The following is a 121896-nucleotide window of genomic DNA, read 5'->3' on the forward strand; positions in this document are numbered from 1 at the left end:
GAATCACTTTTGATGGATAACCTGCGGGGTTTTTTTTGTCATTAAGTAATTAGTAACCCAAAAATGCATTTATAGACTAGTGGCGCACAACTCTTTAACCCTTTAATTTCCACTTTATATATATCACGACAGCCATTTTTTGTAAAAAAATAAATAAAGGCTACTCGTTGCTGGCAGATTGTGGGCCCAGGGGCTTCATGGCTATGCGATATTGTTACTGAGAGAACAAAATGTCAGAGGAGTCGTTTCAACAACCCGGGAGTTTGTCCTAATAAGTAATTTCAAGAAAAATGCCTTAGGGCGCAAAAAACGTACAAACTCTCACCAACGCGGTGACCAAGAAACACGTATCTGATCTTTACGAGACACGGATAGTCAATGATTTCTATTTTTTACGCTCCCAGTTTTAACCCCATCAAAATAAACCATAATCATGCACTTTAAAAAAAAATGTTTTTTATGTTCAAGAAATTGTACCCCCGATCTTCCTGTACCAATACGTATAACATCTTTTATTCAAGATCGTGTAGGATAAGAATCTGATTTGCTCGGTTCTACTTTGTGGGGTCTGTCCTACCCAATCTATACTCTTATGACTTCTGTTTGCCACGCCCACTCCCTGCCCATATCCTGTCTATGCCCCGCCCTCCTGGTGTCTATTCTCCACCCAGTTCCTTTCCACTAAAGGCTGTCTAGAGGAAGCCCATCCTACACATAACAAAGCAAGAATTCAGCTCATACCCGACACTTAGTTAGCCCCATCGCAGCTCCTTTCCTTCCCTTTCCCTTTTCTTCTTCTGTCTTCTTTCTTCGTCCGCTTCTCCCCCGTATCAGCTCTGCTTACCAGATCTCCCCTTCACACACACACATACACCCTCTCCCCTGATTGGAGTAATAGAGGAGAGGCTGTTCCCATAATGCATCATGAGGACCCCCGACCAATCTCCCCGAAGGCTGTTTTCCAAACTTGGGACCTCTGTCTTCTATCCTCCATGTCTTCTTTCCTCTATATAATAATTGGCTTGTAACCTTAAAAAAAAATGCGTATCTTATTTTATTATTTGCCGATTACAATGTAACAAACAATAAATCTCCCGGCGCAGGAGCCGAACTGATGAACACGCAGAACAAGCCGAGAAACAAACAGGTTACAAACATATTAATCTAGACACGCTATGAGTTTGCATACAGATTACACCCGGCTGCGTCCCTTCATAAAAAAAAAAAGATTCATTATCAGATCGCGCGTCCCGGCAATGGGGAACATTTCCTTTTGTGTCAGCTTCTGTAAAGCAAATATTTCAGGTTTAATATGGCCGGTAGTTCATCACGTCCTTTCACCGCATAATGAATTATGTGATTAACACATATGGTACGTTTAATCACTTTGCTACATAATAATACAAATCCCTCCAGGAATTGTGATGAATGGAAGCCTCAGTGCCCAAAATCCTGAGGCAGCGACACGTTTTCAATTTTCTTGCCTTTCCTATAAGGATCTCTGTTTGGTATTAAATTGGCGCTTAAATCATTATCATTTTTTTTTAACTATGTATTGAATGCCTTTTCGTTGGCATTAACCCTTTAAAAACACAGTCCCAGCTAGGTCCCAGATCCGCGCAATGCGGGACAGTTGGGAGGCATGTCTTAGTGAGTAACCCCTGTGGTGTTTTCTGGCCTAGGGTAAGCAGCCTTATGGAGGCAAAGCAGGAGCCTATTGCCCTCTTGAGCTAATTGAGCTCTTTCCTGCCATGTATTGGCGGGATCAGTGGTGAGAATCGTCGGAAGCTGCAGCACTGGAGCTGCAGCTTCTTCCTAAGTGTCTTCATTTATTTCATTTTAAACCTTTTAAAGAAAGCATATTAAAGTAAACGTTTCTGAACATTAACGCAGGCAGACAACAAAACGTCCACCCAGGCTTTTTTAGTTTTTTTAAACACATTTCTGTTGTAAGCATTGGAGATATTATCCACTTTGTCAGGTAAGGACACATCCCGCTCAGCTTTGAATTGTTTATTAGGCTTTAAAGAGAAAATGCAATTCAAGGCGCTTTGGCCCACGTAGACGCAGGAGAAGGCAGTGTATCATTTTACCCCCGATTACACAAAGTAACGCCGCGTCTGCCGACAACATAGCGGAAACCAAAAACAATTCGATGCTTGGTTTACATCGTTATTTTCTGTTAAGCGCGTTGTGCGGAGACCTGGCGGCAGGGGATGAATAATTAATACGCCGGCAAAATGTAAGGGGGGATTTTTTTTGTCTCGTCTCGGACGATACATTTCAGTTTCCACCAATACAATGTTTCAATTTACAACCCTGAAGTGTATACATTTTGGAATCAAGATGCATCTTTTATATTATCAAATCTGTAGAATGTTCTTTTTTTTTTAAGAAGGATACATTTAAATACTTTCTTTAAAAAATATCAAATATTCACTTATTTTTACTTATAACTGAAACCCCTTTTTTGTGCCCTCGTCTTTTTCTTATATTGACTACTGTATAGCTGTATATATATATATATAAGTCTACCCTATGGCCAGTCCTTCTTGCAGTTTTCCAACAAAGGTAAAGGTACCAGTACATACTACCTACATACCACCCAACGGTCCCAATTTTCAGGCACTGTCCTGGGTAGCTGTCCCATTGTCCTGCTTTTGTGGGCAGTGAGAACCTTGGTCCAACTGAGGAGACCCTCTGATCTTCCCCAACCAGCACAGGGAGCTCTATGATCAATGGAGTTGACATCTATCACAGCATCCATGTGGTCTCCTATAGGTTCCACCCTCCCCACCTCTTCCCACATACCCCAACACAGGTGCCCCGATTTAACACATGCAATGTTGGGGGGTATGTACCTACAATACTCACTCTTTCTATAGCCTCCAGTTCCCTTCCTTACTCCTGCTCCTCTTCAATGGTTCATCATGCCTCGGCTGGTCTTCTACACTCTATGGACGGTCTTTCCTCAAAGTTATATACCTGCTTCTCAAGTCTGGACTGGTGATCTGGGGTCCCGGGAGAAGGTCCGCTGGACCACTGATTGCCATAGATTGTATAGCCCATCCCATACCTACAACTTCAAGAAATCGGAGGAACTATCGCATTTACAGCTTTTAGCAAGACGTACCTGACCTTGAGATTCCGGAAATAGTAACCCTTTAATGGCCCACTGTCAAGATACTATGTAAAGAAACGCCAAACGGCTCCAATACCAGTCCTCATGGAAACCTCGACTTGCTATTATTTAAAGATACATCTAATCAAGTCACCTGCATTCAAGCAGGGATATATGACCACAGCAGTGTAAAATAGGAAGGAGTCAATTCCAGACTGTGTGACCCTGAGATTTTGGCCCTTCACTGTGGCAAAAAACCCTGAGACTCATGGTTCCCATAAAATAAACAAAATTCTAAATGATGATATGCAGGAATGAGTATAGATCCTAGAACCTAACCCAGCGCCATTTCAACAAAAGCAGAGATGGGCTTGGATAGAATGCACCCGGCCGTAAAAACCTCCGGTATTCTGAATTGATATCGAGCCAACAAAGAGAATTTTAAATAAAGACATGAAAGACACAATATATATAAAATCCTCAGAGTGCAAACTTATTATTTAAAGCAGGAATTCTCGGAAACTCCGCTTTTATCTCTGATACAAATGTTTCAATGGTCGGAGCAGAAGCATTAGTGGTCTCAAAGATGTGGGCTGAAAGAGAGCACGCTTTATTTCTAGATGGCGTATCTTGAGGAACGTCTCTCACCACCCAACATCGGCAGCAACACTAAAGCATTCATGTACGAGGGAGATATCAAGGACAAGCTATGGGACAATAGAAAAGTGCATTAGCTGATGCTCATCGTTGCAGTCAATCATTCAGACCTCTTCTCCTTGAGGTCAAATATTTGTGAATACACGCATAAGTGGACCTAGGAAATTGAATGGCGTAGAAATGTTTAAAGCATTTGTGTCTCACGGTTTTAGAAGGGACAGTTTAATGTCTCGGGGAGAAAAATTCAGATTAAATATTTTTGAAAAGCTTAAAATAATAACACACTTACCCTAGGTAGAAGTTGCAGCTTGGAGACGGGGAATCTGCAGCTTCTACATAAAGTAAGTATGTTAGGGAGAAGCTGCAGATTCACAGCTGCAGTTTCCCACATCTACCACGGTCCAATGATTTTTTTTAGTTAATCTGATTGGCTGATTGAAGCAGCCAATCGGTGGCGGTAAGATGTTTTATATATTCCTGTAATTATCTAGTGCCAATATATTTTGAAAGGCGTTTGTTTAACTTATGTCCCTTATCACCAATTAGCTTCTTCTCAATGAGATCCCCCCCGGGCGCATGTGCAGAAAGCGTTCTCATTGATTTCAATGGCAGCACTTTCTTGCTGCTGATTGGCCGCTTGAAAACCATTGACTTGAATCTAATCTTTCCCACATGGGGTTCATGCGGGTAGAGCAAGGATTAGAAAGCAGATAAAATGTTTTTGTTTTTTTCTTGGAAGGTTCCCCGCCAGGATGGAAACGTTTTCCGTAAGACTGAATACATAACGCAACTCACCCCCTATCATGAATCATGTCTGCGAAAACGGCACTTTACTTAGTTCACAATAAAATATGTTTTCTACAAATCGCTCTAATGACCCATTATTACTCCCCAGCACACGGTTCGTGGGGAGACTGTGCTTTCAAATGTAATTATTCTCCTTAATAATAATAATGTCCATATAAAAACACCCCAAAAAAAATCTATGGGCGTTATGGTTTTCATTCTATATTGTTTCTAAACATTACGAGCAATCACAATAAATATAAAAGTATATAGAATATAATAAAGTATATAGAATATGTTATTATTGTTCATATGGTGGAGTCATTCCTCTAGCAGGATGATCCTGATTAAAAATGGTAAAAATCAGGCGAATAACACTTTAAAAGCAAGATATGTATATGTTTTCAGGTAGCTGCATATTAGCTATTTTTATGAGTTCTCGTTCTGTGATGTGGGCCCCAATCTACTAGACAAACACCCCGACTCCTTATCATAATGTCTGTGCGGGACAATAGAATGGCTCAGTCTTAATCACCCAGCCGGACTCTCTGACTAATGAAAGTCTATGGAGGAACGGACTTCATTTGCGTTGCCATAAAGCATCAGCTCAGTGTGGTGTTTGAGCCGGGAAAGTCACCCAAAATATCACAAGATTGATAACAATGGCTTGATTGATTCGTTTGAAATTAAAATTCAGAGCGTTCTCCTTCATTTTCCTTTGTTTTGTTGTGCTTCCTCCTCATTTTTTAGACATTCCTACGTTTTAACGAACTTAACAAAATCTAAAACTAGAGGGTTAGATGGATTGTAAGAACATTTTACTCTACAGAGTGAGTCGTACATCCTCCCAATAGAAGCGGTTGAACCCAATGCCACTTCTGCTGGAAGACCGCTCCACTTATCTATTTGTTTCTATGGCACTGAGTTATGAAAGCCAATGTTAGAAAGCTTTTTTTTCCCCAAATTTGCAGAAGTAAAACTTCATTCATCTATGACTTTTTTCTAATTTAGCTGTCCTCAAAATACTTTTATCTGCTTTCTATCCACTCGATGAATATTTCATGGAGCCGCCGCCAATCGAGGGTGTAAATTTCAAGTGTATTACATATCATTAAAGAATTATTAACTGTGTGTTAAATATTGATGTCTGCTTTATTGCCTGATATTAAATATGTGTTATGTCACTCAAACTTAATTCTACATCAGAGATTTGCAAGATAAAATTGCCGTAGCTTCCCAAAATATTGCAGGATTGTTTTTTGTTTTGGAACATTTTTTTTCTTTTTATTGCTTAAATGACTTATTACTTTCCCAAATAATTTTTTTTAATGATGTTTTAAGTCTCGTTCAGGTTTGGTCCTCGCAGAAATCCTACTGGAAGACCAAGATGACAGTGTAGAATGTTATATTATTATTAATATAATATATAGAAATTATATTATATAATATTTTATTATAATAATTATATATTATTATTATTATTATTATTATTATTATTATTATGTTGTGGACATCCCTTTGACATGTCTGACTATATGGTAAAATTAGAATGATTCACACATACCTCCCAAGAGTCCCTCTTAAGGATAACCAGTCCCTCTTTGGGTGCTAAATTTCTTTGTTTCTTTTTTCTGTTTTCTATGATCAGAATGTTTGCCAGGTATGAGGGTATCACTAAGTCACCATAAAATATATATGAACGGTCAATGAGGGGCACTTTTGTGTGAGTAAAGGCAAGGCTTTGAGCAAGCAGTAGTTTACAAAGACTTAAAGTAACTTATTGATAGCTATTTGTATCAGAAAGCCGACACATAAAAACATTGAAGGTGGTTCAGCATAACTCCCACCACAATATACTGTGCTAGGCATTAGTAGAGAATAGTACAGCATAACTCCTATCACTTTATACTGAGACAGGTACTGATGGTGGTGCTCCATAACTCTCATCACCATAAACTGGGGCAAGCACTGATCGTGGTACATCTTAACTCCCATCACTATATATGGAGCCATTGACGGTGGTACAGCATAACTTCCATGACTATATACTGAGCCAGTCATTGACATTATTACAGCATAACTCCCATCACTATATACTGAGCCAGTCATTGACATTATTACAGCATAACTCCCATCACTATATACAAAGCCAGACATTGACGGTAGTACAGCTCAACTTCCATCACTATATAATGATCCAGGCACTGATGGCAGAACACTGTAACTCCCATCACTTTATAGTGGGCCAGGCACTGATTGTGGTATACCTTATCTATCATTTGAGTCTTTACATCAGGAAAAAACAGGCAGCTTACTGCTGCTCTGCAACTTGGGTTATCTGGCCCCATAACCTTAGTAGAGGGTCTACTGACCTATCTTCTTCATTGGTTCATTCCAACCACAGTATTTTTTAAGAAACTTAAAATAAAAAATTACAAGAAAGAAAAAGGTTTTCTTGGGCTTATATCTCAAAATAACATAGCAACCTAAAAAAAAAAAAGAAAAAAAAGATGTGATTTAGCACCAAACGATCTCATAAGTCATGATGTTTCTTTAGCCTCCGAGGCAGCCAGGACACTCAATGGTTGAATTAATATATATGCCTGTAATTCAATGTGACAGGGGCACCGTCACCCCATATAAAACCCAGCATATAAAATGTAGATTTCACTCTATAAAGCTTATGCACTAGTGATTTTTTTTTTTAGCGGTTCTCTGAAAATATCTCTTAGACCCCCAGTGGTTGCCACTTTTGTCTTTCCTTCGCATTGATTGGAAAGTTTATTATCTGTGCAATAGGTGTTACTCACCCCAGGGTATACTGTAGGCAACATATAATTAGCCCAACTTTAAATTTCTTGTTATACAATACAACGACCTTTATGGCACCAGCTGTGACTGCTTCGCCATGGAACAAGACGGAGAAGGAACCGCGCCGGTATATAATTATGGAAAAAAAATAAGTGACTCGTGATTTTTTGTCAAAACTGATACAACATGAGCTCAAAGAAATAAATCATTAAGTTGTAAAGAAAAACATATTAAAAATTATATTTTCTAACCATGAATGATTTACAGGTGACTTCATTCAGAATATCTTTACATACTGACATGTCACGGTTTCCGCAATCATTGTTATTCGTAGAATCTTTGTGATGAGCTTTTAAAAGGTTAATACCTATAATATATCATTTAGAAGGTTCTCGGCGGTGTGCAGAATATTTGTTCAAATGACACACTTATGGGGTCCTGAAACCCATGCCTTGGAAGTTACATTTCAAACAAATGCAAAGTAACAAAGTTTCCATTCTTGGAAACTCTCCAGGTTGGACTCAGAGTCTCCGGGTGAAGCCTTGGTTTCCAGAGTCTCCGGTTCGCTTTCCCCTTTTATCTGGCCAGGGGAGCGATGTCTGTTCATGCCTACACGAACATTGTTCTCCGGCCTAAAAAAAAAGAAGATCCGGGGAAGCAAGGCTTCATTTGGAGACTCCATGTCAAACCCGGAGAGTTCCCAGGCATGTCTATCACCTTATCGACGTGTTTCTTTTTTATTTTGTCATTTTCAGGAACTTTTTTTTTTTTTTATTTGTTATTCATAAAAAAATCTGAATAAAATAAAAAAAAAATCACATGGATGATGAAAATGCAATAAGCCCATTTGGAAAGATCTTGATTAATTGTGAGTATTCAAATGCCAGTCAAAAAAAATATATATTTTTTTTAAATCCCTTTTTGTGAACTGAAAATATGCTAATTTATTTTAAAAAAAATCAAGATTTTTTTTCATAATTAAATGGGAATGGGGTGTTTTGAAATTCATCTGATCAGCGTTTATTGAAATTAAAGCACAGATGTCAAATATTAGAAAATCACTATGCAAAAAATGTTAATTGTCTGGGTACATACTATTCTTTTAACCAAATTTCCACGTATAATATATAAGATGTTGTGCCCACTAATGTATCACTTAAGGTAAAGGACAGTCCCAGATTTGTGTAAAGTTTATGAGGATTTACTAAATTTAAATGCAAATACAGGAGTTGATAGGAGTTGCCTGAAAATAATAGATTAACTAAAAATAGGATTTCTAGCTACATAAATTAAAAAGATCATCATCTGTAATCAGATTTTTTTTTACCGTGTGATCAACTTTCCTTATTTTACTTTGCTGAGAGGGTGGTAGATAAGTGGAACATCCTCCCAGCAGAAGTGGTAGAGGGTAATACAGTGAGGGAATTTAAACATGCATGGGATAGGCATACGGCTCCTGAAGATGGTCTGATCTGCCGGTTGATTCTGTTTCTAGATATAAAAAAATGAATCTCAATAAGAGCAACAGAAAAAATAATAACCTCATTACGCCACGAAAGGCCAATGAAACATCTTTCATATGTGGAACGTTAACAAAAAAAGGACGACGACCGACAAATATTTTTTTTTGTTCAGCCATCTAGTTTTTTGATTTTTCATTACTTTTCGCTGTAATATCTTTCTTTTTTCTCCCTCCATTTTTTTTTCTTCCCAAAACGTAATGGTATTTAAATTGAATTCCCCAGTTGCAATGACACCGGCTGATTGGAGTCTCCCGTGATCCACAGTCTTAATATGTTTGAAAATCAGCACCTGCGGCTCCCAGCAGCTGTAAAAATTACTAAAACACAATAATAAGGGGGGGGAAAATGCTGTTCGAAATCTTCTTTTTTTGCAACTGAAGATTTAACCCCTTAGGGGGTCAGAGGTTGGGCAATGTGTCCTGTTAACCATCTTAATGCCACGCAGCAGGATTCCATTGGGCTATAACCATTGGTTATTCTAATCCAGTGATCGGTAAGGTTGGAGGATCTCATTGGGGTTGCAAATATGATGTCATGGAGGTGACACTAAATCTCAGCTGCTGATTCCCACTTTAGTTGATAAAGACCATTAAGAGGGAAACAGAGCATGGCTGGGGTTATTATTCTACCCCCAATAGCGAAGGCATTAGACCTCTGGGGCGATCAGGACCCCCCCCATGCTCTCCTGCTCAATGGCTTTCCTTTCCCAACTGGCTTATGTACTCCATGTCAGTACAGGCTCCATTCACTGCTTTAAAAGGAGCTTTGCCCCTTTAAATCACAGAGCACCAGCTTATGATGTCATATCTCAGCAGTCCACAGTAAGGATGGAGGGTGGGGGTGCTGCCCTGGGTTGGGCCAGAGATCCATTCCGGGGTATTTAAATAAGATGAGGTTAAAGCAAAAGAAAAGGAAGAAGAAAAGTTGGAGAATGTTAAGAATGCTTTATAATATCAATCAAAAATAATGACTGCGCATGTTACAAATGGAGCAGGATTCCGCAGATCCGATATATTCATTGAGTAATAAATGGAAGGCAGCCGAGGACGGAGTGAGGAATTAGCCTTACAGGGCAATTGATCAACAGGAGCTTTCCACGTATAATGATGTATGGGTGATTGGCGAGGCCAGACATTACTCCGACAAGTTTCGGGCAAAGAAACAGGAAGGATACATTGTATCGGGTACAATAAAAAGGAAATGTAGTCATCAAAAATCAACACAATGAAAACAGATAGTTGGTCGATGTTATATGTAAAGGTGACAATCAATCGAATACATTGGTAATTAAACCATAGGGAAAAACATTAATTGGAGTCATTTAAAAACAAAACATAAGGGGGATAAAACCATTACATAACGCCGTATGTATTCTAGCCATGGCCGCACTTCAATCATTTGGTGGCCACTGGCCTTAAAGTGCCAGGGCCACCTAGTTATCATAGAAAAGAAGGACATCAGGGGAGGGAAGAGGGACACAGGGATTTGGAGCCCAAAGAGTGGCTGGACGAACTAAGAAGGGACACTTGGTAGGTATGGAACCATCCCCTGAAAATATACATTTAGTTACATATCATAAGCTTTTTTTAGCGTTTAAAGCTAAGATTTCCTCTTTAATAATGAAATCATTCATTTTTTTATCTAATAATGAAGACATTCGGTAAAAATCTATAATTACTAAAATTTCTGGAGCATCTTTGGATCGCTCTGCAACTTTTACATTGTTTTTCGATTGTCTCCGGTTTAACCGTCCTCGTGCCCCGAGCTTTGCTATAAAAAGTTTGAATATGAAATAAAGTCACGGAGTTGATTGAGGTTTTTGGAGATCTTATAAGAGATGAAACATCTTCAAAAGTGATAATATACATACTTGAAGTAGCTTTTGATAGAGCAGGGAAATTACTTTAGAAGAGATAACAAACATTTTGAGATTGAATTCTTGGAAAAGCTTAGAAGATGTTGATGGGGTTTCTCTCGGGATAAAAGAGAGGTGAATCAGGAGGTAATGTAAAAAAAAAAGAGCTTTTGGAGTTTGCTAACTCTAAAAAACATTAAATAATATGAGTAAGATCAGTAGATTGTGTTAATTATAAAAAAAAGACCCCCTTAACCCCCCAGCTCCTAGTCTTGGAGGTGGTATGTTTGGCAGAAGACATCTGCTTCTGCCTGGACCCATGTGGTATACTCACTAGACACCTGCAAATGGACCGAAAACCATTCGGACAGATGTTTTGGTTAATTTTTTGGCCAATTTGTTTTTGGGCGACTAATTACTTTTTCCTGCCCATTTGATTCAGCCGAAATTTAATTTGGGAATTAAATTCGTTGCCCACATTCACTCTCGCACACTCATTCTCTTTCACTCTTTCTCTCTCACACTCTAAATGTCTAAATATTTCCCTACCTTCTCTGACGACCAATTCTGCATCTTCTGTCTTCTTCCTTGTCTTCTCTCTTCAATCTGCTGTCTTTGTCTGCATCTCCGTGGACATAACCCGATGGGAACCGCCACCAAAATGGGGAGAGGATGTCACTGAAAGCACCAGCATTTTGTCCTAAGTTTAAATCATCGTAATATGTCAGCACAATCAGATGTACACGAAAGATAGAAGATTGAAGGTAGAAGAGAAGGGAGAAGATAAAAGATAGAAGATGAAGAAGATGCAGAAGCAGTTGACAGAGAAGGTAGGGAAAACGTTTATAGAGCATGAATGAAGAGAGTGAATGAGAATGTGTGTATGAGAATGTGAGTGAATGTGGGCCCACGCATTTGGAATTAAACCAGCGCTTTTTGATTTGTTTTAATCGAATTCATGGCGGTTCTGGCCTTGTTTTCTGGCTTCGTACGAATTGCCGAATTTACCAGAACTCAGGAAATTTTCCATTCATACAAATCTGAATGCACTAGTCTGGTACTCACCTCCTGTAATCAATGACAGGGGGTTGAGACGGTGTTCATAGAGTCAGTGCTGGCTGAAGGTCAGTATATCAAGAGCACGGAGATGTTTGGCCAAACACATCTCCTGCATGAGGGGTGGAAGGGCAAATGCATATGGGGGGTTCTTCAGAATCACCCCATGCATTAAAGTGCATAATAATGGCTGGCGTGTCCGTTTTATTTACTCCTCCATATGCTGGGCTGTGATAAGCGTTTTAATCCGCCACGAGAAGCAGTAGTTTGATACTTGTCGCAACAAAAAATATGTCCTGAATGTGAATTAGTTACGATTCTGGGAATAAATGCAGTCAGCGTTCATCATCGCCAATGTCTTCTGACACAAAGTAGCCGATCCTCACAATCTCATCTGGTAACGAGCGCAGAACCAAGGTCACAGCTGAAGTTCACATTTCTGCATTCTGAGCTGCTTGCGTAATAAACAGATGCAATAACGGACGTTTTCCATCTCGGAATGTTACATTTCGGAACATTATCTAGCATTGTTATGCTATTTATAGTCATTTTCATAGAATGTTAAGAAAAGTACATTGTTGTTGCTACATTGGAATTTACCATGGAGCACCCAGGCGCGGCTTGCAGGGTCGCCTGCGCAGTCTTTTAATCTCTGTGTTGGGAAGAAGTCCTACCCAGTGCTATTTAATTTCCGGCCATGTTTCTGCCGCCTGTGGCTTTCCGTATTCTTTCACCTTCCATGTGAAGTTGGAGACCCCCAACCTGGTGGTCTTTGTAGGTTCTCCTGATTGGCATGACGGGAGAAGGCAGAATTGAAGATGATCTGAGCTGATCTCTCAGCTCAGGAGTGGGGTGACAGGAGTGGTGGACCAAAAGTCGCCATGATATATGGATATCGTCTACCATACCTCCCAAGAGTCCAGTTTTAAGTAGGAAAGTTCATTTTTGCAGGTAATGGTGATCAGAGGCCATTTTGGACGCTCAGATCTCCCTAACCACTCACTGAATTGTGAAATCGATGAAGGTCAAAGGGTGATCCCATGTGTCCTTCTTGCTGTGTTTTGAAGACCACCATATGCAGATGTCCGGCTTCAATACATCGCCAGGTGGCTGGACATGTAGGGTAGGTTTATACTCTTGCCCCACATCTAACACCTTCAGGCACCTGACATTTTGAGGTTACGTTCCACCTACTTATGGGTTGGGATAAATAATGGACTGGCACAAAAGACAGACTTTCGGGACAGTTGGGAGGTATGCTGCTGGACGTTGACTATTTATAGCCACAGCTACAGCAGGCAGAATGTTGAGCATGTTCCCTGCTATGGACTACAACTCTCATCACCCTAAATAAGGCATTATTCTAGGTGGAAGCAACTACTCTTTACTGCAATTGATATGAACTACAGCTCCCATCATGCCCTCTGCCAGCAAGGGTGTTGCTATCCTGTTTTGGCCGACCTGAGCTCCCATCAGGCATCGCGGGGCTCAGAACTCAGGTCACGTGGTCCGAAACAACTCCGGCGCGCTGAGGTCACGGCGCAGGCGCCCGGCGCTGATTGGCGGAGAGCGGCGGAGAAGGCGTGGCTGGCTGCTGTGTGGGAAGCGGATAGATTGAGAGGCCGGAGGCTGCTGTCAGTGTCCAGGCCCCTGCTCACCGTATCCCCGCTCCACCTCACCGCCAACCTTCGGCATGGGTGACAAAGAGTTCATGTGGGCCCTGAAAAATGGAGACATGGACGCCGTGAAAGAGATTGTGACTGCGGTGAGGGCCAGTCCACAGGGGCCGCTTTGGGATGGGCGGGTAGCCCTGGCGCTCAATGGGTTAATGCAGTAATCCTGTACCAGCCTCCAGATGTGGGTTAACCCTTTGGGCCGCCCACTGAGTACCTTAGCAGTAAGCATACTGTTCTCATTTCTTCCGGCACCCAGAGGGTTATTGAAGAATGGGGTTAACCCACTGGGTGCTGGATTGAAGTCTTGCCTCATAGTACTGGTGCTGTTATTGGTTAATTCCTGGCAATCAAAGGGTTACTGCTGGTACCAGATGCACTGGCATGTAGGTGTGGGTTAACCCTTTCAGTGCCACTGGGGAAAAAGTGCATATTTTGAGTGTAATGGGAGTTGTCATGCTATTGATTTGTTCATTCCCAGGCTCTCAAATTGTTGAATGCAGACAAAGGGCACGTTGACCTGTCAGTGTGGGTTAACCCTTTAAGCGCCAGCAGGGTAATGCAGGTACAGGATACCCCAGGCTGGGTACATGTGGCAGAAGTATTGACAGTTGTCTCTTCGGCGTATCCTAGGTGTTGGAAGGGAGATTGTGTATCCATCATTGCGTGTTTACATGTAATGGGGTAAAAGTAGTATGTAAATGGTAGCACACGCTTTGCAATTCATGTACCGCTCCGTCCGGATCCAGGCGAATCAGTCGTTTCCAGCCGGTGCCCGTATAGGGCGTATTGTGACATTTAATTGATTTTAAGGGGTACCTCTTTGGGGAAATCTGACCTAGTCATGTGATTTTTGATATTGCCGTTCACACATTCCTAGAATTCCCAGGACTGTTGGAACGTATTGATGCCCCTTTCTTAAGGATTACCCTCCCTCCAGCATCACAAACGCGTGCTGCCAATGAGGAAGCCGTTCAGGGCAATGCTTATAATTATTGTAATGGGGTCATTGCCGAGAACAGGGTAAAAGGAGCCAAATTTGGGACTTTTTGTGCCTTTAGGTAAATTGACCCCTCTGCTTCTTGCGCTTATGCTTTGCGAAGCTGCTGGAACACATCTGATTCCATCAAATGGACAGGAGGGACTGAACATGTCAACGGGCCACCCGCTTGGGCAAGGGTGTCACAAGGTGACAGGTCCACTTTAAGAGACAGCAACGTCAGACCTTGGTCTTCAACCGCAAGATTCTAGAAGAACCCAAAGAAAACCCCGCTTCCTTAATCAAGTTCCAGATAACCTTATCTTCCCATTAAACCTCAAAGAGGAAGAAGTAAATGTTTCTGACCCCCATAAAAAAAGTAGAAAGGCTTCTGACTGATTATACATACAGTGAGCAAAATATCCCCGGAACCCCCAAATACATCTAACTGATCTTTATAACATCTGTCTTAAGTTAGTTAAATTGCGGAATACTAGTTATTGTGTTGCTTTGATAATCAATACAATAAGACAAGGACATGTTGTGTATTGATGGGCGCTCAGTTTTTATTGTTAGTGTTACCAGCGTGACTTAATTACCCGTCGTGTGGTCCCCTGTGATAGTTTTGTTGTAAATTGCCGAAGACCCAGGAGTCGCGGAGGAGATCATCTTGGCTTATTTAGTGGCCTGATTAAGATGGGGATCTGTTTACTGATGGTAGAGTTGTTACAACAAACTGAATTGACTTCCTAAAAGATTGCAAGCTTATAAGAGCGGGGCCATCCTTTCCTTCTGTAGTAGTAGTACGTCTTACGTGCGTTCATGTAGTTCTTCGTTTGTATATTGTTAATGTGTGTTTTCTTTCTCTTCCCCCCTCTTTCTCGTCTCTTCCCCCCTCTTTCTCGTCTCTTCTCCCCTCTTTCTCGTCTCTCCTCCTCTTTCTCGTCTCTCCTCCCCTCTTTCTCGTCTCTTCTCCCCTCTTTCTCGTCTCTTCTCCCCTCTTTCTCGTCTCTTCTGTCTGAAGTAAGTTAAAGTTTAACTTTATTCCAATAGTGCATGCTGTACCCAGACCAACTAATCGATAATGAAAATCGTTGACAGCTATTTTCATTTATCGACTTTTTTGAATCTATTTAGTCGACTAGTTGTTTCAGCCCTACTCTTAAACTCCATAGGTGGAGGCGAGTTGATCTTGCCGAGCGTGAAAGTACTGGACGTAACTTAGTGGCAGACTCTTTCGGCGGCCTCCGTCGCTTTTTTCACCGCTGGCTTTATCGAGGTCGCACGAACAAACCCTAACGCTTTTGGTATTGGGTTAAAACATTTCGTCACGGAAGTGAAAGGAGAGCGCCCCAGAACTGGCTTCACGCCATTGGGGTCACTTTGAAGCCCACCACGATGTTGTGATTAAGTTAGGCACATGCCAATCCGTTGGGTAAGAGCAGTTGATGTCTTATAATGCCAGTGACATATTTCTGAATATGACATCAGAGCGTTGAAGGCTTGGAGGTCCTGGTCACATGATCCCCCCCCCCCTTGCGTTCCGGGAGCCGCGTAACATAGAAATAGAAGTCGATGCTCGCAGGGCTTAGCTTGAATCTTTGTGAAAGGATTTGCCGAAGCCGTGTAAGATTACAGGCTTATTACACGGCGGTATTAGAAGACCATCTCACCTGCCTACATGTGCGGGAACTTTAAATCATGTGTCATGTAACTTAAAGGGACACGCCAGCCATCAAATGCACTTTAATTCATATAATAGCTGGGTGGTTCTATAGGCTTTCACTGTTACTGTAGAATAGGCATGGTGAAGGAGTCGGGAAGTTCTGTGAATAGCACGTGTTTGTTTTAAAGGGACGGTAATATAATCACCAGCAGTTCTTTTTCCAACAAATACGAACAAAGGCATCGAGGCCTTTGAATATGATGTTTATTAAAACTGCCTATAGCGGGGTTTTTTTTTTTTTTTCGCTTCGTTTTTATTTCCTGTGGTTTTGAGGTTAGTCCGCATGCATTAAAGCAACAGTTTATTTTTGGCAAGTAATATTGGAGCTTAAAAGCGCTCTAGGTTGCTCTTAAAAGGGACACTCCTGCCATCATATGCACTTTAATGCACTTGACAGCTGCATGGGCCCTTTAAATTTTCGTGAGGACCCTCTAGCAAATGCATGGGGGGCTTCTGCATCCATACCCAAATGCGTAGAAAGCCTTAATAGGGTTACTTTCCTGACACTGATTGGTTGCTTCAAGACAACGCACAGTGGAGGAAGGGCAGCTGCAGGGCTGCAGCTTCTTCTTAAGTTCCCCTTATACGTGTTGAGTTCTGCAAAGCTGCACCAGTATTGCAGCCTAGCCAGTCAGGTCACAGTGTGTTGCGTTAATGCCGCCATTCCTTTGTGTAACATTACTGTAATGCGTTGTGCAAGGGAATGATCTCAGACAGACAAGAATAGAACGAGCTGCTTCCCGTCTGCGTCCGTTTCATTAGGTTTGCAAATTGCTTGAGTTTTTGAAGTAGTGGAACTTGACCCTCGTAGCGGTTATTTACTCGCTATACGCACAGCACGTGACGGGCAGAGGCTAACGTCGCCTGTGTTTGACTTCTGCCTGCGGAAGCTGCACGTTATGCCTGGGAATTGAAACACAGATGATGATCTAATAATATTTCCAATCAACCACTTCGGGTGATTCTGGATTCTTAAATGTGTCTTAAATTCTGGATTTATCCTTATATATATTTATATATATATATATATATATATATATATATATATATATATATATATATATATATATATATATATATATATATATATGTATATGTGTGTGTATATGTATGGAATGCATTCTCACTGGTAAGCAGAAGATGCTTTCGGTCAAGGACCCGAGGGGTAAGGGTACCCTAATGATTTGATTTGCTTTTTATTAAAGCACATATTTTGGTTCTAGGGTCCCTTTTAACTTTCTGATCAACGTATTTTTAACAGTATCCCCCACTAGAGACGCGGCATATAGTTAAGTTTTTGCTATGCAGCGGAACTGGAGCGGGGCAAAGATGTCTTTTTGGAAGCAATGCTAAAATATGGCAGAAAGGTAGGAGTGAGGCGAAAAAAAAAAATTGTATTGAATATAATTACCATTTGCAATTTTTACAGCGACTTTTATAGCCGCAGCGTTTATCTTGCCGCACACAGCTTCTCGGCCTTCGACGGCAGCGCGCGAGTGCCTTTTGTTTATTTTGGATAGTAGCGCAGGCCAACAGCGATAGCTCCGGCACGCTATAAAAGTCATTTCCTATACAATGCAAATTCTGCTTTTCTGCTAGTAATTAGAAGCCTCTCTAAAGGAAGGAGAAGAGGCAACATCTGAACTAAAAACTGTGCCATGCTCTGCCCTCACTGAACTCACAGATTTATCTCCGTTTGCCACCGTCTACACCAGGGATTAATAAACCATTTGAACTCGTAACTGAAGCTTTGGAAGGATACTTTTGCTTTGTATAAGGTTATAGTCAAAGAGGTTCCGCTATATAAAGGTATGTCAGTGCTGGTATGATAAGGTGGATCAGTGAAAATCATCAATCAACGACATACAGTTTGTCAGTGGCGTAACTAAAAACCACAGCCCCCCACACGGCCTGTCAGTGCGGTCTTAGCCCCCAAACTGCTTGCCTGTGCCACCTTGGCCTCTATGAAGCTTGCCCGGTGTCTCCTAATGTCTTAGATTCAGGACCCATATGCCTAGCCCATGCATATTTCAATACCCGCACTGTATTAGCTGCTACTACGTATGACAGGAGGCTGTTCCACTCATCTACCACCCTCTCCGTAAACCAAAACTTCCCTCCATTCCCTCTAAACATCTGACGCTCCAGAGATAGCTAATGCCTTCTTGTTTTAACACGTCGCCTCCTTTGAAATGTGTTAAAATGTATGGACTCTCCCTCTGGTCTCTAGCCAGATCTTTTAATGGTCGACACACAGACAATATAACACAAATTTAATGACTAAGGTTCTCAGGTGGTCTTCCAGATGTGGTGTTCTTTATGGGGCACTCGATGCAGATCTCTAGAATACCAGTTAATGTTTTATTCCTCCTCCCGCACAGGTGTCTCGATATTATACGGTCTCTTGTAGCCTGCTGTTACGGACGGTCGCTCGCTGTATGCGTGCTGGAAAGTAATCGCGTTCTCTTTCTGCTCGCAGGGCGTGGATGTGAATCGAATGCTCGAAGGCGGTCGCAAGCCTTTGCACTACGCAGCCGACTGCGGACAAGACGAGATTGTGGAGTTTCTCCTGTCTAAAGGCGCTGATATCAACGTATGTCACCCAAACTGTATTTGGTTAATGTATGTAGGTAATGTGCATGTGATTAAAGAAACGCCCTATTTTTTAAAAAATTATTTTTGTATTTTTAGTTTTTTTAAGGGGACAGTTTAATGTTACAGACATCCCTGCTACAGAAAAAATACATGTTAAAGTAACCCTAACCTTCTGTGAGTACTTTAATATGCATTCTTACCTGATACAGAAGCCGCAGCCCTGCTTCTGCAGCTGTACTCCTCCTCCGTGCTCTGGCATTTCTTGCCACTGATTGGCTCCCTGACGCAGCCAATCGGTGGCAAGGAATTGCTCCCTTTAGATATCAATGGGAGTGCATAGCATGCGCAAGGGCTAAACAGACCCCCGACCAGGGCCAGTAATGTGGAAAGAGGCAAATGAGGGATTCTGCCCCCCCAAACTGGGGAATTTAAAGGGACCGCTCGCTCGGCTTTCATATGCATTAAAGTGCATACAATGGCTCATGTGTCTCTTTAAGATGTATGTTACATGTTCACATGCAAGATGGGGATTCATTTTCATAGTTCTAGAAGCGGACACTTGAAAGCAGGAAGAGACGTAGGGAATTTAAATAGTTTATTTTAAATATACGATTGGCTGTTCTGTTTTGAGGTCTTTCTCTTCCTCTTTTTTATTTACATGTATTCCGTTAAAATGTAACACTAAATATCCCTGAGATTAAATTTAATTAAACATATATTCAGCCCTCTTAGTATTTAAATCAGGATTAGCAGGCTTGCTGCGTGGGGCTCATGGAGTCATGTTTCAATGTGACTTATTTGAGCGTACGCCGCACCGTGCCGAAGTTACCTGCTGGCTTCTGGTGGAAAAAAAAAGATCTGTTTAGAATTCCTATTCAGTTTCAGAAGCCTTTCGCGGGGGTTTTAATATTCAGCAACGTTCAGATAATTAGCGAAAATTATCAAATAGGAAAAAGTTATTCCCTACGTTACCTCGTACGTGCAGATCGTGACTTTATCACATTCTGGTTCCCTTTTAAGCTGCTTCCCTGTAACGTTTTATGGTTGATTAAATCAAGCTAATTTGTCGTGTTTAGGAAAATATTAAAAATCTGTATTTTAGTACTCTTGCTTTTGATTGTGTATGAAAATGTGGCAATAAAAAAAACCTTACTTCGACTTACTACCTTCGATTTGGCAGGCTCCGGATAAGCATGGAATCACACCGCTGCTGTCTGCCTGCTACGAGGGGCACCTCAAATGCGTCAAGCTGCTGCTGTCTAAGGTGAGAATGTTACATATGAATGGTTGGTTGGCTTTAATTAACCATGTTGTGCAGGGGCTGCTTACAAATTATATCTCTGCTTGAGCATTGGTGTGTCAGTAAGCAGGAACGTTAACATCTGTGCCATGGATGCCACCATATAGCTGCCTCGAGCGCTTGCTTTATGTCTCCAGTCCAGTGTGACCTTTAAACTTTAAAGGGACACTCCAGATATCGCGTGCACTTTAATGCATATGATAGCTGAGAGGTCCCTTTAAATTCCTGTTGCAAATGTATGGTCGTATTCTGCAGAACCCCCCCCCTTTATGCATTTGCCCTCTTCCCCGGCACCAGCAATTTGCCACGAAAGAGGTATGTTCGACCAGATGCACCTCCCGGCATATGATATACGGGCATTTTTCTGCCGCTCATTGGCTGCTTGTACCATTGCCCCGTAAAGGAGACATTTTACTGCAGCTCTGGAGCTTCAGAGCTACCGCTTCTCCACAAGGTAAATCATTTTCATTTTTTATATGTTCATTAAAATGATAAAATATATAAAGGTACTCGCAATGTACCCTCTTTTTTTTGGCAAGACTGCACGGGACGATACGCTGTCCCTTTAACTGTAAAGCGTTTAGGTTTTTGGTTCTTTCGACCAAAGCCAACTTAAAATTCTAGCTTTGAAGTTTGTAAACTCGAAGAAACGGCTGAGTTGTGCGGTTTCTCTGCCAAGTTTATTTGAAGGCACTTAAAAAATTGGCGAAACGATGAAAAATACATCAATGTAGCTTTCTTTTTGTTTTGTTTTTTTTTGTTAGTAAGAAGCAAATAATAGTCACTTGAATAACATCGTGTGTAAAATTGAATTGATCCGGCATAAATAAGTGGTCCACTTCAACCCGTAGCTTTTCTTTCTCGTCTGTAAGTGATACGGCGTTTCCATCGCTCCTAAGTGCCGTTTGAAAAGCCTCCTGTGAAATGCAGTAATGGAGTCCGAGTGCTTAGACTTGTGGACCTTGCACACGGGGAGACATTTTTGAAGTGGGAAGGCTTATGATATTTCAAATACAATAAATACCATGTGCCAAAAAAAAACCCAAGAAGCAGAAGTGGCTACCAAATCTTCAATTTATTCTTATTTTTTTAACCAATATTTAAAAAAAATAAAAAATACAGCTGTTGCAGTGTTTAAGTGGGGCATTATTGAAAGACTTAAGGTGAGCTCAGCTGAGGTGGAGCTCTCCATCTTAGGGATCCGCGTGGGCGGTCCAGCCGTTCTGCGTGGGCGGTCCAGCCGTTCTGCGTGGGCGGTCCAGCCGTTCTGCGTGGGCGGTCCAGCCGTTCCGCGTGGGCGGTCCAGCCGTTCCGCGTGGGCGGTCCAGCCGTTCTGCGTGGGCGGTCCAGCCGTTCTGCGTGGGCGGTCCAGCCGATCCCAGGAGAGTTCCCAATTATGTCATCCTTTGCCCGGAGCTCCTAAAATGCTTTGTCGGACATCTAAATGTTACATGACGCTCAACCAGACATCCACTAGATGGCCATCGCAGCAATATGATTCCTAACAATGATTGGAGCGCTACTAACTACAGTCTAGGCTGGCTAAGGCTCATGAGAGTGGTAATTCAACAGCTGCAAATAAGAAAAAATATCATATATAACAAGCATACAGTTTCCAGTGCACTATTTGGGGGAATTTCCCTAGAATTTGAGGACTTCCCTACCCCCTCCTTATTTCTGATACTCCACATGCCTGGGGTAACACTTTTTTTTGTTGGATTTTAATAAAATCCCGTTCTAACCGAGCCAGCGAAGCGAAGCCCTTTATATAAAACCACTCCGTTCTGTCGTAGCCTACGATTGATAAATTGTTGCCAGCTCCGGAGTCATCTGCCAGTTGTCTTAAGTCGTTTTTTTTATGGAGGAAAGCAGCCACGGGGGGAAAATAGCTTTTTTTATTTCTAATTTTCTAAATGGCTTTATTGGAATTTCTGCCTTTTGAGCTGTCCAAAATCTAACCGCGTTTCTTGGCTCTCTCCGCACCCCCGCTAGCCGCCCGCTCGCTCTTCACATTGTTAGACAACGTTTCCGTAACTCGCACAAAAACATGTTTTTTGCGTCTACAAACCAATCCCTTTTGTTAAAGAGCAGATTCTGAGTCCGGGCGTTCGTTCCAGGAGAGTCAGCGATACTTAACCGGAAAACAAAGACTCATCTGGACGGGGTTGAGCACCGTACAGTGCTGGGTCTCCAACTCGTTCCGGTAATCTTTGCCTCCATGCCTGTCCCTGGCAACGGATCGTCGTGGAAAGAAAACGGTTGAAGAAACCGGCGCGATGGAGCGAAATGACAGATGTTATTTTAAAGATGCAGTTCCAGTAAAGTGCTCGGCGCCAATATGAATTTAATATCAATTTCTAGCTGCTCACTACTGTGTAAAAATATCCCACTTTACACTAAAAATACAAGAGAAAAAAATAAATGAAGGAGCGCTATAAATAAAAATTTACTAATTTATAGCGCTCCTTTATTTCTTTTTTCTAAAGGTGCCGTTCCACCTACTCTACTGAATTTAAAACTTTCTCACCTCGAGTTCGAGTTCTTACTTTCTGCAGTTCTGAGGAGTTTGTCCTCCCTTTTTATGATCTCGAGATCATTTTTTTTTGCACTACGTTGAATAAGGAAACTTAACCTTCAGATGCAAACATGCCATTTTTGGTTTAAATCGGCAAGTGCTAACAATATGGGAAGAACCAAAGGATAATTGCAACATTTAAGGTGATCGACGGCTTCTTTTTAAAAGTTCATGGCCAACAGAAGTTGAGGTTCGTAGGAAGTCGGACTGCGGCGATGTAATACATAGATGGCGGCACTAGAAGAATCACAGGACTCTGTTTCTAAGCAGCTCTAGTATCTCAATAAACTCTTTAATACAGTTTTTAAGTGACGGATCATCAAGCAGAAAAATAAAAGGATGGGTTTCCTTTACTTCTCTCTATATAATGAAGCATCCTAGGTGGAACAGCACCTTTAAACACCTGGAACAACAGGCTTAAAGAGATCTGTGAAGCAAGTATAGTTTTACCTCGCTCCTCTTCTCTCCTCTGTGTTACGGTTTCCATTTCAGCAGCTCTGCTTGTTCTCTTGCCTCTTGTTCTTCTGTCTTCTTTCTTCGTTCCGCTTCTCTGTGATATCACCTCTGTTAACCAGGCTTCCCCCAAGCGCTATCCCCACCGCTCGCTCTTGTAGTGTCTCCCTACCGTCTCCGCCGACCACTTCTGTGTCCCTGTCTCCTTTTTCCAAGCTCGGCTTCTTCTCCCGCCTCTTCTGTCTTCTTTCTTCGACCGCTTCTCCCCGGTATCCGCTCCAGTTACCAGGTCTCCTGGAGCGCTTCCTCGAAAGGGAGGTGCCTTCGAAACACACCTTCTCCCCTGATTGGAGGAACAGGGGAGAGGCTGTTCCCATGAGGCATGTGGTGGCTCCGCCCTTTTGCGGAAGTACTCAAAGCAACAAAATGCAAGCTCCATTTGTATGAATTAACGAAATCGACACATTTTTGTTAAAATTCATATAAATCCGAAATCACAAGTCTGAAGGACGCCAATAATAACAAACCATATAGAGAAGCAATTCCATCGCTATTATAAGGTTATCGCGCCCCGAACGGCTTCCGATTCCGGTTGGTTGAAAGTTCTTTATCGCTAGCTCTGTGGCGGTTGTTACAAGAGCCCCATTAGTTATGGCTTCATATAATAAATGATGCGTATTACAGCAGGAGCCGCCGCGCAGGCTGATAGCATCGCTCTCCGGAAAGCCGTTTTATTTCCGAGAAGAGGTTGGGTGCCTGGCGCGCGGTCACCATCTCGCATTACCCCCCCTGCTTGTTTCATGGAAAAGGTTTGCATGTCAGATTTAACTTTTTGCAGCGAGACTGATAAGAGCAGAAGCATTCATCACAAGCTGTCCATGCGCGTGAGGCAAATCCCAATGTCACGCAGCAGAGGCAATCAACGCCGAGGAAGGAAAAGCTGATCTCTCTCCGTCCTTTTTTTTTTATTTTTATTTTTTTATTCTTTTTTATTATAATTATTAACCTTTTACCTGCTTGAGGAGTGACATATAATATATAGAAAATTCAGATTTACTTTGATCTGCCTTAAAAAAAAATATATATATATTAATCAGTCTGCCCCTACTACCCTAAACATTCCCATCATCCCTCAGGCTTTCCCTTGGATAGTGAGAGTTGCAGTCATCTGCCCGTGGGCTCTCAAAGCCTTGGTTTTTAACCCATCGATGCCCTCCCCATACATTAGAAGCATTGAAATGCTTATTTGTACACATGTTATTGTGCTTTTTTTTCTTAATTGCAGCAAAAAAGTGGAATCTCCAGCCTGTTCAGACTCTGCTAACTAAACAGAAAATTCCGACAATAATTCTCCTTCATTGTGAGATTAATCTTCAAGTTGTCAGAACGTGTTTCTGTCAATCGTATTCCACCGTGAGCTGCTTTGAGTCCTTCTCGTGTATAGAAATCAGTATTTTGCTCGTCCTTCCTTTTAAAGATGCCTTTTTCCGTCTGGAATTAGCTGGTAGTTTTTACAAAGATCCCTATCGATTACGGAGTTGTAAGGCTTCCCAGATAGATCCTTAAAAATCTCGCTATCGGTTTGCACCGAGGACAACGCTTGTTTGTTTTATTTTATTTAAAAACTTTTTTTTTTTTTTTTTTTTACAAGAAATGGGTTTTATATTATAGAAGAATATTTGATCAAAGCCACAATTCTAAGGATGTCTTGTAGTAAGAGTCTTGTTCCAAAATCAAAGCATGTCTGTCACCCTTCCCAGCATTCCGTAGTTTTTAAATACTAAATAACCCTATGTTACCTTGTGTGTATAATATATAATGTGTGTGTATATATATTGTGTGTGTGTGTGTGTGTATATGTGTATATATGTATATATATATATATATATATATATATGTATGTATGTATGTATATATATATATATATATATATGTATGTATGTATAGGGGACATACCGTATGTGTATACCTTGGGAAGAGCCATCAGAAATTTCTGTTCCTGAGATCGGCATGGTTGGTATCTCTCACCTAATCGGTTGCTGATTGTTGATGATTGGTTCTGGCAGCCTTTGTAAGAGGAAAGGGGGGGGTGTAGGAAATGAATTATATAATAAACAGACCTCAGGTTTGGATTTAGTTATAAAAGTGAAAAAGGTAAAGCCAATGGTTCCCGTTAATCACTTCTGTAAGTTTAAGTAATATGGAGAAAAAAGGGGAAAACTTTTAAATTCCTGAAACTTTTTGGAAACTCCAGCAATCTTTCATTCTCATCTATATCATCTCAGCCTAGCGAGTAGAAAAGGGCTTTGCGGGTTCCCGGTTCCACCGTCTAATGAACTGCCGGCCCAGATGTGGCCCCCGGGTCCCTGCGTGTAGCCTCCGTGTTCCAGAAACCGTGTTCCTTATATCCGCAGTGTAACCAGCAGTGAGCGTGACGTCCATTCCGATGAGATCCCTGACAGTGATATGATAATTGCATTACGCCGGTCTCTCACACTTCCAGCCCGGCTTCCCTTTTCACCTTTAAACGTTAATGAAAGTGTTTAAAGCCGCTGTCGTTACTGAACTACTCCGGTGTTATTCCAGCGAAGATGGGACCGACGTGTCACTCTGCCTGAAAAGCTTAACACAAAGCAATCAATGCCCCCAGCTAAGAGAATCACAACCAAATGTGTCCATCATTGCGTCAGACAGCGTCATGAAGGATGAATCGGGGGGGTAATTTGGTTCTGCCTGCTCCTTTTGGTCCTTTGGTCATGGTGTTAACCCCTTTTTACCTTTCCGTAGGGAGCAGACAAGACTGTGAAAGGGCCGGATGGACTCAATGCCTTGGAATCCACAGACAACCAGGCTATTAAAGATTTGCTCCATTGATGGACTGCGGCTCGCCAGCCCCGTTTGCCTCTCTCTCGTGTGGCCTCTCGCTGCTGCGTGTCTTTCTTTCTTCTCTTTCTTCTCTCTCTCTCTATCTGCCAATTCCTTCACCTCCCCATCTCTTAACTCGGCGGTCTGCGAAAAGGAGCGACCTCACTTAGATTAAACAAGCGAATGTAGACTGACTTTTGGATCTTACTGTGTCTGCTCCATCATCATCCGCATTGTAAAACAATTAAAAGTAGCTGGATTAATGATTGTAATTGAAGATCTATTTAATAAGCCTGTTTTACGATGTATAGAAATAAAAACTGTAGTTTACGGGGTAATTTTTATCCTTTTTGTTTAAGATCTGCAAGCTTTCCCTTTAGATATGTTTGTTTTAATACCCCGTAACGTGTTTAACCCCTTCATGACAAAGCCCGTACATGTAAGGGCTCACAATGCATTGTTTTTAATGGGTTGAAGGACAGCCCATTGTCCTTAAGGGGTTAAAAAGTAACAACGGCTTAAATACCAATGTATCGTATATGAAAGTGCATTTAATAACATTAACAGGTGCTTTTGTAAAGGCTTGTACATCATGGTGTTGACAATTACAGCGCTAGGTGTTTGCTCACTTTACTTCCTCTGGCACAGGAAGTGACCTCAGAAGTTGGCGCGACAGGCATTTGCTTCCCCCTGCTCCCTAAAAAAGGGGCAAAAACGCAGCGCTGTAATTTCAAACATGTCTAAGTGAATGTAACCTTTTTGTTTTGTTATTCTTAATATCTGGTTCTTGGGCAGCCTCCGGCCATTGGAGTCACTGCTTCACCGGAAATGCTCTCTTTTTAAACCGTTTTCCATTGCTTTCTGACCACTGTGATCAGCAAGCACGTAACACCAGCCAGATACTCGTACAATCGCGTGCGTGAGATTAACTTCCGTCAGCGCTGCTTTATCGTGCACTCCACCTTCACCTCAAATGGACCTTTTTTTTTGGATGAACAACTTGGATTTTAGGTCTTTTAGCTCCAGATCCGCTAACTCTCCTACTGTCTGTATTGCTAATTCTTTGACGGTGGCATTTGCCTCCGTACCGTTTGCATATCCATATTTGCACACTTTTTGTATGTCGATTTAACACCTTCACCTAAAATGAAACCTTTAAAAAAAAAAGTTCCACCCGGGAGAATCCGGTTATTTCTGTATAAATGACGTCGGGTTTGCAGAAACAACTGTAGAAAACAACATATTTACAACTGTTTTAATCATGATCTAAAATATTTCTGCTTTTTGTCTGAATAAAACAAATTTAAATGTAATTTAGTTTTCCACCGGTGCGTGAACGGTTCCAAAACCCGGTATTTTTCGCATTCTACGGCGTATTGAATGAGGACGATACTACGATAGCAGATCTGTCGTCTTCCGATGGCTGGAAGTCTTCTAAGAAGAGAGGAGACGTACGCAGCCGTGTTTAGCGAAATAAGCGCAGCGTTCGTTGTTTAACTTTCTAACTTTTTTGTTTTGTTTCGGTGACATCAATCACATAAGAGCCACCGACGTCCCATTCGTTGACGGCACGAGGGAACGCCGAAGCCTTTGAATTGAAACGGAATACTTTGTACTTATTTTCTTCTTCTTCCTTAAGCACTTAATGAAACGTTCTGCTGTTACTATGCTGCAGACCAATTCCCATATTCATTTGCGAATGTTTTATTCTGCCTAAATTGTCACAGGAGCAAGAGGCTAAATTAAATTTTGACTTGATCCAACTTTAAGCAGATTGTGATGGTGTTTATTTGTTTTTCCTCGCTTGTCTTAAAATGTATGGTTCTTTTATAGAGTATATGATGGGTTTTATTCTCCAAAATCATGTTTTACAGGTCCCACGATGAGCCATCAACGGTCTTCTTGAGGTTGATGGCTCAAAAACAGCCAGAGATCTTCCGTTATCGTAGATCATGGGTGTTCTGTCCGTGTTCTAACAGAGCTGAAAATGTATTATATATGTTGTATACAATATGACCAAAAGTATATGGATACCTGGTCGTTGCACCTACGAGAGCCGCGATCATGGGCGTTAACCCCTTAATGACAAAGCCCGTACATGTACGGGCTCAAAATGCATAGTTTTTAATGGGTTTAGGGACTGCCCATTGTCCTTTAAGGGGTTAATATGGAGTCTGTGTTCCAATTGATCCCAAAGGTGTTCAGTAAAGTTAAGGTAAGGGCTCTGTGGGGGCCACTCGAGTTCTTTCACCCCGAACTCCTCAAACTATGTTTTTATGGACCTTGATAAAGAGTCGCAATGTTTTTGAAAATATATTTTTGATTAAAGGAAAAAAAAATGTAAATTTTCCTTGCATACCTTGGGAGTCGTACTGATCAGATACTTATCCTCCTAAAAATACCTGCGTTTATTAGCCGGGGGGGGGGGAATGCAGTCATTAAATCCTAATTTTGGTTTTGTCGCAAACATTATTTTGAATAGATCTCATTCCGTTCTTTTTGTTTTAACGGAGGAGTTTAGAAGCCGTTCATCAGAGGAATATAATTGCCTGCGCGAGGTTTCGCAATCCTTCATGAATGCACGTTGATTGAGTCTGACACATGGGGGGAAAAAAAAAGTACATTAATTTTGTTGAATTCCTACTGAAAAGTGGATCTCAATCATTTTTCCACTTATCTTCCGCTATGTCAAGGGAGGAAGAAAAAAAAAACCTCCGTAAGATTTTGTTATTTTAGTGTAAATAGAATCAGAGCATCGTTTGTTATAAATTGGCACGATGACAGGTGACGATAAGATGCGAGTAGGAAGTTGTAGAAGGAGATACTATTATATTTTCTCTTTAAAGCCAAGAAACAGAAGTCACGTGCTGTATTCCGACGGGAAAAAACAAATGCGCCTTAAAAGGTTGTGATTGAGATGTAATCATCTTCTTGTTCATGTTCTTGGAATATTACATTTATTGGTTTAGTCAGATCATTCGACAATAGACATTTGTTTCGATCAACGGCTAGAACTAAGATAGAGAGTTGCACGATGTTAGACAAAAATTGGCCACGTTGGGAATATATTAATCATTTTTTATTGAACGTTTATATTTAATGCCCTGTTGAAAATGGAGTTAATTCTTTTATAGGGTGGTAAATTCCTGGCGTTTTATGTTCTTAATCCAAAAACAAAATCCCTCTTGTGATGCGAAGCAATGTTTGGCTAGTAAATTGCTTAAACGCTTGTCAAAAGGCAACGTTGTGTTCGAGCCTGGAAAGCCATCCAAAATGTCACCTGACTGACAACAATGGCGGCCTCCGGGTCTGCAGGTAAAGAGAGTTTATCGGGAGAAAAACGATAAAAAAACTGCCATTTAGAGGGAAGCAGTTACCAAACGCATGAATTATTTCACCGGGTCGTAACCCCTCTAAAGTTCATATTATGTTTAAGGTTCGGATTAAATATTTACGTAGCCTTGAGGAAGAGCAAGGCAGAAATTCCTGCGCCCTGTGAGTGTTTTATTTGTGTATTTCTGGGAAAAGGAATCTGGAGGATTGTGTAGGCTTTATACAGCTGAAACCGCTTGTTCACACGTATCAGAGATTTAATCCCGTTCACTGCTCTAGCTGCAAAGGTTTAAGCTTGAAAGGTTTGTATGTATGGTGTTAGTGTGTGCGTGTCCCCGTATGGTGTTAGGGTGTGTGCGTGTCCCTGTATGGTGTTAGGGTGTGTGCGTGTCCCTGTATGGTGTTAGGGTGTGTGCGTGTCCCCGTATGGTGTTAGGGTGTGTGCGTGTCCCCGTATGGTGTTAGGGTGTGTGCGTTTCCCTGTATGGTGTTAGGGTGTGTGCGTGTCCCTGTATGGTGTTAGGGTGTGTGCGTGTCCCCGTATGGTGTTAGGGTGTGTGCGTGTCCCTGTATGGTGTTAGGGTGTGTGTGTGTCCCTGTATGGTGTAAGGGTGTGTGCGTGTCCCTGTATGGTGTTAGGGTGTGTGCGTGTCCCTGTATGGTGTTAGGGTGTGTGCGTGTCCCTGTATGGTGTTAGGGTGTGTGCGTGTCCCTGTATGGTGTTAGAGTGTGTGTATATATGTTAGTGTATGTTGTTAGTATGAGTGTGTCTTAGTATTTGGTATTGGCATGCATTGGTGGGTGTTAGCATGAGTGTGTGTTAATATGTGTGTCAAGATATGGAGTGTGGAGTAAGACATAATTAGTGGTGTGGAGGGATAGTGTGTGTACGTACATACGTTTGCGGGTGTTAGGATTAGTTAGTGTGTTAATATGTGTATATGCTTTGGTTACTAGGGGCATTAAGGGAATTCTGCGTGCAGGTTCCACTTACTCTCGGGTCACCCCTGAGCCTTGCTAAGGGTGGGGGAGGAGAACAGAAAACTGATTGGATAATCCAACTTGTGCCACCGATCCAAGCTTCCAAAAGGGAAACGATCTATAAAACGTCTCCACGGTAATAATTACCCTGATTGACCAAACCAAAAGCACAAGTTTTAGGTAGCGTTAATACAAAGTTTTATTTGTACTAAAAGCTCTGATGTTGGCAATCCCGCTGTAAAGCCAGTGATGGACGTATTATTGCTTGTTTTGCTGTGCTGCCTGATGGCGTTTGGAGAGGAAAGCAATTACCAAACATACAAAATTGTAAATTATATCATTCTTTGTGTCCTGTTGATGGATAATTTGCTTCTTAATTGCACCTGCGTTAAAGCATTTGGAGCGTCGCTCTGAATAATAATTTTTACTTTCTGTGTACGTTCCAAATTAAGCTTACATTATCGGTAGATCAGGTAGAAGTTTTCCCATAGCAACAGAGGGAAGTTTTGTTTTCTGCCTTTCCTACGCATAAACTGGAAATTCTGAAAAAAGTTTAAAAAAATAGCAAAAACTTGTATTAATTTTACATTCTATATTATTTATGGAATGCCAGCAGATGCCGTAGTCCTATTACTATAGGGGCGAGTGAAAATCTACAGTAACGTTAAAATTACCAATGACATATCACGTGTATGACATACTGGTACAGGGATGGACTGGGGGGGGTATTGGGGCGGCTGGCGCTTTAAGGCCGGTGGCCACCAGTGACCTAAGAGCGGCCAACGGCTGGATGTGAAAGGCTGCATGCTATTTAATTCAGCATATCCAGCCAGTGGCCTCTGGGTTTGTATGGAGGGATATCGGCCAGAGGTCCCCCAGCCATTTGCCCAGAGGGCCAAATGGCCAGTCCAGGTCTAGGAGGAGAAGAGGGACTGATCTTATGAACATGCAATCAATTTGAGACCCTGTGCGGAAAGAACTCTCATTGAGTTCAATTGCCTGCGACTGATTGGCTGCTTCAAGCAACCAATCAGTGACAACAATTATCAGATCATGATGCAGGAAGGTGGCAGATGCAGGGCTGCAGCTTCTACCCATTTTTCAGCTTGAAGAATACATATCAAAGTATTCACAGATCAAACCGGACATGACACGTTGTGTATCGCATAATGTGGACTTGCAAAAACAAACGATGAAGAGATCCCTGCTCAAAGGAGCTCACAATCTAGAAAGAAAATTGTCGCACAGGCCAAGTTGCCGAATACTCGATGGTCACTTAAAAAATTCTGAACGTTTTGGTCAAAAAAAACCTACAAGCGAGGCCAACGCGTCTAATCTTTCAGATACAGGAAAGGACTCTGAACCCTCGGAGAACGATCATACTTTCCTCCCTCCGTCCGCGTCGAGCTTCCTCGTTCATTGATTACACCTTTCACCGGGAAAAAGACTACATGTCCTCCATAAACTCCTGAGAACATCAAAAAACGGCATGTTCCGCTTAGGCTGCAGAATTATATAGAATTCTCCCGACGCTTCCGGAGACGCAAAAACCTACAGCCAAAAACCCTTATTATAAAGATTTCTTTGTTCTCCTGTCTCTTAACGAGTCAAATGTCTCTTTTTAAACACCTCCGAAGTCTTCCAAAGGGCCGGCGGACCATTTTAAAGGACATTCGATGTTAATGAGTTCTGTCCCTGGAAAGACGAGCGGAATTGGGTCAAAAGTGAACAAATCTGTAACTTTTCAATTATTTTACAATTACTAATGTACACTCCATATATATATATATATATATAGATATAGATATATAAATATATATGTGCCCTTAAATTGCCTTAGCATGATCCTAAAAAACACGATATAAATAAATATATTATTATATATTATATTATTCATAGAGATTTGGGTTAGAATACAAAAAATATAACCCCTATTCAGATGGAAAATCCTTTATTTAGTTGCCCATTTTTCTGAATTGCAAATTTCCTACTTTTCTTATCGGAATTTGAAGCGCCATTATTTTTATGATTATTAAAGAGGAAATGCAGTTACAACTTTTCAAAAGCACATCTTTTTTTGGGACATAAAGACACTGAAAAGACAATTTAAAAAAAAAAAAATATTGCAATGAAAGAGAAAAAGAAAAAAAAAACTGGAATAATAAATCCGACGCATTAGTATTCAGACCTTTGTAATGATAAACGTGTTCGTTTCTCTCCCCAAAAAAGGAAAATGTCTTTCTTGAACATAGAGACCTCCGAAAGGTGATAACGATCTCCTCCGATTAAATGTAAGAAATAATCTTTGGCAATACATTCTTCGGCCCTGATGGACCGGCCGCTCTGGGCCCAAAATATGCCACTTTACGCCGTGCGGAATCATCAAAAGGAAATGATTTATTGTCCTTTATAAATAAACTTATTTCGTGGTGTAAACGGTTCCTGTACAGCATCTTGAATTTGTCCATAGACGGCGTCGGACCGAAACGAGGTGGTTTTATATTAAAAATACAGGAATGCACAGAGCTCGCTCCGGGGTAATCTAATGTATTCTTCTCTGGAAGTATGGATTATTTTATTTGTTTGTCTTGCATCGGATGAGCGATCGGTATAAATAGAATTACGTGTCTCTGTCTCGCCACGAGAATGAAAAATACTTTTGTCGAAATGAACAGACCCAGGATTCTCTTCAGGTTTAGGAAGATCTTTCTGGAGTCTACAAACGCGCTGGTGGACTATACAACCCTACAAGGGGTCAACAAGATCCTATTAGGGACGGTGAATGCCTGGAATGTGGCCATGGATACCATCACCCCCCACCAACCAAGTGTCCTTGTTGGGTTCCGAGATTCCTGTGTCCATCCTTCATCCTCTGATGTCCCTCCTTCAGGTCTAGGACCTGACAAAACCACGAGCTGAAGGCGAGTCAAGATAGGAGGAAACATGTCGTCTTGCCAAGTTCTCCATGCAGGATGAAGAGCCAACGCTGGCAGTAGAAAGGATTGGCCTCCATACTTGATGGAAAGATGGTGAGATGACGTGTGTCACCTACAGCACACGGTTTAGTTCCACCAGAAGACGGTGGAACTTGAGACAGGTGGCGGGTGAAATCGAGCTATCAGGGCAGAGAACTCATGCCTGTTGACTTCTCCTATATGAATGAGTCTTTAGTGGAAGAGTAATGAATACATTTTCTCCACTGCTCCATGTTGGACCTTTTATCACCCCAAGTCTACACTTCCCGGAAGAGCATTTCCATTGGAGCATAACCCCCACACCTTTGACGAAGAGCCATTAACCTCCTGTCTAGGCTACCGTGTCATTGTGCAAGGCAGGTGTCTTCAGGGTTCTATCTCGACCATTGCCACCAGAGCGAAATGCATTGGGAATGCGTGAATGAATGAAGACCGTGCAGACCCGTTCTAAAGCAGGCATGACATCCCACCATACGCGTAAAAGGCTATTCTATATTATCATCTTCGGCCCCCGGAAAGCCATCAGACGCCACGGCCCTATTTACTTTTATTTTAAGAGAGGGAGAGAAATAAATTGCCCTTCGCGGTAAGCAGGATTCTATTTCCGGAACGGGAGATTTCATTTCAACTCCAATATCTACGAGGCTCGCCGGAGACAAATATATATATAGGGTACGGCTGTAGGTTTTCTGCCAAATCTGGTTAACACGCGTTTGGCCGGTATGTGACTGGAAAGGACCATTTAAATGCAAATCATTAGCGGTTGTTTTTCATCTTTTTTTTTATATAAGGAAAATTTCCTTTTCCAATGCGATTTCTGCTTTTATTTCACCCAAGAGACGAGACGAGGGCAGCGATTATATTTCCAGCTAAAAGTCCTGCGAAACGCGTGGATTCAGAGATGGTGCTACGCTACTTCATTTCCTCCACTTAATGACCACATCTGAATAAATGAAGAAATTATGCGGTATAAACTCGGGACTTGTCGAAAGCATTAGGGAAATGTTGCTTTACTGAGAGGGTGGTAGATAAGTGGAACAGCCTCCCAGCAGAAGTGGCAGAGGCTTCCAAAATATATTACAATAAAGGCACAAATAATGACTTAACCCCTGTATTACCCACATCCCGTACCAGGCATATGCAAAGAGCACGAGCAGTTTACCCCGGCGGAGTTGGCAGATCTCCCCGTCAGGCGGCTGAAAGCCCTAATATGAATTCAGGCAGTCGCTGGCAATCAAACCGTTATTTAAATGTTGGATGTTTGGAGCCGGGAGCCGCCGCTCTGATGATTTTAATGTAACATTTAATTAAATATCCATCGTAGCGATACTGAGAATCCGCCCGGCAGAGTGCGACTCCGAAAACACAAAACAGTAAGCAGCGCGTTCTGACGCCCCGCGGTAAATTGCCACCGATGGCCACTCTGGCTGCTCCAGAACCCTCATCATCCTTCAATCCACTCCCAGAAATGGGGAAAAGCAAAGCTTTATTCCAACCCTATTAAACATCCCACTGAAGGATAAATGGTAGATACGTGGAACAGCCTCCTAGCAGAAGTGGTAGAGGGTAATACAGCGAGGGAAGTTAAACATGCATGGGATAGACATACGGCTCCTGAATCTAAGACGAGACCAACGACTGATTAAGGTTTGATTCTTTACAGCAGGAGAAATGGGCGACTAGACGGGGGCCGGATGGGGCCGATCTGCCGGCAGAGACTATGTTTCCTTGTTTTCATTGTAAACATTCCGGGGAGGCCGCAGCTATCGGTTGACCCCAACGCCATTCAGGAAATTATTTTGCGGGATAAACGTTCATCCGGATGGTCGATGGACTAAAGTTGAGAAGCCAAATGCAGCCAATAGAAGAAGGAATCTCTGCTCCTGTTCTCCCATTGGACGGGGTGTTATTTAACAGACTCCTCCTATTTTGTACATGCACGACCATAAATGGCAGGACCTGAATCTATTTGCTGTTGTATACAAAATGGGAGGAGTTTTAGAATAGAAGCTTTTGGCAAAATAGATCAAGCCAATGGCTGGCAGGAACTCTGCCTTGCTTAACATCTGTATTCACCTGAAGAAAAGACCTCTGAGGCCCTAAAAGCTTATGTAGCTCTACATCTTTCTGCCCCACTCTGCCCTCAGGGCCTGATTTATGTAACCCTTTCATGGACAGCCCCTGGCTCTGCTCCATATCCTGACGATGGCATCCGAGCTTCCTATATACCCGTCCCCGACGTTGGCACATGTTATATGGCCATGAAAGTGGATGAGAGGATCATGAAGCCGTCCCTGTTTCCTCCCCATCTGACTTTGTTCTTGCGCAAGAACTTTCTTTAGGAGCTGAGTCGGCTCGGTTCGTATCCTCGATCCAGGACCCAGAGTTTAGTTTGTCCTCGGCTTCTGCCACCTCCAAAGCCAACCATAACACCCAAAATGCCGAATCGAGAGGCTCCAGCTGCATCTCACGGAAACATTAAGTACAAAGTAAAAATAAGGTCAAATGAAGCAATTTTTGTTCCACCTCGAAAACTTCACACTTCTCCTTTTTAGCGCTGCGATGTCTCCCCCTTCTGTACAGCCGGAGGTACTGCAACGCACAATGTTGCTTTTAAACAGAAACATTCGGCCCCCGTCTAGTCGCCCGTTTCTCCTGCTGTAAAAACTCAAACCTTAATCAGTCCTTGGTCTCGTCCCATTGGATATATCCTGCCATGTTTAGGGTTGCCATGGGATTCATGCTGCCATGTATAGGGTTGTCATGGGGTCTATGCTGCCATGTATAGGGTTGCCATGGGATCCATGCTGCCATGTATAGGGTTGCCATGGGATCCATGCTGCCATGTATAGGGTTGCCATGGGATACATGCTGCCATGTATAGGGTTGCCATGGGATACATGCTGCCATGTATAGGGTTTCCATGGGATCCATGCTGCCATGTATAGGGTTGCCATGGGATCCATGCTGCCATGTATAGAGTTGCCATGGGGTCTTTGCTGCCATGTATAGGGCTGCCATGGGATCTATGCTGCCATGCATAGGGTTGCCATGGGATACATGCTGCCATGTATAGGTTTGCCATGAGGTCTATGCTGCCATGTATAGGGTTGCCATGGGATACATGCTGCAATATATAGGGTTGCCATGGGATACATGCTGACAAATGGCGCTCTATAGCCAAGACAGGTCACCTCCATCATTGTTCAAAGCAAAAGGCCTAGAGCTCTTACCCTGTAAGCTCCTCTGGCTGGGACTCATCGGAGTTGTAGTTCATCAACATATAGAGATCTGCCCCCGATTCAAAACTAGACCCAAATTTACCCCTCCCCCCAGTAAATGCGTAGATGATGCTCATTTAGTCTGTAGATTGTTAGCTCTTGTGCCTCTTCCTTTGGGCCAGAAAACTGCAGATAACAGAATGTCTGTAAATAATTGAAAATAATGAATAATAAATCAGGGAGTTCTCTGGAGTTAAGGCGGCTTTTTGGGGTTTTGCAGAGGAGAAGCATGACTTTCATTACACCGCAAACTTTAATCCACCCCCCCCATCGTTCCTCCCCGGCGCCCCCCCCCCCCACTCCAATCACTGATGAAATGTACAAACAAACTATCCAAAGGGATTATTTGATGAGATTATGTTAATGCTAAAACCCACACAGACGTGCAATTATTTCCCAGCACCGACACCGAGATCTTTTGGCAGTTCCCTTAACCCCTTAATGACACAGCCCGTACATGTACCGGCTCAAAATGCATTGTTTTCAATGGGTTTAAAGACCGCCCATTGTCCTTAAGGGGTTAAAGGAGCAGCAAAATTCCCTTACTGTGTTTGCCTCTACCACTTCTGCCGGGAGGCTGTTCCATCGCAGCTCTTAACATTGTAACTAAATGAACTCATTAACATTCCCTATAACTTGTATATTTTATTTATTATTATTATTATTTTAGTTGGTGTTATCTAATCAGGGACCTGCCGTAAAGTTCTCTCTCTTCTCCTCCCCCCTCCCTTATAAAGGCTGCCTGAACCAATCAGTGACAATCAGCGAGGGGAGGGGATAATCATGCAGATCCCAAAAACAGGAAGTTAAAGTGGCTGCTCCCATGGTGCATTTCAACTGGCCAGAGAAGGATGATTTTATTTTAGGGGGTGTGGTTAGAGGTGTGGCTGTGGGCGGGGCTGTACCCAGAATTTTTGTGTGACTTTGTGCCCTATTGCGGGGTATTTGTGTAACTCAGTGGGGCATTTAGAAGAATAATGGGGTTTTATTTACCCCATTTAATTTATAAAGCCGTTTCCTGCTGTTTTGGGGCTTTTAGGGCAGTAGAACCCTGCGATCCCCTCATACCCAGCAAACATTCTGACCTCCTAGAAAAGAGGGGGCATCAGGGGAGGAGAGAGGGGCATCAGGGGTTTGGGGCCCATTGAGGGACTGGTCCTTCTTAAACTGGACACTTTCTTCCACATTTGTATCTTTTGTGTTTTCTTTTTCTGTATTTTCTTTTTTCTCTCCTTTTTTTGTGTGTGTTTGGGGAGCAGTCATTAACCCTTTCACTGCGTTCCCTTTTGACACCGCGGTTATTAAACATGGAGGATTCTTTGGTTCCTTCGACGGCCTCGGCGATTCTTTCTGCCGTCGCCCTCCCTCCCTCCCCAGCTCCTTATTTCCCCCGGCGCTCATCCGCTGACAGTTTTCAGTCTGGCGAAATGATGAGGTGAGAGTCTCTCTCCCAGCGCCTTCCGAATTTCTCTCCGGCTTCACATTTCCCCCCCCCGACGCTCGCAGCGCCGCGGCTCAGTCACGCCGATACAGTAACATCGCTGTTTGTGTCTGGCAGGAGTGAAATAATATTCATTGCGGTTTGCCCCCCTTGGGGCTTTTCCTTTGAGACGCCGATGTCCAGGAAAGAGTTTTGCTTCTGCATTATTTATGGGCCATTTCAGGAGCCGTAAGATTTAGAGCCGTTGCGGGCTGCAGATGTAATAGTTATTCGGGGTTGTGATGATTTAAAGCGCTCGCCACCTAAACAGCGTTCACTTTGGAACGTAGAGGATAGAAAAGCATCGACATATTGTAGCTACTGGGGTGTAGATTCTACAAGCCCATCGGGTCTTTTTGGGGGCCCCCGGTCTTTCTGCTCAACCTTTTGGGGGAATGGAATTCTGTGCCCTACATATCTCTTCCCTGCTGCTACATGAGCTCATGTGATGATGAAAGCATGGGGTGTGACATCATAACTGTACAGAATAAGGAAGTTAGAAACAGAGAAACATAGAAGTTGCCGGCAGATCGGCCCCATTCGGCCCCCGTCTAGTTGCCCATTTCTCCTGCTGTAAAGACTCAAACCTTAATCAGTCGTTGGTGTCGTCTTAGATTCAGGAGCCGTATGCCCATCCCATGCATGTTTAATACCCTCGCTGTATTACCCTCTACCACTTCTACTAGATCTGCCGGCAGATTCTATGTTTAATTATTCCAAAATACGGAATGATTTCTACTTTGTGTGAGTTCTGGAATAATTCCTTTTATTTTGGAGAACATAATTCATATTTCTTTAAAAAAAAAATATTCATAATGAAAAATTTAAAATATTTATAGTTATAATGAAATATTTCAAATAATATTTTAAAAGAATATTTTTTATATTTCCTTTAAAAACCTTGCCTTAAAAAATTGAAAATGCTAGCGCTTAAAATAATAAAATATAATGATAATAAAATATAATAATAATAATAAAATATAATAATAAAATATAATAATAATAATAATAAAATATAATGATAATAATAATAATAAAATAGATTGATAATAATAATAAAATATAATAATAATAATAATAATAAAATATAATGATAATAATAATAAAATATAATAATAATAAAATATAATAATAATAATAATAAAATATAATGATAATAATAAAATATAATAATAATAATAATAAAATATAATGCTAATAATAATAAAATATAATAATAAAATATAATAATAATAATAAAATATAATAATATTAATCATGTGGCAACGTGCCTGTTACTTGTATCGGTTCTGCATGTTCGTTGTTTTGGAAGAATTAGCTCAATCATAACATCTTAGAAAATAAAAATTCTTTTAGGATTATTAAGCTTTTTTTTGTGTGAATCCAAAGAGCGGATAAATGCACAGCAGATTTCTAACTAACCAGAAATCTATGCTGGGGTCAGGGGGCGGCTGTTAGCCGAGGACCAGGAAAGGAACCTTGGGAGATGTTCTCGCAGCTGGCAGACACATAATTATTTAACACTTGAACCCGGCAGAAGAGGACGGTTCAGGCTCTGCCGATTAATACAATTGCATCATTTTACGGCAAAAACTTTGTATAATCTGTTGTAACAAAGTGCAGATGAGAAAAAAAGGTTAATATGTTTCAATTTTAAGAAAACAAAATAGAAAAATATATTTGTGTCCCTCCACCAGTTGCCTCGACTGAAAACAGGAAGTGTACTTGAGTACACTTCCTGCGCATGCCTTATTGGGCAACCACTGAAAACAATGGCCGCCGCGGCACAAGGGACCTGGATGAAACCTGTGTCACGAAGGAACCTGTGTGCACCAATAGGAATCAAGACTTCTCTTATGATGTCAAACTTCTAAATAATGTTCCGAGCACGACATCGGCGCGTGAATGTTTTACTGCAGAGAACACACAGAGATCTGTAACGGATGGAGGATCCCCTCGGCCGGTGACCGGCGGCGTATATCTACACCCTACGGTTTATAACATTAATACGGCGAAATGCTTCGGGCCCCGCAGAGAAAAAAAAACTAATTACAGAAGATAAAGTAATTATTTATTTTTCCATTTGGCTGAGAAGCCATCGATGCGGAAGTGAGCGGCTCAAACGCGTCAGGGTGAATCTCTTGAAGGTGCGCCCCATGCCACAATCATCTCCATCGCGTCGTGTATTACGGCTTCGAAAAACTTCGAACTCCATCCAGGAGACAAAAAAAGGACTAGAATCAAAAATGAGTAAAAAATAAATGAAAAAAATTTAGAAAAAATTTAAAAAAGAAGAAGAAAAATATTTGTTTACCCAACGCGTTTTGCACAGAAACAGAGAACCTGCCGGCAGATCGGCCCCATCCGGCCCCCGTCTAGTCGCCCGTTTCTCCCGCTGTAAAGACTCAAACCTTAATCAGTCGTTGGTCTCGTCTTAGATTCAGGAGCCATATGTCTATCCCGTGCATGTTTAATACCCTCGCTGTATTACCCTCTACCACTTCTGCTGGGAGGCTATTCCGTTTTTCTATCACCCCTTCTGTAAACTTACGTTGCCATCTTTCGAAAGATTCCAAATATAGCCAACATTCCAAATTAGAACTTTGAACTTTTTCCTTCTTCTTACTCTTTTCCAGCAGCTCTCCAAAATAAAGCGGATCCTATTAACCAGCAGAATGATGTTTCAGAGGAAAATATCTCGTCAAAAAAAATAGCATTTCCCCGACGGAACCTGCTCGGAGCAGATATAACTCCATTACCCGATAAAATCAGTAATTGGCTAAATATGTCAAAAGGAAGTCCGGGGCAGACTGGGATCACTGGGGCGGAAAAACCTTTGCTTTCCGCGCAGGCAATTTCAGAGCGGAGGTTATTTTCCTGCTAACTCGGCGGGGTATTTAGCGGGTGAACCGGCATGATTCCTCCCCGAGGCCAAACGCGAGGATTTCATCTTTATTGGGCTGGGGTGGTGGGGGGGGCACATTCCCAGTAAGGGAGCTAGCGAAGGGTTAAACCAATCCACCGACGCTGCGTCCAATGCCTCTTATAAAAAAAAATTTTAAGGCAAAAGCTAGAGAAAACATGATTAATAGGTTATTTATAGGCGATGGAATCCGGCTCCCAGCAGAAGTTATTCTCATCGATAGGTTCGTACCGTCTGCGGCTTTGAGGAAGTCCGCCGGTTATTTAGCGAAAATATGTTTTTTTATGGATTTTTTTGTTTTCCTTAAAGTCGTCGGGTATAATGTATACAGAACTAGGGAGACGTCTGTTCAAAGGATCTGGGAGCGCATCCCTTAACCCCTTAAGGACAACGGGCGGCCCCTAAACCCATTGAAAACAATGCATTCTGAGCCCGTACATGTACAGGCTTTGTCATTAAGGGGTTAAACTAAAATGTCAGCAGAACTGCCGGCAACGCAGGGTAAAAACGGAGCGTTTAAGCCTCTGGCGGAAGAAAAAGCACATTATATAAAGAAAACGGAGACATCCCTGCCGCATAAGACTGAGAATCGCCTTCTCTGTATTATATGTGAGGAAAGTGCGCCCCCCGATGGCCATCAGGAGAATTGCACATATACGTTACCAAAAAGTCTTTTAATTATTGTTATTATTTATTGATTTATATGGCGCCTTCATGTTTGGCGGCGTTGGGTAAACAAGGCATAGCAAGAAATACATCACATAACAACTTGGAGGGGGTGAGGAGGGCCCTGCTCAAAGAGCTTACAATCTAGAAGTAATTGTGCTGGTGATTCTTCACTATCGTGTGTAACTATACATTTCTAATATTAGCAATCGTTCTAACCAAATAGAAAAAACAATTCATAATAATAAGAAGAATAAATAGATCTACTGCTTTTTTCCGTCACTCAATAGTATTGAGTGAATAACTCAATAGAATAACTTATTTTTTCCGCTGCAATGGCAACAAAGGCAATATTGTCAATATCCTATCCCAGTGAGAGCAGGTCAGAGATTGATTCCCCCATAAAATTCTCATGATCTTTGTAAAAAATCTGCATTACTTTTCACTTAACCCGGCCTTTTTAATAACCAGAGGTGAATTAACGGTTTTTATAAAGTATTTTATTCAAATAAGTTTCTATTTTTTTAAAATACGGACAACGAAAATCAGGGAAATGTTCTTAAAAAAATAAAATGTCTTTTTTTCCCCGTATTTTCCGCGCCGCCGGCATTTTTGGATTATTTATTATCATTGTCCTCCCAGAATCCGTATTCCCTACTTTTCTAAGCCGCTGTCTCTACAAACCCAGAGCGGTAGATATTCGAGTAACGCGCTTAGTCGGCTTCTTCCTAACCGAGTGATAACGATACGCGGCAATCGCGGAGTCCCTGCTTCATTTAATACCCGGCACAGCGGGGGGGGGAGGGGCTGGTATTTTCTGCCTACATGCGCAGGACTGTCGCGTAAATAATCCCATATCAAGGTTCGGCTTCCTTTCTCCAATAAATCGCTTTCATTCCATTATTTTTCTGAATAAAAAGGATTTTTTATTTATTTTTTTTACCTTTCTGACATTTCCAGTTTTGCTGGCGCCGCAGAAATGTAGAAAAAGTGCTCAAAATTTGCTGATTTTAGGCATTTTTATGATTATTTTATCTCCTGGTTGTTACATAATAATACATTTTTTTCCCCCAAATCCCTGTGCATGCGCTATCAATACGCAACTCCTGCATCTGTATACGATATGGGGAGGAATAATTATCTTGAGGTTATGAAATAGGTGCGTTTAAGTGTGGAGTTTTTGTTGCCAAGGTAAGCAAGTATTTTATTGCCACCCATGGCTTTTTCCTGCCCCTCTCAGCAATGGTAGGGGGCATTTTGGCGGCCGAGCACAATGTCACCGAGTTCACAGAGGTCCACATTACTTGGCCAGGCGGCCGCCGGCTTCTATACCATAATCTAAGCCGATCGCGGCTCATTTTCTTGGAATAAATATTATATAAAGGGATAAATGTTATATAAAGGGATTTTGCTCTTGTTTAATGAGCTTTTGCATTTCTTGGCAAAGTTCCAGCGGTGTTATGGAGTCGCATTTGTATCCGCGACAGTAGCGGTGTATCCAGCGGCATTTTATACGGGACGATATAATTACATGTTTATACAATGAAGCCGTGACTATCCGTCCCCATCGGTTACCACCACGCAGCAAGACAAAGCCCTGTTAGGTTCCCGTAGTTTGAGAATTCCACGGAACTTCGCAAAAGTCTTTAAAACAGCCGAAACGCATAGAAACAATCAATGGTTTAAGGCTTAACCCCTTCAGGACCCAGGGTCTTTAGTACCAATACCGGACGTTTTTTGGCCATTTGTGGGTTAAATTAGAATTCCCCTTTTCCGTGTTTGATGAACCCCCACAAATTATACATCCTTTTTTTTTTTTCAGAAAAAGTAGGGCTTTCATTTGAAATCATAGAAATCCGGTAATAATTGTGAGCGCTAGTGTGTAAAAAAAAAAAAAAAAAGACTATAATTTAATTCGCAATTTTCTTAGAGATTATTTTAAGCAGTAGATGCCCCCCCGATGAACAACGGCCCAATTTATGATACCCAACATACATATACGTTTAATGCTCTAGAGGGCCACATCCGTCCCTTCCATAGCACCCTATGGGGTAGTCATTTTAATGCTTCTGGTTTAAGGGATTTGGGGGTAAAGAACGGGAGTTATTCTTTTTTTGCACTATTATCTGTACAATAGGGTACATCTTATGTATACCGCTGATGTCATAATTATTTATTTATTTATTTTATTTCTTGTTTTTATTTATATTTTGTTAAAAAACAAAAACATTTTTTTTTACATACGTTGAGTCTCTTGCATGAGCACAGGTGGAGCAGTCAAAGCCCCCCTAACCATTGATTGATTGTCGAAAACGTACTCAGAAAGGGGTTCTAACGACATTGGAGAGGTTACATTGGAAATCTAGATTGTCTGTTTAATGGATACTTTGTTGCCGGAGATGGAGATGGGCGAAAGGTTCTTATCTGTCTTCAAGTTCAAACTTTCTATGAGAAACATGGAATTCGTTTCCTAATCCTTCTCCTGCGTTGTCCCACCCGGCCCGCGTGCTCCCGGGGAGAGCCCGTAACGCGCTATTGGGCGAGAACGTCGATCTTCGAGGGTTTCCAAAGTCTCTGCCGAGGAGACCGAAGCCATCGCCTTAACAGTGACTTTACCTGGAGGAAGCAGAACTCGGCAGCCTCCAGAACATCTGGACCATGCGCGGTGAGGACCGTCCAGATGTCCGGAGCAGATGCCATCTACGGGGGGGACCAGGAGAGATTAAAGCTTTACATATAGCAGGTAACGCTTATGTACCTACAAGCATGCGATGTCCGACCAACCAGCGTTATGTTCACGTATCCTACACATCGTGTGCGGGTTACGGATACATTTTACTTTTACTCAGCGGTTACCGGCTCATGCGCGCCCCGAATAACGTCGCCTTTAAACGTTGCCGAATTTTGCTCATTTGCATCTCGGGGAAAGTGGGTTTGGATGTGCGGGGGGGGGGATTAATCAAGATACGCTGGTGTGTCAGAAAACCATGGAAGAAATAGCGCTTCTATCCATCAAAGTGAATTGTGTGTATGGAAGGGTCTTCAGCGCCCAGCGTCAGTCCTTAAGACCCCACACTGAGTAGGTTTTCAGCCATCCATCAATGGTTGGGGGGGCTTTGACAGCTCCACCTGTGCTCATACCTGCACCGTTGGGGGTTCTGGATTCAGAGTTTACCTTTTGTATATATATTTAATTCAATTTAATGTAAAATCTTACAGTATTGGGTGAAATCGGTTCACAGAATGCAGTCAAAAGTCCAGAAAACGTTCTAGAGGACAACAAAACCTTATTGTTCCGACCCAAAATGTGTCTAATGGAGTTCCACCTGCCCAGCTGAACATCTTACAAACTAAATCCATCGTTAAAAAACCTCGTTCCTCGTACTGTTTGATGTCCGAGCAACCTCCAGAAATAATTCTTTTTTTTTTGACAGGAATACTTAATTGTCATGTGACTCAAGAGCAGGCACTGATTGGTTGTAGAAGTGGAAAAAAAAAATCTTGAATGTTATAATAATAAAATGATTCAAATAATTAAAATTTTGATTAAAATTGCAGAGTAAGCTAATAATGTTCTTTTTCAATGGAACGGAAGTTTTTAAATTAAACATATAACGCAACCGATGACTTTCGTGAATTTGTTCTAGTTTCCTAAAATGATGACATATAGCAAAAATATAATATTTTTTAAATATCACATCCCCTAGGTAGGAATGGAATTTGCATATAAATTGGAGTCAGCTTGGTAGGGGGCAGAACCTGAAAACCTTCGTAAATGTGAAAACCATAAATTGTTGGCGATGTTCACTTATGATGTCACCACAATCATTTTTTGCTTGATTATTACAGAAGATATTCTTAAATTACGCTATCTGGAGCTCGGGGGTCTCTAGAAACAGAATGATGACAAAGGAACAATCGCTACAACTGCTAGGACATCCGGATGATATTTATATTAAAGTTCTAGAACAGGAAATTCCCAAATGTGTCATTTTATGTGAAATTCTAGATTTAAACTTGAGTTTGTAGTCTGGAAAGTTTTGTTTTGTAGAATTGTTCTCGATTAAATACATTCTTGATTTCTCTGTAATTTGTCCTGAATTTTACTGCTTCAAATAAAAGTAAAAATATTGCTTTTCGATGCTTTATAGTGAAGAACGTCCTTGGCCTTTGGAACTATTTCTGTTCCGGATCTATGGGATTATTGTCGTTTTTTCTAGATTCAATGTATCTAGAACGTATTTTTTTTGTATTGAATATCCCAGGCTGGGGAAACATTTATAACGACATAGAAGGTTGAAGAGATGAGAAACAATTACTGGAACTAGCGGAGATCACCGTGTGTCGATTCATTCCTGGGTTTCATGACATCCCAAAAGTTCATTGGCTTCAAAGGAATCTTGAAAAATGCCCCCACGGGAGTCGCCAGGATCCTCCTGGTGGAACTATTTACCTTGAGCTACCTAGAACTCATTGTGATCTGGAGCCGTAAGTAATTGCAGCAGGTTCTCACCATAGGAAAGACTGAATTGACCCTTTAAAGTCACGGAGAAATCGCCCCCAAGATGAAAGTAGTTGCCTCTTTGACTAGATCCTATACTCCATTCCTTGGAATGTTCTAAATGAGTTGATTCTCGAACCTTTGAACGCTTGGAACACCTAGAACCTAATTATCAAGACTCAAAGATATGTTCACTCTATTAAAGTAGGGATTTTACTGTCATTTTATTAAGGAAACGGTTATTATGGATTTGTCAGATCGGTGTTAAAGCTATAGGGGTCACCTCCAGATTGTCACCCTAAAACACTGCGCTGCTCTTAATCTTTGAATGCTCGGAACCAAACCTGTTCTAGATTCTTAGGAAAGTATGTGATGTTTCTCAGCAGTCTCTGGTTGTCGTCCCCTCAATTGCTTTTTTTTTCAAGAACACGACAGCAGAGAAGGTTCCGATGGAATTTGCACCATAAGCTTATTTAACGCCCCCCACCCCCGGGGGGGGGAACGAGGGTATGTATTTGGGACATTCACTTTATCTGGGTTCTTTACAAAGTGCCCAGTCAGCACGAGGCGTCCAGATGTCAGAAATTCCCGGCTTGTCGCTATTTTATTGCTTAGTAGGAATTCTCTGCAATCACCTCCGGAAACATATTTCTAAATCAAAGAAGCTTTGATGTTTCGATCTCCCACCGGCCCCCGTCGACTGGGGGGATTTTTATTTCCTCCGTGTGAACTGCTTTATTTTGTTGCTCGATGGAGAATGACATCTTGTAATTTACTGAGAGGGTGGTAGATAAGTGGAACAGCCTCCCAGCAGAAGTGGTAGAGGCTAATGCGGCGAGGGAATTTAAACATGCACGGTATGGGCGTAGGGCTCCTGAATCTAAGACGAGACCAAGGACTTGTTAAACACCATAGAAACATAGCAACATATCAGCTTCTGTGTCACATGACAATTAAGAATTCCCTGGAAAATGATGAAAAAAACTTTGACACCACAAACAATCATGGATGAAGAATTATGTTTCTAAAGCCGCAAGTGTTAAATTCAGCAGCATAGATGGAACGGCAGCTTTAATACAGATCAGGCACCCAAAGCTAGTAATTAGATTTCTGTTGTTTTTTTTTTAAACCCCTTATGGAAATAGGTGAAAACACTTTAAAATCACCGCTTCTCTGCGTGATGCGTTATCAATAATAATGATAATAATAATAATAATAATAATAATAATAATAAATATTTCCTAACATTCTTATACCGCCCTCTGCTGGTGAGAGTTTGTAATTACCGTTCAATTCTATGAACACAAAATCCGCAACATCCAGAGAATACAATAAAATGTATCAGTAACAGCGATTAGCGCATGCAGCACGAGAGCCCCATACGATACGAGTGTGCCATCACCCCCGGGACCCTGAGACTCCTGAAATATTAACCCTTTAATAGCCCACCGTGAAGCTTCTAAGTAGCGACTCGCCAAACGTGTTGCCCAAACGGCTCAGATACCGGCCCTCGTGGAAACCTTGACTTGTCTTTATTTAAACATACACTTAATTGAGTCACCTGCATTCAAGCAGGGATATCAGCCATAACATATTACAGCAAACGCAACGATTGGGAGTCTTTATAAATGATCGCAGCGGTGGTCTAGGACTTGTTGTGTCGGCCCCCCGGGGGGGGGTGCGACTTTTTTTTCTGAAAGGTAATAAGCGATGGTAGAATGATTGCAGAGGCTGCCCGGGGAGTAAAGGTCAGACTTTTTCACTTCTTCTGCTCGGTAATAATCTGCTTTGCTATTTTACGCCGTAGGAGGGGGCAGCAGCGGGGGCTTTTATTATATCAGCGGGGGGAATGATTTTGTTTTCAGGCTTAGACTCGTTCCAAGACGCAGACCTTGTGCCGTTAACCTTGAAATAGCAATTTTTGTTTAAAAAAAAAAAAATCTCTAAAAAAATTAAATTCTGGGGCAAAGGTTTTAAAAAGTTGCTCAAAAACCATGGAAACCGGTGGAATGTTTTAGTCGATGTTTTAGTCGATGTTTCTACTCTTAGAGCCTCGCCCCAGACCTGCTCCTTATAGATAATTCCGGTTGTGTTCTGGAGATGTCATTAGGGATTCTTCGTGTCATCAGTTGGACCCCTGACTATGACATCATACCCACTTCTGGTAGCCCAACCAAGGAACGAGGACGTTGCCACCTTACAGCTCAAGCGTGGCCTTCACCTTCCGGCGTCTGGAGCGACTTTCCCCATGGAAGTCATGGCCCCCGTTTAATAGATTGGCCCCTTTTCTTTGGGAAACGTTTGTCCTCCGCTCCTCGTTTCATAGGAAGTGAAATGTTACTAAACCGGGGTCAGACGAGACGGAGGTCGTTGCCTTGTCCTGAGGATGATGATGGGAAACACTCGCTGAGTCTGAGAAACATCGCATGGAAGGAGAAAACACGAACATTCTCAGAAAACAGCGAGGGTGGAGGGAGCGCAGAGATATGGAAGGAATTTCCTGAGCTTTCAAAACGGCGATCGCCTTCCAAGCCTCCAAATATTATTCATCTAATTAAAGCCGGTAATTAATAAACATGATGTCAGAGAACATCCAATAAAAGCCAGAAACAGGTCACAGCCTTCCGGTCATAGACACATAGAACCTGCCGGCAGATCGGCCTCATTCGGCCCCCGTCTAGTCGTTCGTTTCTCCTGCTGTAAAGACTCAAACCTTAATCAGTGGTTGGTCTCGTTTTAGATTCAGGAGCCGTATGTCTATCCCATGCATGTTTAATACCCTCGCTGTATTACCCTCTACCACTTCTGCTGGGAGGCTGCTCCACTTATCTACCACCCCTTCAGTAAAGTAAATCTTTCTAACATCACATAAGGAAACCTGTCTTGGGTTGTATTCTAACGTAACTTCCATCCCCAGGGCTCTGCTCTCCACGTGATGAACTAGGCGTGCGCCTATAGCTCGATTTCTTAGGAAAGCCGTGGTTGGGTAAGGGGGGAATAGTAACAATTTCCTTTTCCTCTTCGCTGTAGCCATTTTCACGAATGCCTCCTGTTTTTTTTGCCTATGATCTGCCATTTGTATCAATTGGCCCATCTACAAAAAATAGTGCCTAGGGGCCCCTGCAATGTAAATCTAGCCCTGAACATTCTAAAATAGATCATTCTGTTCCCAACTCTGGAGTCTTATTGAAGGTTCCACGGATATGATAACCATCCATTCAGTAACTACTTGCAGAAATAATAGTAATACTAATAATTAATAATAATAATTATCATTAGTATTATTATATAATCGTTCATTATTTATTATTATTATTAGTCTATCATTATTTTTAATTATTTATTATTATTATTTGCTATTATTTATTTATTATTATTATAGGATTTATGGTTCATTGGATTGAAATAGCGGCGCGAGGCTGAAAGGTATTAATGGGGGGGGGGGTTTCTATGATTTTATATATGGTTTTATATTTTTTACATATTATATTTTCTTCTGTTACATTTTATCGATGACCGAGACGCACCCCTTTTTTGGCTTCTAAGTATTGTTTAGGACTTCTACAAAAAAAAAAAAAAAAAAAAACATTTATTTCCAAAAATCTTTTTTTTTTTTTTTTAAATTTTTACATTTTTTTTATATATATAGCTTTTCCCTTTTTATAGAGAGCGGTGAGTGGAACGGGACGCTGTTTGGGATTATTTTTTACGCAGAGACCTCACGTGCTTCGTTCCTGACTATTTCCAGATGTGTGCGGAGGGGGTGAAAAAAAAAAAAACTCTGCTTAAAATCCTAAAAGTCGACCCAACAGCAGCTTAGATCCGAGCAGCAGACTACTGTGCGGCCGCCGCGCAGGAGAACAGGTTACTGGAAGAACGCGTCGTCCCCCCATCCAACAGACCCGTCCAGCGAGCCAGCGAGTCATGTATGTACTAACGTGTCTCCTACTGCTGCTTTATAACTACGTGGAGGCCAATTTCACCAGCAAGTGGCAGAGAAGTAAGTCAAAACTTTTATTTATGGACTGAAAATATATATTTTTTCTTTTTATCGTGTTCTTTTTTTTTTTTCTTTGGGTGGCTGGCTAAGCTTGTTTAGAGTTAGAGTTCTAATGCGGCTGGAGGTCCTCGTCTTTATTGGCAAGTGCCAGAGGGTATCTACTGAAAGGCTCAGCCCCCTGGCACTCAATGGGTTAAATGTTCTATTTTATTTATTTTTATTTTTTTAAGAAGAAAAAGCTTCTGTGTGTTTATTATTTTTATTATTTTTTGTTACATTGTTTGTTTTATGGAAATTCTTTCATACAAAACAAAAGGAAAGTGAAAAGGGAGAGTGCCCTGGATCCTAAGAGTTCTAAGTCTACAAAAAAACATACTTTTACTTTACTGAGAGGGTGGTAGATAAGTGGGACAGCCTCCCAGCAGAAGTGGTAGATGTTAACATAGTGAGGGAATTTAAACACGCATGGGTTAGGCGTATGGCTCTAGAGACAAGGGATCTCTGTGTTTATGACATCACACCCCAGGGTGTCTGTCTGTCCACATCTAAGGAATCTCTCCACGTTGCACTTACTCGTCAGACTAAATACGATCCGCCGGCTGCCCTGATCTTATCGGGAGGAATTTAAATAGAAATACAGACTTCAGGGGGACACCAAAGAGCCCCATCTAATACCCCCAACACCCTCCTCTGATTCCCCCCAGACAAGAAAGTCTTTAATCATTTTCTATGTGAATGCGCAGCACAGAGCACATCTACGTCTTTGTTTATATTATTATTTATTGTTTTATATAGCGCCATCATATTCTGTAGCGCCGTACAATGGGAAGACAGGATATAACAAGTAGTATATAACATGACAATTAGATAGAAACAGCAGGTGAGGCGGGCCCTTATATTATATTATATTAAATATGTTATATATGTTATATTATATGTTATATTATATTGGATATATATTATATTATATTGTATATGTTTTATTATATATGTTATATCATATTATATTGTATATGTTATATTATATATTATATAGATTGTGTTATGCTATTCGTTTTATGCACCTGTTCCCGCTCTGGTAAATGTTTCTGTAAAGAGGTCGATCGTTCATCCGGATCACATAAGGAACGTCTGTCACTTTAAGTAGATCTTACATTTTACAATTCGGAACACTGAAGCCATACCTGCCAACAGTCCCGAATGTGCCAGGGTCCTGTAAAGTCAGGACTGACCCGCCATTAAAAATACTGCCTATGCACGGTGCATTACATTACACAGACAGCATCGCGTTCAAGTCTGAGACTGTCACTGGTTAATGAGACACCTGGGGAGTGAAGGGGTGGGGCCTAGAGTAGGTGGAGTCCTGCAGTGTCACATAACTCCACCCCCTTTGTGTCTCAGGATGCCTGGAGCAAAAGTTGGCATGTATATAAGGCATATCTCCCAACAGTCCTGGTTTTTGCAGAGCAGTCCCAGTTTTCAGGCACGTAGCTGTTCCGCTGCCGCTCTCGCATGGTCTGCTTGCAGCACTAATATGTATGAGGGTTACCGATCGGCTTTAAATACACCAATGCATACCTTCCAAGTGTCCTGGTTTTAGCAGGACAGTCCTGATTTTCCTCCATTGCAGCAACCATGCGATCACCTTAAAAACCCATTCCTGGCACGGACTCCACCCCTTCATACCTTAAGCCACACCCCTTACACTGAGTACGGGGAGTATGCCGGTGTCGGGGTGTCACAGCTCTAGCGGTCAGAGTTCCGGATTTGTGAGGAATGCTGCGTGAACCCGAGCCAGCTGAGCTCTCTATCATCCGACGCCAGAAGCCTGCGGCACGTTGGGCCCCTCCCTGGACTTAATGTAAACTCATTCAATCATACTTAAGTACGCCATTGCCCTGTAGGTCCGCATTAACCGTCTGACTGCCGTTATCCAGACTCCATGAGGGTGGGGGCCAGTCCTGCCGAAGTGCTTTTTTAATTAAAATTATTTTGGACCGTATTTTTTGGTTTTCAAGATTTTCACAAATTTCTGGAATCTTAAAAAGCAGGCGTTTAGTCGGTGGGGGGGGTGGCGGGGGTGGAATATATATCTGATCTTAAGAATACTTCTGTCTGGAAACGTCCCAATTAAATGTTCCGCTCTCTGCGCTTTAAACGGCCAAACAAAACAAATGAGTTCATCGCTGAGATTCCGTGTCACGAAGAATAAGACTCCTTCAGTGTGCACTCGTTAGACTGCGCTCGAGGGTGCGTGGAGCTGGCATCGCCGCTCAGCCCGTCATGGCGGGGAAAGGGTGGGAACCTGAGTAATAGTAAAAGCTTTCTCCAAGGAAATGCCGCAGAGAACTACAAATATTGGAGGAGGTTTCAGTTTTCCATCATTTAAACCCATTAGTGCCAAAACATTTTGGAAAATAGTTTTTAGACTGGTCGATTAAACGTCCAGATTCCGTTTATCTGAAGAAATGTACAAATCATTTAAATAATAATAATACTAATAATAATAATGTATCATTTGTATAGCGTAATATATCAGATAGTATATACAGTGGAGTATCGGACCACTTTTTCCTGTCTCCTCGTGCCGCTATGTCTATGTATAAGTGTGAGCATGAATGTCTATATATAAGTGTATGTGAGCATGAATGTCTATGTATAAGTGTATGTGAGAATGAATGTCTATGTATAAGTGCATATGAGCATGAATGTCTATGTATAAGGGTATGTGAGCATGGAGGTCTATGTAAAAGTGTATGTGAGCATGAATGTCTATGTATAAATGTATGTGAGCATGAATGTCTATGTATAAGTGTATGTGAGCATGGATATCAATGATTAGGTTAATCATGCAAACTTACTTTTCTCTAAAAGCAACAACACAAGTTTAAACTTAGGGACCCCCTTTTTTTAATCTGAATTCTCGCATTTTTAGTTACAGACACACATGGTGTTAAACTGATACAGGTGTTTTTTATGTAGGGTTGTAAAGTGGGGATCAAAGCCGCCTGTAAGACAAGAATTCTAGAAATGGTATCTAAAGAAAATCCTTCTTGTTCTGAAAAAAATATATAACTTGTGTGGTACACTAAATGGGAGAGATAATAATCACGAGCTCCGCAAAAGTGTTAAAACAGCTTTGGTCATGAAGGGTACAAAAAGAAAAAAAACAGCCTGGCCCTTACAAAGTTTATGTATAAGTGTATGTGAGCATGAATGTCTATGTATAAGTGTATGTGAGAATGAATGAATGTCTTTGTATAAGTGTATGTGAGCATGGAGGTCTATGTATAAGTGTATGTGAGCACGAATGTCTATGTATAAGTGTATGTGAGCACGAATGTCTATGTATAAGTGTATGTGAGTATGAATGTCTATGTATAAGTGTATGTGAGCATGAATTTCTATGTATAAGTGTATGTGAGCATGGATGTCTATGTATAAGTGTATGTGAGCATGAATGTCTATGTATAAGTGTATGTGACCATGAATGTCTATGTATAAGTGTATGTGAGCATGAATGTCTATGTATAAGTGTATGTGAGAATGAATGTCTATGTATAAGTGTATGTGAGCATGGGTGTCTATGTATAAGTGTATGTGAGCATGGAGGTCTATGTATAAGTGTATGTGAGCATGAATGTCCATGTATAAGTGTATGTGAGAATGAATGTCTATGTATAAGTGTATGTGAGCATGAATGTCTATGTATAAGTGTATGTGAGCATGAATGTCTATGTATAAGTGTATGTGAGCATGAATGTCTATATATAAGTGTATGTGAGCATGAATGTCTATGTATAAGTATATGTGATCATGAATGTCTATGTATAAATGTATGTGAGCATGAATGTCTATGTATAAGTGTATGTGAGTATGAATGTCTATGTATAAGTGTATGTGAGCATGAATGTCTATGTATAAGTGTATGTGAGCATGAATGTCTATGTATAAGTGTATGTGAGCATGAATGTCTATGTATAAGTATATGTGATCATGAATGTCTATGTATAAATGTATGTGAGCATGAATGTCTATGTATAAGTGTATGTGAGTATGAATGTCTATGTATAAGTGTAAGTGAGCATGAATGTCTATGTATAAGTGTATGTGAGAATGAATGTCTATGTAAAAGTGTATGTGAGCATGAATGTCTATGTATAAGTGTATGTGAGCATGAATGTCTATGTATAAGTGTATTTCTCTAAAAGTAACAACACAAGTTTAAACTTAGGGACCTCCTTTTTTAATCTGAATTCTTGCATTTTTAGTTACAGACACACATGGTGTTAAACTGATACAGGTGTCGATGCTGATCGTATTTTATGTAGGGTTGTGAAGCGGGGATCAAAGCCTCCTGTAGGACAAGAATTCTAGAAGCGACTGACCGTGGACGTCTTAGACCGTTCCAGAGACATCTTGGTATCAGATGTGGGGCATTCCCTCAAACCGGAACGTTTGAAAGTTCGAAACGCAAGTGTTTGATACGTGTTGGAGAAACAGCTGTCCGAGAGGCTGACGCTGTCACTTTCGGAATGCCATGACGTTTAAGACTCAGATATTAACCCTTGAATGGCTCTTCACAATTAATCTGGGAATGGTGGGATCCAAGTGGTTCTTATAATGGTCCTCAGTGACATATTTATCTCGGGCGCTGACCCCGGGCATTTACCCCCAGCCGTCCCCCTCAATGATGGCAGTCCTTTTTTTCCAGAGCGCTGGGGTATGACATCGTACAAAATAAGAAGAATTTTGTATGTTTTTTTTTTTAATCTGTAAAATTTATTGCAAAAAATTCCGTATTCCGTGTACCGAACTGTAAAACGTAATATTTGGGGAAGGTGTCAGATCCGCTTTAATTTGGGTCCTGGTACAACCGTTACGAATTTGGCCGGGCTATATGCGAGAGCTTGGCAGAACATCTTTAAGACTTTAACCTGGAATGAACTATAGGATCACGGAATCTGATGCAGCTCATAGATATACTATAAATCTCGCTTTCCTTAGAGGGATTGTAGAAGCTGCAGCTCCAGAGCTACACGCCTCCTGCCTAGCCTGATGGTTCTTGCCACTGATTGGCTGTTGAAATTAATGGGAGCGCTTCCCATGCAGGCACACATGGCTGAACATATCTCCTGCATGGAATACAGCTGGGGGGCAGACAAGGGGGCAAATTCTGCAGAACCCCCCCCCATGCATTTATGAGGGGGATTTAAAGGGGCCTCTCAGTTATCATACGCTTGAACGTGATCCGGCACATTATTCTTCTGCCTGCCAGTCGAGGGTTAAAGTTACTTTGGTAATAATTAGTGTATTAACCAGACAGGGTATCCCTGACCCCGAGGATAAGGTTTGGGATACAATGTTTCCAGTCCGTCTTCTCCACCCAGAAGCGCAGTGACCTGGTGACACAAAACATTCCCTGTTTAGACAGTCCGCGTCCGCGACGCTCTAAATATTTCCAGGGGGGGGGAAAGGAGCAAATTACTTTTAATGACCTGGCAGCAATTTTTACTCGTTAGCCAGCGTATGGAAAGAGAGGGCGATGCACCGAATTATTTTTAGAACTTATGGGCTATTTTTAATGTTCTGCTTTAGAGCGTCCGCAGGGTACAGAATTCAGACCGAAAACGCGAGACACACTATGGAGAGAATTACACACCTTCTGGCCAAGTAGGTGGGAGGTGTGGAGATCTCTGCCATGGGAGGGCTGGAAAGTTCTTGGGCAGGAAAAGCCAAGTGGCGCCATCAGCCCCTTACACCCCATCGGTAGGTAACATGCACATAGGTACTCATATTTACACACACACTCTCACAGTGACGCACGCTTACACCCACTCATGCTAACCCATACATACATACACCAACTCATGCTAACGCACACACTTACACTCTTACCCAACACACTCCCTTTAACACACACACTCTCTATAACACACACACTCTCTATAACACACACTCCCTATAACACACACTTATACTCTTACCCAACACACTCCCTTTAACACACACACTCTCTATAACACACACACTCTCTATAACACACACTCCCTATAACACACCCTCCCTATACCACACTCTCTATAACACACACTCCCTATAACACACCCTCCCTATACCACACACACTCTCTATAACACACACTCCCTATAACACACACTCCCTCTAACACACACTCCCTATAACACACACACTCATGCTTACATGCGTACAACACACTGTGTGATCATGTAACATTGCATTACGTGACCCCCGCCACTTTCCTGCCTCTGCAAGAACTTTGGACTGGCCTGGGAAGGGGGCAATTGCGTCCCCCCTTCCCGAACTAGCCCACCCCTGATCTTCCCAACCCACCCATGGCACAGAGGGCCAAACCTGGACTTTTAGGGCCGTAGAACCCTGCGATCCCCTCATACCCAGCAAACATTCTGACCTCCTAGAAAAGAGGGGCATCACGGGAGGAGAGAGGGGCATCAGGGGAGGAAAGAAAAACACATGGGTTTAGGGGCCAAAAAAGAAGGACTGGACAAATTAAATAGGGACACTTGGGAGGTATAAATGCACAAATATGGCTTTTTCATCTTCGCTGTAAGGTTCTTTTCACATCTCCTCTTTCTCTGCTTTATTGCTTCTGGCAGCTCTTACTTTAACAAAGTGTCCGCGCCAATGCGATCCGACGTCAGCCCGGGTCAGTCCCTCTGCCGCAGTACGTTGGCACCTATCTGTAGAGAGACGCCCTGCGCGAGTCCGGGACGCATCGTATAAACACAGCTCTTTATACGAAGCGATGCGCTGGATGCCAAAACACACAGAGCCGGCTCTCTATACCCCGCTGACGCACCGCGGTCCACGCGTTCCGCGCCGCTCGCCAGCATTCAGACCGCCGGCTGGGAAATGCGATTATTTTATTTTATTTCAGATTTTTTATTTTCTTTCCAAATTCCTGGCTAACATTTTTCACATGGGGTTAAAATTAACCTCTTACGCCCCTTGTCATAGAAATTGTTGCTTAAAAATCCTGCGTTTATATTGTATTGCTGCCAAGTGTCCCCGTTTTGGAGGGCCAGTCCCTCCTAGTCATTCATTTTCTGCTCTCTCTCCCCAGTGGTGCTTTTCCCAGCGGCCCAGAGGATCCGGCGTTCTTCGGCCGAATTGCAGGATCCCGTCCTTCAGACGTCGGAGTTGGAGGTGGAACTGCTGTACGAGGTGAGGCAGGCAATTAAGACCTTTTCGTTGGCTGGCTGGGAGTGATGGGGTTGGTGGTCCCCAGCAGCTGACGTTTTGGTCTAATGGATATAATTTGCTTGCAGGGTGGGGGGAGATATCGTCATTTCCTGAAGGGAACGAATTGCTAAGCCAAGTGTTGATTGTATGAGGGGCTGAAACGCGTATTTACTGCATGTTTCCTATAAAGAATTTTAATCTATACAAGGCTCAGGGTGGTACTGAAAGCCAGTGAGGCTCCTAGCGGGCATCTCCCGGGGGCCCGTAATGCATACATAATGTGTAATGTCTAGTTTAGCTGCAACTTTAAGCATACTTCATACAAAGAATGGAACCGCCTCCCAGCAGAAGTGGTAGAGGGTATTACAGTGGGGGTATTAAACATGCATTGGATAGACATACGGCTCCTGAATCTAAGACGAGACCAACGACTGATTAAGGTTTGAGTCTTTACAGCAGGAGACGGGGGCCGAATGGGGGCCGATGTTTGTAATTTTAGGGCTGGCTGGGGTTCATCTTGATAAATAAAGGTCTCCTTAATCCTGGTGTCTTCTAGTTCCTGCTGACCGGCGTTCACCTCGACAAAGAGAATCGGCTGAGCCTCCTGGATCCAGAGCTGGCATCTCTAAGAAAGGCTGCCACGTTTGACGTCGTCTGCAATGATGTCATACCCAAGAGCATCTCTGACATCAAGAGGCTGGCGGCGATGCTGAGCCACCAACGAGGACCCCTGAGGAAAGCGGACTTCGAGAGGACTCTGCTGACTGCCGCCTACGCGGCCTACAGAACATCGACATTCCGGAACGTCCACCAGCAGAAGGTCTGGCTGGAGACCCTCGGCAACCTCTTCACGACGCTGAAAAGAGACTTAACATTTTAACTTTTTTTTTAATTTTTTTTTAAAAAAGATGTTTTTTTGTATATTGTGCAAACTCTGCATGCTGGAATATTACATCACTTCTATTAAAATATAATTTATTTTAGACGAACAATATTACAGGATTAATAAAAGAGAATTTATGCTGTTTTATGTTTTATTATTATTATTTTATTATTTTTTATTATTTTTATTTTCTCTATGTCAGGAATTCTATAAAGTGACTATAGAGCAGGAGTTTGGAAGAGACTTTTGAGGACAGCGTTTCTTGTTCTGTGATTAAGGAATGGGGTTTAGAGATCCCTACATAACCCAAAATAGTTTTTGGGGTTTTTTTTAAAGTGGGAATTTTATTTAAAAAAAAATAGAAAAAAAATCAAGGAATGTGAAAAAAAGTGTTTTCATTTTTAAACTGAATGTTACCTTTCAAAAACAATCACTATTGTTACACATCTGTCAAGACGAAATTCTATTCAAATCAGGACAGAATATTAGATTTTAAAATAAAAAATAAAATCATCACATTTGGTAAACTTGGTAACTGATGTCTCGTAGATTCCAAGCTTTTGAGACCATCTAGGTCTCTTTTTCAGGCATGATAGAGAATATCCCTGAAGAATTAGGGATTGTCTTGTCAGACCCCTTGAATATATGTATTGTATTAAGCGCTGCATAAATTGTTGGCGCTATATAAATAAAAGATAATAATAATAATAATAATAATAATAATAACATGAAAAATGTATTGTATGGCAGCGCCCCCTGGTGGAAATATAAAAAATACAACCATGATAAAGTTTATTGAATTAAAATTCCAGAGCCTGCAATAAATAATTACTGTGTATCCCCTACTTAGTTTAGGTCACAGAAACCAAGTAATTCGTAATTATTCATAAATAATAATGTATTCGTAAATATTATTTCATTCGAAATAATTATTTCTGTAACAAAATATTAGGTTAAAACATAAAATGTATTTTTTTTAACAAATATTGTTAAAATAAAAGAACTCTTACAAGATGGAAAAGGATGTTCCTATAAATATATCAGGGCTTCTGAATGAATTAGTAATAACATGGGTTAAAATAATGAAAAAATAATAATTGCTTTCAGAAAATATATTTAAAAAAAATGAACAGTACAAAAAATAAAAAACATTGGACAAAATTTTAGGGTCACTTAGCTTTTTTTCATGGAAAACAAGGACACTTCTGGCTGTAACATAATTGTAAAAGGGTTTTAACCATCAATAAGTCTTTTAAACTTAAACCTGGATCAGTGAACACAACGTGCCATTGAAGCACAGGAGTGATGGGAGTGATAAAGGGCCATTGGAACACAGGAGTGATGGGAGTGATAAAGGAACACAGGAGTGATGGGAGCGATAAAGGGCTGTTGGAACACAGGAGTGATGGGAGTGATAAAGGGCCATTGGAACACAGGAGTGATGGGAGTGATAAAGGGCCATTGGAACACGGGAGTGATGGGAGTGATAAAGGGATAAAGGGCCATTGGATCCCAGGAGTGATGGGAGTGATAAGGGCCTCTGTACACCTATGAAGAGATCCTCTGATCTCCCCTGACCGAACCAAGAGGTCTGCGATGTAGCTTCCACATGGCCTCCTCGAAATACTCTGCACTTCGTGGCCACAAGGTGGCTCTTCGTGTAAGGCGGACAGGTGGCCCTACCCCGGCCCACGCCTCTAGCCTGTTGGAAGGTATGATCACTGCCTTATCTTCGGGCGCATGCGCAGAGCTACCTTCCAAGACTCAGCCAAACATACATGGATACATATGTTACTAGAGCCACTTGTCTCGAAACAATGGCCTTCCCCCAAGTTACAGCTGCCCCTCTCTGCCTGTGGTCATGGCGTCTCTGCTCACTTCTGAGCCACGGCCTTCATAATGTCAACGTCGGTCAAATCTTAGGCATTCCACGTGAAAAGTGTCAGAATTAGGTCTCTACAATAACGGCATTTCAACAGTTAATGTAGCTTTATAAAGGGGGAGTTGTTTTTAATCCTTAAGTTCATGGCACCCTTGCAAATATTTGCAGCTAGCAACACGCCAACAGGTTCTCTCCAAACCAGGGGAGGAGGGCGGCCAAGGATTAGCCAACGTCTTAAGCCTGCAGACTCGGAGTACGAAGTAAATCCTCCAGAAAAAGTTACCAGCAGAGGACGAGGAGTTCGCGTTCAGCCGGACCCCTTGGGAATGAAGAGAATGGCCATATGGACGAAGCTTGCCAGATCCAAGAACCTGGTGCTGGTGGTCAGCATCCCGTTGCTTCTTCTTCCTCTCCCTCTGCTTCACCGTAGCAGTGTGAGTACACGGGGCTCGCAATCTAATTCCGAGAAATATGCGCTTTTTTTTTAGATGATTTGAAACGAATCTGGCATTTTGCCTCCTAACTGGCATCAACAAAGTCCAGGAGGGGAGGTCATTTCAAACGAGGAGAAACGTTAGAACAAGAGGCCAGAATCTAACATTAGAGGCTCAGAGGCTGAGATGGAACGAAAGGAAGTTTGACTTTACTGAGCGTGTAGTAGATAAGTGGAACAGCCTTCCAGTAGAAGTGGTAGAGGCTGGTAACAGTGAGGGTATATAAAGACGCGTGGGACAATTCTGTTTCTTTCAAAGCTTCCCTACCCTCAGGTCCACCTGGCATTGTATACGGTGTTGCGTCTGGTCTTTAATTCTTACCATTGATTAACAAGGGGGGCTTTTTCGCTAAACAGTTATGGGATCAACTATCGAACTATGCATGTGAAGGGTTAATCCCACTGAACGTGGGACATGGCTTTTAGGAATACTGGATGGAGGTTGTTTCTTTGCTTCCGAGGGGCCGTACTGGGGCCAATGCAGCGCTCAGATAACTTCTGATTTGCTATGGTGCTTAACGTGACAAGATAAGAATGAAAACATCCAGTAAATCTGGGCCGGTTTCCCCTAAAAGAGATTTTATTAGGACTTGCTATTTTAGGTAAATATGGTGAGGACATGCGAGGGCAACTTCCATGTCAAAAGTGCCGTCACTGCCCTCAAACCTCCGACAGACGATGATGGCTCGGCTGGCGTGTTTCATGATGCTTGGAGTCGTACAATGTTTGTACCTATTGTCCAATCACGTGTAAAGACTTCGGGGTGTCTCTCGAACGTAGCTTCGTCTCCCGCATTGTGTAACCGGTTATGTTATGGTAACCAACGTGCACTCAGATCTTGGCTACTCAATATATGTTTCCACATTCGGATCTCTACCCAATAGTCCTACACTATACGATGAGTGGTTGGTTAAGAAACAATGGATTTGGTGGCCGATAAGGACCTCTAACCGGTGAACCGGAGTTGTTGTTATCCAACACACGCCTTTCCTTTAAAATGGTTTCCATTAACTTGGACGTCCACCATAGTAATCCGGAATCCACCAGGACTAGTGTAGCGTTCCAATCACCAGCAGCGTATGAGGTGATGTTGGCCACCTACCCACCGGACAGTTGCCTGGTCGTGGCCAGTTCGCGCTTGACTCTGCCATGTCATACCGCGCTTGACTCTGCCATAACAGTTCAGAAGAGCTACAACCAAACATAGAATCATTGAACATTTTCAGGCTCCCACCACGAGGATAAACCTGGTTTTGATTAGGGCCAGGGTTCCAGCGTGTCCAACTTCAGCACACATGGGACATCAGTTTTAGGTCCATTTTTTCCCAATAAACCCCCTTTATCTGCAGACCTGGAGCTGCCGTTGCTGTCAGTCATGTGATATTTTGGGTGACTTTCCCTGCTCAAACACCACACTGAGCTGACGCTTTATGGCGATGCTAATGAAGTCCGTCCCTGTGATATTTGCATTCCCTTCCTGCAGTTAACCCGTTTCTCTCCTTCCTTTGTATCTGCAGGAATCCTCGTGCGCCTACGTGCTGATCGTCACCGCCGTGTACTGGGTGTCGGAGGCCGTACCGCTAGGAGCAGCTGCACTGGTCCCGGCCTTCCTCTTCCCCCTGTTTGGGCTGCTCAAATCTAGCGAGGTCTGAGATACAACGTCGGCCTCTTATTTCTTTTAAAAAATCAACGAAACAAATGTTTCTATTGAAATGTTAGATTTAATGTTTTAGGTATCTGAGGCTGCGACATAATTCTGAGGTCTCTGGGGATAATCTCATTGACCCGGAATTGCTCCAATGGCTTAATCTCACGTTCCCGCAAACAGGATTATAGGAGAGACGTGGCGCTCCGTCACATGACAGAAAAGAATCTTAAATGTGTTAAAAAGATTAGAAAAAAGAGAGGAAATTCCAGTTTTATGTTTTTTTTTTTCAATGATGAAGACGTTATTTATTTCCGTACCTGGGAACTTCCAGGCTCCCCCGGCGCACCCCATCTTCGGGTAGCCAGATGATGTTGGTGGACAGGGGCAGACGTGGTTGGTGGGTGGGGCTAAACGGTGTCGGGCAGAGCTGGCCATGGGCGGGGGAGGGGCGTGTCTAAACCTCGACCTGGGCCATGACTTGGAGTCTCCAGGGAGAAACCCATAGAGTTTCCCAGTCTGGACTGGCCACCTGGCACCCCACACTTACCCCATCTGTCGCGCCAGCGGCCAGTAATGCCCTTAAAAACGTTAACGTGCCAGGGCCGCCTAGTCTTCACCAGTCCGGCCCTGCATTTGTACAGGGGGTCCTTTATCACCGTCGCTATCATTCTGTGGGTAGTCGGGCCTCACACACCATGGGGTTTGATCTATACATTTCAGTATTTCCACTGGACACAAATACCCCGGCAGCCCCCCGACGCCGCGCCGCAAACCTCAAACACGCTCAGCGGGAAGCCAGGCGGATAATGGAGAACAAAGCCGGCTTTGAGCGGCAGCCGACGGGATTCCTGCCCTCCGGAGTAAGAAGTTTTTTATTAGAAATAATTCCACCGCTAGGTGAGACCCTCCCAGTGGGGCAAAGGTGGCCGGACTGCCAATCTAGCTATGTATTAACTCCGTGGGTTACTGAGGCATACCCCCACAAATCCTACCCCACGCCGGGGGGGTCGAGCTTGGGAGGTGGAGTGTCAATCAAACAGGCAGCGCTACTGTGCATACTCACAATTCTGTGCCTGCGTAGCATGCATTTTCAGGTCCTGAACCCCTAAAGCGTGATGGAGGTAGAACTCGGCGGGGTGGCAAAATCAGGACTGTCCTATGCAAAGTGGGACAGTTGGGAGGTATGCTTAGGGTATACTGGTGATCTGGTACCCTCTCAGCGTGTCTGTACGGTACAAAAAGGAATTAAGGTTGATGAGGTCCGTCTTCACTTCTACCCAGTGTTCTGAAGTGACGTCTCTCCTTCAGGTAGCTGCGGAGTACATGAAGAATACGACGCTACTGCTCATGGGGGTGATTTGCGTGGCTGCTTCCGTGGAGAAATGGAACCTGCATAAAAGAATCGCCCTACGGATGGTGACGCTCTCCGGGGCAAAGCCAGGCATGTGAGTACTGCGTGGGGTAGAGCAATGTATATGTATTAAAAAATATATACCATGGCAGCAGCCATCGTAACATGGTGATTATTCCTCCCCAGTAAGTTATCTCTCCCCTATTGTTAAGTTGCATGATCCTCTCCTTGGGGGCCGGGAACCTCATTATTCTAGGAGATAATTAGGTTTGACCTTGGGTAACGTTTATAGACCTTCATTTTAAATAGGCCTCCTATTAAATTGTATCGCGTCGATGTTGTGACCCCTCGCGTTTGTCCCGTTTCGTTCAGGTTATTGCTCTGTTTCATGTCCTGCACGGCTCTGCTCTCCATGTGGCTCTCCAATACGTCCTCCACGGCTATGGTGATGCCGATCGTCGATGCGGTACTGAAGCAGCTGACAACTCCTGAAGAAGACAACAAGGGAACCATCGCCAACGGTTCCACCTCCGAGGCTCCTCAGCAGAAAGGTCACTCATACCTAGCGGTTCTACGGAGACAGACGAGGATTATAGATTTACTAATTTATTACGTCGTAATCTTTTACTTACAACCTGCCTGCTAACTGGCCATATAACCCGTGTCGGCTTCCTCTCTTCTGAAGACTACAGGCCAGCCATCAAACTTGGTGGTGCCAGTAGGCAAAAAAAAAAAAATATGACATCATAGTGACATCGTGAACTTGAGGGTGCTTATATGACTGGGTGCCTACAAGCAATATTTGCTCATGTCGTGTTTTCATTACAGGCATCAATGAGAAGCCAAGCCAGCCTTCGATTGAGCTGATCTTCATCAATGAGGAGTAAGAGACATGTCTTCATTATTACCAGATATAAAGATAAATGCCCCGTACTGTATCCACCCTATAGGAAAATACCCTATATAACTATATATAAATATATATCCTACAAGGGTCTTACAAGTTACATGTTGGAGGTGTATGTAAGTTCTACGATGAGGGACATACAACATGGAGAATTGTGCTCTACGCCATGATTTTGATTTTGTTTTATTTTTCTAGGGCCACGGCAAAGGATCTGAGCAAACTAATCCAGAGCAAGGTACCTTAGCCAAAGCAGTCCATCTAAAGATTGAGAATAGGGTACATGTCACCCAACACATAAAAACTACAGTGATATTATTCTCATGACCCGTTTCAGACCTGGTAAGGCCTACAACCTCCCCCCCCTCATTAGGTATTCGGTGAATGCCACATCAGTTGTCCACTCGAACTACCTTAAAATTTTGTTAATAAACTTGGTTTTGGTGCCGCATTCGTGGACTGAGGATATGATTTTGAGGAAGTGATGAATGTGAATATTTTTACCATTTCCCTCCCCAGCAGAACCTTAATGGCGTCCATATGATTGCCAACCCAATCACGATGGTAAAACCATTGCCCAATGGCCAACCCATCCCACAGGTAAGAAGATTGTGTATTTTTTCTAACCTCCTCTATCATTATGGGTCGATGCATGTTGGACTGGGTGGGGCTTTTATATGATCACTTCCCTGGTGTCTCTGAATTGGGATGGCATGCCATGTAAGCCCTCCCACGAGGATCTCAACTACTTTGTGGGGAGCCTGCCTCTTGGTCCATGAAAACTTTTAATAGTTTTGTACTGTTTCCCTATTTCTAGCAGACACAGATACTTGTTCTCCCATCTACCGACCCCAGGGACCTGAACGATCAAGAAAAATATAGATCGAGGCACGATCACATGATCTGCAAATGCCTGTCGCTAAGCGTCTCGTATGCAGCCACCATTGGCGGCCTGACCACCATCATTGGGACCTCCACCAGTCTGATCTTTCTGGAGCACTTCAAAAAGTAAGGACCACAGTCCATAAAGAAACAGTGATTAAAAATGATTTTCCCGTACGCGATGGATCGTCTTCTAGAAACCCTGCGTGACAGCCTTTCGTTAGAACGTCAACACCTACGGAAGTCATGGTAGATATCGGCACAATGACATCACTGTGACATCACATAACATGTCAGGGAAACTGTATGGAAAAAAGTATACTTTGTGTTTCCAGGATTTGAGCGTTTTCTGCCATTTTTAGATTATGGGTTTATGGCTGCTTCTGTTGGCATGGGCTGACGTTGGTGGACGTCCATGGTTTCTTTCCGGCTAGAGATTCCCGAGCACTGCAGACATTCTCGCACACGCGATACTTGTTACTTATTTAACGCCATGGAGTCTTTCTGCATTCCAGCCGCTATCCAGAAGCCGAGGTGGTGAATTTCGGCACGTGGTTTGTGTTCAGTCTTCCCATCACTGTTATCGTTCTGCTGATCACCTGGGTCTGGATGCACTGGCTCTTCCTTGGCTGCAAGTGAGTACGATTATGTGGTTCAGTAGGAGCAGCTTCCCTACATTGTTCCAAAGAGCTTACAATCAGATCCTTACGTGTAGTGCATTGATGGGGCCCCTAAATATACCCCATCAAACAGCTCATTTGTATCCTATATGCCTCTGTTATACCTTTAGAAAAACCTGACCTCATAAGCCATGGTTCTCCTGCATTTAAATAAAAATATGACATCATGATAATGCATAAATCTGCATGTGATCCAAATGATCAATCTTTATTTTATTTTGAAAAAAATAATGATACTATTTCATAACAATTTAACCAATTTAGGGAAACATTCTGATTTTTTTTTTATTATTAAATATAACTATTTAGGGAAACATTCTAGCTTTTTAATTTTTTTATTGAATTTAACTATTTAGGGAAGCATTATGGAGTGCTTAAGGTATTTGTTAAATTTATAACGGCTACATGTTTTCCCTGTTTTTTTTTCTTCTAGTTTCAGGGAGACCTGTTCTCTCAGCAAGAAGAAAAAGACCCTGCAGGAGGAACGTTCGGAGAGAAGAATCCAGGAGGAATACGAGAAATTGGGTGAAATGAGGCATGTTTTAAAATGAAGAGGGATATCGGACACACGGCGAAGAGGAATAAACAGAGGGGGAAGCAAATAGGTTTATATAAAAGGGAAAGAATGATTGAAGAAGGGGAAAGAGAGACAACATGAATGAATGAATGAATGAATGAATGAATAAATGAATGAATGAATGAAGATTATGGAACAGGTGTTCCTGCAATTTTTCGATCCCACCAATTGTTATCATCTGTTAATACTTGCAGAATATATAGTGTCTACATGGTTTAGCATAGCCCCCAAGTGTCCCTGTTTAGTTTGGCCAGTCTGTTTGTTGGGCCTAAACTTCCAAAGTCTTATCTTGATGCCCCTCTTTTCTAGGAGGTCAGAATGTTTGCTGGGTATGAGGGTATCACAGGGTTCTACAGCCCTAAAACCCCCCTTATTATTCTAAATGCCCCACTTAGTTACACAAGTACCGAGCAATAGGGCACTAAAACCCCCAGCCTCTACGCCGCTAGATCAAATCTGTTTCCGGTACTCTTCCGCAGTTACCCAGAGAAGGTCACCGTTATTTTCTTCATCTTGATGACCATCCTTTGGTTCACGCGTGAGCCGGGATTCGTACCAGGCTGGGAATCTTTATTTGACAAGTAAGCGTCCTTGATTTTTAATTTATTCCATGGATTATTTTGTTGCCCGTTTGGATCTTAGATCAGTAATTATGTGTGATTGCTACTGAACGCACGTCATTTGGATCTGCTTTCAGGAAGGGGTTCCGGACGGATGCCACCGTTTCTGTCTTTCTCGGGTTCCTGTTGTTTCTCTTGCCATCCAAGAAACCCAAATTTCTATGTAAGGGGGAGGGTGACCAAGGTAAGGACCGTAAAGTTCTTTCATTCCCAAATTTAATCCCACGATGGATTTTTCCAAACAGGATCTTAAAGAAACATTATTAACATATTAGGATTCTTTTTGTCTTCCTTCCCAAATGGTAACAGTTACTGGGGGCTTGTGCTGGAACTGACTAGTGTTTTAAACGTGTCTGCTTAGATGTGATGTAAGGAGGTTTTTTTTACGTTAGTTAAAGGGTGGTAGGTAAGTGTTACAGCCTCCCAGCAGAAGTGGTAGAGGGTAATACAGTGAGGGTATTAAACATGCATGGGATAGACATACGGCTCCCGAATCTAAGACGAGATCAACGACTGATTAAGGTTTGAGTCTTTACAGCAGGAGAAACGGGCGACTAGACGGGGGCCGGATGGGGCCGATCTATTATTCTATTTATATTAAGCTGACAATTGGTTTACTGGGACTGTTTGGGTGGTCTTGCTCTGGATCAAAAAAGAATAAGGGAACCCATTCCTTGTAAATGTTTTTTTTTCTCATTGAAGGACATGGCAAGCCTGACGATGGAGGAAATTACCCAGATGGCCCAATGCTGACGTGGCAGGAGTTCCAGAAGCACATGCCTTGGGAAATCGTCATCTTAGTCGGAGGGGGATACGCTTTGGCTGCGGGGTGTAAGGTAAACTCCCTTCTTTGTCTGGTCTCAGGTCTGGAAAATTTCCGTCACTCGTATTATTCTATGGAAACGTTCATCCCCTGAAAGGACCCAAGGAAAGGAGAGAAGCTTAAGTTGGGCGTTTAGCCAGAACTAGCTATAAGAACCAATTCTCCTGGCGGATGGTCCATGTGGTGTCCTTCACCTACACGTCCAATCCTCTTACATGGCCATAAGCTTCGGGAGCCACAATTACGACTCAACCTGCACCACATCCGGGTCAACTTGACCACTTCTTGAAAGTCCTCAATGAGCTTGACTGCCCTCGGCTTAATTTTAGTCATTCTTGTGAAGGTTTCTATACAAAGCCTTTATATGTTTTACGTTGGTCTTATTTATTCTTATTTATTTATTATTTATTATGTTTTCACCGTGAAGACGTCCGGGCTGTCCATATGGATTGGACGTCAGATGGAATGTCTGAGCAGCTTGCCCCCATGGGCCGTTCCTCTCTTGGCTTGCGTGCTCGTCTCGGCGGTGACGGAATTTGTCAGTAATCCAGCTACAGTCACTATCTTCCTGCCCATACTGTGCAGCTTGGTGAGTAATGCATGGATATCTTAAAAAGATATTCAATGGGGAGCTCCTGCCAAACATTACAAGCATCAGTCTTAAGCACCCAGCTGGACTCTCTGACTAATGAAAGTGTATGGAGGAAGGGACTTCATTAGCATCGACATAAAGCATCAGCTCAGTGTGGTGTTTGAGCAGGGAAAGTCACCCAAAATATCACATGACTGACAGCAACGGCGGCTCCAGGTCTGCAGATAAAAGGGAGTTTATTGAAACAAAATGAGATAAAACCAGGTTTTAGTCACCGACATTACTGTATACAGCGCTGGGGGTTATATTTCTGTATACAGCGCTGGGGGTTATATTACTGTATACAGCGCTGGGGGTTATATTACTGTATACAGCGCTGGGGTTATATTACTGTATACAGTGCTGGGGGTTATATTACTGTATACAGCGCTGGGGGTAATGCTCAAGTTTCCAATGAGGCTTCCCGTTTAATATCAGCCCATAGAAAGCAGCTTATTCAAAAGCTAAATAAATATTCAATTTGCAACATAGTAACTAATTATCAGTTTGGATATCTGGAAATAAAACACATTTGAAGATTATTTGCTACCACGGTCCTTCCTCTGTTTCAGTCTGAAACCCTGCATATAAACCCGCTATACACGTTGCTGCCGGTCACCATGTGCATTTCCTTTGCGGTGATGCTGCCGGTGGGGAACCCTCCGAACGCCATTGTCTACAATTATGGCCATTGCCAGATCAGGGATATGGTAAGATCTTGCGACCTCGTGTTTTATGTACTTCGTTGGGAACGACATTTCCACCATATCTTCCTTTTCCTCCTTTTCCACAGGTGAAAGCCGGATTCGGTGTCAACGTGATTGGCCTGGCTGTGATTATGGTTGCGATTAACACCTGGGGAACCAGCCTCTTCCAACTGGATTCTTTCCCCAAATGGGCCACGTTTAGCAACTCGACTACTCACCCGTGAATGCCACCAAACGGAAAGAGAAGGAGAGACTTAGGGAGCCAAAAAAAAAGTGACTGCCCCCTCGGACCAGGAGAACCTCTCAGACACAGACCAAAGGAACAAAAGGGGGGTTTGTTATATTAGATGTTTATATATTCAGTCTTCCTATTTATTTATCCAGTTATTAAACGCTTCTCAACCTTGGGCGTACGACTATTGTATTTTGCTTTGTGTGACACGGCGGGATTGGCCACGGAAGCGATACCGAATAAGCGTGGATAGCGGACACATCGGAGACCCCAATCAGGGGACGATCCCAGTGCATTAAGGACAGCTCGGACATGACACCCCGCCGTTTTAAGGGACACGGACTCTTACTGGGTGCTCATGAAGATTTTAACCTGCTTTGCTGCATATCCAAGGGAGACTTTAGCATACGATACGGCGGCCGGGACATCAGCATGGCTAATAGGGCCAACAATGGTCCAAATCAGGTGCTAATGCCTGAAAAAGCCCAAACGGCACTTTAAGCCGTATAAAATAAGTGATAAGATGAAATAGTCATAAGGAACGTAGAAACACATACAATGTGGTGCCCCATAGGCATTCAGGACCTAAGAGATCCCCTTCTTACATTACATTTATTTATATAGCACCAGCAGACTCTGTAGCGCTGTATAAAGGGATCATATGAGGTCCAGAAAGTTTATGCAGCTACATTTTTTTTCAATGTTTGTTCGACAAAAGCTTCCACCTTCGACTAAAGACTCGAAATACCAAAAAGGAAGATGATTCAATAGTACGATATCACAGAAATTGGCCAAATTATTAGGAACCCCCCCACAAGAGAAGTAAAGACGTGCATAGAGCATCTTACCGTAAATATGTTATTTTATTAACTTCTATCCAAATCTACAAAGCCTATAGAAAGCGATTGTCGGACATAGCATACTCTTCCAACGCATGGTCACAAACCCGGGGAGAACAACACCACCAGAACACTAAATTGGTAACAGAAGGCCACGATAGCCCCCATGGAGCGTAAACGTAACAATCAGGATCCCGTCCGGAAGAGTCCAGATCGGTCTACCCAGTAAAGCCTTTGGATACGTAGCATGAGAAGATCTGCTGAATCGACGGGTTTTTGAAAGTTAAGATTTATCATTTGGTGGCTTCTTCTTGTCTTCCAGATCCTTCTTAATGGATTCAAATTTCTTCCCTATATCTGGGACCTTGGGGGGGGAAAGAGAGAAAATATAATAATAATAATTAAAGAATGCATGACCCCAGTATATGACAAAGTGTATGACCCCAGAGCTGTGTGTGAGGGGCAGGTTCAGTAACAGGTGCTCACCTCGTAGTTCTGCGCTAGGTACATACCCACCACGTTGCCGAAAGCGAACCCCAGCTGCAGGGGAAGAAAAGGTTAAATTATAATAAAACGTTGGAGAAATACAGGGGTTTTCATGGGAGTTGCGCAGAAATCTGTGCGATTGAAGATTCGTACAAAATGTGAATTTTAATAAAGTTTGCAAAAAACCCAGTCATTTGTAGAAAAGTCCGAAAACGAGGAGGAACCCCCAACGAAACACACGAAAACTAAGCACAGAGCTCCGAATTTCGTTAAACACCTCGACAGGTGAATTATTTATTAAATCAGAATTAAATACGTTTTAAAATCTGCGTGAAAAGCACGGCCCGATCCAACGGGTTATCATTGTTCTCGCAAACTAAGCGAAACGCGTCTGGTATTCAGCAAATAGTAAATTAATACTAAGTTATAAAAATAATATAAAATCACTATGTATGGCGAGCGAGGTGAGAGTCTCCTAATGGGTAAAGTCAGGGGGGTTTAATAATGATGTCACACGGGTGACCTCATAACCCACGGTTAAGTGTCGCAGGGAAGGGTAAAGCCCTCCCTGTGGTAACCTCTACCACTTCTGCTGGGAAGTTGTTCCTCTTATGTAACTCCCTCTCAGTAAAGTAAAAAGTTACCGTATATATCAATAAAGTAAAAAAATATGTTTTCCTAGAATTACTGAGTTTTATTATTTCATTTGCAACCGTCTCCAGGACATAGAAGGGTTTTGGGGGGTACAATTTTATCAAGGACACCCTTAAAGCCCCAAATCTATACACCCCGATAAAATAAAGCCTGGCAAATAAACGTTTTATATAAAATATTATATTATTTTTATCATCCTGTCTGGCAGGGAATAGGTTAAATGGTACTTACTATAAACTGCAGCATAATGGAAACGTCTCTCGTCTGCACGGGCTCCGCTTCAGTTAGCCACTTCCTGTATCCGCCGGAAGCCCCGGCGACGCCATATTTGAGTAGGGCAGAACGTCTGCATTGCAATTATAATGAATGAGTTTGTGGATAATGAAGCTCAGCATGTGAAAGGAGCTTTACAGAGGGAGCTCAGGGTCCTAAAGTTCATTCACTTACAGTAAAATGGTGTATTTGGAGTTAAAAAAGTGTATACTTTCAAAACAGGGTATATTAATTAACCCATTGTATACAGATGTTTAAATGTCATTGGAACTGGCTAAATGAGGATACTATATGGAAAGATCCGTTGCATTTGTGTTAGTGACCCTGTACGTACCTGGCGTATCGTTACAAGCCCGCTGTTCACAAAGTTTTTTGACAGCCAAACGCTTCTACAGGATACTTCCTAAAATTGATGTGTCTCTTTTTCCTCCCCTGATGCCCCTCTTTTCTAGGAGGTCAGAATGTTTGCTGGGTATGAGGGTATCGCAGGGTTCTACAGCCCTAAAAGCCCCGATAATGTGTATAGAAACGGCTTTATGAATTAAATATAAATCAGTTACACAAATACCCCACAATAGAGGACTTAAGAACATCTGCTGTAAAGCAATGTTTCCAGTGTAGTTAAAGCGCAGCTATGACTTCAGTCTGGAAACTCTCCGGGTTTGGCTCCGGGACGCGGGGTTTTGACACACCCCACTCCCCGCCCATTTTCCCTTTAAATGGGGGCGTTTCCCGCGGTCTCAGAGGGCAGTCCTGGCCAAACCCCACAAGGGTAGACGTTGGGTAGCCGGAGCCCACAAGTTAACAGGTATAGAAGAAAACGCATTACAGTCGTAGGCAGGGTGGTCGGTAACGGGGTGCTGCGCCCCTCATCGTCAATAATGTACATTTATTAGAGTTTAGCGTTTTCTCATGGTTACTGGAAGTTATGACATCATGGTACCCCTGAGTGAAACAAAACAGAACGTAAAATATCTTCCCAGAAACCACGCCCCAGACCCCCCCTAAAGCAAGCTGGTTGTGCACGCAGGGCAGAGGGGAGCACATGGCCTGGGGCGACCCAAGGACAGACACGGCCATAGGTGTTATATAGATCACCTCACTTTGAGCTTCAGTATCCCATACTCCCCAAGTCTAAAATGTATTTAATGTATAGAGTTGTGTTGAAAGCCTAATACGTGTTAACATTATATATTTAATACTGAACAGAATAGGAACGGAAGCTTGGTACATGCCCGTCAGTAACATTCTATTTTTACCTTCCTTTAATAAACCTTATTTAAAAAGCCACATACTTGGTTTCAGATAATAAATAATGACAAATGCAACAGACAATGTGCTTTATTACTTTCACTGAATCCCAAGCAGCTTTACTTTGTGTGGTTGTGTTTAAGGAGACAGCTCATTACTTTCATTAAAGCGATATTTTTTAAATATTTCCCATAAATTGTGTATTTCTTTGTAAAGTATACAGTTGGTGTTATTGCAAAAAAAAAAAGTAAAAAATATATTTTTATTGCAAAGAAAACCAATTTATGGAAAATAAAATTTTATATAATGAGATATATATATATATTAAAAAAAAAAAAAAAAAAAAAAAAAAAAAAAAAAAATCGCCTCTTATTCTCTGGTATAAATCATACAGAGCTTTTAAAAAATAGATTAATGGGATGCTTTAGTACCCTCTAGTACCCGCACTTACCGGCAACCAGCTTACGCTAGAGTTTCAGGGGTCTAACAACCCCCATATAGACGCAGAAAGTGGTTCCATTGATTTCAATGGGAACACTTTCCCCTTCCACTGATTGGATACTTTAAAAAGTGGTGTGAAACAGCCTGCAGAGGGAGTGGCTGCAGCTTCTCAATTTTTTTTAACCCCCCCCTACAGTTAGTGAATACATAGTAAAGTACACAATACTTAGTATTTAATATACGTATTTAAGCTTGTAAGCTACAAGGTACTTTAATATGCATTGACGAGGACGTATGGGACCGTAAACTGTCCCTTTAACTCTTTATTTAAAAGCTTACCAAGATTGGAATGCATAAGGAACAGAGACAGAATCTCTGATAACTGTTACCGTAGAATACAACGTAACCACAACTACAAATTCATGAGACTGAAGTTGTACGTGTTTTAATTTGTCTCTGTATAAAACGTATCACATAATATACTTTTTTCATTTGGGTTCAAAAAAAGTGAAAAAGTCCATAATTTAGAAACCGGAAAGATAATCTGAAGTTTTATTTTTTGGGAGGGGTACAGTCAACCCCTCGATACTCTTAAGAGACCTCTTATCCTCCGGACCAACGCCTGGATGAAACTGTGACGGGATCGCACTTTACAGTAGAGGCTTTCGATGTCCAAGAGTCGCTTCTGCAGAGTTTCCCCGAAGAGATTTGCCCCTTCAGCCTTCAGCTGCATAAAACAAAAAAAAACATGCATTTCCAAATCACTACACCGACAAGGATTAAAGAACCATACACATATTGGAAATATACAGGGCACGGGGCTGGGAGATAACGTAGTAGGGGGTATAAAATGATGTGCATCTATTCAGTTTAATCTGGGGGCAACGAAAAGGGTAAATTAAGTTAGTTTCAGCTTTCTGGGGAGCTACAATTCTTCACCCTAAACAACTAGTAAGGAAAGTTATCAGGCAGAAGGGTTCGTTAAGGTTGTGTGGTTTTTTTGCACACAAAAGCATGAAGAAATGTATATTTCTACGGGGGGGGCTTGTACCAGGGTTTTTGTTTTTTGGACCACATTAATGAAAGGAGGAGGAAAGCATTTCCAAAGTGGGGGCAATAAATGGCCAGCTCTCTCCGCCATGACATGGAGGCTCAGCTGTGACACGGGCAAGGATGAAGACGAGGGAAGCAAATATCAGTCAAGTGAAAACGCGAGCAACCATTAATGGCAACAATATTAAAATATATTTCTGTATTATTGGGTAATCTAAACCTTCCAAAAGCACGTATTTCGATATCACTCACCATGTCGAGGTCCTGCTGACTTACTCTGTTGCGCTTATCCGCGTTGGGATCTGTATTTAGTGTATCTGCAAAGAAAACACCCAAAAGCCAGTTATTGGCGTTATTTTATTCTTTAATAAGCATTTTAAACAGTAAACCTTTTCTATTAAGAGGTCAAAGGGAAACAAGATGTGTACAAAGGACAGCGTTCCCGCTCCTTACTAGACACCGGTCTGGTCTAAGTTGTACCACGTGAAACGAAGAATTATAACGCCGTCTCGTTTACTATCTGCGTAATAAAATGGCTTACCCTGAAATCTTCTGCTGCCGAAGGTAGTATTTGAAAAGAGAGAATCCTGCGGATCGCTCGGGGTGCAGTGAAGCAAATAATACTCCAGGTGCCACCAAAGAACGAACAAACAAGTTTCTATAGTATCTGTGGCGTCCGGTAAAGGAGAATCGTGTACACAATTAAAAAAATACAATAAATACCCCCTTAACACTCAAGCCACTTAACACGCAAACTAGACACGGCTTCCAGTGGCTTGAACAGATTACCCACACCATCTGTGGCTTCCAGAATAGCGAAGACTACACCCTACACTTGCTCGCTCGGCCGAGATCTCGTAATGATCAATAAAAAGGATACATGAGCAGAGAGACAGAAGCTTGGCTCTGTTGTTGATGAGCTTAACCAGTCGCCGTCGGGCTATGGCATACTTCTGCGTGGTGGACATTTTATCCATGCCGATGGACACCTCAGCCTGACACAGCTATGGATTAAAATAAATACAGATGAATGCAGACGGTGAAATGGATTAAGCTGAATGCAGCCCCCGAATGAAGCTATAGTATGGAATGCCCACCTCTTTAATCTCGTCCGGCGGGAGCTGCTCCACGTTCTGCAGTTTACCGACGCTCTGCCGGTGGATGTCGTAATACGTAAAGAAGTCGTTGGCGCTCTGCTTCAGCAAGTAGAACACAATTCCCAAGCCGGGTAAGCGGGAGGATTGAAGGACAGATAGGGAGTCTGGGAAAGAATAGAAGGCAATTAATCAACAAGATAATAAACATTAAGCCAAATTAAGACATCTCTAGAATTCTCAATGCAGCCCCCCACCCCCCAAAATAACGATACTGGCTGGTAGACGATGTCCTTACCTGGCCTGGAGCCGTCTCTGCTGGTGCTTTCGATCAGGCTGGGGGTGAACAGGCAGGCGGACTGCGTGAAGGTCAGCGAGCTCTGTATCATAAGGGCTTGGCAGTACTCCATGACATTGGAACAGATCTAGGAGACACCAGAGCGTTTAGAAAGGTCCAAACATACTGACACGCGTGTTCCAGCATAATACATCACCAGAGACAGGGCATATGCGCTAATTAATGTACTACAAGCAGTGGATATATACCCAAGTCACACAACGGGCTCCTTTCTAGGTTACCAGGTGGCTGGATCTGACACCTGGCAGCAGAGACAGGACTGCCCATCTTTCTTTGTAAATTATGAGCAAAGTTAAGGGTTCTCATTTGAAGGGTTAATGCTCTTTTTTATGAGCTTGAAAACTTTATAGTAAACTAGAATAGGTTTAAAAAAAATCAAATGTTTTTTGAGAAGAGCAAACTTAAAATGTGTCAAAGTACCTCTAAAACTCACCTCCAATTCGGTTTCATTCATTGGACTCCAAGTTTGCCAACTCCTGACTCCAATTAGCTTTTGTTGAAGTGATCAGACTAGGGGGTTCACATACTTTTTCCAACCCACAGTTATTTTTTTTTTTTAGACAAAGTCTCACCTGCTGTACGGCGAGCTCCATTTCATCTCTCTTGCTGGCCCTGTCCACCTGAGAGAGGTCGTCCTGCAGACAGAACTGACGGAGTTTGTCGGACCCACCAAAAAGGTTCAGTAATCCAAGACACTGACGCTGCGGAGGAGGAAGAGAACCGTAACAATCTCAACAAATACTAAAGCTAATTCACAGTCCGATATTACACATTTCATTAAAAGCAACGGCAAACGTTAAAGCAGAATTCTGCAAAAATCCATCCACCCATTTCCACGAAAATAATTAAAAAGGGTCCAGCCGTCAAATTAATGCGCATATAATGGCTGAAGTGTCCTTAAAATCCACAGTAACAGTTTTGAGCTCCCTTAAAAGCATATAAGTGCAGGAATTAGCCATCTTGCCCCTTTGGCCTATAAAATGTAAAGGGAACGATGAAATGTGTAAGTAGAACATGCGTATTATGGTGTATTGTAACTAGTTCAACACGGAATGCACATCCATGCTGAGCAGTAATGATTAGCATTTACTATATATATATTATATATATATATATATATATATATATATATATATATAATATATATATATATTTTTTATTTTTTTTACCTGGAAACGTCTGATATGTCCTTGAAATTCCATCAATGACCCCTCGTTCACATTGTTGTCCATCTCGGTGACAACACCTTCAAAACACAAACATGCGATAAATGACCTGGAAGCCACATCTATGAGACTAAAACGGAATTGTTCAAGACCACTTAATATGGAGAATATAGGAGAACGCAGTGGGAGCCCGTGCATGCAATCTCACTTATTCAACCATGCATTATGCAGGGCAAGCACCGGTGCATCAAAATTTTTTCATCTTGCTTGCAGCCTCATGGTTTAAAGAATAAACGCCTTAATTGTGGGGTGTTCCCTCAAATTCAGGTACACAGTCAAGTACCCATTTAATGCAAATTAAAAAGTATTCAAAAGCACTCAAGAATTTAGGATTACGTTAATGCGCTGATTGGGGTTGGTAAGACTTATTCCGCATCCTTACCTGGGAGCGCAGCTTTACTGATGATGCCTGTAAGTAAAGCAAGTTCCTGCAAGGAGCCGAGACTTCCTTCTGGGCTCCTGAGTATCGCATGTATCGTGTCCAAATGAGTAGCCAGGAACTGCAAGACCTGAGAGATGAGTAAACGCATTATAGATGGAGCGGTGAATGCATCCTTAGAGCACAATGCAACTGGCATTTAGACATTAGCAGTGATCTTTAGTCTTGAGTATTAAAAACCTACCTGTCCAGCTGCCTGTAACGGCTGAGCGGTACTAGAGGTCAGGATCACCTGACAGAGCTGAAGCGCAGGTAGTAAGATCTGTCTGTGTCTTTCCACAGGACCGGGGATGAACGCAGAGGCCTCTCTCATTCCAAACGCACTGAGAAAAAGACAAGAAGCACAATCAGAGAGTTTATTCAAATGTTTTAGACATAACATGGAAATAGGAAGGACGGGCTTCAACGCTGCAGCTGCTCGGCTGTTAATGATACAAATAACTTAGAAACAGTTTACTAGAATTGTGATAAAATATATATTGATACAGACCGATGCCTTGTTACTAACCCATGGGAGTTGGTTTCGGGACGCATTCCAAACACACGTAACGATGCCAAGTTAGCGATGATTCCACTCCTCAGTAACTCCAGGGCTCCTTGTTGACTTTTAGCCACACGGGTCAGGAACGCCTAAGAGACCAGACGGAATTATCAGTTGTTAGCCAGCAATATAGGAATCGCGATTAAGATGGGAGATCCTAGAAAGCATTCATACACCTTGGAGACCCTGTGCTTAAGAACAATGCATTGTGAGCAACACACAAATTGTAAGAGGCAAGCTACTAAAAAGTAAAATACATTTTACAGCACTTAAAATAGAGAGAAGACCAAGTTCAGTTGACAGAGGATAACTCCCATGACACCCAGCAGGAAGCCAATGGTTGCAGAACCTTGTCACATTTATACAATAATGGTTATTATTAGAATCTGCTGAATGTGCCGTTTTGGATTTGTATACACAGATAAGTTTGTACCATTTTGGATTCGTATATATACAGCGCCTTCAGCAGAGGCGGCTGTGGATTGAGCAGGTTCTGCAAGGTCCCGTCATCCTGCGCCAGGCTGTTCACTAGGACCTTTAAATAGCCGCTGTTGGAAATATATATGAGCCACTGCTGTGTCTTGTCCACCGAGATGATCCGGTCCAGCAGAGCAAGCGCTAGCATCTGCAAAAGGATATAACAGGGTTCGGGGTCAACCAGAGTTATTAAAACGGACTCAATTATCACTTTAAAGCGACACTTACCCTTCCTATCTCGTGGCCGTCACAGGCATCTCGGCAAACAACCTCCATTAGCGCCGTGCCGTAGCTCTCAAAAATAGAGAGGTTTTTCCGCTGGAGCTTGGCGAATACATCTTCCGGGGCGGTCAGTCGCTCCCACATTGTATTTTGAGCTGAGGGTTTAAGGACGTATACCATCGCAAATGTATATTTATAAATGGTAATGGCAAGAGGATTTACACTGGGATTACAGTTAATTCTAGAGTTACTAGTTTATCACTGATTAAAAGGGAACGGTTGGGTTTAGCATTAAGGAAAAATGTAATATTTGGGAAGGGGGGGTGACAGATTCAATTAAGAGTTTAAGTGGGACAGAAAGCTCACTCACCTGATTCTAGAGTGTCCGGCTCATCAGGTCTTTGTGCGATTTGCAGGTAATACAACAGTGATCCGTACAGGTGAGCCCGCACTCGCTGGTAGCCCCCGCCTGTTTAATACATACCCCAAAAAAGCCAAAGTTAATTTTCAAAGGTTTTAACACAACATTCCTTACATGTTTGCACAAAAATGTTCTTAATGCCCAACCCCATAATAATGTTTAGAGAGATGGAATAATGTTTAAGAGGTAAAAACCTGAAACCTCCTTTTTTAAACTTGAAAATTAAACATCTGTACGGTGTTATGTACAAAGAATCCTCAAAAAGACTAGGAAATGTCATTTATGCTAATTACATCTCCTAAGTGCATCCACTTGTTTCTGTATGATCTTAAGAGATCATTATAGACTAATATTCTTCAACTAGGCGATGAAAAGAAATATAATCTGAATACAAAGATCAATACAGAAAAGCAAAAGCATATCCACGATGGAAACACGCACCTGTCTTCAGGACGAACTCTAGCAGCTTCTGAAGGATTGTGTGAAGCGAGGATTCTCCAATGGAGGCATATCCCGAAAACAGGGATTCGGGTCCAGGAGGTGCCGCGAAGAGGTCGTCCAGCAGCGGGACGTACTGCGACTGGCTCAACCCTGGGGCCGCCAGCGGCTGCTTCTGCTCGGTACGGATCGACTGACTTAGGTGAGCGGTCAAGGTAAAAACGACTCCGGCCACTACCGGCATCAGCTCAGGTGTGGCATCATCATCCAGGATCTATACACAAAAAAAAAAGAAATAAAAAAAAATGCATTTAGAAGAAAATAAATAAATAAAAACAACCTATTGGAGGAGAGAGTTTACTGAACGCAAATCCCTGTATACTGAACAGTAAATAAATCAGATTTAAACTACAGTAAAGGGTCCAGGGGTTCAAACAAACGCAGCGTTAGACTGAACCGTGACTTTAGGCAGATAAGCTGAGAGTCATGGTATTTGTTGCCCAACCGCAGATGGGACTCGCAGGCTACCCCAGGATAAGCGAAGCGCTTAGTATGGTCCCCGTGGCTCGTTTACCTTGTTGTGCACGTCCTGAAGCAGGTCTCTGATGATCAGCTGGCGCTGCGAGGCTTGTATGAGGTCCTGGGGACAGGCCGTCAGAATGATTTCCACCAGCTGCCTCCAGGACTCCAGCGCGTGACGCTTGGCGTGGAGACACTGTAGAAGCCGGTTCCTTTCCACCACGTACTGAAGGATAGTGTTTATCTCCTGTAGGAATAATGCAAAGATCAAACACAACCTCGAAAGCAACGGTCAACAAAGATTAATATTCTCTGAACGTGTTGCAGGACTCGCCAGCTTTAAACATGGCGGAGGGATGGTGGTAAAAGGGGGGCCCCAAAAAAGAAGGAGATCAGCTTTTGCTAACTGGTAGCCCCTTGGCTATGGAGATCTTGAAGTTATATTAGAAGGACTGCATCTTACCCAACAAGACAGATCCTCCCCACTTTTCCATGGGAAACCAGCCTTTCCCCCACCACTTACTTCCATGAGCAGAGGTCTCTGTCCAATGGCTGCCATTCCTTGGAGAGCATTTACCTCTGCGACCAGAACCCGGTGCAAAAGCTGAAAAAATAAATAAAATCATAGAACGTTAATAAACACTTGTAATGCTCCAGTGAGGCTGTACGTCATTGCAGAGCGGGGGTGGGGGGCGCGCACCTTCACATTGCATACGGTTTGGCCCCTGCGATTCTTGTGTTCACAGTTAGCTATGACTTGCTCTATTTGGTTGCGGTCGAAGAAGTCCAGCTGTAAGGGCTCCGGGATCTCCTGGCTGAAGTCTATGGAGGCCAAGATGTTCAGGATTTTCCTACGAACTACAAGAAAAAGAAATAAAAATCTCGATCCGCTGCTTTTTTTTGGGTCTTTTTATAGTTTTTAGATCATCAATGTATCCATATTTATACAAATAACCATTACGTTAGCTCTGAGTGCTTAAAGCCGATATTTAATTTACAAAAAGGGTCACTGCTGTTAATATGCAAGCCCAGCAGCATGCGAGTTTAAGACTTGGCACTGTAATTATAGATATCATATTGCTGCAGAGAGTCATGGAGAGAGTCATGGGAGTTGTAGTTTAACACTATTGGCAACGTCTGAAAAAAATTAGAAGACAAGAAAAGAATGGAATAAAAAAAAAAACTAGCCTTTCGAAGTGACGTCGGAATAAAAAGAGACACCAAAAACCCGGCTTTCTTCATCCATACTTGCTTCCCCGTCAGCTGTTATAGAGAGATTTTCACATAAAATTAATTTAAATTGATGAAATAGCGCAAGAAATCATTAACCATTAGACAGAGAAGAGTCAAAGTATTTACGAATGTTTAAAATAAACACGATTCAGTTTTAGACTGTACCTGCATACATAGATTTCATATTATCAGTTCGCAGAATAGAATAGTTTTCGCCGTCCGAGAATTGAGACAAGCGTGTAAAATTAGGAATTTGGGTTTTTTTTATATATTATTTATATATCTTTTGCCGATAAATCAAGTGTGGCTTGGATTATTGGTATAACGGCAATAGGCAGCCGTTTGCAAGTTATCACTCCCGATATCATCAGACTACATCCCGCGTCAGACAAACAGGACCCCGTGCGGTTATTTATAAGACGTCAATCTTGGTACGAACCTGCGTGGGGTTTCGCGGGCATGTCGTTGAGGAGCAGATGCAGAAGTCTCTGTGTGTGGGAACGCTGGCGATTTAGCGACGTAATCCGAAGCTCTATGGAAGCCGTCCTCATGAGCCAAGACATTTGATTCAAGGCGGAAATCTCATGCTCTAGAAGCAAAACAAATTTAAAGACAGGAGCCGTATTAACTGAAAAGGAATTAGTGTACTCTCTATCGTGATCATATACTGAATATACAAGCAATTTAAGGGTAACAGGGTAATATTTTAAATTATATATGCACCTGAAAGAATGTAAAAGACAAAAAAAAAAATTATAAAAGGGGGCCTGTTGTATTATGAAGATAAACTCTTAATTATAATGATGATAATAATAATAATTAGTTTGTTTTATCCGCAGGGTGTTTACCTTTCACAGAGAAGGGAAGGTGCTGGAGCTGAGTATACAGAAAGTCTTGGCTTGTGCGGAGGTAGCGCATGGTGGGGCCGGAGGTCTCCATGCAGGCACAGAGCTGGTAGATAACCTGCACAGCGACATTAAGATGATTGCATTATTACGCATGTAATAAACACTACATGGGGATGTTTTAGGATTAAAGCGTGATTAAAATAAAGCAGTGAAGGGAACAAAACGAGGAACATACCTGATAACAGAGTTCGGCAAGCTGCGGAGTATCCCATACTGCGGTCGGGCCGGCCCGCTCTTTTGTTCCCTGTTCTAGGATATTCAAAATGGAATGCAGACAGGTTCTCGGGCATCCTAATACACCTGCATAAGAGGAACCACTTTTAAAGAAGGCACCCTAAAAATACCGGAAACCGGCCTTGGATGATGCACTGACAGAGAATTCTAGATGACTGGAATACCATTGATACCAACGCAAAAGCCCAGTTTCCGTGTAGATCAACCCACGGGCAATTGTACGCTCTACCTTCTCATGAAATAAAGCGATATTCGGCTAGCGTGCCCACAATACCTGAGTCCTGAAGGTTCGTGGTACCGACAGGTTTCTTCAGTTCAAAGCCGAGAAGATAAAGGGCAAGGTTGGGGGGTTTCATCTCCAGCGAGGTGATCAGGAGGTTAAGGATGTGAATTTTAGTCTTGTGGCGGAGCGCCCCTCGTTTCTTCTCTATTTCGGTATCTGGAGGTTTAAACAGAAGTTTATAAGAAAACTCTTAACTAAAAATGATTGCCGGTTTCAGCTTTTTTGCTGTTGGATCTGCTGCTTCCAAGAACACCCTCACTCAGAATGCGATGGAGGATCAGGTTTAGCAACCGGCTGACAAGGTTCCAATAAAGAGTATTCGTTTCCATCAACATTAAACTATTAACTATTGTAAATCTGCTTTAGGTCCAGGTCTTTTTAGGCACGCGTTCCCATAACCCAATGGGAGATTTGACTTGGTGGTGTAAAGGTGGCAAAGACTATGACACATGGTGACCGAGGGAATTAAAGAACATTAAATCCCATGGAGTTAACCGGTTCCTGTAAACCAACGGGATTATACTCACCCTCAATAGGGTTCTCGAACTCCTCCGAGTCGTCATTGTCCAGACATTCCACAAACCCGGCCATCAGCTTCTCGCTAACTTTCTGCAGGAACCAGGACACAGCAATGTGTTACGGTCACATTTATTAACCTCTTTTGCCCAGCGGACAGGTCAGGCGTGCTGGTGCAAATCTGAACTGTGAGTGGCTATTGGTAGTTGAATCTAAAGGTAGAGTCAGCTGACGTGTGATGCAATTAATCAGGTTACAGGTAAATGAAGGCATTAATGAACGCAACATCATTGGGCTTTCAAATCAGACCTCAGAGATCTCCTACCTGGTCCTGGGTGAAGTCTCCTACGAGTTTCGCTTGGATGTTTGGATTACAGGAGATACTACATAAAATCTTTGAGCTCTCAAAGGCCAGTTCCGGATTATCGTTGCCGTGGTACAGGTACCTGCCGAAGAAACAGCTCGATTAAATTAACGCAATAGGCACTGTTTTTACAGACAGCAGGGACTATGCGCTGGTTGGGTGGTCCTCTTTCTTGATGGCCCAAGGAGCAGTAAATCGATGTGGGGGGGGGTGTCTGTATTGTTGCAGCCCCCATTCCTCCACATTGAAACGCTCTAAAATAAAGCGTCACAAGGTGCCATGACATAGGTCGGCAGTACTGCCTCTGGCCCTCCTATGGCCCAACCCTTCACCCCAACATCCAACGAAGGTATCAAACCTCAAACGTTGGGGGTATATTTTCGATCTTATGTTTCTACACCAATACCTCCCTGTTTCGTGATATAGCGAAGAGTCCGTTCACACTCACCTAGCAATATTCACCACGTGGTCTGCCTTTTTGGAGCGAGGGTTAATGCCTTGCAGGAGCTGCTCCAAGGGGGTGACAATCAGAGACAGGTGACTTTCCCGCAGCAGATCCATGAAAAGATTTTCCTTCTGCAGCGTCAGATTAAGGAGCATGAAGCAATACGCCACGGTTTTCTCCAGATGCTTTTTACCTGCGTTAAGAGAACGTTAGACTCCGTACCGTACGGTTGAGCGAGTAAGAGAATGAACCCCAATGCATTTTACATGCGCAAGAGCTGACAAAGAAAAAGTCTTAATATATTTTTGAAACGTTTTAATTATCGAGAAGGGAGAGGTAACACGACGATGTGAAACGCGTTGATCATTAGCCTAACGCATCTATGCATTAGCTTGTATTCCTTGTTGATGCAACAATCCCAAATAAAAAAAAGTCCAATAATAAAATACTGTATATTTTAGATGTTACCAGAGAACAACCTGGTTGTATGTTCGCTGAATAAAAGACTTCTTGCTTTGTTTTGTGTACTTTTTGATTATTATCCTAGCAGCCACCCAGGAATCTGAATGTTTAAGCCTTTTAGGTTGTGCTCTCCTGTATTTTTGTGTTACCTGGGAAAGGTGCGTAGGTGTCCAGCTGAGTGACACCCTCTTCCAGTAGGCCAAGGCAAAGCTCCAACATGGGAGATTCATTGAGCAGATGGTGCATCAGGTTGAAACCCGGGGGTTTGTAAGCGACTCTCTCCTCCCCTAAAACAAGAAACAATGTAAAAAATGGGGTCTCCCTCTGCAAGACTTTCAGCCATTATTGAGGGGGAAAAAAAGAACCCTACCCTGCAGTTCCACAAACTGATTCACAAAGTCTTCAGGCTGGGGCTCGTAGTCTCTAAGGAGCTTGTAAAAGACGTTCAGAACGGTTTCAGCGACCTCCCACTGAAACGGCAAAAGAAAGCAAGTCAGTGCAACCTCAGACCTTTAAAAAGAGACCAACGGCTGAAAAACTCCATCTCACGATGGCTGAACCAGCCCCCCCAAGACCTACATGCATAGGGTGCACCCAGTCAAAATTCCCCCACCACCCCAGTGTAGGGCTGGTGAGCTTAATCCAGAGTCAGAGATTCAACTTGGGAGACCTCTAGAATAGCGGAGTGGGGGAATAGAGAGTACAAATGGTACAAGGTGAACCCAGAGACAGATAATATAGAGATATAAGTACAGGCCCACAATTTTAACTTTATTCCCGCATATAGTTCGATCACCATGCATGGTTTGGAAGTTCACCTTTTCTGCGGGTCTCCTGTAGGCTCTGGTGTGGAAACGGAGGAATACCGTATCTCGGAGAAACTGGAGATAGGGTTCAAAGCCAGGGGCTCTCAGACCGGCCCCGAGGTTGGCTGGAATAGAACTCTCCACTAAGGTACCGATCAGATGGCAGAATGCTCGGGTCAGCGGGTATTCCTCACAACGCGACTCAATTTCATTCAGTTCCACCTTTCCACGAGACAACAAAATAACACAAAAATAAACTTGCGACAAATATAAAGTCTCCTTTCTCCGTAGATGAAATGCCAAAAGATTTTTGTTTCCAGTGGGCATCACTTTTTTTGGGCTGTATCCCATAAATTCTAAAATAATTGGGGATGAGGAAACGATATTAAATTTCTAACCAAAATGGGATAAAAATATCACAAAAGGATCAAAACCGAGTGTTAAAGACTGCGATTCTACTAAACAGCTGTGGATATTTGCAGAGCATCCGGTACAAAAAAAAAGCAAATCCATAGTAAATCACAAAAAAACTCCCATTCCAATACCAAATAGACATACGTTAGAGGTTAATCAAATATGCCACGTGGGTTTGCTCATATTGGCAGAAGAAAGCAATTTGGTCCCTATGCTCTTGTAAATATAACTTGGTTTTATCGTATACCTCGATGCCCGTCGCTTGCCTCTGACCCGGAACTCTTGCAGTTTGCAAAATCTGTTTGGGGAAAAGAAAAAAATAAATTGATCGCAACTGAATATTAAAAAGCGTGGCTGCCTTATTCTGAAAGGTTTCCCTACGGTTATTGAAAAGGTATCGCTGTTAAAAAAAAAAGAGGGCCGACGTATTCTCTAGATTTCACGCTCGTCACATACCTGGGTATATTCCAGGGATTGCCAAAGAGAAGCAGCTATCTCTGGCGACTTCCCAAACGCTGCCAGAGTGTTCAGTAGCTCAGCCTTGAGAACAGGTGGGATGCTGCACTGCAGTAAGCCAAGGATCACAACTACGGGCATCCACTGGGCATGCTCACAGAGAGCCAGTCTGGCGCTTTCACTCTGGACAGCAGGTACAAGAAGAGTAACGAGTGCAAATATCAGATTAACTGGGTGATTTGATGCATAAAAGGTAACGCAAGTGCATAAAACACCCGTTGCCTACAATCGCATAATATTACGCATAAGATAAATGTGTCAGTTGGGGTAAATAAGCAGCTACTCTTTCCAGAAGTAACATACCCATTCGATGATTATGGTGGTCAGCTGCAAGCAAGCGGTGAGCCCGTCCAGCTCGTGCTGGGTGATTCCTCGGAGCAGCGGGTGACGCTGGTGTATGCTGTCCGAGCTTGGCATGTCCCGCCGCAGGTGCTCGTGATATAACATGAGAGAGTGGAAGAAGTGTTCCCAGGACACTGGACTCCCAACGCCTGCCTGGGTGTTATCTGCTGGGGCCAAATTAACAGGCTATGAGGACTTAAAATAACGACAAGAGTCATGACCTCATAAGAAACATCGAATTTGGGAACAGGTTATCTTTACTGGAAATAATATACTATATATATATATATATATATATATATATATATATATATACACACATATATACACACACACACCTATATAGCGCATAGAATAGTAAAATGTATACGTAGCAAATTAATATCCGGATTTGATGCTACTTACATGGAGAGTGACTTACTAATGTTGTTATACTCAGCCCAGAGAGACTACGTACCATGCCCCCCACCGTTGGCTTTCAGGAGACTGAAGCAGTAATGTGCGCACTGGGGGCCGCTGGCCAGACCCTGCAGCATCTTCAGGTAAGGTATGTAAAGCGTGGATGGAAGCAGATCGCTCATCTGTCTTACAAACTTTGATAGAACAACCTAACAAAATATCAGATAATTTGAGTCACTGCAATCTAAATATGGTAGTTCAGCATTTTTTTAACAGCATTTACAATTCATTGTATGGCGCACTCCCTTTCTAAAGAACCCACATTGTCTAAACTTTGGTACTTAATTGTAATTGTGAAACATACCTGACGTTGCGGGGGTCTCTGGTGAGCTACCCCAAGGAAAGACCCCATCAGGGTTGTGGTTTGGAGAGGTTCTGAAGGACACCAGTATTCCAAAGCCAATTCAAGGTTGAATGGATCTTTCTTATACAAATCCCCAATCTGCAAGGGTTACAAGTGACATAGCTCTTAACTATCCTGAAGAGAAAGGGACTATGAACAGATTAAATTAAGCCAGCAAAAAATCTTCTAATCTACAAATCAATTGCCCATTCATTTTACAATGGTTGCCTCCAAGTTGAGGAAATTTGGAGAAGGGACTGAATATGAAAATATGATCTAAGAAGAAGTTCTACACCACTGGGCCCACTTACCTAAAAAGCAACAAAGGTACCACCGCTGGCGATAAAATGTATTTTACAAAGACGCGGCTACGCAGCTCACTAACTGAGTGATAACCCAACATCTACAACATCAATGTACTCCAGACGGTTAAAAACTGAACGTGTGACTTTACCAATATCATTAGGTGCTCCAGATCTCGACGGAGCGATGTAGGGGGCTCGTTACCCATCTGGAAACTCATGTGGATCAACCTGGCGTCTTCCTCGGCCCGATTTCTCAGCTGCTTCACCTAAAGAGAACGGAGAATCTCAATCAATGCGGTGAAAGGCGACTGTAAAAAGGGACAGTCTTAAAAATAGGGTGTGCATTTCTCAAATTGTTATTCCCATATAGATTTGCATCACAATATACAGCTATTTAGTGTTATGAGACTACCAAACCGCTTTTGATGAGGCAAGGACACCCAATATAAAGCTATTGCGCAAGACAGGACGTTTAGGTCATTATTTAGCCTCACAATCAAGTTAATTTAATGCTTTATCTGCTAAAACCAGGTTTTAAAGCATAATCTCTGTAGCATAAAACTAGGGTTAGGTTAAATGTCACACAAAACAATTAAAAAGACAGAAAACTTTTTTAAGGGATCAGGTATGACAATTTTTATGTAATTCTCGGGATTCTCCACGCTCAGGATGAGAGGACTGTCCCCATAAGAGAGGGCCGAGATCTCAGACTACAATACTTTGTAACCTCGTATTAAACAGAGCTTCTAAACATCTCTACTGACTACACCCATTAAGGTGTTCTCTGTCCAGGTCATTTTAAAAACTTGGACTTTCAGGTCACTTGAGCAGAGAAACTTTACTGCAAGGAAACTTACTTTCATAGGCATCAGCGTGAGGAAATCTGTAACAAGTTTATGAACCCTGCGAATGAAGAATTCCTCCGGCCAGAAGCCTTCTGACCCCACCACCGCATCTGTGAGGAAAAGGAAGGCATTGCCTCCGATAGCCAGCTCTACCATGCCTTCGTCGGCTTCAGCAAACTCTGTCAATGCTATGGAAATAGATGGGGGGGGGGTTTGAAATGCCAGAAATCTGATTGTAAAGGGTTACACAAGCAATGCATGGTGATGGAACAAAATCGTGGTCCTGTACTTATATCTCTATAGTATCTGTCTCTGGATTCACCTTGTACTGTTTGTACTCTCTATTCCCCCACTCCGCTATTCTAGAGGTCTCCCAAGTTGAATCTCTACTTATATAGGAGATGAGAAGTATGGGATTGCGCTAAAATGGCTGGAAAATATATGAAACGTATACTCTGCTCCGGCATATATGCTATTTTTTCTTCATCATTGAAATTGGCTCCACCTACGATGGGCCGCAGAGTCTCCAGCTAATCATGTCCTTTTAAATGCCCCGATATTAACACCAATCACATCGATTAATAGTCTAATAACAGTCTCCTATTATATTGTATGGCATTACTTATAACATCATGCATGAATTACACTGCAATGACGTATAGGAAAACGTATTTGAATCAATCATGTGAAATTTGGCTTCCTTTACTCATCCTACCTGTGACTTCAGATAACTGAGACACCCCTCGAAGTGCAAGCGCCCACGCCAGTCTGACGGTGGCCTGAAGGCCCGGGAGCTTCCACGGCTGGCTGTCCTGCAGTCGGTTGTGAATGGCTGCTATGTATTGCCTTTCGGTAAGAAGAGGCGTTTGATGAATCAGTTCTAAAAGACGTCAGAGAAAAAGATGTTGTAAAGTAACTGGAAGGCTTATGCAGAAAACCACCAATAATTTCACACTCCAACTCAATTACAAAAACCAAGATGTGTCATTAAAAACGTCAGGGTTAATCACCCCCCCCCCCCCAATTCACAGTTTAGTGATTAAATCCCTTCTGGCTCCAGAAGACCATTCATTCTCAAACTAACCTAAGAAATATTTAAATTTAGAGTTAAGAAACAAAACACACACAGACTTTAGAGAGGGCATGTCATCTACACAACTTATATTCATATTTAAAAAAGGGTCCTTTTAAAATTAAACTTTAAATATACCCAAGTGGGAAAAAAGTGCAATAGTTCTGATAAATAAAGCCCATGTCTATCAGTGACCACGAAAAAAAATGCTAGCTAATAAACCACAAAAGGGTTTCTATTTTGCAGAATGAATTTTACCTTCTCGGTCTTCCGTCCCCTGATCCAGAAATCCTACATCTAAGCAGTACAGGAGAGCCATGAGGAGGGTCAGGTTAACAGCGTGCAGCGTGCCGTCGGCTTCCAACGTGACTTTCTCCAGGTGTCCGATCAGAAGCAGCGTATTCTCCTTGGACAGGGGAGACTGACAGGACCACAAGAAGAGGCTTTCTGACAACGATTTCCGACATTCCTTGATTAGATCTGAAACCTGGAGATCCAAAGGGAGTCGTAGAATCCAGTTTACAAACTCATATAGAAAAACAGACGATCGTATACAACAGACTAACGCCTTCTGAGTGTGAAGAAGCCAAGCCGCTTTCATCAAAGGGTAGAAGCAAGTTACTGAGAAGATGGCAAGTTAAGACGGGTTTATAATGGGTTTCTGCTACATACATAGAATGCTTTGTTTAATATCTAAAAGTGCATATAAATTAAGGATATCGAACTGTAAAAAGTAAGGTAAGAATGTGCCAGATCCACTCTAAATAAAAACATTTTGACCGATAGATAAACCGCACTCATGTCATAACTTTGCAAACTCGAACTGATAAAACCAAACTACAGCCGGCTAACAGAAGCCATAGTTTGTACTTATCGAGTCATTGGGCTCTTATCCTCCCCACAGCCCGCATGTCTTGCCTGCTTGCGGTGTTTCTCACTGCCCAAGCCCCTCTCTTTCTGCAGCTTCTCAAACTCGTTGTTAACGTCAATTTGCGAGAGCAGATCAAGGATCTTGTGAGTCAGGCCGTTCTCCATCAGATCATCGGTGAAGCGAGTTGTCATGGACACCAACTCCGGACTGCAAAAGAAGAAAAAAAGGTGACAAAAGGGATGCACACAATCCCCCCCGGGTTCTGTTTAAACCGTTTACCGCTACAAGGCCTTGGAATGAGCAATTTCACAACGCACCACAAAGCACTTTGCAAAGAAAGGTTTAGGTCTGCTGATCTCACGGGTGAGACATCGCTGTATGCTTTCCTCCGATGGTGATTCATATAATAGCTAATAGTTGGATGAATCATCCCTTTATTCAGTAGACAGCATAAGTATAAGTGATATTTACAAATTATCAACCAGGAAAAATCCGATCTAGAATCTGCCCTAAAACATAATTACGTTTTGAAAGGGACAACGAGAGAGAGAAAGAGAGAGAGCGTCTAGCCCAAGCAATACCTGAGTTCCAGGGTGAAGGTCTTGCCTTTGCGTGACTGCATGAGAGCGCGTAACGAGCTGGCGATACAGTTCTTTCCATCCCAGTAAAGGAGAATGGCAACCAACCCTCGTGTCAGGCCAGGAAAATGAGGCTGCTGATGTTCTCCTGTCAAATACAAATATTACCTGTTTGATACACAGTACCTCCTTTACTTTAATAACATGGTAAAACAATTACAAAATGGAATATATAACACAGGGGAGGAAAGAAGCTTTGTGGCATACATTTAAATGTTTCTTTATGTTGATGAATCTTTAAATATCAGGCAACATTTGGACCTCTAGGAACTGGAGCACCTATGGTCCTTTATCACTCCTGTGTTCCAATGGCCCTTTATCACTCCCATCATTCCTGTGTTCCAATGCCACGTTGTGTTCGCTGATCCAAGTTAAAGTTTAAAAGGCTAATTGATGGCCAGAAATGTCCTTGTTTCCTATGAAAACAGCTGAGTGACCCCACAAGGTGGTCTGCATCACCTTACACAAAGTTAGGGATCGACCCAAAAGGAACACTGCTTACCAGCGAGTAGAAGCTCCACAGCTGCTATCTCTCCAATGTTGAACAAGTCACTGAGGATGAAAGCTTCCTTGATGAGCTGCTCTGGAAGGAGTCTGGAACCCTGCTGGCCTATGATGGCGATGCCCTCTGTGCTGGCTTTTTTAATCATTTCATGCTGCTGGGCACTTTTTGGCTAGAAAGTAAAATTTGAACATCCTCCTAAATTTATGCTAGAAAGTCTTTTGATCGTTCTCTTGACTCCGGTAAATAAATAACGTAAAAATAAAAAATGGATAATAAAATATACAATAAAAACTAATAAAAAATGGATAATAAAATAAAACTTAAGGGAAATAAAGATTTAATAAATTACAGATTCTATACATTGAGTGTGGCTGGCGACAACAGAAAGCTTAATCCATTGACCATACCAAACTGAATACTAAGCCAACAAGATCCCCTGTAACTATATATATACATACGGGGTTTTTGAAGAGGGATATGAAGTCTGGTTTGTGTTTCTTTAAGACGAGGTCCAGTAGCTGTATAGCGTCAGGTTGTCGCCTGAGCAGCGCATTGTCCACGGTGTGCCAAAGGTCTTTGTAAGGACCCCACAGACTAGTCCCTGAAACACAATACATGGGTTAAAACAAATAAATAAATTATATATATATATATATATATATATATATATATATATATATATATATATACACACACACACAGACACATACCCTATGCATATATCACCTCGCCAAAAATGTCTGAAATGAGGGGAATAACTTAAAAGTATATATATATATATATATATATATGCTGTATATATGCTGTATATATGCTGTATACAATATAGTCACTGAGTGACAAAAACTCGGTTTTATCTCCTTTTGTCCCAATAAACTCCCTTTATCTGCAGACCTGGAGGCGGCCAAAGTCGGTCATTTTGATATTTTGGGTGACTTTCCCGGCTCAAACACCACACTAAGCTGATGCTTTATGGCAGTGCTAATGAAGTCCGTTCCTCCATAGACTTTTATTAGTCAGAGTGTCTGGCTGGGTTATTAAGACTGAGCCATTCTATTGTTTCCCACAGACTGTATGATAAGAAGTCTGTCTAGTAGATTGGGGCTCAGATAGCAGAATGAGAACTGTCCGATATGCAGCTACCGGAAAACATTATGGGGCAAAAACAGTTCAAACTCATTCGTGACCGGACTGTCTTTGAAATCGTGTAGCCTTTATTATAATAGCTGTTTTAACATTTCTGTGTTGTTTGTGTTAATCTGTAAAATGGCCCCCTTACAGTTTACACTTTTTTCTTATTTTTGCACTTTAGGGGCATATTTAACGTACATTTCTAGTGTGAGGGGCATGAGAGTTTTGAGCAGCTATTTTTAATCTACTTTATATGTTTTTTTTAATTTTTACATTTTCTTGAAACTGTATAGCTGTCCTTATGATGTCATGGTGACATCACTGAAATCTATTATTTTAAAATGTGATTACATTTTTATTCTTTATGCATTTTTAAATTTGGAATATATTTGAAATATTTTTTTATATATATTACTGATCACAGAGTGATCAGCAAGCAGGGCTCCATTGCTGATAGCAGTACCGTGATCAGCCTGCAGGGGGGGGCTCAGAGGGTCTCAGGAGGATTTGGACAGACCCATCCTACGAGGGGCATGCTGCCTTCCCCAATGGCGAATGTGATCGCTCTGGAGCACCCTGGGACATTTTTTTTTTGCTGGAGGTCTGGCATGTCATCTTTCACGACAGGGTTAAAAAAAAGAAGACAGCGCAATATTTTTGAAACTCATATTTAATGCAATTCTGGTAATGAACAAATTGAAAAAATGAAGGGAATACGACAAATACAGGAAATGCACCCAACCGTTACCTTTAAGAACTTTATTGGGGTTCAGGCGGTGTTGGGAAGGGGTCCTCTTCTGGTAACTTATTAGTTCACGATTTTATTTTGAAGGGGTGTGGTTAGGGGCGTGGCTGGGGCTTTACTTTTTATGAGACTTTGTGCCCCATCGCGGGGTATTTGTGTAACCGAGGGGGGCATTAAGAAGAATAATGGGTTTTATTTACCCCGTTTCATTTATAAAGCCGTTTCTATACACATTATCAGGGCTTTTAGGGCTGTAGAACCCTGCGATCCCCTCATACCCAGCAAACATTCTGACCTCCTAGAAAAGAGGGGCATCAGGGGAGGGAAGAGGGGCATCGGGGAGGAAAGAGGGGCATCAGGGAACTGTGGCCCATAGAGGGACTTTATTAACTTAACAGGGACACTTATGTTAGTTGAACTGGTAAAATGTCCCATTTTAATTTACTTGAGGGCAATTATTGGGGACAAAATACCCCTCCATCAGTAACTGTGTGTACAGCATGTGCAGGGTAGGCATTTTGCCCTAATGCCCCCAAAAAATCCCAGTCAAAACAATGAGCTAGAAAAGCCGCCCCGTTTCCGGGCGCGTCCCCTCGTGCTACATTGTAAGCGGTGCACACGCGCTCAGTATAGATATTTTTATTATTATTTTTTTTAATTTACCTGAATTTACCGCCAACGGAGACTCCATCTTGGGACCCAACCTCCTGGGCGGAAGCAGAGGTCTTCAGCTGGACTGCCCAGTCAGTGCCTGAAAAGAACCTTCTACAAAGTGCTTCACAATCACAGAGAATAACCTGTCGCCCGCACAGTTCTGCGAATCAACCCCGTGAAACGCAGCTGTTGCCACGCAAATTCGTTCTTTAGCTTTAATCGCTACTTTCCCTCCCTCTTACTATCTTTTTTTTTTACTTTGGTTCAAACTTGTCAGGCACCGTGCTGCCTTCTGGGAGTTGTATTTCTGTAAGCTGACGGCCTTGATCAAAGCGCTAGGACCATGGACTACATCTCCCGAGAGCCTTTGCTGCAAGTATAGAGCTGCAAAAATGAGCTTTTTGCGCTTCCATAATCAAACTGCTCCATTTTTCCAAGGAGGCCTCTAATAAGAATATAACATTTGTCATCGTTTAACTTTTAGGGTTTCCCATCTATGATCCAGAGAACTACATCTCCCGTCATGCCCCGCGCGCGCTCGCAGGCCATGGCCGGGATCTTCCGTCAGTACGCTCCGCGCACGCGCACTTCCTATTCTCACCCACCACAGCTGCCAAAGCACTATACCCCCAAATGTAAGATGGTGGCCGTCTGGTTTTGAGAAGCCACCGAAGGTAAAACGGACAGTGAGTTACCGGAACTAGGCCTCATCACTTTTACCGGAGAAGCTTACACAGGAGAAAGCAGCGGACTCCCGGCTACAGTCAGAAGAGAATCAGCAGGAGGAGCCGCCCCCTCACCGCCCGCCATCCCCAGGCACACAGCGCAGGAGGCGGTACGAGGGTAAGTGCCGGGAGCAGGCCGGCTGACTTAGGAGGCCTAGCCTGGGCCCTACCCCACCCACCCCCCTCCCAGGGCAGGCCAGCAGCGACTACCAGGGCGGTGTGAGGGGAGCAAAGTGCCAGGCCTCAGCCACTCAGACTGCCAGGCCTCAGCACTCCCAGACTGTCTGCCCCAAAAAAGGCAAGGACTGGTCAGAGACACCCAGCTACCTCCTGTGGCATAGGGACTGGCCATGCGTGAGTGGCCTGACATGTATGTTAAAGTGTACCTGATTGAGAGAGTGGTTGATAAGTGGAACAACCTCCCAGCAGAAGTGGTAGAGGGTAATACAGTGAGGGTATTACACGCATGGGACAGACATACGGCTCCTGAATCTAAGACGAGACCAACGACTGATTAAGGTTTGAGTCTTTACAGCAGGAGAAACGGGCGACTTGACTGGGGCCGGTCTGCCGGTAGGGTCTGTGTTTACATGTATGTAGCCGGACGTGTCTGTGTGCAGTTGAGTCGAGTAGGACGTGTTCGTGTTCAGAATCCCTGCCTGTTAGTTCTAATACTGATGCTTTTACGTGGGAAGAAATGACCATTTAAAGAGAATTCTATATAAACCCATTTCAACTAATTAACCCATCTCATGGAAGCATCGGCCCCCGTCTAGTCGCCCGTTTCTCCTGTTGTAAAGAATCAAACCTTAATCAGTCATTGGTCTCGTCTTAGATTCAGGAGCCGTATGTCTATCCCATGCATGCTTAATACCCTCGCTGTATTACCCTCTACCACTTCTGCTGGGAGACTGTTCCAGTTATCTCCCAGCTTTTCAGTAAAGTAAAACTTCCTTCCGTCCCACCTGACCCTCTAATGTTAGATTCTGGCTTCTTCTTGTAACTTTTCTACTCTTTTCAAATAACCCCCCTCCTGCACTTTGTGTTTTAATGTCTCGCCCCTATTCTCTGTCGTATCGTTTAACGCTTTAATCCTCGTTACCAGCCACCAGCGTATCTATAGTTTTATTAGAATTTATATCTTCCTGCGGCGTGAGTTTTAGTTACACAATTAGTGGAGACAACGGCGACCTTTATGCTCCCACACAAAACACTCTGTTACCAAATGTTCCGGGAGGCCGCTCAAGATTTAGTTTTTTGGCAGGGGGTTGCAGACGTCGTACCCGGTAAATCGGTTCTCGTTTGCGTTGTTGGATGTCTACTTTGTGGAGCATCAGAAAAGCCGTATCCTGACAGCAAGGGTATTAAACATGCGCGGGATAGACATCCGGCTCCTGAATCTAAGACGAGACCAACGACTGATTAAAGTCTGGGTCTTTACAGCAGGAGAAACGGGGGCCGGATGGGGCCGATGTGCCGGCAGAGTCTGCGCTCCTCTGTTTCTCTTCCTCGTGTGTTTTGGGCGTCACTCCGTGACGGGTTATTACAGACAATCATAGCCGTCAGCCACCTCCTTTTTTAATTTGATCGATCCGAGAACTTCAGCGGAGCACCGAGGCCTCGTCTGTAGATCGCCGGCTGTCGGGAGGCTCTTCCCAGCGGTTTTTTGCGGTTGCGTCTCCGGACGTCTTCCCCGCCGGCGCTCGGGCAAAACGAATGACGTGCAACTCTGCGGATCCCGTCCACCGGGGCCAGGAAGGAGCGATGTCTAAAATACTAACATTTCTGTGCAAAGCATCTCCTTGCCGCTTAACCAACTCTTTCTTTATTATTATTTATTGTTTATTGTTTTATATTGCGCCATCATATTCCTTAGCGCAGTACAATGGGTATCCCGCGTGATTCCGCATCTCCGCTTCGCTTCTATTAGCCGTTACTCCAGGGTTATCATCTCTCGACGAGCCGCTCTCGCCGAGTTTGACTTGAAGGCTTCAGCGTGCGGCGGCTGCTTCGTGGCGGATGTCCCGCTGGTTCGCCAGATACTCTAAGGGAATCCTCGCCGTTTTATGCATTGCGGGAACTTTGATTGAAAGACCTTTTTTCATCCTAAAATAATTCTCGTCCTCTGTAATTGGGAGACTGTAGCGCAGCCGTGATGCCACGCCGCAGATCTTTTAGAAGAAAAGGATAGTTCGTGTATCCTATTTTAATGATTTCTTTTTTATCCGTTATCACTGAAGATATTTCCGTGAAGCTTGGCCGCTATATATTTAAATTATTCAAAGCACGGTAGCTCCAGGGACCCCCGGAGGGACGGACGCTGCGGGGAGGTCAGGGGGCAGCCGCCTGTCTTCCAGGGTAAGCGGCTGCTCACCGGAGTGCTGCTCGGCTTGCAAGACCCCAGGTCAGCACAGCAGACCCCCTGACCGAGACTAAAAGCACTCATATGAATATAAACAAACATAAAAAGTGTAAGATCTGGGTTTTTCTGTAGGTATCCGCTGCTTGATTTAGCCGGACCCTCCGTTACAATTCTATCAATCTATTTGTGGTTATAAGAGTTCCGGGTTCTCTCTGCCCCCCCCCCAGGCTTTTTATCTCGTAGTGATAGTGTGTTTTTCGGGGCCGTCCGTCGTTTCTTCGCTATCTGGAGGCTTCGGTCAGCGGTTTGCTGCCGGCTGCTCTGTTGGAGTTTGCAGGGCTGCAGGAAAAATCACATTTCGGGCGAGCGATCGCTGCCCTGGCGCCGTTTACCGAGCACAACCGCTGTTATAAAACGACTAAAAAAAACAAAAATAAATAAATAAAAGTGAAACTTTACATGAAACAGAAACTCAGACCTGAAATGGTCCTTTCTGTGTGACCCCAGATGGTCTTTAGATGTACAGAGAACAGACCACGTTGAGCTGGGGGGCAGTAAAGTGTGTGTGGGGGGTAATTCAGTCCATGTTTTATGTGTACAAACTCAGAGATGAGAAGAACATTTTTAGGCAGACTGAGGATCATGGGATTTGTAGTCCACAAAGATTTGACCCGTTCTGAGTCTGGCGAGTCTTTGAATGCGAGCATGCGTGTCTATAATGCATCCGGGGGGGCTATAGTAGGCAGGAGTCCGCGGCGGTGGATCTGATGTCTGAATAAAAGACGACCTCGATTATAAGAGAGCTGTTTTTTCAGATGATTTTAGAAGAAAAAAAAAACATCTCCTCTTATAATGGAGTAAATACGGTATTTTATTAATTTGTATATAGTTTTTTTATATTCTTTTCTAATTATCCTTATTAATCTGCAGTAAAAATATCCGCTTACAAGTTTTTATTTTGAGTTCTCTTGGCAGATGCGATCAAAACGGATTTCTCAGCCGAGAGCAGCTCTGTGTGTTAATTGGACTTTAACTTTATAAGGAAGTAGAGAGACGGCAGTTTGGTGAAACCGGCCCTTTAAATGCTGCGCGGACAGATTAACTCGCCGGCGTGAAACTGAAAACAACCTGCGCTTTAATCAATCATTTTCCCGCAGAACACAGCTTTCTACTCATTATGGGGTAGATTTCACTTTACAGATATGTTTGAGATCTTTGCTTAATTTTTTTCCCGCGGTCCCCAGCTTATTACAGACTTTTAATCAAAATATCTCCAAAACATCCACAGCGACCGACAAGCTTTAGATATCCTCAGTAAGTATATATGACCGTTCAAAACTTTGGGGTCACTGAGCTGTTTTCATGGAAAACAAGGAGATTTCTGGCTGTAACATAATTACAAAAGGGTTTTCTAACCATCAATTAGCCTTTTAAACTTGGGTCAGCGAACACAACGTGCCATTGGGACACAGGAGTGATGGGAGTGATAAAGGGCCATTGGAGCACAGGAGTGATGGGAGTGATAAAGGGCCATTGGAGCACAGGAGTGATGGGAGTGATAAAGGGCCATTGGAGCACAGGAGTGATGGGAGTGATAAAGGGCCATTGGAGCACAGGAGTGATGGGAGTGATAAAGGGCCAGTGGAGCACAGGAGTGATGGGAGTGATAAAGGGCCACTGGAACACAGGAGTGATGGGAGTGATAAAGGGCCACTGGAACACAGGGGTGATGGGAGTGATAAAGGGCCACTGGAACACAGGAGTGATGGGAGTGATAAAGGGCCACTGGAACACAGGGGTGATGGGAGTGATAAAGGGCCACTGGAACACAGGAGTGATGGGAGTGATAAAGGGCCATTGGAACACAGGAGTGATGGGAGTGATAAAGGTCCGTTGGAACACAGGAGTGATGGGAGTGATAAAGGTGCGTTGGAACACAGGAGTGATGGGAGTGATAAAGGGCCGTTGGAACACAGGAGTGATGGGAGTGATAAAGGGCCGTTGGAACACAGGAGTGATGGGAGTGATAAAGGGCCTCTGTACGCTTTTGAAGAGATTCCATTAAAAATCAACAGTTTCCAGCTATAATTTTATGGCCAAAATCTGCTTTTATTTCCAAAAAAAAAAGTGACCCCAAACTTTTGGACGGTAGTGTAAATATTTGCTAAAAAAGAATTAGTGACAGTTCCCTAGAATGTGGAGCTGAAACACTTTTTTTTGGGGGGGGGGGATATATAATAGCTGTTTTTGAATTTAAAAAAGTGTTACTGAAATATACATCAAATAACAGAACTGGTCCTGCTGACGGAGTGAAATTGTGACGAGAAACCAGCCCTGTTTGCTTGGGATCCGCTGCACCCAACAACAAAACCTGAGTCAGGAGCAGGCTCACCTTTGGTCACGCGTTTTTCTTTTTCAATGTTTTTGTTGCAAGTTTATGTGAAATGATTATGCAAATAGCATTTACTGTCACGCTAAGTGAATTGGCTTCTGGTCATGTGATATTTTGTCATGTGACTGTCTGAGTAGGTTGTAAATTCTGATTCATGAGTTGGGAAAAGAATGCGTTTACCGACGATGTTCCTCCACGGTGAGCGTTCTGGAATCTTGGCTTCCTGTTTCCTCCAAAACTCTGGATTATTTAAAGCGTTGCATGTAGTTTTAGAGCTCGTTCTGCCCGATTTTTGGTTTTGATGCGGTTCATTTTGAGTCATAGTGCCTCGTGTTGGAAGAGGGAGGTACGAGTTCTGAGTTCCATGTACACTGCAGTTCAAAAATTTGGGGTCACTTAGAAATGTTTTTGTTGAATGAAAATCAGATTTGGATCAGAAATCCAGCACAGACGGGGTTAATGTTGGAAATTAATCACTCCTCTCTTCCAATGGCCCTTTATCACTCCCATCACTCCTGTGTTCCAATGGCCCTTTATGGATGGGTGTTGGTGCAGAGTCGCCGGATATGGATGAGTGTTGGTGCAGAGTCGCCGGATATGGTTGGGTGTCAGTGCAGAGTCGCCGGATATGGTTGGGTGTCGGTGCAGAGTCGCCGGATATGGTTGGGTGTCGGTGCAGAGTCGTCGGATATGGTTGGGTGTCGGTGCAGAGTCGCCGGATATGGTTGGGTGTCGGTGCAGAGTCGCCGCATATGGTTGGGTGTCGGTGCAGAGTCGCCGCATATGGTTGGGTGTCGGTGCAGAGCCGCCAGATATGGTTGGGTGTCTGTGCAGTCTCGCCGGATATGGATGGGTGTCTGTGCAGTCTCGCCGGATATGGTTGGGTGTCGGTGCAGAGCCGCCGGATACGGTTGGGTGTCGGTGCAGAGCCGCCGGATACGGTTGGGTGTCGGTGCAGAGCCGCCGGATACGGTTGGGTGTCGGTGCAGAGCCGCCGGATACGGTTGGGTGTCGGTGCAGAGCCGCCGGATACGGTTGGGTGTCGGTGCAGAGCCGCCGGATACGGTTGGGTGTCGGTGCAGAGCCGCCGGATACGGTTGGGTGTCGGTGCAGAGCCGCCGGATACGGTTGGGTGTCGGTGCAGAGCCGCCGGATACGGTTGGGTGTCGGTGCAGAGCCGCCGGATACGGTTGGGTGTCGGTGCAGAGCCGCCGGATACGGTTGGGTGTCGGTGCAGATCCGCCGGATATGGTTGGGTGTCGGTGCAGAGTCGCCGGATACGGTTGGGTGTCGGTGCAGAGTCGCCGGATATGGATGGGTGTCGGTGCAGTCGCCGGATATGGTTGGGTGTCGGTGCAGAGTCGCCGGATACGGTTGGGTGTCTGTGCAGAGCCGCCGGATACGGTTGGGTGTCGGTGCAGAGTCGCCGGATACGGTTGGGTGTCTGTGCAGAGTCGCCGGATACGGTTGGGTGTCTGTGCAGAGTCGCCGGATACGGTTGGGTGTCTGTGCAGAGTCGCCGGTTATGGATGGGTGTCGGGTACGTGTTGGTATCTGTAGAGTTTCCGGTGTAAAGCGTAATAATTAGACGTGCGTCTGTTGCCGGTTTGGTGAAATCGCTCTGCTATGTTGTATCTCTTTGAAACTAAAGTGGTGCCAGCGCTGAACCACAACTCCCATGATTCTCAGTGTTCACAAACGGCTGCCCCCCGTTATATATATAATTCTATCTCTTGCTATTACAATGTAACAGATGTGAAGGGAGGCAGAACGAAGCGTTCCCGGTGATTTCTCGCCCCGTCGGACTCGCTCGGGGGCTCTGATTCCCAAATGGTGTTTGTCTCCCCCGGCGCTCCGTGCCGTTCCTGCATTCCGGGGCAGAAAGATTCCCGATTCCCCCCCACGACTTCCAAATCATTTTTATGGAATCTGCCACTTTTCTTGTGATTTCTTGCATATTACATTAAAGCCAAATAGATACTCAAAGCGAACGGCGGTCCGCGCCGGCCCCTATCCGCCAGACAGAACCCCCCCATTTGGTTCCCGCGGAACGGGCCGTCTTGTTGTTGTTTTTGTGTATCTGCAGACCGAAGCGTTAGTTGTTGTATTTGTTTGATTCGCCGGCATCGATTTCCGCCGCTCCTTGTGTCGGCGTAAAGAACGTCTATTAATAGCCCCCGGGGGGGGCATCTCGGAATTCTCTGAAAGGGCCTTTCTGTTTGAAACAAGCAGCGTCCTCTGGAGCAAAAAAGCGGTTGCCATGACTACCGCTGAAGCACAGCTCGGTGCCAGAAAGCGAGGCCGCCAGCCTGCGTTCCCGTTAACCCTTTCACGTTACAGCATGGCACGGCGGTGTCATTTAAGGTGACTCGGCTGGATGTTTTTAGGCCGGAGCGATCAGAAAGTACGAGATGTCTATAAATTCACCGATCCGCAGCGCATCGTTTACACGTTGTCGAAAAATGTGCATTATTATCTTATTTATACGGCACCAACAATTCCTGCGGCGCCTCTTACAGTCCCTACGTTACGGGGGGACCCTGCTTACAAGCGATACATTGTGCGTTAAACTCTTTACTAGAGATTGTACCACGCTGCGTAATATGATGGCGCGATATATATATCGGTATATCGCTTTTATTGGCGTCCGCTTATCAAGTAGCTGTGCCAGGATCTGCCGCCTGGCAGAGCAGGTTGCGGATGTCAACTTTGAATGTGCCGGCTACACGCCCCGCATTCCTGCACTACACGGCTCTCCGTGATTGGCTCATCAGGGAAGGCGTGTCCTGAGAGCTTCCGCAGCCTCGGGAAGTTGGTGATTGTTTCTGGTTGACCTGGGAGAAGGAGCTCGCCGAGACCTCTAAAAGTAAAGTACATCATGGAGTACTTTGAGAGCAAAGGGTATCGTGTTGTGGTCTGGCTCAACACACGCAGACGAGGTGAAAACAGTAATGAATGAGAAGCAGAGGACAAAAAAACACACAATATGTTTACATAAAACATAGGCAGACGTGGCATGTTTTATGCCGGGACAGCGGCTCACTGAGTTATTATTTTTGCCAGGAATGGGTTAATTGCTGATTTTCAGGTTTTACCTCTATTCTTCAGTCCAGCGTCCAAAAACACGCAAGACTTTTTTTCTCTTGCTTTGGATCATCACCAGTGGCAGCTCTCCCCACCCTTCAGCCTTTGTGATCCGGAACGGCGTCAAATGTTACCTTTTTATTAAACGCTCTCTTACCCAATAATAACTTTTTTCAAAAAAAATGCAAAAAATTATTAGCGGCGCTGCGTCACAAAAGCACAGTTTTATTTTTTTGGCTCCTATATTATTGTTATGGTAACTTTTTTTTTCCCCAGCTCGGTTTTGGGTAATATTTTTATTTAAAGGAGCAAAGTAAGTAATCCGTTTACTAGGAAAAGGTTGATCTTTAAAGCTGACCCTCAAATCCAAAATGTGAAAAAAATATATATTTTAAAAACAAATATTTGTATAAATGGGGGCAAAAATATATATTATATAATTATATATATATATATAATATTATATTATAATGAAAATATGTTCCCGGAAGGTATTTTTTGTCCGAGGTCCGGGATATCTCTCCGGCCCTCTGTCACCGGCAGCCGCTGTTCATTCGGCGGCTCGATGTTGGATGTGTCGGCGGCGCGCATGCTGACTCAGTGAGGCATGCCGGAGAAGATGCTTACGCGGATGAAAAGAGCTGCCCGCTGACACCAGGCTAAAAATAAGCTCCTTGCGAGCGGGTCCACAAAGACGTATGGAAAGCTTAAAGCCTTCCCCGCAGGAGTAGTGGTTACGCGGCGCGTCTGTCCCAGGGAGTTTTTCTCTTTTCCGATCTAGTACACGTTACTTTTTGTACCGTACGCGAGTTGTATGTATCGGCCGCCTTGATTCGCCCAGCTTTTCCCAAATACACGATTATTTTCTTCAAATTGTCAGCCTCGGGTTTCGGAGGAGGCCGAATAATCTTACTGTGCAAACAGAGCTGTTTGTGTAACCGAAAGCTCTCTTTGCAGTTATTCCGAGCGGTAAAGAATTCTGATACGTAAAGCAGGTCCGTCGATTAATCCTCTTATACAACCAGATAATAATTCTATGCATACAGATTAAGAGGGTCAATAATTTGGGGTCACTCATGGGAAACGAGGGAATTTCTGGCCGTAACATAATTACAAAAGGGTTTCTGACGATCAATTAGCCTTTTAAACATAAACTTGGATCAGCGAACACAACGTGCCATTGGAACACAGGAGTGATGGGAGTGATAAAGGGCCATTGGGACACAGGAGTGATGGGAGTGATAAAGGGCCATTGGAACACAGGAGTGATGGGAGTAATAAAGGGCCATTGGAACACAGGAGTGATGGGAGTGATTAAGGGCCATTGGGACACAGGAGTGATGGGAGTGATTAAGGGCCATTGGAACCCAGGAGTGATGGGAGTGATAAAGGGCCATTGGAGCACAGGTGTGATGGGAGTGATAAAGGGCCATTGGAACACAGGAGTGATGGGTGTGATAAAGGGCCATTGGAACACAGAAGTGATGGGAGTGATAAAGGGCCATTGGAACACAGGAGTGATGGGAGTGATAAAGGGCCATTTGAAATTAACTTCCCTCCTGTACTTTTCAAAATCTTTGTATGCCCTTCAGCCCAAACTATTGGCCCCGCGCCGTGTTCTGACCAGCCCTTGCTTCGCGGGTGTGAAGATATCGCCCGTGTATTAGCAATGCCCTCACTTATCGGTGCTTTTCTCTTTCTTTCAGATCTTCGCATCAAACGGATTTTAATTTCTCCCCCACCCCCCATTAAGTTATTACAAGCCTGGAATATTTTTTTGTTTGTCTGTTTTTCCTGCGTTTTTGGGATCCCAGAAAGATGTCCCGCAGCCCCGATGTGAAAGAAGACCCAGTGGAGTGCCCCCTTTGCATGGAACCGTTGGAAATCGATGACATCAACTTCTTTCCCTGCACATGCGGCTATCAGATCTGCCGGTTCTGCTGGCATCGTATACGCACAGACGAAAACGGGCTTTGCCCCGCTTGCAGAAAGGTCAGGCTTTGTTTTCAATGTTTTTATTTTTTTATTTATTATTATTTATTTCATTTTTATTTTATTTTTTTATTTTTTTAAGAAGTGATATGGCCGGTCGTATTGCTTTTTTTTTATTATTTTTTTTTTTTTTTTTGCTTTTACGTGCTTGTTTTTTTTCTCAATTAAAAAAAAAAAAATGTATTTTTTAGGTATTATTGTTATTGAAAGGACCTGCTCTGTCCTGCTGCGCCGGCCGGGCAAATTTCTAAATGCCTCTCTTTCCGCTGTAGCCATATCCCGAGGACCCGGCAGTATACAAACCCCTCTCCCAAGAGGAGCTACAGAGGATAAAGAATGAAAAGAAGCAAAAGCAGAACGAGAGGAAACAGAAAATATCAGAAAACCGCAAACATTTGGCCAGCGTGCGCGTTGTGCAGAAAAACCTCGTTTTCGTAGTGGGATTATCACAGCGGCTCGCAGACCCAGAGGTACCAGAAACATCATTTTCGGTAACGTTACGTGACCAGTTTTTGGTTTTTCCCCCCCCCCCTGAACTGTATAAAATTTGCTTCCTTGATCATTCGTTTGTTGGAAGCTCTTTTAATATGAGCTTAATCTTGCAATAGAAACTGCAGCCTCCCCTTATGTTTAGGAGAAGCTGCAGCGAAACACGGTCTGACGTTTAAAGGGGCTGCTCGGCTTTTAATAAATGGAACTGGTTAGAGCATTCATTCAGATACTGTTTCATTCTTGTGTACTTCTTTTTTCCAGGTTTTAAAACGACCGGAATATTTTGGAAAGTTTGGTAAAATACACAAAGTTGTCATTAATAACAGCACATCCTATGCAGGCTCACAGGTACGTAGTGGAAATGTGTAACGCGTCACTGCAGCATGTCGCAGTAATTAATATTATCATTATTATTATCTTTTATATATAATTATATATTATCTTTTATTTATATAGCGCCCACTATTCACGCAGCGCTTCTTGCGATACATATATTAAAGGGGTATAACAAGACATTAGGTGGAGAGAGCCCTCCTCGCAAGCTTTGTTGCCATCTTAATTGGACACCGTAGAGGTGTTTAGCGATTTTGTTAAAAAATACATATTGAAATACCTAATCTTACTTGATGATCTAAAAAATACCTGTATATATTTAGATGCAGCAAACTGCCGAAATGGACTATTATATGTGTGTTTTATGTGAAAATAGGACCAGTGGCCTCTTTAAATGAGTTAATTAGTACGTTTTGGAACACTGGATGAATCTCTGAGGCCTCTCTGTTATATTACGTTACATTTATTTATATAGCGCCAGCAGATTCCGTAGCGCTGGTACAATCGGTGGAATAATTTAGGCACGCGTGATAACAAACTGGTACAAAAGGAGAAGAGAGCCCTGATCTTATGAGCTTACAATCTAGTCGGTGGGGGGATGCCAGAGAGATTTCACTTTCTATGGCACAAGCCCCCCTCTTATTACCCTTCTTAATAAGCATGTTTTTCGGCCTTACTGCGAGCTTCCCGTCTCTTATGTTTAGCGGAACAGAGGAATCTGCAGAGCTTGGAGTTTAGGTTGAGATTGGCTGAGAGTGATGAGAATTTTAGTCTACACGGTAAACCACTAACTGCGTGCCTGGGGTGTTTCACAGCAGATTAACGAAACCTATAATTCTTCTCGTTACGTTTCCCGTTTATCCGACCTTCTGTGTAATTCCGATCGCCGTTTAATATTTAAATGTATCTTTCATCAGGGCCCAAGCGCGAGTGCGTACGTAACGTACATCCGGTCAGAAGATGCACTCCGAGCTATCCAGTGCGTCAACAATGTGGTGGTAGACGGCAGAACACTAAAGGTAGGTGAAAATAGTGCAAAAGTGTTAAAAAAAAAAGCGTCTTAAAATATGATCCATGATGGGTTTGGGGCTTTACTGATCCGGCACTAAAAACCTAAAAGTCACAATTTTTGCGTAAAGCCCTTTCAGAGACCCCTATACACGGCATATAGTCACGGGAATATTTGGGGGCACGGTTCAAAACAGCGCCGTTATATCTTACTACTTCCCCGTAGCAGCTTAAGTTCTGCCAAAATAACTCGGCGTTTTAGTTCCTTTTGAAACGTTTCATACAAAAGCCGCCTTCCTCCTGCATCCAACGAAGGCCGCTGCCCTGAATACAAGCAAACGTTTTTTTTGTTTTCGAGCACAAAAGACTTTTCTGCCGCGAGAAGGTTATGTACTGTACTTCTTCTGCGACTCCGAGGCGCTTTAAACGGGAAAACATTCGGATCCGCGCGGTAAACCTCCGCTCTCGTTACTGAATAGCCGTCCTTGGGTGGTAAAGTCTTTCTCGGATCCCTCGTTTCTTTTAGCTTTAAGTGTAACGTTCTCGCACTTCAACGTTAATGACTCTGCGTGAATCGGCCTCTTATATAATAAACCATTCCGAATAATGCGCTTTTTAATTCCGCAGCGTGAATTATTCTCAGTTCACCCCAAACGACTGACACGCTGGGGTTAATCTTCTAATTTTATCGTTTTAACTTGGATTCGGGCTCTCCGAGGCATGACCACAAGTTCTGCGAGAATGATTCACGCCGCGGAATTAAAAGCGCATTATTCTGAATTGTTATATAAAAGGCCAATTCACGCAGAGTTATTAACTGGGTGAGAGCGGCCATGTAGGGTCTCCTAATGTCTCTCCATGGTCTGTGGCGTTGCTGACATCTTGCATATCGGCGACCATTTACTTTTTAGTAATTGACCCCTTCACGACAAAGCCCGTAGATGTACAGGCTCCCAATGTATTGCCCTTAGTGTGTTTAAGGTCAACCCGTTGTCGTTAAGGGGTTAAAAGGGCAATGTCTTCCATGCTCATCTCCCACCGGCTCCACAGCGATGTAATCTTTCAGTTTTATGGAAGAATTGGTTTATATTCCGATAGTTGAACGTCTCTTGGACGCAGGAATAGTGGTTTTTGGTCGAACGCGTTGCCAAAATAAACATTTAGTGAAGCAGCGCTGTACGAATAACAACTAAAAATAATTAAAATGTGCAGGAAAATGTAAAGAATCTGTGTTATAAATAATACAATGAACGTGATAACTGTGACCTGTTCTCTCTCCAAGGCATCTTTAGGTACTACGAAATACTGCAGCTACTTCTTAAAAAACATGCAGTGTCCCAAGCCAGACTGTATGTATTTACACGAATTAGGGGACGAGGCGGCCAGCTTTACAAAGGAAGAAATGCAGGTAAGATGAGGCCGTCGCTGTTGTGCTCAATCATTGCTTCAGAATTATATTCTGGCGCTAATAGTAATCATAATATTATTGATTTATATGGCGCCACCATAACGATGTTAATCCCTGAGCATAAGACCCCGTTGCTCTATACAGTAATGAAGATGGGCATTAACAAAAAAATTATTTTTGCCCCACGTAAACTGGAGGCGGCCATTGCCGTCGGTCATGTGATATTTTGGGTGACTTTCCTGGCTCAAAAACCACACTGAGCTGATGCTTTACGGCGATGTTTAGTGAAGCATATGTCTACACATCTATTAGGAAGAATGTGATTAAGACTGAGCCATTCTAGCGTTTCCCGCAGGCAGTATGATATGGGTGTAGAACTAAAAAATATCGGGTTGTTTTTCTTTTTTTCCAAAACATTAAAACAAGTAATAATAAAATAAAAACCAAAAAAAAGCTGTGGGACTTCCCCTTTAAAATGTTGGCGCATGCGGTGTGTTTTTTTTTTCTATTAAAGCCGTTTTTTTAGCATGTACCTGCAAGCATAACTTTTTTTTTTTTGTCTGCACTTTCTGGACAATGGAAACCTTGCGCAATTTCTAGTTATTCCACTCGACGATGCCAAAGTTGGAATTTAATTACGCCTTATAACGAAGGAATTTATAGCAGGTTATTAAATACTAAAAAGCCACGCAAAAGGCCAACAGTCACGCGAGGTGCTAATCGCTTTCCAACCCGAGTGTAATACGGCAATTAACATACTAATTACAGAGCTTGTTATAATGTTAGAGATTAAAAACAAAAAAACCGCCCGCATGCAATTAACATGAAAAGGTGGAACATAAATTACCTCCCGGTCCGGTAACAATGATACTGATAATCACTAGAGACAAAATAGGCGAAATAGATTAACTGACCATTAATAAAGGCCATAACTTGTTTTTATGAATTAAAGGGTACAGCCGCCTTGACGTATGTGTGTGTGTGTGTGTGTGTACACGTACGTATGTACAGGGGCCAACAAATGTAGTCTAGATCTAGGAGCCAGGGAAAAAATGTAGGAGTCGGGTGTGTATGTATTTAATAAATATAATATATATCCCATATCTCACAATATAAATATATATATAAATAATATACAAAAGGGTTTATAAATGATTGGTCTATACATTAAATATTTGGCAAATGTATATACTAGTGTGTATATGTGTGTGTGTGTGTATATATATATATATATATATATATATGTGTGTGTGTGTATATATATATATATATATATATTTTTTTGATATTTATGGTGATCCACTTAATACAGAATTTATAAGAGAAATAAGTGAAAAATGTATCAATTTAATAATTGATACATTATTACATTAATTTAATACATATGAATTGCTCAATAAATTGTAACCAACATACTTATACACTATAACATGATGCAGTAACGGTGTTATATGTCAACGTCTGCGCCGAACGCCCTACAGTTGCATTATGCACACATGCATATGCTAATTCACACTCTAATACCATACACTAACCCACGCACAATAACTCTAGCTCTATACATACTGACTCTACACTACCGTACTCCCATACATACACACACATGCATACAGACTCTACCCCCGCTTCTTTATTGAATAATCAAGACTTCGGAAGTTCCTCGTTCTTCCCGATACAAATACATAAAAGAGCCGTGCAGTCATACAGATTAACGGGGTGGCTTTCTTTCCGTTTAACGTGAACATTTATTGTCATCCTACAGGCGGGCAAACATCAAGAATATGAACAGAAGCTCCTGCAGGAGTTATACAAGCTAAACCCCAACTTCCTGCATTTGTCTACGGGTACCGTCGATAAAAATAAAAACAAGGTGACTCCGATACAGAGGTATGACGTGTAAGTACCACCGGCATACATCCCACCTGCCTCCTATCTCCTTATTTCTCTATACACTGTGGATGTTTGGAAGGGGGGGGGCGTTATAATATGATGGCAGTATAAACTTGTCTCTGTACGGAAATTTTCATGACGGATCTGAAGGACTTTCATTATCTAGTTTCAAGAAACTGCCTGCTAGAATTCTGATACACGAATTTACTGAAATTGCGTGTTTAAAAGTTCAAAGATGTGAGAGATGTGCTGTATTCCATCCCAATAGCATCTGGCTCGTTTTACAAATCAAAGAGCGCTTACAGGACAAACGGTTCGGCTCAAGGAGTCGTATGAATGAATATCCGGGTCTAAGGAATTATCCAGGCTCGCAGTGGAATAAAGCTAGCACCGTTACCCAGGGCCGGACACCGCGCCCCACAGCCAAAACCACATGGGTTAATACGTTTTTCAGAGTGCTGCATAATCTTAAAAGTAGGGATTCCAGTAAAAAAAAAAATGGAATTTCCAGATATTTAAAGCACCAGTTTCATGGTTTTATTATTCTTCTAGAAATAGGATTTATCAATGTCTGTATTTTTTTTCCCTTATATCTAGTTTTTTTTCCTCTATTTAAGCGCTGCATAAGTTGTTGGCGCTATATAAATGAAAGATAATAATAATAATAATAATAATGGTGGTGCCTACAAGGAACTGGTATTTTTAAGACGAGTGTCTTGATCAGTGCCTCATCCACTTAGCACGCAGTGCCCACACAAGGCGTAGATGGTGTATGAGTAATTGATTTGCATACAAGGTCATTTAAATGGGATTATTTCCTTTCCTTGATGTATTTTTTCTCTCTCATCTTCTCTGTTGCGACCAGTTATTCCAGTTTTATTTAACAAGAGTTAACATATTAGGGAAAACATGAAATAAAAATGCTTTTAAAAGTTAGGAGATGTGCAAATTAACTATATTCTGGTAATTGTTATGCGGAGCCGCGTGTGATACCACAAATCGGGAAAGAGACAGCTCAACAAATATATTAACCATGTCTCTTGATCTATACATTGTATAGATCTGTGGTCTTTGATGTTTTGGCAATTAAACTCATGGGAGCTCTCAGGTTTTTGTCCAGACTCTCAGGGCTTTTGCCCCAATTTTAGAGTCTTGGGCTAAAGGGGCAGATTCTAAGCGTCTCAGAGTCTGACTCCTTCCTGCTACCCAGCTGTGATCATATATAAGACCCCCCCGGTAGCTGCTTTTGCTCCCAGTATGTTATGTTTGATATCCCTGCTCGAATGCAGGTGACTCAAGTGTATCATTACATAATGACAAGCGAAGGTTTCCATGAGGGCCGGTATTAGAGCCATTTGGGTAACACATTTGGCGAGTCGCCACATAGAATCTTCACCATTGCCCTGTAAAAAGATGGCTGACAAGTCAAATTGTAAACCGCGTTTGGGATAGTTGGTTTGTTTGGTTTTGTCTACGAGTGCACCATTAAAATGTAAACTTTTATTCCGAAGAAAAAAAACTGAGATATAAAGGCAACAGCGTTTTCTATGCATCTTGTATCGCCTGGACACAAGCCTGTCTCCTTCACGCGCTTATACACTGAAGGGGGAAAAAAGCCCAGGGAAGCGATACCTTGGTGGTTTTTATAGTTTAGGTTCTCTGTTGAACGTGTATTGACTTTTTTTTTAATTTACTCTTGTGTTCTAAAGTCTTGAAAGAATTCCAGAAGTTCTTTATTCTATTCGTAAAATTCTACAGATTTCACTTGATCTTGCTTTCGTTATTAGCTTGTCCGTGAATTTTATTTTCGCGTTTTGTCACTCATTCCGGTTCATATCACATTTTTTTTTCTCTTCTGTTTTTTCTTTTTTTCCCTTTTTTTGTATTTTTCTCCCCCTCCCTGTTCGTTTTAGACCCAACAGTAATAACAAAGAAGCCTGGCCGTCCTTACAGAGTTCGAGCAGGTCTGCCAACGGCTTAACATTGGAGCCCAGAAAATCACCTCCTATCTTAGACAGTGGCTTAGATCCCGATCACATGACTCCAGACGGCCCCGACTCAGACTTTGGGTAATTGAACTGCCTCTTTCTTTTAGGTGGTTCACACAATCACCCCGTTTACCCTCTAGTCCTCCATTCATTCCTCCTCTTTTCCTCTTCAACCCCCCCAGCGGAAATCGTTTCATCTGCCGGTGCCTCGGGTTTCATTTTTAACCCCCCAAGAATGTCTCCACAGGGACACCATACTAAATGGGGATGATAACCAATAGCAATGAAATAATAAACATTCTAAATCTCTTTAAATGACAGTTTAGTCGTTTACTAAAAATACTTGACCGGAAAAAAAAATGGAATGGTCTTTTTTTAATGTTTTCCTTAAATGTTTAAGGCTAGGAATACGTAAGATCATGGCCGGCTGCCGCTCGATATGGGATCGGTTCCAACAAACATTTAACCACTTTTTTCCAGCTCTTTATATGTTAATGAATATGGCTGCCTTCTTGAGGTGGCTTTTTTTTGTCCCCAACCCCATTAACATGTATTGTCCCTGCTTTTTTGGTGCTAAAAAAAACCATTGTTTTTCGCAAATTTTAGGCTGTTTTGGGAAACCGCTGAACCTAATGTTTCCAATTTTGGCAGGGTCATAGAGGACGAAACGAGGTACGTAGATGGGTTAACTCGCAGGTTTATTACGCTGATACTTTGGGCTTAAATTGGTTGTCCATGCATGGAAAGATCACTCTCCATCAAACTGTAAAAAATCTTCTGACCATTCATCACCTTGATACTTGAAGTTAACCAAACAAAATCCTATGAATGAATAGAACACGGTATGGGAAAATAGAATTGTTCCACCTAAAAAGAGCAGTTTGGGGTCAAAAGTATTAAATGCAGTGAAATCTCCATGGAAACCAAGGAAACAATCATGTGCTTTAATTCAGATGTTATAAGAGGTGTTGCATCTTAGCCGCTCTCTATAAATATGTTGCCCGGAAGGAGTAAAATGCTGGTGTCTCTAAATTGCCTACGCGTTCCGCCAGACAATCCTCGGCTTCCTGATATTCCAAGTCAGCATCTTGTTGAATGTGTCGGGTCTTTTCTCTCTGCAGTCCTACGCATTTTTTGGGGGGGGTTGCATTATGGATATAAAATCATCTAGCTATTTAGTTTATTACCTTAAATACTGCAGTTTTTTCATTTTGGCACTTTGTTCCCAAGACCGATTATTTATTTTCCTAACCCAAGTACCCCTCACACACCAAACCTCTGATCATCGGGTCTTCCGCGTTTTCTCTTTGACCAAACCCCACTCCACTTTTTCTATAGATTCTTTCCTGTTAACAAAAATACTTTTCTGTAACAAAAACTTCTTGCATTTTTCTTCATGTCCAGTACTAGCATCAAAACTCCACGGATCACAGTTGTGAGTTTCTTCTTAACAATTTGTGGCCTTCTTCTACTTCTTCTTCTTATGCCTTTTGTGCATCTGTTGAGGTCCTGTTTTTTTTGTACATTAACCAAGTTTTTGTACTGAGCCTCCTTCATGAGGACACACGGTGGATATCGGAGTTATCATATTAGTAAAGGACTCAAATTTGGGTTTACGATGAGTATCTCTGTTTATAAAAGGCTGGTTACTGTGGGAGTTGTCAGCCATGCTGGGTATCGATGTTAAAGCCCAATCATTGGACTTTTTTTTCGAAAGAGCAGGATATGGATGCGGGTTGTTCTTGTAAGAGACGAAGGTTGCGGGGACCACTGATGGCCTGACGGGGGCGGGATGCGCAAAAAAGCCAAAAATGTTTTGGCCACAGTATTTTAATGGACTGGTGTGGGGTATTTATAGCAAATCAAATAAGCCATCATGTCACGAGCAAGGAGCCTGTACACACGTGCATGCATTCATACACACACACTCATTCATACACACACAGCAACAGTCTTTAATGTGTGTTTCGCATCTGTGCATTCATTTTTCTGTTAAGGTCAATCAAAAGTTTTATATCTTAAATATATCTTAAATGTGTAGACGGAAGTTTGCATTTGTTTAGAACCTTTACAATCTAAAAGTTAGCTCCCAACATACAAATTATGATGCCGGTTGCATATAGCAAATAAGGCTGTGTTGTTGGCTTTATTTCCATCAGTGAATTTTTTTTTACCTGGAATCCCTTCTTTTAAGACAGACATTGTGCAGATCTAATATACGTTTCCATGCACTCTGGTATCGGACTGGGGCCTTATTGGTACAGGGATGTTTGATGGGAAGGCACGTAAAGGGTTAGTTTTTTTTTAAAACAGCAGCCATTATCTCCCATTATAAAGAGACCTTAGCCTGTGTTTATAGGTAAGTCTTGTAACACAGTGAAGGTTCTCTCTGCGATTATTGATATGGCGCCTTATGCTGCGATCTCCAGCGCGTTTCACAAACAATAATTTGTTTCCCTTCTTTTTCGTAGTTCTGTCGACAAATCTCCAGAATCGATAAGTATAGGAAACGGAGATAATTTACAACAGGTGAGTGACGATCGGGAATGAGAGAAAAATAATAGCAATTGAGCAAGCATATACTTCATATACCGTCGTGGGATGTAATGCCTTATTGCGGGGACGGCTTGTTTTATTAACCCCTTAGGGATTGTTAAGCCGTTTAAGAAGTGATAATCTATCATTATTTTTAACATTTTCTTTTTTTTTTTTCTTTTTTTTCTTTTTTTAACCAAGCTAAACGGAGGTTAAAAAAAAAATAGAACTCTGTTAATCGGAATGACAGCAATAAATCATTTATTCTACCTGCCGGCGTTTTTTCTCTTTCAGATATTACCAAGCGACACACCTTCACCTCCGCCAGGCTTATCGAAACCAAATCCCGCCGCCCCCGTCAGCTCAGCCAATCACAGTACGCGGTCTCCCTTCGAGGAAGCGGTGACGGAATCCCAGTCGTTATTCTCCGACAACTTCCGACACCCAAATCCTATCCCCAGCGGGCTACCTCCTTTTCCCAGCTCCCCACAGACCTCCAACGAATGGCCCACAGCGCCAGAACCTCAGTCTCTCTTCACATCAGGTACTTAGAGATTCTCAATAGGTTATCAACCTGGGTCTAGAGATCCCCTGGATCTTTATCAACCTCGATCTAGAGATCTCCTGGATCTTTATCAACCTGGATCTAGAGATCCCCTGGATCTTTATCAACCTGGATCTAGAGATCCCCTGGATCTTTATCAACCTTGATATAGAGATCTCCGGGATCTTTATCAACCTGGATCTAGAGATCCCCTGGATCTTTATCAATCTCGATATAGAGATCACCTGCATCACTGTCACAGTTTATTTCTTGTAACAAAGTTACATCACTATGTGCTATGAGAAAAGTTGGATGCCTCGTTGTGGGACCTGGTTCTATAACAACCCAACACCAAAAATATATCGGCACCGGTGAAAATAACCAGCGATTTAATATATATAATTAATCCAATGCAAAGAATATTGGGCTCTTATGCGGGGGGGAGGGGCAATAGTGTAGAATGTGAAACATTGTGACAAATATAAAGTGTGAGTGTGCGCGTTATAATTCACTCCTGTAGTTTCGGGATTAGTGTTTTTGTACAGAACGAGCCCGTTCTTGGTCTTCACAAAGAGCCGTTGCTTTGTCTTCGCAGAAACGATCCCCGTCTCCTCGTCCACAGACTGGCAAGCGGCGTTCGGGTTCGGTTCTTCCAAACAGCAAGAGGACGACTTGGGTTTTGACCCTTTCGATATCACCCGCAAAGCCTTAGCAGACTTGATCGAGAAGGAACTGTCCGTTTCGGACCAACCCGCGCTGTCGCCCACGTCCGCTCAGAATCCTTCTCCTCACACTACTGCCAAAGGGCCAGGATCTGGCTTCCTCCACCCCACCGCCGTCACCAACGCCAACTCCATGGGCGGCACGTTTTCAGCCTTGCCGCAGCGGTTCCCGCCGTTCCAGCACAGAGCGGTTTATAACTCGTTCAGTTTCCCCGGCCAGGCCGCACGGTATCCGTGGATGGCCTTCCCCCGAAACAACATCATGCACTTGAACCACACCGCAAACCCGACCTCAAACAGTAATTTCTTGGACTTGGCTCATCCTCCACAGCACAGCACGGGTCTGGGCGGCATCCCCATCGCAGGTAGGTTTCCTTTCATCGCCCGTTCCGACCTCGGTGTCGCTTTCATTTCTCCAGGTTTTGGGAAAACTCGTCCGTTTTTCAGAGGAAATAATGATTTAACTTTCCTAAAAATGAATTTATCATTTTGTTCATCTTTTTCCCTTTCATTTAAAAGGATTGCAGTTTTGCTTCTTTTTATATTTTTTTTTGGGGGGGGGGATAATGGATGCATGGAGTCCCTTTTTAAGCAGGTACTGGTGAAATCTGGATTGAGGTCTCCGATGATGGCAGATGGATCTTGCCCGTTTTTGATGATAATTTTACGTTCTCTGTTATCGGGCAGCGACTGCTTGTAATTCTGAAGCATTCCACTAGGAGGCGCACTCGTGTTATTTTTCTAGGAATGCGCTTCAATTACGAGACTTTACCCTTAAAGTTGTGTTAAGTTTTTTTGCATTTGGAGCAAAATCCCCTTTTGTTGTTGCGCAGGGAAAAATGTTTTTGCCATAAGAGAGGCGTGTATATATATATTTATATATATGTATATTTGTATCCTGCAGTTTGAGACCTTTACGGTATGCAGGGTAATTATTGAGGGTAATAAGTAAAACAATAAAACCGTATCCCACCGTGTGACGCAGGAAAGTAACTTTGGAACGTATTTCCACCGGTCCAAATATCCTTTTCCTAGACTTTGCTTTCGTTTGATGTCGGCCGTTGGGCACAGGGTAAGTATTACTGAAGCATGGTACAGAAGTGGACAGGGAAGCTGTACAGAGTTTCTTCCTGAAACACCCTGCTGAGCAGCAAAGCCCGCTCCCTACTACTACTTTGCGTTAGATGGAATAATGTTGGGTTATGGTATGTCAGTAGCCAATCATAATCTGTTTTTTGGGTTGTTTTTTTTTTTTTTTGGATCAATCAAGTGCATCTGTGGTGGGTCGTTCCTTGGGGCAGATTTTGTGTTTTTGGGGGGGGGGGGATTTTTTTTTTTTCACTATACCTGCACTTTAATGTTTTCTTCAAGCTAAGCAGCCATGCCGGGGACTGCATTAAGACCCGTTTAAAAGAATAAATGTGGAGTATGCATTTTTGCGGTGGGGCCTTGAGCGGCGAGAAGTGAGCAGCGCCTTACAATACAGAGTGTTGATCGCCACCTCCGGCATTCGAAGGGTTAAACCACCAGTCGCTACCGTTTTCCCCCATCGCCCCCCTTTTAGCCTGTGGATGGCAATGAGCAGGTGCTGATTAAAAAATAACATATCGCGACTCAATGACCTTTAACCTTAAGAGCGTCGGCGTCCATAGGGTTCCCGATATAATAAAATGGTTATGCTGGCCGTATATAAACCGTACATCATGCAATATCCTTACCGTCCAAGTTAAAGTCCACCGGCAGGGGTCCTTTGTTAATAAATCATTCCCTATACAGTTCTGTACACTAAATAAACCCGTTACCACTCACAGCATAAACAAGCAACGTATAAAAATCCCACCCTTTGTGTATAACCTGATCAGCATGATTATTCCTCCCCGTTACATATCTCCCCCCCCCCGCCCCGCTGTTAAGGTGATAATAGCTGCATTCTAAACCATTACACTCCTTACCAAACAATAAGCTATAGGCGGTTTTAATTAAATAAAGCCCATTGTGATTAAAGACGTTCCCTGTTTAAATATAAATGCAAATGGTATGGATGCGCGAGAGCCGTCGACCTCTACGGCGGCCTCTGTGATGGTTACGGACTTCTACTTCGGCTCACCGAGACAACGCGGCGTGTGTTCCTCGAGATGGAGTATGCTGGCCGGAGTAAAGCTTTGAGACCCCGAGAGGGGGGGGGTCAACTCAATTTACGACCGGATCTATGTGCTAAAATATAAGTTTTTGCAAAATCGGTAAAAAAAACAAACGCAAAGTAAGGCGGACTCGGTCGAACCGGTTTCATGATCCCAAAAACTAAATAAAAGTGAACACTAAAAAAAACAAAAAAACACTATCACTAAACGAATCTTCACACGCTAGACATTTCTTTTAATGAGTGACATCACCCATCTGATTTCTAGCTTTTCCTACAGTTTATTTTATTTTAATTTTTTTTTATTGTGTTCGTTTCAATTTGGTCGACCTTAAGTACGATTTAACGACGGTTGTCCCCTTGTTAGTTTTTAAAGAGATCGTCAGAGCTTTTCATGTTACAGAGAAGGCTAAGAATTTTAACATTCCGCTCACCCTAACCGGAAGATTCTAATGTCAACTTTTTTATATATTTTTTTTCTTTCTTTTTTTTTTTGTTTTTTGTTTTGCTTTGTTTTTTGGTAAATCTCCCAGACCACAGCAATTCAGTAGAGAGTAAAAATGTGAAGGAATGGCAGGACGGGCTAAGGGCACTTCTACCCAACATTAACATCAACTTTGGTGGGCTCCAAAATGCTTCTAACCCTTCCAGTGCGCCAACCTCCAACACTGGCACCACCAACAGCCTGAACTGGGACAATCCTGGCAGCTGGATGGACCCCGCCATCATCACAGGTAACCATTTCTCCGTCATGATAATACCCAGAACCCCTTTCTGCCGATACATTAACACTGTAAACAGACCCTTTTAATCAGCATCTGCGGTAATCGGGGAAACCCAATGGGCCTTTTTGGCCCCCAACTGGAGAACGTTCTTCAGATCCATGTTATGGAGGCCCTGACGTAATAATGGGTTTGTAATTAGATGTCATACTCCACATCTGTTCTCCCGAGTAAACCTGGATCTTGCCGCGCCGGTGGGTCTTGCGGCCACATAAGCTTTGGGGGGGGGGCGGGCAGGATCCGTTGGCAGAAGCACCGAAACGTCAGCCGTGTCTAACTACGTGGGACAGAAAGCGCGGCCTGTGGCCCTTTCAGGATGCTGGGTTTTGACCATGGCGGGTGTTAGAGGTGGACCCGCGTGTAACATTTTACCCACGCGTTGTGAAGTTCTTTCAGGTGTATAGGTAAACGTATGTGCTGTTATGTCGGACAAGCGGGCTTGCATGCCCCCCACACTGGCACCTTCCCAGGACGGAACCCACTCACCAGTGGGTCTGGGATATTTATTCCCAGGGAAGATATCCGCTATGTGATAAGGGCTACGCTGCAAAATGATTTACTAATTTACTAATCTTAACATTTGCCTCCTTTCTCTATACCCTCCTACCCCTACCCCCACCCCCTGCATGCAAGAGTCTAACCAAGACCCCCTCCGCGCCTGCACGGAATACCTTTCCATTGGTTTTTAATTGCCTGCCACTGATTGGCTGCTTCAGGTGATATGAAAGTAGATCTATGGTGGGGGAACAGTGTGTGAAGCAGCTCATGATCTGCAGCTTCTCCTTAAGCTATGTCTTATTTTTTTTTGTAATTATGATTGTTTGTTTTTGAATTTATTTATTTTACAATTCTGATTGCCTTACAGATTTATGCTCTTTTGCTTAAAACTCTAACCATGCAGCCAGACCCCCCACCAAAAAAGGTGTAATCACGCGGAAACTTCTTTCAGTTTCTGCAGCAGCATCCCATGAGTGCCTTCCTCTTTGTCATGTGACAACATAATTGACTGATTAAGTATATATTTTCCTTGCAGTTTTTATTTAAAATATGTAGGTTTGGCGTCCCCTCCCCCCATTTCCTGGCTTACTGGTCATAGCGAATATATTTGTGTACTTTTTACAATTGATTTGTGAATATTTTTTTTGAAATTATTATTTAAAAATAATTGTATTCAATATTAATCTGTCCTTTGTCGCCTCCCAACCAGTTTGTTTTTTATGTTCTAGGTATCCCATCATCCACAGGAAATGGTCTAGAACCTTTGCAGGACGACAATCCGCCACACTGGTTAAAATCACTGCAAGCGCTGACAGAGATGGACGGCCCCAGCGGCTCCTTACCCCCCCACCACCCTCACAACAACCTCTTCAGCACACAGATACCCCTACACAGAGCCAACTGGAGCCCATACCCTCCCCCTACAAACCCAACGTTCCACTCCCCACCACCCGGCTTCCAGACAGCCTTCAGACCACCTACAAAAACCCCTACAGATCTACTACAGAGTTCGGCCCTGGACCGTCATTAAATATAAGGAACTGTTAGAAATTTGGGAATTCGCCCCCCACCCCCCCTTCGATTTCAATCAAAATCCAATCCTCAGTGTTTTCCCTCTCGTAAGATCCTTCTCCTCCGACCCTTTCCAGTACAACCCAGGATTCTACGGCTGCCGGCAACAAGGCCACGTTCCGCAACCGGTCGCCGGAGACCGCACCATCACCAACCACCGTAAAGATACGGCCGACGGCGACAACACCCGACGCGTTTCTCCGCCTCTGCCCCCCTGCACCCCCCAACAATCAAACGTAAAATATCATTAGAACCCGAGAGAATTCGACAGAAATCGGCAAACGGGATGACTTGGTCTGCTGCGCGACGTTTTCTGTTTTTCCGACGCTTTTTATTACGTGATTTATCAGCGAGAAGAAATAGAGGAATAAAAGAACCTTTAGGAGCGAGGAATAGAAATCTAACCAACGATCACTAATCAAGGCGGTTATTATTTTAATCGTTATAGAGGGCACCCCTCGGGTTTAAACGCCAATATCAGTTTTCGGTTTTGAATGATTTTGTGTTTTTGTTTTTTTTTTATTTTAAAAGTGCCATTTAACGCATTTCATTTCTTCAGGACCAAAAAAAAAAAAAAAAAGGGGTTGGACTAACCTATCGAAATCACCGAGCCCTTTTGGCGAGAGCGAGGGTTTCGGCGGCGGTTTATTAATTTGGCGACCGTTTCCGTGCTTAGCGCGTTCGTAGTTATTTTTTTCGTTAAATGCCTTGTGGAGTGGTGCTTTCCGAGTACGTGGCAGCAGACCAGAAAAAAAAAATCATTTAAAAATGCTGTGATTAACTGTGTTGTCGGCTAAAAATATTCCCTGCTTTTTAATGAGCGTTCAGTCTGCCTGTTATTTTTTTTTTTTTCTCTCAGATACGGCCATAATTTAAAAAAAAAAAAAAAATTAATCTTCAATGGTGTTGGGGTGATTGTCGTTATTAACATTTTCTGCAGCCCCCAAACATCTCGTAAATTTCCAATCATCATGGTCGCATTTTCTACTTAACTAGTTAATTGCTGAAACGCTACCAGATTTTGCAAGTACAGTGCAATAGGATTTGCACCTGTCAGTGCATGTATCGGGAAGCGGAATTTTTTCTTTTGTTTTTCATTCCCTGGAAAAAAAAAAATATATATTATATATTTTATATATATTATATATAATATATATTTTTTTTTTATTTTTTTTTAAATCTGGATATCAAACCCACAGCTACTTGGATGCGACGGAGCAGCATCTGAAGTCCCATTTATTGCAGGAAGACAACTTTCTACCCTTCATCTGGGTCCTACGATTATCGCTTCTTTACTGGAAGGATTCCGCAGTATTGAGAAGAAAAAGCTCGGGGAGGAGGAGAAGTAGTACAAATTTAAGAGGGGGCAAAAATATAACGAGTAAACATGGTTATAACGACGCTAAAAAAAAAACAAAAAAAACATGTACCTCTGTCTTCGGAATTAAACCTAAA

At 42.7% G+C, this 121896-nt stretch overlaps 6 protein-coding genes across 14 annotated transcripts; 4 read left to right on the plus strand and 2 right to left on the minus strand.

Moving 5' to 3' along the window:
• Positions 1 to 13369: 13369 nt before the first annotated feature.
• MTPN (myotrophin) lies at positions 13370 to 27198 on the plus strand. The gene is made up of 4 exons (XM_053465497.1): positions 13370 to 13574; positions 18667 to 18780; positions 19963 to 20046; positions 25898 to 27198. The coding sequence occupies exons 1-4, from the start codon at positions 13503 to 13505 to the stop codon at positions 25982 to 25984; spliced, it is 357 nt and encodes a 118-aa protein (XP_053321472.1). The 5' UTR covers positions 13370 to 13502; the 3' UTR covers positions 25985 to 27198.
• Positions 27199 to 49998: 22800 nt separating this feature from the next.
• FAM180A (family with sequence similarity 180 member A) lies at positions 49999 to 58370 on the plus strand. The gene is made up of 3 exons (XM_053464322.1): positions 49999 to 50115; positions 57221 to 57321; positions 57896 to 58370. The coding sequence occupies exons 1-3, from the start codon at positions 50040 to 50042 to the stop codon at positions 58217 to 58219; spliced, it is 501 nt and encodes a 166-aa protein (XP_053320297.1). The 5' UTR covers positions 49999 to 50039; the 3' UTR covers positions 58220 to 58370.
• A 2043-nt stretch (positions 58371 to 60413) lies between these two features.
• Positions 60414 to 69827, plus strand: SLC13A4 (solute carrier family 13 member 4). Its single transcript, XM_053464919.1, has 16 exons — positions 60414 to 60538; positions 62115 to 62243; positions 63554 to 63690; positions 63969 to 64147; positions 64425 to 64479; positions 64699 to 64738; positions 65020 to 65100; positions 65318 to 65508; positions 65898 to 66017; positions 66496 to 66597; positions 67119 to 67220; positions 67337 to 67443; positions 67962 to 68095; positions 68510 to 68671; positions 69286 to 69423; positions 69507 to 69827. The coding sequence occupies exons 1-16, from the start codon at positions 60431 to 60433 to the stop codon at positions 69642 to 69644; spliced, it is 1923 nt and encodes a 640-aa protein (XP_053320894.1). The 5' UTR covers positions 60414 to 60430; the 3' UTR covers positions 69645 to 69827.
• Positions 69828 to 70496: 669 nt separating this feature from the next.
• STMP1 (short transmembrane mitochondrial protein 1) lies at positions 70497 to 71932 on the minus strand. The gene is made up of 3 exons (XM_053462504.1): positions 71863 to 71932; positions 70978 to 71031; positions 70497 to 70855 (listed from the first exon to the last, which is right to left on the minus strand). The coding sequence occupies exons 1-3, from the start codon at positions 71875 to 71877 to the stop codon at positions 70775 to 70777; spliced, it is 150 nt and encodes a 49-aa protein (XP_053318479.1). The 5' UTR covers positions 71878 to 71932; the 3' UTR covers positions 70497 to 70774.
• Positions 71933 to 74015: 2083 nt separating this feature from the next.
• Positions 74016 to 94642, minus strand: NUP205 (nucleoporin 205). The gene is made up of 43 exons (XM_053462206.1): positions 94485 to 94642; positions 92404 to 92546; positions 91943 to 92114; positions 91384 to 91528; positions 90850 to 91009; positions 90190 to 90418; positions 89575 to 89739; positions 88872 to 89047; positions 88164 to 88280; positions 87671 to 87808; positions 87365 to 87515; positions 86869 to 87071; positions 86506 to 86688; positions 86297 to 86347; positions 85648 to 85857; positions 85200 to 85299; positions 84979 to 85116; positions 84371 to 84560; positions 83884 to 84004; positions 83570 to 83651; positions 83034 to 83198; positions 82701 to 82825; positions 82466 to 82580; positions 82057 to 82206; positions 81573 to 81647; positions 81085 to 81242; positions 80908 to 80988; positions 80440 to 80631; positions 79869 to 80139; positions 79377 to 79475; positions 79013 to 79161; positions 78741 to 78932; positions 78275 to 78396; positions 77951 to 78089; positions 77710 to 77836; positions 77271 to 77347; positions 76674 to 76802; positions 76042 to 76168; positions 75747 to 75910; positions 75530 to 75653; positions 75191 to 75316; positions 74902 to 74966; positions 74016 to 74323 (listed from the first exon to the last, which is right to left on the minus strand). Exons 1-43 carry the CDS (start codon positions 94510 to 94512, stop codon positions 74171 to 74173), a joined length of 6027 nt encoding a protein of 2008 aa, XP_053318181.1. The 5' UTR covers positions 94513 to 94642; the 3' UTR covers positions 74016 to 74170.
• A 414-nt stretch (positions 94643 to 95056) lies between these two features.
• Positions 95057 to 121263, plus strand: CNOT4 (CCR4-NOT transcription complex subunit 4). Of its 9 annotated transcripts, none has more exons than XM_053462207.1 (14): positions 95057 to 95318; positions 104745 to 105030; positions 105303 to 105521; positions 105784 to 105870; positions 106773 to 106874; positions 108146 to 108271; positions 110034 to 110167; positions 112075 to 112230; positions 112756 to 112821; positions 114621 to 114678; positions 114979 to 115228; positions 115824 to 116315; positions 118624 to 118824; positions 120099 to 121263. In XM_053462207.1, the coding sequence occupies exons 2-14, from the start codon at positions 104857 to 104859 to the stop codon at positions 120398 to 120400; spliced, it is 2367 nt and encodes a 788-aa protein (XP_053318182.1). In that variant the 5' UTR covers positions 95057 to 95318; positions 104745 to 104856; the 3' UTR covers positions 120401 to 121263. The 9 variants fall into 9 exon arrangements, with proteins under 9 accessions (XP_053318182.1, XP_053318183.1, XP_053318184.1 ...); XM_053462208.1 differs by having other exon boundaries at positions 110034 to 110158; XM_053462209.1 differs by having other exon boundaries at positions 95058 to 95318; positions 105303 to 105500.
• The last annotated feature ends 633 nt before the right edge of the window (positions 121264 to 121896 follow it).

Source organism: Spea bombifrons, chromosome 4, assembly GCF_027358695.1.
Source record: "Spea bombifrons isolate aSpeBom1 chromosome 4, aSpeBom1.2.pri, whole genome shotgun sequence".
Taxonomy (NCBI): Eukaryota; Metazoa; Chordata; class Amphibia; order Anura; family Pelobatidae; genus Spea; species Spea bombifrons.

What these genes read in the sequence shown, in the direction of transcription:
- SLC13A4 (XM_053464919.1), top strand. Translation starts at nt 60,431, where the DNA reads ATGAAGAGAATGGCCATATGGACGAAGCTTGCCAGATCCAAGAACCTG. An exon ending in TAAGGGGGAGGGTGACCAAG is followed by an intron (nt 67,444 to 67,961) that starts GTAAGGACCGTA and finishes TTCTCATTGAAG; the next exon opens with GACATGGCAAGCCTGACGAT. An exon ending in ATTGCCAGATCAGGGATATG is followed by an intron (nt 69,424 to 69,506) that starts GTAAGATCTTGC and finishes CCTTTTCCACAG; the next exon opens with GTGAAAGCCGGATTCGGTGT.
- CNOT4 (XM_053462207.1), top strand. Translation starts at nt 104,857, where the DNA reads ATGTCCCGCAGCCCCGATGTGAAAGAAGACCCAGTGGAGTGCCCCCTT. An exon ending in TAGACGGCAGAACACTAAAG is followed by an intron (nt 106,875 to 108,145) that starts GTAGGTGAAAAT and finishes TCTCTCTCCAAG; the next exon opens with GCATCTTTAGGTACTACGAA. An exon ending in GTCATAGAGGACGAAACGAG is followed by an intron (nt 112,822 to 114,620) that starts GTACGTAGATGG and finishes TCTTTTTCGTAG; the next exon opens with TTCTGTCGACAAATCTCCAG.
- FAM180A (XM_053464322.1), top strand. Translation starts at nt 50,040, where the DNA reads ATGTATGTACTAACGTGTCTCCTACTGCTGCTTTATAACTACGTGGAG. An exon ending in CACCAGCAAGTGGCAGAGAA is followed by an intron (nt 50,116 to 57,220) that starts GTAAGTCAAAAC and finishes CTCTCTCCCCAG; the next exon opens with TGGTGCTTTTCCCAGCGGCC. An exon ending in AGGTGGAACTGCTGTACGAG is followed by an intron (nt 57,322 to 57,895) that starts GTGAGGCAGGCA and finishes GGTGTCTTCTAG; the next exon opens with TTCCTGCTGACCGGCGTTCA.
- MTPN (XM_053465497.1), top strand. Translation starts at nt 13,503, where the DNA reads ATGGGTGACAAAGAGTTCATGTGGGCCCTGAAAAATGGAGACATGGAC. An exon ending in CTAAAGGCGCTGATATCAAC is followed by an intron (nt 18,781 to 19,962) that starts GTATGTCACCCA and finishes TCGATTTGGCAG; the next exon opens with GCTCCGGATAAGCATGGAAT. An exon ending in TCAAGCTGCTGCTGTCTAAG is followed by an intron (nt 20,047 to 25,897) that starts GTGAGAATGTTA and finishes ACCTTTCCGTAG; the next exon opens with GGAGCAGACAAGACTGTGAA.
- NUP205 (XM_053462206.1), bottom strand. Translation starts at nt 94,512, where the DNA reads ATGGAGTCTCCGTTGGCGGTAAATTCAG. An exon ending in CACGTGGTGAATATTGCTAG is followed by an intron (nt 84,005 to 84,370) that starts GTGAGTGTGAAC and finishes TTTCTTCGGCAG; the next exon opens with GTACCTGTACCACGGCAACG. An exon ending in CCTTCCCTTCTCTGTGAAAG is followed by an intron (nt 82,207 to 82,465) that starts GTAAACACCCTG and finishes TTTTGCTTCTAG; the next exon opens with AGCATGAGATTTCCGCCTTG.
- STMP1 (XM_053462504.1), bottom strand. An exon ending in ACCTAGCGCAGAACTACGAG is followed by an intron (nt 70,856 to 70,977) that starts GTGAGCACCTGT and finishes TCCCCCCCCAAG; the next exon opens with GTCCCAGATATAGGGAAGAA.